General features: G+C 43.9%; 1 protein-coding gene across 2 annotated transcripts; it reads left to right on the top strand.

The window, feature by feature from the left end:
* The first annotated feature begins 817 nt into the window (after window positions 1-817).
* On the top strand, window positions 818-57,139 carry GAD2 (glutamate decarboxylase 2). 2 transcript variants are annotated; one of them, XM_039523758.1, is made up of 16 exons: window positions 818-2,104; window positions 2,816-2,875; window positions 3,082-3,231; window positions 4,506-4,739; window positions 11,077-11,167; window positions 12,038-12,150; window positions 17,604-17,719; window positions 29,197-29,276; window positions 33,720-33,774; window positions 35,352-35,468; window positions 37,784-37,848; window positions 43,957-44,035; window positions 46,424-46,573; window positions 48,441-48,548; window positions 49,478-49,567; window positions 54,286-57,139. In XM_039523758.1, exons 1-16 carry the CDS (start codon window positions 2,029-2,031, stop codon window positions 54,457-54,459), a joined length of 1,758 nt encoding a protein of 585 aa, XP_039379692.1. In that variant the 5' UTR covers window positions 818-2,028; the 3' UTR covers window positions 54,460-57,139. The 2 variants fall into 2 exon arrangements, with proteins under 2 accessions (XP_039379692.1, XP_039379693.1); XM_039523759.1 differs by lacking the exon at window positions 54,286-57,139 and having other exon boundaries at window positions 46,424-46,581; window positions 49,478-49,569.
* Window positions 57,140-121,896: the final 64,757 nt, after the last annotated feature.

Raw genomic sequence — 121,896 nt, 5'->3', positions numbered from 1 at the left:
CATAGATTATTAGGGTTGTAAGGGACCTCAGGAGATCATCTAGTCCAACCCCCTGCTCAAAGCAGGACCAATTCCCAACTAAATTGCTAAGTGGCCCCCTCAAGGATTGAGCTCACACCCCCGGGTTTAGCAGACCAAAGCTCAAACCACTGAGCTACCCCTCCCCCTGGGCACTGGCTTCCCCCCCAGCCCCTTCCACATGCAGGTTTTAAAGGAGGGGGACGAGGGAGTAGCTGCGCGGCCACCGCCGGGCTGGTTGGAGCGATTTCAGCAGCACCCGCGATTGCTCCTTGCGGGGCCGCTCCAGCACTTCCCCGGCGGGGCTGAGGGACGGTGATCCCCAGCACGGCCTGAGGGTTGCTCTGCTCCCCCAGGTGCGGGACGAGCCGCGGGACGCCGGGGCGGGCTGGTTCGCGTGTGGCTTTTAGACAGGCGGAGCCTGAGCCAAAGGCCCTTGCAGCCAAGCCCCACAGTGAACGTCTGGCTTCACTCCCGCCGTGCCCAGCCGCAGGGCCGGGACGTGTGGGGCCCCCTCCTCCCGCTGCCAGGCCCCACTCCTGGGACTCGGGCAGCTCCAGTCTCGGCGCCCCCTGCAGGCCTGCGAGGGCCGGAGGGCGTGGGGGATGCAGGCCTGGCGCTCGGCTCCCGCTACGTGCTGCTGCCCTTTGCTCTGGCCGGCTCCGCGGGCGGGCCCAGAGAATGGGGTGTGCGCCGAGTCTGAACCGATTTACCCCGGCGGCCTCTGCGTGGAGCCGAGCAGACAGACGGGGTGTGATGAACTGGAGCGAGACCGATCCACCTTCCAGATCATTGGCTTGGCTGGCGGCTACCCAGCTGATCTGGGGGTTGTCACCAAAGGGAGATGAATAGACACATCGGTCTGCAACCCGATGGCGTTTCTGGGCTAACAGAGCCGCTGATTAACAATCCCGCAGCCCGTGTCTCCGGCTATCGCCTCGCTGTGTGGCAGGCGCAGAAAAGGCTCACGTTGTAGCCGCTCTCCGGAGCCACACACAAAGGGCCGTGCATGTCCAGCTGCGTTTCCGTGACACTGGGGGCATGGGGCTGGGCCCGGCGTAAATGGATGAACTGAATCAGGGAGGCCTAGAAATAGCCCGAGGTTGGGTCTCTGTGTCTTTGGGCACATCCCCTCGGTGGCGGTGGAGGCCAGGCTGCGAGATCAGACCCGTGCCACGGACGCCAAAACATCAGCTCGCTCAGTCCCCTGCCCTCCGGCCTTGAATGAAATGTGATCCCCGTCAGGCCAGGGCCCCCGAGAGCCGGACATGCGTGGGATCGCCAGCCCGGGGACTCCCCCTAATCGGTTCCTCTGTGCTCCTCAGCTTGCCCCTGTGCCAGCCTCTAGCCTTCAAGTGCCTCCCTCGAGCTGCCGGGTCTTTCTCCCCAGTCCCCCCTGAAGCTACCTGGACACAGCTCGCGTGGGGCGCGCCCGGCTCCCGGAGCAAGCGTGGCTGTGCTAAGGACCTGGCAGGCGTCCCAGCAAGCCCAGCCTCCCCCGTCCCCGGGCCGGCCCCGCAGCTGAGCTCTGCACAGAGCCAGCGCGTGGCCAAGAGCAGCTCCCAGGCAGCAGCAGCAGCAGCAGCTCCAGGGGAGTCGTGACTCCGCGCACCGCCCTTCCCCCGCCCCAGGGCACCCGGGCGGGCCGAGGGCTCCAGCCGGATAAAAGCGGAGCCACAGTGACCCCCGTTTGGCCGAGAGACGCGCGGGGCTGGAGAGGGAGCGGATCGGCACCATGGAGAGCGCCTAGCGTCCCCGCCCCACTCCCTGCCCCACTTCCCGCGGCCAGCCCCGTCTCCCCGGCCCGCAGCCCGGCTGCTTCCAGCCTCCCTCTCTGCGGAGCCCCCAGGGAGCGGCAGGGCGCCGCTGCCTCTCTTGGCGCCGGCGCACGCTGCCTGGCGCTTGCACACGGGGACACTCGCACACGGGGACGCTCCCGCGCTGGGACTCTCCCTCCTACACAGCTCCTCGCAGCTCGCCGGCTCCTAGGCACTGCTGGCAGCTCCGCAGATGGCAACGCCAGGCTCCGGCTTTTGGTCCTTCGGCTCCGAGGAGGGCTCGGGGGACGCGGAGAACCCCGGCACAGGTAGGAGCGCGGAGCAGCGCTGGCTCCTCCACCAGCCGCAGGAAAGTTCCCAGCCCCGGCCCGGGATGGGCTCCCAGCGCTACCTGCGCCCCGCATCCCATTCCCTGCCTGCAGCCAAGCGGGCTGGAGACCGGCTGGCCAGTTCATCGCGGTCCGTCCTGACCAGCAACCGAGCGCACACTTGGATGCGGATGAGGCAACGAATAATCGCCTAGAGATACTCCAGACACCGCCCAGGGCAGCGCTGGCAAAGAGAAACGCAGCTGTCCCAGCTCGCCTCGGACTTCGCAAGGGACTCGGGACCCAGAGCTGGGTTGCAGGGCAGCTTCATTGTAAAGCCTTGGATCCAGCTAGAGCTGGACCAAGGTGCCGCAGGATTCTCCAGGGCAGGAAGGAGCGACGCCAACATAAACCTGAGTCTACTCCAGAGGGGCATTTACCTGGCTGGGGGGGTCTCTTTGGGGCGGGAGAGGAAGGCGAGAGGGAGGGGAAGGGTTGTGCTGTCTTGGGAGATATTAAGGAAGTTGTGTTCTGTGTTACCCGGGATGTGTTTGCTCTTCGAGTTCTGAAAGTTAGACAGGAGGGACAGTTCCCCCCCAGGCATCCAGCCTGGAGCAAGACCAGGACACCTGAGCCACGCCGTTTCTGAGATGACCCTACAGAAGGTATGGTACAGCCCGGATCATTTACACAGCCCTTTTTCTCTTCCAGCGAAAGCGTGGTGCCAGGCTGCCCAAAAGTTTACGGGAGGAATTGGAACCAAACTCTGCGGTAAGCGAGGGAAACCAGTGGTAGCAAATTGCATGAAAATGGGCAATAAGCAAAAAAGAATTCGCAGCCACCTGAGGGACCTTGGAGGGATTCTAAGTCCTTTTGTGCTGGCAGAGAGGGGTAGCGGATCGCGGCGGGGACTGCAGTCCAGTCCCTGTGTTTTAAGAGCTGATGTATTTAGGCTGCGTCTTTTGTGCCATTGTTAGCTTTGCTGTATGGGGATGGAGAAAAGCCCATGGAAACCGGGGCGAAGGAGGACCTCGGCTCAGCGGAGAAGACAGCGGCCTGTACCTGCAACAACAAGCCCTGTAGCTGCCAGAAAGCGGATATTAATTATGCATTTTTACACTCAACAGGTAACGGTACCGCGTGTGAGCTTAAAAGTAGGCATGGAAAGCCATTCCTCCGACTTCTCAGCTGCTGGGCTTTCTCAGCCCACCCTAACCCTAGGGGCAGATCTCTCATACACACAAGGGGTGGAGACCCACAGACGAGCTAAATGATAGAAATTGTCAGGACTATTCTAGCACAGCATGACTGCACGAAGGAAGGTTTGGGATGGGGCTATATGGACAGCACAGAAATTGGGATTATCTATATAGATATGTGTCCGTGTAAACGCAATATTGCTCAATATTGCTCCGCAATCGGGTCTGTCTGGGCTTGCTGTGCAATGGCTCTGCCGTTAAAGCCGAGGGGGTGTACACTCAGAAGAAGGGTTTCCCTGTGGGATAGGCTAGATGACAAACTTTTCTAAAACACCAGTAAGATATTCGGACTGGCTTGGCCTCTAAGCTGCGCTGCCCGAGGAAGACTGACGGCAGCTTTTGTTGAGAAATACGAAGCCAGCCGGGCTCACGATTTTTAATTCCAGACATTCTTGCCATATTAATGAATGAACAGCTCAGTCTTTCTGCTCCAGTAGATACCCCAGACCCCAAGGGGGATGTGCTGGTGAGAAATGGTCCCATTCGAACCACCAGCTCCGCAGGGTTCCCTTCTCCTGGCCCGTGGGGTCAATGGACAGCAAGCAGCCTTGATAATCTCCTACATATTTAACCGCTACAGGGCTACAAAGATACAGTCACAAGAAATAGGGGTTTCCTGCACAATTCGGTTTAAATAAAGATACAAATATAAATAAATAAACATGAATAAATCAGAGCATAACGTATTGTTTCACGGAAAGGCATTCAAGCATCACTAAGGTATTGCAACCCTCCCATTTAACCAAACACAAAGAAGCTATTTTATTGTGATGCTCTTCTGGGTCTTCCACTTGTGTCATTTACAGTACAGGTATTTACCTATTTTTCCCTGAAACTCTTTTCGTTCTTTCTTTTTCTTTTTTCTTTCTTTTTTCCAATGTTTTTAAAATCGGCCATAAAATGCATTTTTCCACACACATTTCTAGTTAACAATGAATTTAGAGCTTGACCTATCTCCTAGAAAAACATATTTTTGAAATGAGGTCTCCTCGGGTTGCTTAACAAATTAAAAACCCCGATCCTCCGCTCATTGAAGCCAATAGAAAAGCCCCAAAGTCAGTGAGGGCGAGATTGTGTCAAAAATCTGTACATTAAATTAAACAATAAACTGGAGCTGACATTTCATGTAATTCCCCCCTCAGATCTTCTGCCGGCGTGCAATGGGGAAATAACAACTCTGTCTTTCCTACAAGATGTTATGGATATTTTGCTTCAGTATGTGGTGAAAAGTTTTGATAGATCAACAAAGGTTATTGATTTCCATTACCCAAATGAGCTTCTTCAGGAATATAATTGGGAACTGGCAGATCAACCACAGACCTTGGAAGAAATTTTGTTGAACTGCAGAACAACTCTAAAATATGCAATCAAAACAGGTAACAGGCATGCTGAGATTCTAGTATGTGTGATTTTTTTTACTGTGTTTTAACATGTCACTTGCTGATCCTTGGAAAGTCCGGTGAAGCGGGGATAGAATATTACCCTGTGTGGCTTCAAGCAGTTATTGTAATTTGTAAATACATAACAGTAGATGAAAGACAGAAAACTATTTCTTGGCGCTCTTAATATTTTCCTACGTGAAATGTACAGTGTTACAGTATAAATACAACAATATACATTCTTCCTGATTGAAATGAATTGTCCCTGTCAATGGTGGAACCTGTATATATCAATCGCTACGAAAATAGCATTCTCCCACCCCTGTGGCTCTTTTCGCACTTAATTTTTACATCGAGCACATTTTGGGCCCCCGTCTTCCATTCTTTACGCTCTTCCATCCTAACCCGCTAATGGGGACCAAATTCCGCGCTCTGTTATAGCGGTATGAATTCGGAGATAAACAAATGTAAACCCAAATTTACACCGACGTAACAGAATCCACTCCCTGCAGTCCCCCCAATGAGTGCTCAGTTCACAAGGAATGCAGGATAGGGCCCCTGAAGCAGAGCTCTTCTAAGAAGAAAGTGTTACCGTTGACTGGTGGGGTGGGGAGAAAAGAAGCAATTAATTTGTCAACTAAAATTGCCATAAGAACCACACTAATAGAAGTTCTGAGCAGACAGCTGTGTGTTGAAGCGATGTTATTTATACAAGAGGCCACCAACTCTCCTGTGTGCCAAGCGGATCGAGAGCTGGTGCTTCGGCTTTGCATCACATAGCCCTGGCTTTGACTTCCACATCTCCACACAGTCTAAAAAGGCTGGGTGCAGAGAATGAACAATCCCTTTTTCCCGGAGAACGCGATCTGGCTGCCCACTCCTGGGCTCCGTGTAAAAATAGGAGAATCTGGCGCAATGGAACGCAGAAAACATGGTTTTTCCCACTGGATTCTAAGCATGAAAAATAGGAGCTTGTTTAATGGCTATTTTTGTTATTGTCATGACCAAAAAATATTCCAGTTAGTTCTGATCTGTCCAGAGACAGCACCATTTGTCCCTGCTCATGTCGTTATCTCCACTTAGGCAACCTGCCACATGAAAATGATATTCTCAGTGATACTAAACAGAATTCAGCAAATTCTAGTGTGGACCCAGCTAATTAACTTCCCACGGAATAAACAGAAAACTGAGGCTGCCTTTAGCCTCTCTTATACTGTTATTTAAAAGAACCATTTGTAGAGAAAACAAGGGTTCGAGAAGCTCCCACTGGCATTTGAATTGCTGGGGAAATATTTTTTTAATAGTATAAATCCTTTCAAAATGTGGGTCCAAAAATCTGAAGGAGACGATAATGTGATGTGCCTATCGGCTGTGCAGACTGCGGGAAACACGGCTGGTAGCCTTTTAACAAATCGGATGGAGTGGAATAGACCCGATCCTGATCCACTGGAGTCTTTGGCAAAACCCCCAGTGACTTCAAAGGGACAGGGTCGGTCCGGTGTTTTTACTGTTTGATTCTGATGTTACCAAAGCTTCCCAAAAAATATCCGGGCAACATACATAGGAAATCATTGAAGTAGTTGTGGAACTCCTGGTCTGGTGTCGCAATATGGCATAGGAAACCACTGTTTAACTGGTTTCGATCAAACACTTGAACACGATTCAGCTAGGATTTGTTAGGCTCGCTCTACTAGTATACAGGTGCAATTTGCATTACGCTTCAGTGCATATCGACGCAATAAAATTACTGTGAAGTGTACATATACAATTCCTTCAAAATAATGTTACTCTTTCCGTTGTGCCATAGAAATGTGGGGAAATTTCCCCATTTGTAGTTAAAATATACAGAAGAATTATACTTAAAATTACATTTTAAAAGTTCAAATGACTGCAATGACCATTTAAAAAATTAAAACATTTATTTGTTTATTTATTTTAAATAAAGCTGTTTGCTAGGGCTTCTTTTAGTTTCACCCAGCAAGTGGTCAGGCTAGTACCCTGGTTGTAGAAGAAAACGGGACCAAGAGAATGCAACTCCAGACACCCTCTGAGTGTGATTGTATCCCCCTGATATGATTCATTGGCTCCGGGCTATCCATGTCCGCTCAGTATCGCTAATCGGGAGTGTAGTACCCTCTGGGTTCTTCCAAAATGTCAGGCATGGCAAAGCAGCCGCAAGAAACTGGCAGTCGGATTTCGTTTGCACGTTTCACGTATACATGCCTGTATTATTACCTGTCTCGTTTGAATAGTAATGCTATTTAGCCTCGTAAAACAATTGTCATTTCGCTGCTATTAGGAGGCTTCTTGCTACGAATCTCAGGCTGGCTCTACGTTTACACCAAAGCCCTTTCCCCCGTGTGATGTACTTTGAGTTGTGCGACGAAATCGTTGCAGTTGCGGGTGAAAGGGTCGCTGTGCCATGAATACAGGATGTAAGTAGCGAGTCTGACCGCAATATGCGGTGTGAGGCAAATACACAAGGCACGGCAGGGTTGGAAACACTGTAACTTTCTGGAGCTTTTTGTCACGACTGTTGTGGCAACGGTCCAGCACCACAGCTAAACATCGCCCGTATGCAGCTCTACACGCAATAGACAAAGGCACCGGGCATCCGCCCAGAATTACGAAAAAGCGCCTGTGTCAAACAGACGGGGGGAGTCCGACCAAAGAACGTGCTTTGCTCCGTTCAGGTTTTCGGGGGAGTGTCTAGATGAGGGCAAGTCAGTTAGACTGAGGCTCGGTTCACCCTCCGAACGGGATCCCGAGACGTCTGCCCAGCAGCCCCTTGCTGAGCCTCGGAGCTCATCTGCTCAGCTAGAGAGACCATTTTCTGCAGCAGGAACGCCTGCCTGCCTCCCTCCAGCCCCGCACTTCCCGTGTGCTAGCTCAATAGAGGGGTTAAGGCTGGATCTCTAACCAGAGGAGCCGGGTATTTTAGCAGCAGCCGCCGCCGCTTAGTAGAGAGGGTTCTGAGCTGCTGGGTGAATTTAGAATCTGATCCTCGAGAAATCACCCTGAAGCAGCCTTCGGATCTTTAGCTAAGCAGAGTAGATGTGCTTGTGCATGTGCTTGCTAAGGGCTCAGAGGAAACAATTGGTAATAACAGCAAAGTCCTGTGGCACCTTATAGACTAACAGACCTATTGGAGCATGAGCTTTCCTGGGGGAAAGCTTGGTAATAAACAATTTAATTGATTAATTAAGCCTCCTATTCTGCAGCCGGATCCGGTTTCCCAGGCTTTATTCCTGAGGCCTATCTTCTCCAGTTGTTTACTCTATCGGTTGATTATCAATATTAAAAATTCACTGTGTATTGCTTAATTGCGATTGGTTAGATATGTCACGTGGTATTTTCCCCTGCTTCTTGACTGGATAAGTGCGTCGGTACAGGTGCGTCTGATCCAAATTCTTATGTTTGTTCAATTAAAATTCAGCTTCTGGGAATACTGGTGTATGTAGCGTTGCAATTCAATTTCCAGAGTTTGCTGGAGTTTTAAAAGTAATGGAGATTCCAGACAGTGAGCAGACTAAGAACTAGTGTTTGTCCAGCATTGCTTTTGGTCGGTGCTATTTGCTAGTTAGCAGGTAGTAAATACAAAAGGTTCATGAAGGTAGCCAGAGCAGGTTGATTTACAAAGCAGAATGACTACCAATGGCTCTGTGTGTGTGTCTGTATTAGGCAACAGAAGACTGTAAATAAATAACAGAGAATGCAAAGGGTGAAAGTGCTGTCCGCTGGGGCTATCAGTGCTCTGTTGTTATATTGCTTGCTCTGACTCTGGCTCATGTGTTACCATGGGCACATCACTTACATCAGTTTGTCCATCTGTAAGATGAGGATAGTACTGGGGCTTCCCGATTTCACAGGTGTGCTTTGCAGCTTGATTAGTGTCTTTATCATGCATTGAGCTCCTTGGGTGACAGAGAAATATGTCCAAATTATCTATTTTTAAGTTAATAAATCCAGCAGACAGTGGTATTCCCTTGTTTCCCCTTGAACCCACCCCAGATTCGGATTACTTACAGTCCCCTCTTTCAGTTAGTTTCAAAACAATGTTGATAGCCATGCATTGAGGTAGGAGAGCACTATTCTACTGCTTTTTACTAATGCCTCAAGCAAGATCTGCTTATATGGTCAAGGTTTAAATGACACTAGAATTTATTTCGGCCATCCAATAGGGTGAAAGAACTGTACAGTCTCTCTAGGACCTTAAGCAGTCCCAATAATGGAGAAATACAAGCATCTATGATTAGAGTCAGATTATCTCCTCTCCTGTCACATAAGTGGAGAGCAGGGCCCAAATTTTGCTGAAGCGATGGCAAGTGAAAGCATCATTCTCCCTGCTTCCTTTGCTCTGAGGACATCCCTGTGAGAAGGCTGTATATATGCAGGACTCTGTGGTTTCGAAGGGAGTGTGGGTGAGCCAGCACCAGGTAGAGCTGGGGAAGAACCTGTCTCTGCAGCATCACCCCCATGAAAACATGTGGGAATTTCCCCAGGTCCCCCAGTAAGGCTAGCCCTGTCAGTACAGCTTACAGAACATCCTGTTCCACACTGTCCAACATCGACAAAGGCAGGGGTTGTTTGGCCCAGCTGTGGATGAGGAAAGTGTTGAGCACATTGTTCCTCAGGGAGCTGTGCTGTTATGGGAGACTGGAGGTAGGGATTGGCAGGAGACACTGGGCTCTAAAGAAATGCACCAGAACTCTGTTTTCCCCCAGGATTTTGCCATAGACTCCCAGCTGGACCTCCAGGAGTTTTCCCAGACTTTCTGTCAGTTTTCCTGAGGGAGGAGATGATTTGACCCTTAATTGTTGAAAGCTACCAGAGAATATCACATCTTCGGGGAGGCTGGAATTCACTTGCTGGCGGAGAGCCTGAGCAAGGTCCTCCCACATGGCTGAATATCTGTGGAATCCTTGTGTGGCTGGAGCAGTATAGCCATGCAAGCCATAGTGGGAAGTTCCGAAGCCCCCTGAGCATTAGTGGAATAGGCTCTGTGCCAGCTTCAAAGATAGAGGGAAGCATTGGTGATTGACCAGAGAAAGGGGTCAAGAATCTGTGCTTATTCTGTACCAGTGGTCAGCAATCCTTGCATAGAAGGTGTGGGCTGCTATGTCCCTGGATTATGGGATGGGGGGAATTGGATTTTGTTTCCAACTCTCAACCCAGGCTTACTTCCAGCCACAAAGCCCAATTACTCAGCCTTTGTGTGCTGCGAGCTGGGGGCAGGTGAGTAATTCTCGGCACAATTCTTTTAGCCATGTGTATGTGCCTGATAACAGATCACGAGAGACTAGGAGACACGTTTTCTCTTGGTTTTTGTTTGCATTTCCTCAATCGCCGTGCTGTATTTTATCTTTCCCATGCGGTCAGTACCAGTCTGCAGTCCTTGGGTTAGGACAGGTATTTTCTAAGAAGGAACACTTTCCTTTGAATGAGATGATATTTACGTAATTGTTAATCTTTCAAAATTCTTGCTGGTAACAAAGCCATGTAACTCTAAACAGGGGGGCAGGACATGACTAGTCAAGTGAACTCTAATGAGTTATTTGTATTCCCAGTTTTAATAGCTCTGGGCATATTTTTGAAATATAATATCTGACAGGAAGTTAGAAAAATCCAGAAGTCAGCAAGAGAAACCTTGTAAATGGACTACCCAGCCCACGGAATATATTTTCACACATCATTCTGACATAGCTGCAATGTTCCCTTTCGTCAGGTTTATTTAAAATCACAATTATTTATAATTGTATTCTGACAGTGGAGAAATGACAAATATTACCACAGTCCATGCCATATTTGCACAATCATCAGCCTCTGAGTCATGTTCAAAGCAGTCAGCAAAGTGTTCCATTTTCTCATTTTGCCCTGTCTTTTATAATCATTAGCCATTCATCACTGATGTTGTTATGAGCAGTGGCAAGCACCTCAGATGGTGTGTTGTGCCTTTCAAATGGAGCCCAAGCAAAAGCACAGTCAGTGACAACATGCGACACACATGCAGCGGCGAATAGCTATTTTAGTGCAGCAACGTCATGCTAATTTTCAATACAAATGGCAAGAGCTTGTAATTCCAGTACAATATAATTTCAGTACAAATGATAGATCTTATAATTCCTACCTCTACTTCATTGTTCCTGTTTTACTTATTTTGAAATAAGGAAGGGGAAAATAATCTCCCCATTACAAAAGATCTGTTGTTGTTTGTTTCACACATTGATGATGCTTTTCCATTGTGTAAAAATCCTGAGATAAATACACCAATCAGTACTAAGCAATTTCATTCTGCTTCATCAGACTTCTGATACATTTTTTCCATTTTATGCAGGGCATCCTAGATATTTCAATCAACTTTCAACTGGACTGGACATGGTTGGATTAGCTGCAGACTGGCTGACTTCAACAGCAAATACTAATATGTAAGTAGCCAAATTTGCCACTATCGTTACCTAGGTTAATTTTAAAATTAGATTCTGCAGTATTTGCTGTAGCTGTAGGTAAAAGAAAGCCTTTTATGTGAAACTAGCAGGAAAAACATTTGTCTGCCTTTTAAATTTTAATACAGACATCATGTTATTTTAAAACTGCTTTGTATGTTGTCTCCCATAAAAAAAATGCATCGCATAAATAAAATGACAGCTCTGATAAAATTCCTGCAAGTGAAGGGGAAAATATTTTTGTGTTTTGCATACATAGATACGTAAAATGTGAAATGGAGACACAAACAGATGCTGTTAGATAAATAGACTTGCTGACAAAAGAACGTGACCTTGCAATCCTTACTCATGTGGGTTAGTGCCATTGGTTTCAGTGGGACTATCCAGGTGGCGAAGGCTGCAGGATCAGACCCAAAGTTTATTTGTAAGGCTCCTGGCCTACGAAGTGTTGTATGCACATCTTGCTTTATGCACCGTGTCTCATTGACTTCCATGAGACTACATTTGCATGTGAAGTGAAGGGCCTTGTTCTGGTCAATCGCTCTTGAATACATTGTAATAATGTGAGCCCCTGTCCTGCAGGAAGCTGAGCAAGCTCCACTCCTGCTAAAGTCAGTGGGAACGGAGTCCTCGGCACCTCACAGGAGTGGGGTTGAAAACATTTAAACTTCAAGGCAGAAAGAAAGTAATCAAATATACTGCAAAATATAGTTCTCTGCACTGTACACTATACCGTATCTATACATAATAGAGATTCAGGGTTTGACAATGGAAACAATTGTGTAGATATTTTAAGTTGTAAATTAATGTTTTAAATAAAAAGAATAAAATATGGCCATTACTACATTTCAGGTTCACCTATGAAATTGCTCCCGTGTTTGTACTTTTGGAATATGTCACGCTAAGGAAAATGAGAGAAATGATTGGCTGGCCAGGGGGCTGTGGCGATGGGATATTTTCACCTGGTATATGATATTTCAAGCTTTCTTTGTGTTTCAGACTATACTATGACAGACCTCATAACTAATCTAGCTAAAGAGTCAATACAATGAAATCCACAGTTTCAAGAGGTCACTCACTAATAACAACCGCTGTCCTCTGTTGGATAAAAGTACTGCATATTTATGAAATTCAGGGATGTGATTATTAGGGATTTTAATGTCTGTCACTGTTGAATACTCCCTTCAAGCGAATTGTGCTGCATTATGAACAGCAGTAGTAGTGCATGGAAAACATAATCAGAAGAGACATTTGCCCTGCAGTTCTGCTATGGTCCTACTTTCTTATGGATTACATAAAATAAAAGACTATAGTGTTAATAATGAGACAGAGAAACACTCCAATGCCCTCCATCATTACAGTAGAAATTTAAGTGAGCAGGAAAATGTATCATCCCTATCAGTAAATACAAAGCCTGGCCAAGATCCTGCAAAGCCTTATGTATGTGAATAATTTTACACGGGTGAGTTGTCCTATTGAGTTCCATGGGACTTCTCATGTGAGTAGTTATTCAAGTGTGCAAGTGCTTGCAGGATCAGAGCCCTAGCTTCTTCAAGGCAAATCAATAAGTCAAGAAATGAGTATGATTACCTATAGAGGAATCATTGTCAGTGCCAAGCACTGTTTCCATGAGACATCTGATTTTTTAGCATGCCATTTAATCTTTTGCATTACACTCTTCTTCACTTCCCATTTTACTCTGAAACTTTATTAGTTAAAATTACTTATGTATTTATCTCCCAAAGCCACAGAAACTATCCAGAAAAGGGACAAAGATTAGCACTGTATGGATTACCTTTGTCAATTTCACAGCAACAGAATGACCTCTGTGGGAGGAATCTGTTCTGGAAGGAAAGGTTCAGTGGTCTCACAGGGGGAAAAAAGGATGTTTTGACTATCACCTGATGAGTAGACTGCACAGCTAATCATCACAGGTACTTCTGAGCCCTCCACGTACACTGAGTGTGAAGTTCATTCCTGTGCAGAGGACCAGTGCGAAGTCCACATCACATGCCACTCAAGGGGGCTTAAGCAGGCTCATGGGCCTTGTTCTGGCCCTTTGCACAGGGGTGAATTTTAAACATAGTGAGAGCAGGAAATGTATATTACTTATTATTAATGAGCATTTAAATAGCACTATATGAACCTGACCTCATTCCTACTGAAGCAGGGGGAGTTTTGTTCCATAATGCACAGGAACCTGCTGCTGTTCATGGGCATTACTGTGCCTGCTCACAGCCAAAGCACTTCACATTCAGAATGTGAAAACCAGAAAGGGGTTAAGTAGGCAAACTGCAGTGCGATCAGCAATCGTGTACAGATCCTTCATTACACTAGCAACACTTTCCTTCTCCTGACATAAGGAGGGAGGACTGGATTGTGCCTTGCTGAAAATCAATATTATACACGGCTCGATAGCTGTTTGTAGACCATGGGTCAAATTCAGCCTGGACTATGTTGGTTCAATTCCCATGGAAATCTCTGGACCAAATCAACTGTAGTGTAAATTACATGTTGGATGTTAAGGTGGTCAGAGAATGAGCATAAGTGTTAAAGTTGTGTAGCTTGCACTGATTTGACATTCAGTGGGTTAGCAAAGCAAGTGTAACATTCAGCAATGGCAACTGAGGTGGATTAGCAATCAACAAGAGGGCATTGTTGTTCTTATTCATTGTTTGTATCATGGTAGTAGTGCCTGGAGGCTCCAATCAAGCTCGTGGCCTTGTTGTATGAGGCACTGTGCAACACACAGTGAGAGAAAAGTCCCTGCCCCAAATATCTAACAATCTAAATAGCAAAGACAGACAAAGAATGAGAGGGGAAACAGAGGCACGGAGCAGTGAAGTGACTTACCCAAAATCATATAGCAGGTCTTTAGCAAAGTTGAGAACAGAAGGCCATTAGACAATGCTGCTTCCTCTAAGACAAGCAAAGATAAGATGAAGGAAAGGGAATCTACAGCCAGGTACCACTTAAACCCCTCACATCTATTTTCTGACCAACTTTATACTCAATGTGCAACTTACACCATTGTTTATATCACATCTGAATGTGTCTCACTGGCTCTAAAAGCTTCCTCTAGATTAGAGGATTTCACCATATCATGGTGCCATACTAGTTAACAGTATGTCCTACTAACTAGTTGTATTCTGCTACTCTAGGTTTTGTTTGTGGGGTGCTCATTGTTTCTGTTTTGCATACAATCCCTTCTTATACACCTGAGACATACTGTATAGTTGTGTTTGTCTTTTAGCGAATTGCTCTCCACACAGCACTACTAATCAGGAGGTGGCACTCAGAAAAATGCTGCCTCTTAGGCAGTTATTGAGGCTGCGTGTACAGTGTTTGCATTCACAATTAGAGCTGGCCAGGAATTTTTTGATGAAATATTTCTGCATTAGTCAACATTGAGTAGTCAAAACCAAAACTGTGGGAAAGGATCAGTATTGATGAATTTCCTGTTTTGAGAAATAATTGGAATAAAGTTTTGTAATTGTCAAAACAGGACATTTCAACATTTTCAGAACAAAAAGTTTCATTTTTCAATGTGAAACAATGTTTTGTTTTAAAACTTTAGTTAATTTACATTAAAAAAATTAAAATGTAAAAGGTCAAAACTGAAAAGAAAAATTTCAGTTGATCCGATCTAATTTTTTTTCAGATGATCTGATCTCAAAATGTTTTAAGATTTCACCTTTTTTTTTTCTTTTTTTCCTGATTCTGGATGGAAAATTTTTTGAAATCTCAGAAATTCTTGTGGGGTGGGAAAACCGTTTCCCACCAAGCTTTTAATCACAACTAATAAAACAACTTTATAGAGTCTAAAGACTTTAATTGTTCAAACTACATGATGGAGCAGCCCTGTTGGAGTGCAAAGAAACCTAGTACAGAAAAGAGGATTAATAGCAACACTGCTTGGACAGTACAAGCCAGTGGACAGGGCAGTACTGATGTGGATGGTAATTAGGCATATCCTTATTGCTAGATTAAAAGAGTGGCACATTTAGGTAGAGGGCCTGTTTCAGTTATGAAGTCTGGTAGGTGGTTATATGAGGTGGAGTGACCCACAAAACATACACCCAATGGGAGAAAACCTGGCCCTGTTGAAGTCAGTGGAAGTGTTGTCATTGATTTCAGTGGGGCCAGGATTTCACCAGATGGGTCAAATTTGGTAAATATGCCATTGAGCCACAGAAATGAGGCAGCATCCCTATGTATAGCTCTCCTATGTTCAGAATAGGAATCTTCCTTCCCTGTGCAGAAGAGAAGCTAGCTTCAGGGGAAACGGAGGAGTTGTGTGTAGGGGCTCCACAATCACTGGTTTTATGGAGTGCACATATACACACTGGTCATCTGGAATGTAGTCCTGTATCATTCATATATGATTTCTGATCAGAGCAGATTACTTGTTTATACTGTAATTCACACTTCTTAAGAAGCAGTAGCTACTGTGCCAGATCTGCTTGTTTTGGCAATAGTCAAAACCATCTTTGTCTTTTTCTCTATGTCAGGGTACTGTACCATTCCCTTTTAGTTCTAATCCCTGCATCTCCAAATGAAAGAATAGTCTTTATATAAAGCTCTCAGTGCTGTGAAGAAAAATCTCTAACTCTATCCATTCTCTGCAATTGACCGTATACAGACCTGATTTTGACCTGTACTTTTGCAGGTGTCTTTGGCACCCACAATTAATTATGGGCATAAAAATGTGTCTGTAAAAATGAGAGCCTAGGTTGAGGCCCATTAATAAATGTAATTCTAAATGGCTAAACAATTAATGGAGTGATAGAAACAGTCCATTGATGTAGGAACTCCTACATTCTAAACTTGGTGTTGACACTAATTCCATTTGTTGCCTTACACAAGTCATTTAGACAAAATTTCAAAAACTCAGATGCCTTAATTTAGGCATCTAATTCTACAGTTAGGCAACTGAATACTTTAGGGATGTAAATTTGGCCTTAACCTCACTGCTTCAATTTCTTCATTTGTAGCAATAAGCATTAAAATACCTACACACCTCACAAGGAGTTGTGAAGAATAAATCACTTGCAAGCCTGCTTCTGCTCTCACACCAGTTTTACACTGGTGCAACTCCATTGACTTCAGTGGAGCTAATCTTAATTTACATCAGTGCAAGAGAGATCAGAATGAAATTCACTGCTTATAAAGACTGAAGATTAGTCTTAATTTAAAGAAAAACCCTGAACCAGAGTACCAGTTAGAAAGGGAGATACAAGCACCATTCTTGGCATACAGTGGAATAGTATACATTACTCCATGTTCACTGTAACAAAAAGAAAAAGCCAAAACAATGCAAAATTTACCAGACCAGAGCCTCAGCTGGTGTAATGTGATGTAACTCCACTGACGTCAATGGAATAACACTGATTTATACTTGCTTACAATCTGGTCCACCATTTTTAAACCTAACACATAACAATTAAGCAGATACAGAATTATTGTAAAACCTGCACCCGGGGTGCTTTATATCCCATAGAAACAATGGGTTGCTAGGCTATATCCAGATCTTACTGATCTTATTGATTGCTGAACCTCAGGTCCATTTTACCGAGCTTTTAAAAAGGAAAGAAACTTCAGAGCACCCTTTTACTGTGTTTTTTGTGTCTAAATTGTTTAATTTAAGTATTAGCAGCTGAATTATATAGATCAAAACATAGTACAGGTCTAGACTAGGTGAATCAATCTGACACTTGAAACTGATATTTTTAATCAATGTATGAAAGTGATTTTGATACACTATTGTTAGAGAAATTTAATCCTTCCCCATCTCCCAACCCCACTGCAGGGCAGGGTTGATAATAGATTTTAAAATAAAAGGAACAATTGTTGGACTGATGTCCTTTTTTTTTTTTTTTCTGGTTGCCCTAATGCTTTGACCTGGTGGTATATCCAGGACACCAGATTTGGGACAGATGCTGGAGTCTTTGAGGGCAGAGAGTATGTCACTCATGTGCCACATGGCAATTTTCCCTGTGGTGGTTTACATGTTGAAAGAGGCCCTTTGCCTTCTCACACATGGGGTCAGAGCATCACATAAGAATACAAATTAGGAGCATGTGCGATTGTTCTTAGGACAGAGAAGGATATGTTTGGGGAATGTGGGGAAGTGGCATCCAGGAATGGGGAGAGGGCAGAAACCCCATGAACCCCATTCTGGCCACCTTAACTTTTCACATGCGTCCTTGCCTTGGGGCATGGGAGGGGTGTTAATAGATCCATTTGGTCTATCCTCTCCTGCCCCCCAACCCCTGATTAGAGGAACAATGAGCAAGAACCATTCACGTACCCTTGCCTATGAACTTGAGTTGGAAAAACTGTAACAAGAGTGTAGTTTGTACTAAAATGATGTTAATAATGCATAGAAAAAATAACAGTGTATTACTGTGGACTCCAGGTGGTGCCATATCTAACATGTATGCTATGTTGATTGCACGTTTCAAGATGTTCCCAGAAGTCAAAGAGAAAGGAATGGCAGCTATTCCCAGGCTGGTTGCCTTCACCTCAGAGCATGTATGTGTTTCTATTTTATCCAGTTTATTAAACTTGCTTTTGTTAATTAAACCAGGACAGAAAGAATACCTGAGCAAGGGATTTGTAGCTACCTGGCTTCATTTCTGTTATACTCTCACTGGGAATAAAAAGGGGGTGGTTTCTTGTTACATGAAGGGATATACTGGATGCTTGATGCTGAAATGCATGATATTCTAAAGCAAGGTCTATAAATCACTGTGTCTTTCTGGCTTTCACTTAGATCTGTGTAAATCTTAGTGTGAAATCCAGTGTGAGAGAGCTCCAAATCAGGCTCTGTAACCCTCTGGCAGTGATTTCTCTGTTTATATCGCTCTAATGGAAATAGCAAATCTCTGTAAATCCAAACATCAGTAGCTGACACTGTTCCTACTGTAATTTAATAACAATCTGATAACATACATGAAGACAGTAATATTTAAATGCTATACAAGCAGTAGAATAAATATCAGATCTATGCTTGCTGCTGAATATGGGGGGTAGGTTGACTTTATCATTGATTTATCACCATGAACCAAACCCTGAGTCCAGCTTCTTTGGCAATAAGGGTTTCATATGCCCTAGACACTTGAATAAACTGGCTGTGCACTTAGCTGACCAGTGCTAGGATGAGGGGAGGTGGCTTCACGCATAGGATAGTGTGTGGGGGTGGGGGGAACACAACTGCCCAATGAGTGGGAGATGTAGTGAGTCTCCCACTCCAGTCTCTTCCCATGGTGGAATTTGCTTGGCTTTAGGGCTGTATTACCCTCCCCATGTAGGGGAAGAGGGTGGAAAGAGAAAACAGGGCCAGGCTTCATGCTCCCCCTCTAAATTTCCCTCCAGCTGACTGCTTTCAGCCAAGGAGGAACCTTTGCCTGCTAGAGCATCAGCAGAGGCACTGCACATGCTCAGTGCCTCCCCAGGCAGCATCCTCAAAGACCTCACTGCCATATGTGGCAATGTGAACGGTCAAAGTTGGGGTGTCCATGGCTGGGAAGGATGAAGGTTAAGTGGCCTCAAAGCTACTATATGGGTGTCTGCAGGGAAGGTCCCTTTCAGGATCTGTGTTCGCTCCCGTGTCTGCAGAGACTAGACAGTCCTGCAGGTTCCACACTTCAGAGCAGCTGGGCTAAGAATTTGGCCCCACAGCAATCAGAGAGAAAAATAATCCATAAAATAATAATGACTATCCAAAAAGGTCATGCGGTACCGGATACATAATCAATAGAAGACCAGAAACCCTGCAAATGCTTACAAACAAGGTTGTTTAAAATAATATTTCCCTCTGGTCACTATGTAATCTAACAATAGTTCATAGAACTGGAACAGTGCACAACGAATCAAATCTTACTATCATTCTGAAAATAATGAAATGAGTCTTAACATCATTGAGATTTCATGCTAAGGGGCAGGAATATTGCTACTTAAAGTGACTAAAATGTATTTCAAAGTCAAGTGTGTTGTCAAGGCCACAGTATGTAATACAATCCCTGAGACCTGATACTTATATTCATTAAATGGTATTAAATTACAGTTATTGCCCCTTCCACAAAACAGCTGCAAAAACACTGATAACAATGCAGAATCCCAGTTTCCAGGGATCAAACTACCCTGTGAACTATAGTTTCCCACAGAATATCCAATAGTATGTAGGCCCTTTAGGATATTGCTTGACGAAACTGAGTTATTTGTGTCCTCTAACCCTTACACAAAGCTTGCAGGTTTGGGTGCTTTATTTATTTATTTTAAAGTATAATAGAAACTGTTCCAGAAATGTCATAGTCCCAGCAGCATAATCCTATTTAGAATAGAAGTGTTGTTCAGAATCAGAACTGACAGGGGGATTTTTGGATGTCAGTTAGCACACCCAACTGGCCTTCTTGTCCATGTAATACGATTCAACCTGATGTTAGCTTCTCTCTGATTCAGCAACATGCCATTACCAAGCAGTGTTACTACAAGGCGAGCATTCCATACACTTTGCATTATCAGCCTCTCTTTGTGTTTATGATGGAACAGTGAACCCAGGTGTAAAATTGCTGCATATCTTTAGGTGAATAAAGATGGTGTGTCAGGGGAAAAGTAAAAATCCAACAGGAGCAAATCCAAGACAATAATATCAGCACAATATCAGAATCCGTTCTCATTTTCAGCTATGTAAATTTGGAATCCCTCCATTGCTACATTCTTGGAGTTACTCCACATTTACACTGAAATCACAGTCTGGCCCCTTGAGCCAATGAATGTTCAGCCATCTAGTGTATGCTTCAGTTAGAAGAGCCTTTGTATTCTGTACAATATTATGATGTGCCTCTGACTCTGCATCACTTCTATTCCAGCCCACCATTTAGGACACTGCTATAGCTAACCTACAACTCTATGGGTCAAATTCAGCCCTGGTATAGCTCCATTAAGATGCACTTGCTTACACTAGGGCTAAATGTAATGTTATATGTGTACTGGCCCAGCTTTCTAGAGCCAAATGCTGATCTCATTTGCGCTAGATGCGGAGTAACTCCCTTCAAGTCAATGATGCTGGTTTGAGTCTGGTGTCAGAGAGAGCAGACTTTGTAAACGGATCCTTCATAGGTAAAACTCATGGCTGTCACCCATTATATTCCATTTTATATAACTTTGAAAACCCAATGAAAGTCCAAGACTTGGAGCCACTTCCTTGGTCCCATTACGTCTGCTTTGGGCTGTTCTGGCAATGAAGAGCAGACTGAACACTGCTTTAAGTGTTAGCTAAGGTGTTTCCTTACATAGTATAGGGAGCATTGCATAGGCTAAGGGAAGGGGGGATGCCCAGAACACCTTTGTGCTGCATCAATTCCCATGTGCCAGAACAATCCCCTGGGTCCTTGCCATTTGGCACAACATAGAGTAGCCCTGTGGTTTCTAGAAATTGCTCCTTGGGACTGGACTGTCACCTCAGGATCAGGTTCTTCCCATCCCCCAACCCGCTCTAAGCTGAACTGGACATCAAATGCCTGGTCCTGTAGATCTGGTCCCAGGTGTATATTTGGTGCACACTCCAAAGCAAATTGTTACTGTTCTCATTTTGCACATGGGTCCGTATTGCCTCGCAGTTGCACCTTATACTGTAACTTTGGGCCAAATTCACTTTTCAGTTACACACGTTTAAATGCAAAACTTTTGATCTGAAATCACTGGGCTCTGAATACAAAAAAATAAAAAGTTACAGCGAAAAAAACCCAAGTTAATGGTATTTCCCATTATTCAACCAAATAGTAGAAGGATAAAGAAATCAGATGCTAAAGATAAACACCTATTGCATGGGGGCAGAGCTCACCTCGTGCTCCAAATAGTCAAATTTGTAGGTTTGTAGGAGTCATGGAATTTTCTGTCACATACTTGGGAGCAACCCATGTGGTTATAGCCCTAATTACATCCATTAATTGTAATGAGGACCAAAGTTCGCACTGTAATGAAAACCCTAGGGATGGAGCTGTTCAAAACATTTTCTACTAAATGCTTTTTTTTTTGTGCTGAAAAATGATGCCTTATCAAAGCTGAAACACTTGGCAGCATTCTAGCAATTTTGACAAAGCTTTTGCCAGAGGTGCAAAATGGTCACTTCCACCTTTTTGATCCAAAAATGGACATTTTGATACAATTTTGTTTCACAAAAACATTCTAAAAGCTTTGGTTTCATTCCAGTGTAATGAAAACAAATGTCCAAATCTCAAATATTGTCATGAAATGGAATTGTTGTTCTTCACCCAGCTCTGCCTAGGAGATAGTTTTCCAGGCCCTGCCCCCCAAGATGAGGCTCCCAGAGGTAACATGTACATGATGGTGTTTTTAGGGAGAGATTTGAGGATACTGGAGACTAGGGTTTTCATTTGGTGCCCTACAGTATGAAGTTATTCCTAACAGGGATAGTTTCTCCACTAAATCCGTGGCAGAGTAGTGACTCCTCTAATCATGCAGAGGAAACGGGCAGAGGTTCTATTTTCCACCAGCTAAAGAAAAGTAGCTTTGTTCCCAACATAGAAATTGAGATCATTTTAACTCTCTGACTGGCATTTCTTTTTTGATTACCTCATACACAAGGATTCGAAAAGTTGGTGGGCTTGACTGAGGAATAACTCCATTTAAATCAATGGATTTACATCGTATACCAGCACAGAGTCCAACTGAAGTAAACAGGGCTCCATATGGACATAGGAATCCGCTCATACTCAGATCACATTGCAGGATTGGGGCCTTCCTGCCAACAGCTTCAGCTTTGATTGCTTGGTTTCATTTTAAGACCTGTACAATTTTTCTCTTGGGGCATTCCACAAGTAAACCAAAGCCTTGGACTTTGTTGCATGAGGAAGGCTGTGTGCAAATAAATTGTTTGAAATGTAAACGGTAGAAACATTTGCATGTCAGGCAGAGACACAGAATTATGACAACTTATTCTCCCCTAACGTTAACAAAATACCTGCTAACCTTCTAGCAGCAGCAAATATAACACCACACAAAGACACATATCTGACTTCAGCGTGTTTAGAACATTTACGTGACTATACCCAGCATGCACATACACTGGGAGGATTCCATTTCGATAGATAATTGCAATAAATGCTACGGGTTACTATTAGACATTTACAGTGAGTCACCCTGGTGCAGAGAGCCCACGTAGGGCCCTCCACACCATTTAAACCCTGGGTGGAACTGCAGAGGGCAGCGTCTTCATACCCTTTGTGCCATGTAGGGTGTCTCCAGCAAATAGGCTAAGGTGGAGAAATTGTAGGGGATGAGGCCCCACACTTACACAGGAGCCACATCCCAGAGTCTCTACGTAGAGATCACAGAGGGACAATGACACTCTTCTATCTGATAGGCTGTTCAGCCTGCCCAGAGTCTGGCAGTTAATTCCCCACCCAGTTAATTCCCTTCACAAAGCTTATTTATGAATTTCCCCCTAACTAGAATAGACATGAGCACTGGGGATCACAACATTATAAGTTTTTTTTTCTTCTGTTTCGGACATCCCTAATTAGGAGGTAATGATTTATTAAGCCATAAAATATGCCAGAAGATTTAATGTCATAATCATCTATATATTAAAGCAGAGATCATGTAAGATAAGAATAGGTCACCATATAGTTAAGTGTCACCAAAATTGTTAATGTACCTTTAAATCTAATTAGCAGAATGATTTCAATTCTTCATTTTTTGGAAAGGCCTGATTCTCTCATTAACGGCCCTGTAATAAATTTGTATCGTGCTTCCCACACTACAAAGTTCAATATAAAAAAAAAGGGCACAAAAGATGATGGAGACAAACAAAGTTATTCCAAACAGCCTAAGAAATGTTAGAAAGAGGAAAGAATCTCCTAGCTGAACAAGCCCATTTTACGTTGGGTAATAATCTACCCTAATAACTTAGCATTAATAGTACTTTACCCTTCCTGCTTTTCACCATTACATTTAAAATGCTTCCCTTTCAAGAAACAAATCTAGGTTTCTCTTGAACCCTTCTTCGCTCAGCTTTAATCCCTTGCTGGCATAAAACATAAGTATCTCATACATCTGGAATCCCGGGTGAAGCTATCTCAAAGTCGGTCACCTGGGAGAAATAACTTCAGCTTCTTCAGTTTTTCCTTGTAACCTCAGTTCTTCAGGCCTGGGGTTATCTTTGTTTCCCTCCATAACACTTTCTGGAAGGCAGGGCTTTTCTTCCTGTTAATGGGGTGTCACGCCAAAGTGAGCAGTGTGCTCTGTCAGCCCATTCCCGGATACAGCACACTTCCTCACCTCATGTCCAGCCAGCTCCACTGCCCAGGGGTATAGGGAGGGTGAAAGCACTCTCTCTTCACCACCTTCCTAACTCATATTTTCTCAGAGGGGCGTATCAGGCCTTCAGCCCCTGCTCTCCCCAGCCCATGACAGAACCCAAGATCTGGATAGCTTCTCCATTACCACATGGATAGGGGTGGGGCTCACTCCCTTTTCCCTTCATGGCCACACAGAACCCAACAACACTCTAACTCAATGCTAACATAATGAGACTTAATTTCTCACCGACCGGGTTCTGCCCCTGCCAACTAAATATGTTTAACCTTTTGGTTATCTTGTTCACCCCTCTGTCAAAGCAGGACTGTTCCCCCAAACCGATCTGTCCACTATATTCTTGAGTGCTTTGAGCAGTTTAGTTTTAATTTACCCAAGTGACCAAGCTTCCACCCCTTCCCTGGGGAGATTAGTCTGTAGATCAGTAGTCTTCATTGTTAGGAAAGTTTTCCTAATACTCTGACTAGCTTTCTCTTTGCTCATTTTCATCCCATCACTTCTAATTAGAGCATCCAAAACAGTTCCTTCAAACACTAGTAGACCAACAAGAATGAAACAGCAATTGTGCACTTATATTTGTATATACAAATTGAGCAACTGCATATACAAATGAGGATTTGGAAGTTTAATTGCAGTTGCATTTTTGTGTATAAGCCTCTAGCCTGATTTCCCCCCCACACACACACTGTTTATCCCTAAAGCACTTTTGTTCCTTATCTCTGAAGTCCCTTCAATTTGTAAGCAACTTTCAGACAAGTGAGATGCCCAGAGCTGCATACACTTTTCTAGGTTCAGTTTCACTTGCGCTGTCAGCCTTGAAAAAGGGACAGCTAGGCTTGGCTATATTCCAGAGGTTGCTTTTGAGCATATGGGCTTAATTTTCTTCCTAGTGGTAATCCACACAAGTCAATGTTCCCTCTTTTATGGCATTCCGAAAGATTTTATTTTCTACTAGATAGAAGAGTTACGGGAGCAATTCCATTTTACCCAGTGTAGAACAAGGAGCCAAATTCATCCTTTCTGTAATGCCATTGACTTTAAAGCCAATGAATTACATTTAATGCCACTTCTTCAGTTCTTTAGCCTTTTCCTATATAACCGATATATTATATTATATAACATATAGGTGTCTTTTCACATAACACACATGTAACGTATATGTAGGTATATAACTGGATGGATGAAATCAAAGATTTTCTTAAATTGGTAATGTAATTGCTGGCTTTAGGAACTGTTAAGGAACTACCAGTATTTTGACACCCTTACAGTTCCCTTCTAATCTGTGTAAAGATCAACAGAATCTTCCTGTGCTCAGGATTTTGTGCTAAGGTTCATTGTGTCAATAGCCTCTTAGTGGATTCCCAGCTGCATTATCACAGGGCTCTATGGCTGGAGTGCACATGACCGCATTGCCTTAAGAGAGGTGCTGGGGAGACTGCTTCAGTGAAAACAACCCTTCCCGGTGCTGCTCCTGCCACATGGGCAGAAGGAGGAAACTGCTTCCTCTGGTCAGCCAGGGCACAACCTCCTCCCTGCTTCCAAGGGGCTGCTGCGAACCTGCAATGGGTGCACTTGTGCAATTGCACAAGGGATGGAAAGCAGCTTGTTGTTCCACTCTTGTGAGGCTGTGCCTGAAGCACCCACAATCCAGCCCTAAATCAAAAGTGGATCCATGAATCTTCAGGAATAAAGCTCACCCTTTACTGACCTAACGAAGAACATTCGGGTGTGTTTCTTAACATGCACATTAAGGATTGCATGAAAAAGAGTACAGAATTGTGACAGAGAGGGGTCCAATGCGGAGCAGAACTCTGGTATGTTTACTGGATCGAACACCATTTACCCTTTCACGAAAGAGACGACAGAACTGTGGGAAAGAACATGCATGACTTGCGTAACTCAGTTCAGCTGTGGTTGTGACAAGCCAGACCATGGCAGTGTATAGCGTTGCATTACATGCAAACATCTATTCTTAGAACACTTAAGGCCTGAGCCTGGAAGATGCTGAGTGCCTTTGGGAGGTACTGAGCACCTTCAACTCCCACTGAAGTCAGCATTTACACACTTGGTTCCTGGGTCCCAATTCAGCCAAACTATTCATCAGACCACTTAAGCATGTGCTAAACTTCAAGCATGTACTTCAGTCTCATTAAAGTCAATAGGAGTTATACAGATGCTTAACTTTAAGAACATACTTAAGTGGTTTGCTGAATAGGGATGGTTTGCTGAACTGGGGACCTAGAGCACAGATTACAGGACTGGAAAATGTAATACATGATTTTGGCATAGCTGACCAGTGTGCAGTGATGGTATATTGCAGTCACATACCACAGGGGAAGTTTCATCAATTAGTTTAACCAAGAAATATTATTACATCATTAGGAATATAGGCCTGCCATGAGCTGTATAGACCCCAGGTGGACTGGCAACCCAGGAATTAATGCAGGAACTGCCAGCTAGTTATGTTTGGCAGCCTCACTGCAGCTCGGAGAATAAAAGAGCTGAGAAGCAGAGGAGTGGGGCAGCTGCCAGAGGAGCCAGGCAGCTGCCAGAGGAGCCAGCAGTCCAGAGAAAGGAGGTTCTGCCAGCAAGCTGGTGAGACGCTGCCCCAGAGTGACAACAACCCAAAGAAGGGATGACCCGAGCCACAGGCTGCAGAAGCCTACAGAACCGAGGGAGGTAGGAAGGAGCTCAGGGTACAGCAGGAGAATTGATAAGAACTGATCCTACCTACCTACCTCTGAACAGAGATGTAAGAGCCAAAGGGGGTTCCAGTTCCTGGAGGACCAGCTAATCCCTGCCAAACATAGGGGGAGTCTGTACATCCCAGTGGGACAGAAATTAACATCCCTGCCCCCGGAATAGGACTATAGAGATTGAGGCAAGAAGGGCAGGATGACTGTCCTGCCCTTCTGAGCAGAATCTGTGCAATGCTAAGTCTGACCAAAGAGTGGCGCTGATGTGTTTAGGCGCCTGGCCACAAGGCATCCTAGAGAACTGCTTTCATACTCCATCTATAACTTCAGTACTTGTTGGTTCAAAAGTGATTTTGTTATGCCTAACTATGACAGTTTGCAGAATTGCATTTTGAGTGCAATTCATAGTATTATCAACATCTTTTTCATTAAATCCTTCACAAATATTTGCAATAAACACATCTCTGTTCTGCTTAGAATTGTCTTCAGAAAATGCAAGCCCACTTTCTACCCAGTTGTATAATCCAATGAGTCAATTCCTTACATTTGACAGAGGAGAGAGAACAAATGAATTAATAAAAGACTGTTGATTCCAGGAGTCTTATAGGTGAAGGAAAACAAATTATTTATCCTATAAGAGAAAATCCATGTTGTAATCCTGCCAGTTGTACGACTCTGATAAGACACTACTGATATAATTATTCATGTAACTCTGAGAAAAAAATTAAGGATTTCAAAAAATCAATTATTTCATAAAATCAGCACTTTTTCATTAGTTTACTAGGTCACCCAATGTAACATACACATACATTATTCCAGAAATAGCTATGTTAAAAGAATGTTTAGGATGCACAGGTCAGCCCTAAGATTAAGAAAACAATTTATTTTTCAAAATGGAAAATGTTATGCCCTGAGCACACATTTTCTTTATTTTTTTCTTTACCCACCTGTTAGTCCCACATACATGCGGAGGGTGAATCCCCAATTTCCACCTCACAAGCTTAGCAAGATAAAAGCCCTGCCACATATATTGCACATGCCCAACATGTAATCTTCAAAGACTCATAACTTGGACAAATCAAAACTTCTTTTCTCCAGAAAAGGCATTTCTCCTAAATGAGAGCAGATTTCAAGTCTCTATCCCCAGCTGTTTGTTACTGAAGATGTTAAAAGTCTCAAGATTTTTTTTAACTTGCTCTCAGAAAGGGCACAACACTTGTGCTCAAACCTTCTTGTTGCTCAAAATCTTTTTTTTACAAAAAATTACCTTTGGTCAGAAACTAAGCACGAAAAACTTCAGCTGAAATGGTAAAGTTCTAAGTGACTGAAAAACAAGACTTTAAAATGGAAACCCTTGTGCAACCTTATGTATAGTCACTTCTGCTCCTGCTGTAATTAGAGAAATGACATTAGATAATTTTACATAGTGGCAGAGTTATTTCTTCCCTCAATTATGTTCTAACACCCCACGTCTTGCTGCAGCCAGGCACTGCAGTCCTGCTTTCATGGCACTGCTCACTATTACCTCTGGGTTCCTTTCTGCCTCTGTCTCCTCTAAATTAAGTCAATTTAGACCTCAGTTTGTCAAAACACTTAAGCGTGTATGTGTGCTTAAGTGCTTTGAATGGGGCATCATAGTAAACAATTTTCTCATCACCTCCCTGTTTTCCCAATGTATTCAAATCCTCCTGTATGGCACGCTACTGTATACATTACAACTGAGGTCAAACAATTGCTTTGTGCAGTGCTAGTGATTAATTCTCTTCTGTAGTCTGTCCCTGGACTCACGCAATCCTGTGAGGGCAGGAGGAATGGACTACATGCCCTAGTGTCTTTTCCTTCTCTAGCATCTATGACTTCATGATAAAGTCTAGTGTATCTTATTTACCTTGTTTCTATGCTTTGCTCTACACTAATGCTGCTGTACACTATACAAATATGTTCCCTCTGCTTGATTAGGCAGGGTTAGGGACTTATGAGTACATGATGTTATATATGCACATCACTTCCATCAATATTCAAGTGTTAATGTAGACCAAGTGGCAAACAGATTCATAACTAATTCTTCTAATCGTGAATTCAATGGAGGATTTCCACTAGGAAAGTTGTATTTACTCCTTTTTGAAATGTTTAGTGATCTGTAGTTAAAACTGTAAGGCTTCAGACTGACTCATTAATCAGTTTTAGGTTAATCAAAACCAGTTTCTCGGATGTACCGTTTGATATAATATCACACTATGATTATACTAAATGTGATTGAATTCCTTAAATTGTAATCCCAAATTACAAACAAACATTTATTCAGGAGTCAAGTCCTGACTCCTGAGGAAAATTAGATTGAACTACTTTCCTAACTTATAACTCCCACTTTTATCCTATGCAGTGAGAATAACATTCCTGATTTTGATTGTATACTACTGTAACTCAATTTACTCCAGTGCAGTTACAACTAATTTACACTGGCATGAAATCAGAATCAGGCCCCATATCTTTGCCTATCCTCAGTTATAGGTCTTTCTTTGGGCTTATGATATTATCTGGCCAGTGGTCATGTAACAGAAGCACTTTATTTGGGATGCCACATATTAAATGAACTGACCTTCCATTTAGCCAAGGGACTAAATACAGTAAGTCAAATTCAGTGAGGAATGCACAGAGGCAACTCTCATTGATTTCAGTGCAAGTTGTGAGCTTGCACCCAGGGCAGAATTTGTCTCTGAAATTAGCTACAATATTGTTCTTAATATTTTGAGTAAAATCAGTTTAGAATTATTAATTTTGCTCCAAATAGTGAGGGAGTACTGATGTGAAATTTCAAGTTACAGAGATGCGTTTCTAAAAAACCAAATGAATAAAATGATTGCTCCTATGGGGTTAGTTTTTCAAGGACACTTCAAGACTGCAGGGTTTTTTTGTATTGAATTGGATAAAAAAAATTAGAAATAATACAAAACAACAAATATGCTTTTTCAGAGTCACTTTTCTGTGAAGAAGGGAGCTGCAGCCTTGGGGATTGGCACAGATAGTGTGATTCTGATTAGATGTGATGAAAGGTAAGTACAGATTCCATATACACCTCCTTACAATGCCACACTAAGAGAGGGGACAAGCAATGGCTGAACGCAGAGAAAGCATGTAGGGCCAGATCATCTGCTGGTGTAAATCAGCATAGCCCTAACTTCAGTAGATTTAAACCAATTATACCAACTAAGGAACTGGCAGTAGTATAAGGGGCCTACCATCAATCATCAATCATGACTGGAGCTGGTCATGTGTCCATCTTGCTCTCGGAAGTAATACCCCAGGGGGGTGGTTCTTAGGGTGACAAGTGGGCAGCACCTGGCAGGTCAGGGGGTGGGGCCAATGTTTGATTATAGTAGGCCCCTTATACTTCTACTGGCCCTTTGATCACAGCTTCTACAACAACTGATAGCTAGAACTGGTTGAAAACTAGAATTTTCATTCCATGGGAAATATTTTAACATTTGTTTTTCATGGACTGGAAAGTCTCTTAAAATTCTGGTTCAGAAATAGTGAAATACCTTGGTTTGTTCAAAATTAAATATTTCTATATCCTCAAATAGAAATATTTCATTTTGGTTTGTCCAACTGAGCTGAAATGTCTTATTTCAACTCAATTCAACATGGAACTATATCCATCAGTAACTCATAGGAGTTGTAATTCGGTGGCTCTCATGCCCCCATTTTCATTTATGAGGTAGGTTCCCTGGCTGGACCACATTTCTCATAAAGCACCATGGCAGAAAAGCCATAGGACACAACTGTGGTGTATCATGGGAGCTGTTGTCCTGCCAGGGCACCCAGACCAAGGAGGAGAATGAGGACATGAGGCTCTCAAACTGCAGATCCTATGGGACAATACACCACCTCAGGTGGACACAGATTAATATCAAGTGGGCCCAAACACAACATTTTGATTCAGTTCAACAAGCCAAATTCCTGACAGACAACTGAAATTCTGACAAAAATCAAAATTTTATCACAGAAATTTCTATTCTTGTGGAACTTGCATTTTCTAGTTGGAAAGAAAAAACTTCAATGGAAAATTTCTCACCAGTTCTACAGAGAGTCTTTCAATAAAAATTGCCTTTCATTAGGAGATATTGAATATCATTGTTATAATCTTCTGATTAGTTTACAGATCCAGATTAAATGGAAGGCCAGAGTAAATCAAAATGTTCTGCTCCTCTCATCAAAAGAAAACCATTTAAGCAATTTAGAGTAGTAATCACTGGCTATTGATTCATAATCTCATCTCTCTAACCTTAAAATTGAGAACTCTTTGCAGAAGAATTAAAGACTGTGTGAACAATGAGCAAAAAACACCTGATGCACCAGCGCTTCATAATGACACCTTTGCTTTTTCTAGACACTAAGGAGCAGATTCATGTAACTGGGTTCAGAATCTGGCCCTTCTTGTATGAATTCTGTGCAGATTCAAAGTAATTGAATGTAATTGAAAGTCAGTGAGAACAATGCTTTAAACTGTTCTTCCTAAAGAAAATGGCAGAGTTACTGCATGTTTCTCATCCATTCCCAGAAGATGCCAAAGGAACATAGCAGGCCACCAGGCCTTCTCCCAAAATACACCAGGCAGGAATTATGGGATGATCCTGTGGCTCTTATGAAGGAAGGGTTTGTACTGTATGGGCTGTGGGTCCATCTTAGCTTTTGGATGCTTATCTAGCCTGAGCCCACCAGACCCCATCCTGAGCAACACCCAGTAGAATTTGCCTGTATTCTTGTTGTATTGGAGCTGGTTTACACTGTTTTTTAATCTATAAGATCATGCAGGCAATCAGCCCACCCAAACAAAGCAAAAATGCATTTTTGCTAATGCTGGGCCCTGGTCTTCCACATGCTCCTACTGCCCATTTATGTGGATTGGTAGTGATAGCATCTGGTTTCCTCCATGCTCTTATATGTAGGTTGGCAATGCTATAGGTTGTCTTGCTGGGCGCCTGCTGTATTTTGCCTCGCTGGGGACTTTTTTGCATGCTCCACCCTATATTTTGGCTATATTGGGGGCTGATTTACTGCCTGTTCCTATGTGAATTTTGACAATGTTTGCAGATGATTTTATTGGACAGTCCTATGTGTGTTTGGGTCTCCTGGGGGCTAGCTAATCAGTAGCTTATATGAATTTTGACAGTACTGAAGTCTCCTTAACTATGCACCTCAACGTGTATTTGGCAGTGCTGAAGGCTGGTAAACAGCATGCTATTATACTGTATTTAGAGCCGGAATTCCAAGTCTGGGTTTTAGTTTCTTCTTATTTTATTCCCCTTATAGTCCTAATAGCAGTTTTAAGAGGAAGAGGAAAATATTATTTTTGTCTGACACCATAACAAATAAGCAGGGGAATTTTGGCACGGATAGAACAGCGGCCCTCAAACTGTGGGTCAGGACCCCAAAGTGGATCGTGACCCCATTTTAATGAGGTCACCAGGGATGGCTTAGACTTGCTGGGGTCAGGGGCCGAAGCCAAAGCCTGAGGGCTTCATCCTTGGGCAGTGGGGCTGAGATTACAGGCTTCAGCTTTGTCCTCCTCCCTTGAGGCAGTGGGGCTTTGGCTTTGCACCCCGTTTCCTCCCAGGGTGGCAGGGATCAGGCAGGCTCAGGCTTCGGTCCTGCCTCCTGGGGTCATGTCATAATTTTTGTTGTCAGAACGGGGGGGGTGGTGCAATGAAGTTTGAGAACCCCTGGGGTAGAATATTCCGTACTGGTATCGCAAAACAAAACCAGGGTTGAGTCCAGCATTTTTCATTTGCAAAGCAAAATATCATGATCTTTTGCCAAAGCAAAGCCCATCTTTACCAAAAGCCTCTTTCTGGGTCAAACTCTTGACTTTGTTCTGCATAATTAAGCACTAGAAGTGATCAAAAATACCAAACTTATTTTTTTCTGCTGAAAATTAAGACATTTTCATTTTTTTATTCCCCTGAATTTTTCTGGTGTAAATGAAACCAAACCCCAGCAAATTTTTGGTTTTCTAAAATTATTTTTGGTAAAACATTCTGGTTTTTGGTTAGAAACCAAAAGTTAATTTTTATTTTTAGACAAAAAAATAGAACAATTTCATTACATTTTTTCCATGAAAATATTTATTTTTGACAAACCATTTCTTTCAGTGAATTTTTTTTACCACCTCTGTTAAAGACTGAAAAGGTTCTTGAAGTGGGCCTGTTTTTGTAAGTTCCCAGTGATTAATCAAAGTTAATGAAGAACTTACCAAATTTTTAAAAAGGACTAGCATAATGCTGATGATTTTATGGATTCTTTCTCTCCATGGATAGTCCGAATCTCAGCTAAAACAACCAAACCCCCAGATTTTAATATGTAAACATGAATAGTGTTTTCATCATGAGCCTAATGAATTTACAAGACTTTCCAGATTGGCCTGAGGGGCTTATGCCACTGAGCCTGAATCTCAGGTGAATGGCTTCTACTAAATCTACTGCAAATACCATGTACACTAAATTTGAAGGATTTGAAGATGTATTTTCTTTTAGCCCAGACCAGCTGCTTCTTTTCATGCCCCTCTCAAAGCTGGTAGGAAGGTAACCAGATCAAGCTATGGAGCAGTCACTTGGAGGCAAATTCATCCGTAGTGTCACTCCACTAGAGTTACATTGAGGATGAATTTGGCCTGCTTTGTTTTGTTCTCCATTGCAAATAAAAGTCCATGTTCTCCTGTGGGTGTGGAGAAGTAATGGGAAGGGACCCAGCTGCTCTTAGCAGGCAGAAGACTTTCTTCTCCCTTCCCAACAGTTTAATTTTGGAGCAGTCGGCTGATATCATGGTTTGGGGTCATGCAGTTGATTCAAGGATTCTCTATGCAAGTGCAGAGCCCCCTGGAAATAGGGTGACCAGATGTCCTGATTTTATAGGGACAGTCCTGATTTTTGGGTCTTTTTCTTATATAGGCTCCTCTTACCCCCCAGCCCCTGTCCCGATTTTTCACATTTGCTATCTGGTCACCCTACCTGGAAATGATCCTCAAAGCCCTTGGGAGATGGAGTCACAGACTCCATTGCTTGAACAGAGGGCCTGGTTGGGTTGCCACACAGCAACCAATAGCAGCCACAGAGTTGGGAATCCCCGCAGGACATCCAGGATCTTCTCAGTGGGGCTACAGACGCACATTGGAACCTGAAGAGCTATGGGGCAGGATTTGCCTTTTAATATAGCACTAAGTGGGGCTTCAGCATGGTCCTGAACCACCACCGGCATGGAGGTGACTTTTCCCCACTATTATTACCACACTTGTGCCAGCTGACTAGCTAACAGTGAAATTCAGTGTTGTGCTGAAGGCCAGGTCAAGGACGAGGCACCATTTAAGTGCCTACTTTGAGAGTGTAAATGGTGCAGAGGGGTCGATTTCATCCCTATCTGAGATTATTTAAGTGGAAAAGTGAATAGAAAGGGGCTGATTTCAAAACTGGAACCTTAATATGACATTATCCTTTCTGCAGAGGGAAAATTATCCCATCCGACCTTGAAAGAAGAATTATGGAAGCCAAACAAAAAGTAAGTCTATTACCAGGAGCCTTCGGAAATGGTGGAGGATTTTCCACTTCCATGCATACGAGACAAGTGGCATTTTGGTCAATTTGATTGGTGTTTTATAAGAGGAGATTTGAGCTATTCTGTGTTATGTTCCCTTGCAGGACAATGTGGAATGATACCATGATTTACTTATCTGAAACACAACAGTATAATGAGGAAGGTTAGAAGTGCTGAATAAAAGATGTGTTTAAAGATGTTTCATGGCCTTTCCAAGGCATTTGTCTTCCTTCTATGCTATATAGTATAATCTTCTCCTGATTTAGACCTCCTCAGTCTGTGATACAATCACTAGCTGAATGTTAGCTCTAAATGAAAAGACTTTGGGGATTGATTTTTTTTAATAAAGTGAAAATAATCGTATCACAGTCACAAAAGCAAGAAGAGTTAATTCAAAAAACTAAATATATTCTCCAAGGTACAGTTTATATGTAAGGCCCTTTTTAAAGCTTAAATATGATATTATAATATATATAATATATATATAATATAATATATATTATAATATATAACTTATTTTAATACGGTGGCTATAGCAACAGTTGCTGTACAATAATAATTTAAAAACACAGAGTTCATAATTCACAAGAAAAACTGGTCTTTGTAAAACCTTCTTTGCCTAAGATAAACCAAGGGGGAAGGGGAAACTAAACCAAAAAACAAAACATTCAACCAAAAACCTACTAAGCATATATCCTATTTTGAAGGGGGGAAGTTCAGGCCTTTTAAGAAATATCAGTTGCTCATTACATGTTAAGAAACCTGTATTTTTTATATAATTTTTATATATAAATTTTAGACCCCAATCTTGCAAAGTCTTAGGCACTTGCTTAACTTTACACATTTTGAGTAGTTCCAATGGTTTCAGGGGAACTGCTCATGTGCTAAAAGTGGAGAGTAAGCATAAACCTTTGCAGGATCAGGACCTTACAACATAGACTCTTGGGGTAGGGAATGTGCTTTCCTACATGATGCACAGAATCTAGCATGTGCTGAATGCAACAGTAATATAAAGTAATATAGGCTACTTCAAATTTGCCAAAAAGATGTATTGTTCAATGATGCATAAAGATAGTTTGATTTGTCCTACATGTCATAACAGTGTATCCATGTTTTACTTCAAACAAACAGGTAAGTGTGGAAATGTTCATTCTGAAGCTTTTACATCTAATGTATCTTTATTTACATAAATGGCACAGGGTTGGCCTTGGAAGTTTGCTGCCACCTAAAGGCAGAAACTGTAATATTATGAACATCTAAAATGAGAAAAGCAACACTCCCCCCACCCTCAAAAAAAGCAAAAGTATCATGAAGAAGCTCTTGATTTCCAAATGGCAGCTTCCTTTGCCTGGCAACATAAAGCAGGTTTGTCACCTGGAGACACTTGTGTATTCATTCCGGATTAGCACAGTGGCTATTGCAATTAAAGTTTTACTTACACTATGGCCTGACTATTTGGAAGAAAATAGAGCTACTGCAGATTCAGGTGGGTTCTCTGTTTGACAAATAATCACTGAGGAATATTTCTCTTCTTTGTGTAGGGATTTGTTCCTTTCCTAGTTAGTGCCACTGCAGGAACTACAGTGTATGGTGCATTTGATCCACTCCTAGCTATTGCGGACATCTGCAAGAAATACAAAATCTGGATGCACGTGGATGTAAGTACTGTATTGCTCTAGGGACTGGATTATAAAGTGTGCCAACTTGAATTCATCCATCCATGTACAGTGTCATTTTCCACAGATGATAACTTACTAGGTCCTCTAATGAAAGCTAATGAGCTAGGGCCTAATTCTCCCCTCCTTTGATCTGAAAAAAAGGCTGGGCACCTGGAAAGCCTGGTGAGGTTGCTGAGAGCTGTTGATGCTCTGCGCCTTTGGAAATCAGGCCATTTTTAGCTGCCTAAACATGCATTTCAATGACTCACTGTAGGAATCCTAGTTTTAAAATCTTGGCGTCAGCCTCTGTATCTCTAGACATCATCATTGTGAGAAAATAACATACCCCATTTACTTCTGTGGCAGATGTAAAATAAATCAAACTGGTTGAAAAATCTTTGACATTTTTCTTCTGTCCAAAAATGTCATAGGGTTGTAGCTGAAATGTTTCACAGAAACGTACTGGTTTCAATGAAAATATTGTCCGGAGGAATTTGAGGGAGGGGTCTGGAAAGAGACTGAGAAACCTCCCCCCAGGATAGCCCGCTGGTTAGTGTACTCACCCAGGATGGGAGAGACATGGCTCCAAGTCCCTACTCCATCTATTTCAGCTATTCCGGGGTAGGGGGCCTCCTGTGGGTTCTTTGCAAAAAATGTCTGAAAATCTCATTTTTGTTTTGCTTTGGAATGAATAAAAATCTTGAAATTTTTCATGAAACAGAATTCTGTTTTCCAGCCAGCCCTAAAAATAAACAAGTGAGAAAAAGGCTGTTAGTTGTTTCTAAACTTGCAGTCAGTTAATGCTGTAACCCCCAGACTACTAAAACTCGGAGGTCCCTAAGGCATCTGCTAGACCAGGACTAGGCAAACTTTTTGGCCAGAGGGCCACATCTGGGTGGGGAAATTGCATGCAAGGCCATGAATGTAGGGCTGGGGCAGGGGATTGGGGTGTGGGAGGGAGTGCGGTATGTGGGAGGGGGTGAGGTGTGTAGGAATGGGCTCAGGGCAAGGGGTTGGAGCAGAGGAGGGGTGCAGGGTGTACGAGAGGGCTCAGGGAAGGGGGCTGGGGTGCAGGAGGAGTGTGGCAGGGGGCTCAGGGAAGGGGTTTGGGATGCAGGAGGGGGGTGCGGAGTGCAGGAGGGGGCTCAGGGCAGGGGTTCAGGGAGGAGTGTGGCAGGGGGCTCAGGACAGGGGGTTGGGGTGCAGGAGGGGTGTGGCAGGGGGCTTAGGGCAGGGGGCTAGGGTACAGGAGGGGTGCGGCAGGGGGCTCAAGGCAGGGAGTTGGGGTGTGGGGTGCAGGAAGGGTTCAGGGTGCGGGTTCCAGCCTGGCACCACTTACCTTGAGCGGTGCCGGGGTGGCACCGGCGCGCAGCGGAGCTAAGACAGGTTGCCTGCCTGCCCTGGCTCCACGCTGCTCCACTCCCAGAATCCACCGGCACCACATCCCTGCAGCCCCTGGGGGAAGAGGGGCAGAGGGCTCTGCACACTGCCCTGGCCTGTGGATACCTCCCCCAAAACTCCCATTGGCCGCAGTTCCCCCTTCCAGACCAATGGGAGCTGCGGGGGGTGGTGCCTGCAGGGACGTGATGCCGGCCGCTTGAGGAGCAGTGCGGGGCCCACAGCGCCACGGGTCATGGAAATCCCATGGGCTGGCTCCAAAGCTCTGAGGGGCCGGATCCGGCCTAGGGGCTGTAGTATGCACATCCCTGTGCTAGACTATCTTGCCAAACTGATTCACTAACATTAGCTTACTTTATTGAGGTCCTCACTGTGCCTCATTCTTCTGCACATGCTGGCAGATGATCTCTCCAATCCCAGAGCTCAGCAGGAAAAAAGAGGGTGAGAAGGAGGTTTGAGGAAACATTAGTGGTTTGAACTCAGATGCAAAACTCATCTCTCCAGCTTGGCTGCCATCCCACTCTATCAACACCACTGTCACAAAAAGGGAAAAGGCCAACTTATCCTTCTGTGTGTCTCTAGTCACCTATTGTCTCCCCAGCACAGATTGAGGCTGGCCTAGCATACTGCTGTCGTATATGGCCATGGTGAAGGAGGAATTGGGTGGGCTGGACAGTGATGCAGGTTGACACAACTCCAGTCACAGCCTCCTGAAAGAAACCACAGGAGAGAGAGATGAAAACCATTAGTACAGTTTATTATCCAGGCCCTAAACTGTAGCTCCATCTGAGGTGTTTAGAGATATATGGGTTCAGCAAGCAAAGGATCAGACATAACCTTGCTTGAACACATGGATGCAAGCACCAGAAAAATAACAAAACTATCTGCTTTGTAAGATTATGTATCTTGTCTTTCAGGCAGCATGGGGTGGCGGGCTGCTGATGTCTAGGAAACATAAATGGAAATTAAATGGTGTTGAAAGGTATGATTTATTAACAAATTAAGTGCTCTAGTACACTTGTGATTACCACAGAAATGTCTATAAATAAAAATCAACCAGTCCTATTCATTATTATAATTTAATGTCCAATGTATAGCATGAAGCAATCTTTCAAGCTATCCTCTCTCAACTGAAATAACATTGCTAAGTTCCTTTATTCAATAAGCTTCGTGACTAAAAACTTGTGATGTGACTTCGTTTTCTTGTTCATATAATGCATAGCTCCTATTTGTGATTCACCCCTTTCAAACTGTATTCTGAGCTCCAGAATGGTCATTGTGTGATTCTCTGTATGAACCTGTCCAAAAAGAACTGGCAACTGCATTTCCAAAAGAACTGAACCTTGGAGACCTTGCAACGGGGTTCCCAGACTGTCTGAAATCGTTCCAATTTTATTGGGGAGATCATTTATAAATCCTCAAATCACTATGAAATATCAGCATGTCACAATGCCATGACAACATAACTCTAAGTTTTTATGCAATGTCCTAGTACACTGGATTGTATTGCAATGGGTTCTAGCTAGAATTTTATCATCAGAAGAGTTGTTATGCATACTCTTGCTAGGAATATTTAATTTACACATCCAAATTCATAGCTTCTTCTGTTCTCCACATTTCTGTAGTTGCAAAACTCAGCTCATATGTGCAGCAGCTCAGATTTCCGCACTGTTTGAATATGCCTCATGGAAGTAAATCCTTGTGCTGGATCTTGAAAATGCTGAGGTTTAGGTGTACAAGGTTTTGAATTCCACCCACAGTGAATGAATCTATAATACACACAGAAATGATGAACCAGTTCAGTAGCAATAAAGAATAATCTGAATGAACTCCTGAGCAAGTACTTTGTCCAGAAACCCTTTTAAAGCTTCTATTGGTTAAGATTAGGATATTATTCCCATCCTACTTCTTTCTAACTTCTGGCAAAACCACAACTCCCTGCTAGTTAAATTGCACTAGTCCCAACTTCCTTCTTCCCTGTCTTCGTGCCTTTGGTTTCACTTAATTCCCGGGATCCTCTTACTGGTTCCACAATATTTTCCTTCCATTCTTCTCCTGCGGACTCTGTATTCATGTCTCTCTATGAGGGCCCAATCCCCTTTTCTCAGATGCATGAGCATATAACACTTCTAAAAAAATATTTTTATCTTGAATTCAGAAAGCAGCCAGTGATGTCCTCTCCAGTCTTTAGAACTCAAAAAGGACTTTAAAAAGCTAGACACATTTTTGTTAAAGAAAACTGACTTATCACTTAATACATGCACACTGTGCTTAAGCAGGATATACTTCAAAACATTCAGGATGTTGAAATCCCCTGCTCCTGCTGCTTATCAGGATATAGCATTAACGAGGAACCTGAATCACAAAATGTGGATCCAAGATAGGAGCCAAATCTGAACTTCTTCCAAATTCAGAGGTGTTTGCTTTAGAAGTTCTGGTTTAATTTATGATAAAGAGATGCCTAAATCATGAATTCAGACCTACAACTCAATTGGAACTTCCCCGACATTCAAGGGGTTTAGAGCTAGTGTTCTGATAAGGGTCATCTCCCAGTACGGGGCAGTGAATTACATGGGAATCTTGCCATTTCCGCTTCTTTCTTCACATGGTGAATGATGGTGGCGGGGGGCAGGGGTAACTACTCAGATTTCTACAGGGTATGTACACTTTGTGCACACGTGGATGCTAATATTGGTGCTTAGGTACAGTCTGAGCACCCACGTGTGGGATTTAGATATCCTACTAAGGTGTTCCCATTTGGATGTTGCAAAGTGAGAGTTAGCACCTGCATCCATTTCAACCTCCAATTTCTAATAACCACAACACACCAAATAAAGCCAATTCTTGATCCAGCAAAACTCCAGAATGACCCGTTAGGAAATTTCCAAAAGAAAATAATGTGTCTCATGTTTTGTCTATGTAACTTTCTTCTTTAAATGTGACTGTCAGCCATCATTTTCTTTAAGCATATATCAATAAGCTGACGTCACTGCCCTTTGTGACAGAGCCAATTTAATTAGATTAAAATACTTTGTGCACAACCGTGAATTTTCTGATGAATTTTAGAAAAATGGATGACCTGAAGGTCAATGCAATGATTTAGGCAGAAAATTGATATTTGGGCATTGTTGCTGGTAAGCAACCCTTTTACTATAAAAAACCCAAGCCACCTCCATGCATCTTAAAAAATGTATTTAGGGTTCTCTGTAAAGACAGAGAAAAGTTATTAGCTGTAATAGGAAAAGAGATTAATAGGCTTGAATGCAAGTTTAGAATCATTAACTCCAGGACACTAAACAAGTGAGTGGTGCTGAGTTGATTAAAAGCTGCCAAATGCTCAAAGAGCTGGGCCAAGTAGCCAGATGCTGCCTGTGAAAGAGTATTCCCTACAGGCTTTGCTTCAGGGGCTGCATAACCCCGTTTAAATAGCAGGAAAGGCAACACAGAAGTATTCCACCAGCTACAGGATTTTGCAACTGCACATAGTTGCATTGATCATAATAGTCTCTTCTGGCCTTGGAATCTATGTAGGGAACAATTTGAGAGAAAATGACAATGCTCATGTACTAATATGCATGGGGGATCCCAAAACACTTCTTCACACACCTTAATACCGACTGGTTTCCAAACAGAAAAAGAAAACTACCTCCCAGGCCAGATTCTCAAAACACTCACCTCCATTCTTGCAGGTACAGTTTTGGTCCCCTAGATATTTGCACCCCCGAATTTACTGACTTGTTCAGATCTACTCAGTTAAACAGGCCCCTCCCACAGCAAGAACGAGCACAATCCTGTGCCATAGGCATCTTCAACAGCCCTCCAAAGTATAAATCCTGCAATTAGGAAATAACAAGTCAAGCATAACACAAAAATAAAACAATGAACAATTGAACAGTTCACCACTCCACCCTTCCCACATGTTCTTTAATGTTCACCCACCTGCTTTGTGCTTCCTCTACACCAGTGGTTCCCAAACTTGTTCCACCGCTTGTGCAGGGAAAGCCCCGGCTGGCCGGGCTGGTTTGTTTACCTGCCATGTCCACAGGTTCGGCCAATCATGGCTCCCAGTGGCTGTGGTTCACTGCTCCAGGCCAACGGGAGCTGCTGGAAGCGGCTCCCAGTACGTCCCTTGGCCCGCGCTGCTTCCAGCAGCTCCTATTGGCCTAGAGCAGCGAACCGCAGCCACTGGGAGCCACACTCGGCCGAACCTGCAGATGCGGCAGGTAAACAAACCGGCCTGGGTTTTCCCTGCACAAGCGGCAGAACAAGTTTGGGAACGACTGCTCTACACCCATGCAAACAGATGGGTTTTGCAGCCTGCCCTTGAGTCAGCAGAGTCAGTCTCTTTTCTACCTGGCAGAGCAGGAGGACTTCCAGTCAAGGGCCACTCACAGAGAGTGCCCTGCCAGCAACTTCCTTTCCTTTAAACCCTGGGGGCTCCAGATTCAGCTTTGCAGATGCAAGCCAGGATGTAAAGCTCAAAGTGACCTGAATAGTGGTCACAACTAACTGGGGATGCAAAAATGTACTTGCAGTTATCTGTGTCTTCAAAAACTGACACCTGTTTAAGGCTGAGCTGAATAAGAGCCAAATTCTGGTCCAGACTGTAGCTCATATAATGCTCCTGCAGAGTGGAATAAGAGGAGCACAAGGCATCCTCTTCCTGTCCTAGGCGCCTCTCTCTCGCTCTCTCACACACATGCTCTCTTTCTCTCTCTCTGTGGGGAAACCAGGAAGCAGATTATAGCACAATACAAAGAACTACACAGCAAGGAATGAACGTAGCTCTAAGCTCATTTGGCAGACTGTTATGTGTACCCTTAATAAATGTATGTACATTATAGCTCAGGCAATCATATCCAGAGAGCAATCTTGGAACCCAGGCTAATTGTCAGGGCCGGCTCCAGGCACCAGCCGAGCAAGCTCATGCTTGGGGCGGCACATTCTAAGGGGCGGCATTCTGTCCAATCCTAGGGTGGCACGGCCACCTTTTTTTTTTTTTTTTGGTTCGCCGCTCCGGCCGCCCTGCACCCTGGATTTTTTTGTTTGTTTGTTTTTCTTTTGTTTTGCTGACGACTTTCAGTGCGCCGCTGTAGGGGGTGGTGGGGCAGAGGAGGGGAGCACCCTGCTGGGAGCGGGCTGCGCGCTCCGTCTACCCCAGCTGGTGCCAGATCTGCAGCAAGCCCGGCAGCCCGCGTCCTTCCCTCCCCGCCAACAGACAACTTTCAATTCACCTGCAGGCGGAGTGGCATGGAGCCCTCCCGGCAGGCGGCGCAGCGGGAGGAGCCGAGTGGCGAGCGCCCCGGCTGGAGGAAGCCCTGGCTGCCCCACTTCTCTCCCTCCCCCTCACTTCCTCTCCTCCTCACCCCCACCCCTCCCCGGCTAGCCAGGGTGCGCACTCCACTGCCCGGGGCATGTCTGCAGCACAGGGAGTCCTGCTAGCCAGAGTGCAGCCGCTGGCCGCCCAGAGGCTCGCCAGCGTGGCAGGGGGAGGCAGTCGCGAGCTTCCAAGTGGCACCGGAAGTTTGCACCCTCGTTTTTTTTTTTTTTTTTTGGTTCGCCGCTCCAGCCTCCCTGCACCCTGGTTGCTTTTTGATTTTTTTTTGCTTGGGGTGGCAAAAAAGCCAGAGCCGGCCCTGCTCGTCGTTCATTCTAGTTTTTACTAGGCTTGTATCCACTTTTGGCGCTGTGTTTCTAGTCTCCTGTTGACCCAATTCTCAAACTTGCCCAGTTCTGAAGATAGGAGGCACAAATCAACCCTTATGTATGTTAAACAGGTATTTGGTTTTATTTAGCCATTTTTGAAACTTGGGATTTCTATACATTCTTCTTCATCTTCGCTGTGGTCTAAAAAAATACTTTTCCAAATGTTCTCACATGTATAACAAGACATGATCTTTTGGATACAATCTCAACCTTCTGCAAGCCATGCCAGACCACTATTTGCTTCTTTTTTAAAAAAATCTCTGACGACTTGTTAGCCTTTCAAAAAAAAGAAAATCTTACTTTTAAGTGATTTATTAAAAAAACCTGCAAAACCCTAAATAAAGGGAACTAAATTCCCCAAAACATTTTTGAATCCCCACTACCAGCTCCTATTACCCTGTCCAAGCCATTTGCAGTGATGTGATTAGTTAGCAGCATAGCTTTTGCTGTGCCAATGAATCTCTCTTCCTATGTCACAACATTTTAAGGAGCAGATTACATCAATCCAACAGGCATAGGACCTGGTGTTGTTTTCCTGCTTGAGTCAATGCATGCCCATAAGTATTTCCGCATGCGCTCTGACTAACTTTCTAAGGCAGCTTCTGGCATCTTGGTAACCAAGCTAAATGGCCAAGAGCATGAAAGAGCATTTTGAGATAATGCCATATTCACTACCGTGATCATTTTGCATCAGCAAGTTGATGGGATCAATGGGAGTTAATAGGAATAAGTGGGAATTAGACACCAAACCTGTTTAGGCGCTTTTGAAAATCCCACTAGGCACCTATCTGCATCTCAGCTGCCTAAACACCTTTGCAGACTGGTCCTAAATCACATGTGTGTTTTTGACACATTCACTCTTTGCCTTTAAAGTGTAGCTGGATCACAAGAAATTCTGGTGCTCACAAAATCTAATGTATAGCACCATGGCTCTGTGTTAACCCTCCAGAGCCGTAGTCCAGAACTCTACAAAAGTCCTGACGTTGATGAGTGATCTGCCTGTGTCAATGGATATCAGTGCCACCCCATTGTGTGATTAAAGGTTCTACAGTTGGGTCCTGCAGAGCCAGTGCTAGGCATACGCAGATCAAACACCTGGCTAAGGCACCGAGCAGTTCAAGAAGGCCCCTATTCACTTTTTATTATGTGCTGTATGTGGGGAGAGCACCAAACTATTCCTGCTCAGGGCCCCCCAATGGGCTAGCACTGCCTCTGGGGTCCTGTATGAATGTTAATAATCACTCTTCTGAAAACTGCTGCGTGTATTTTCAGCCTTGCATCTTCGAGGCCCATAGGAGCCTTATTATTTTTGTTTATTACTGAATTTTTACTGATTTCAGACCTGTGGTATAACATCTCACTTTAATGTTGTTTGTTGTTGTAGGGCCAATTCTGTGACTTGGAACCCACACAAGATGATGGGGGTCCCATTGCAGTGCTCTGCCCTTCTCGTTAGGGAAGAGGTATGTCTTCATCCATTTGCACCGCTAGTCATTTCTGGCATTTTCCCCCAGAATGTTCTGGATGCCTTCTTTATAACTGTGTCATAGCTAATGTATGTTAATGGGATGAAGATTACAAATGAAACTGAGAAACAAACCTTTAGGCACTTGTTCAGTCTACAAACACAGAAAGGATTTAAAGCAGCTGTCCAGGAGAAATGAATGACTATATCTTTACAGAGTTTTGGCAACTTTGTATTTGAAATACACTGAACTAAGTTGTGCACTTAGCTGAAGCCATGCAACACCACAGCTTTCAATGCCATGTATAGGTGTGACTGAAGGCAGAATATGGCCCACTTACAAATATCAGTTGGACTAGCAATACAGTGCACAGTGTCCCTTTCAGGTCTTTGTGGTCAACCCAGGGATGAAAGTAAGTTAAAGGACTTACCGGTATGCCAGAGTCCTGAGCAGGGACGTGGCCTTAACTGGAAGAGGCATGACCTCAACTGGAAGAGGCGGGGCCTTTAAATCACCCTTGGAGCTACCAGCTGCAGAGGTGGCTGGGAGCCCCGGGGCTCAGGAGCGATTTAAAGGGCCCATTGCCCTGGCCACTGCTACTGCAGTGCAGGTCCAGGTCCTTTAAATCGCCGACGGAGCCCGGCCACTGCTACCCCAGGGCTCTGGGAGCTGGGCTCAGCCGGCGATTTAAAGGGCCTGGGGCTCTGGCAGCAGGGAGCCCCGGGCCCTTTAAATTGATGCCCAAGCCCTGCTGCCTGAGCCCTAGGGTAGCGGCAGCAGGGCTTGGGCGGTGCTTTGAAGGGCTGGAGCTCCCCGCAGCAGCCAGAGCCCCTGGCCCTTTAAATTTACGCCTGAGCCCCACTGCCTGAGCCCTGGGGTAGCAGTGGCAGGAGTCCCAGGCCCTTTAAATCACCATCCGAGCCTGGCTGCTGGAGCCCTGGGGTAGCAGCAGCAGGGCTCTGGCTGTAATTTAAAGGGCCGGGGCTCTGACCATGCTGGGAGCCCCGCCCCTTTAAAGCACTGCCCAAGTCCTGCCACCACTACCCCAGGGGCTCAGGCAGCAGGGCTCGGGAGGTGATTTAAAGGGCCCTGGGCTCCGGACCCTGCAGGGAGCCCTGGGCGCTTTAAATCACCTGCCTGGGGAAGCCAGTCTGGTCCAGCACGGCGTACTGGCTCTTGCCGGTATGCTGTACTGGACCGTACTGGCTTACTTTCACCTCTGGGTCAACCAAATGGCTAGACATTACAACCCAACACTGATATACCGTATAAGCCCAATTTGTGCAGCGTGGAATGAGAAAAGAAAGCCCAAGTTCACGTGATAAAATCTACACATTTTATTTAGTACTTGGACAGCTACAACTGGAAGAATTATCCTTCAAGCTTGAAATGTTCATCTAGCAGCCCGTTATTGGGACAGCTGCTATACAACCACCGCCACTTAGACCAACTATTGAAAAGCTGGTTACAGCTCTGCTAACAGCTGCACAGCAGATTGTACACAAAGTGCACTTAAACAGAAAGAGAGGAGCTGGGTTTTATTTGCCCTGTGGGTCAATTCTGTGAAACAAGTCCTGGCCTCATTGCAGCCAGTGCCATCCCTCATCTAGAGTGAGAACAGGGGTCTCACCAAAAACGCACAGCCAACTGTTTTCTCTCATTTTTCCATCTCATTTTTATGAGTTTCATAGATAAGTAAATCTTGAAGACAAAGACCCCTCGTGGACTGCAAAATACCGTTTTGGGAAAGAGGCCTATGACATGCACAAAACTGCACAAAGACTTCAACAGAGTGAGGATTTGGCTCTCTCTCTCTATAATGCACACAAATAAAAAGGAAAACTGAGAAAAATTATTAACTCCATGCTTTGAAATGGCCACCCTCACCTTAGCTCAGAGATAGCCAGCTGGGGGCCCGCAGCCAAATTTTGTGCACATTGCAAGACTGCCTCCCTAAACTACATTTTGCAGGCTAGAAGGGGGGTCAAAATGTGACCACTTACCTTCAAAAACAACACTTGCAGTGTGCTTAAAGGCATATTCACCCCCATCTGCCCAAAGCCTTTCTTACTATTTAAGACCCCCAGAAGCACCTGGTTTGTAGTGTAGGTGACATGGAGGGACTTCCGTGTGCCTTCAGCATTGGAATGAACTGCACCCTGAAAGAATAAAAATGGGGAATAGTAGTGTAGAAACAAAACCAATTCAGCAATAAGTGTCATGACATTATTTAGAAGAGCCACAGGGCTGCTGGGTCAGCTTGCTTTATCCAGAGTAATGCTTTGAAACGTCATTTGGAAAGGTTACATAATAGAAACAAAGGAAGCAAAGCAGTAAAACCATGCAAATGCCAGTTTTCCTTAACTGTGTCTCTGTTTCTTTAAGGGCTTGATGCAGAGCTGCAATCAAATGCATGCTTCCTACCTCTTTCAACAAGATAAACACTATGACTTGTCATATGACACTGGAGACAAGGCATTGCAATGCGGGCGTCATGTTGATGTCTTCAAGCTCTGGCTGATGTGGAGAGCAAAGGTAAGCAAGTACGTGATGTATTTGTTTGCATAAAACACTGAACAGCTCTGCTTTATATAATCAGAATTTTAGAAAATGTCTAACCTGACCTTTTCACAGGAGATGGAAGAAAGAACAATGATGGAAATTAAATAATACATTTCCGCTTTCTTTACCTTTTAACTGATTTAGCTACAAAGCATCACATGACTTTGAAATTCAGACTCCATATCATTGTACACCAATTGCGGCATCTAACTCTAACAATCTGACAGCATAAATATGTTTAAGTATAAGTGTAATCAGTCCAGAAAGTTTTTGGAATCACAATTTTTTTTTATTTTAATGAAATTCTACAACTAAATGTGACAAATTAGTGACTAACACTCCTGGTTCCATTTTATACTGTGATTACACCACAGTCACATTATTATTATGGGCAAACTAATTAAAATCTGAAAGTACTGCCTCTTTTTGACTCATGCATCCTGTTGTATAATATTGCTAAACAAATACTTTTATGTATAAATTCAAATGATTATGCCCAACTATTTCAGGCTTGTTCACTGCAGTTGACCGCATCATTTCTATAAAAAAAAAAGGCCTTAAAGACCCTTAGATGCTTTATTCAAATTCTGAAAACACATTCTGGGACAGTTCTTTGGGACTGTCACCAGGAGTCTTCAAAATGGGATGCAAGCCCTCTTTGTGTCTCCCTAATCTTCAGGCCACTAGGCACTGGCCCAGTTGCAAGGAGCAACTTCAAGAAGCCTCAAGGCTGTTTTCAAGTTGTCCTAGTTGAAATAGCCTCCCAGGAGCTTCTGTAATAGTGGGAACCTTCCAAGTGCAAGGGAGCTTTGGCCACATCCCTTTTTCTTTGGCCACACCCTCCATGCTTGGCACCATGCTGGCTCTGCACCACCGTAGGATTCCCCTACCCGAAGGTCCAGTTAAACTAGCTTTAGGTCTACTTTGCAGTGCCAGAGCAGCACAAATCAGATTTAGCTGGGCTGAGTGGACTTTTGTTTATAAAGATTTTTTCTTAAAGGCCAGATCATTTCCATATTTCTTTGACTATTTTTTCTCCCTATTTCCCACCTCTGTTTAACTTGGAATATTTACATTAACATAGGATCAGTGTTTCTTAAACAGCTTGTCTGTTCCTGCAGCTTGTTCTCCTGACTTGAAGCCATAATAATGCTTTATTAGTGGCATCACGGCTGGTGGTCACAGAAATGATTATGATATCACAAACGGACTTGAGCTGGAAAGGAAGCAGCAGGAGAAACTGAAGCTCTTAAAAACAAAGATTCCAATTTCATACTAATGTCCTTTATCAAGTAGCAATGAGGAGAGAGAAATTGCTGTTTCTAATTAGAATGCTTGTTTTTCACCAGACATCAAACTGCTCTTTAAAAGCTCCTTTTATCATTTAATTTTCTACAGGCTTTGGGCTAGGAATAGGTGCCAGATTGCCTCCCTTGCAGGCTAAAATCCTCTCTCCATAGATCAGTGCAAACTTCCCCGACTTGCTCACAATGTGACTCAATCCTGACCAGGAAGGAACAACTGTAGAGTTCATGCTCCACAGCTTTCCAATCCATGGCCTCACTGCAGAGGCTGCCAACAAGTGTTCCCATCAGTGATTCATATCTTCAATGGCCCATTAGGAACTGGACTGATATCGCCAACCTATTTCATACAAGTCAGATGGATACAGCCAGAGCTGGGTAAACTATTCATAGCAAACAAGAAGGTGTACAGCATCTCCAAGATAGACTTTAAAGAAGTAACCTGCATATTTGCTTTAGCAAGTGCTACGTATCCTGACACAATAGCAATTCAGAATACAGAGAGATACAAAATATTGTGTTCTTTTTTTATGAAGGGAACTACAGGATTTGAAGCACAAATTGACAAGTGCTTGGAACTTGCAGAATATCTCTATAATAAAATAAAGAACAGAGAAGGCTATGAAATGGTGTTTGATGGAAAGGTATGTATTCTCACTTACTGTAGCTTTAAAATTTGGTGCATTTCGTCAGGAGTTGTGTTGCTACCGATAGGACAATCTGGTTTTGGAGGACCCAAAAACATGCTCCTTACAAAGGAAACTGCTATTGATTCCCATCATTGTGGGACAAGTGAAATGAGGCAACAGTGTGGAGTATTGTAGCTTGCATCACCCAGATGAGAGTCAATAGCCGACTTTTACTGGTAACTCAGATGAAAACAGGCTCTGCATGGCATGCTAGTGCACTGTAGATTCACACCCCAACTTGGCATGCACTAAGTCTCTGTGTGGACAAGCTATGAAAACAGGCCACACCCTACTTTTCATCTGTCTTCTTCTGGCTCCTAAATGTGCAAATTAAACTAGTTTAGACTCCATTATTCTCTCACATTAGTAAGGGAGCTTAATGGAATGTAGGGAAGTGTAACTGAGCACCAGGGAGCTTCAAGGAGTAGAAGAGAATCTAATTTATACCATCTCACACTCACCTCTGACTCTAGCCTATATGTCCAGAGTTATACATCCTACAGTCACACAACAAAATCAAAGTACCCAGGATGCTCTATTAAGTAGGTCATCTACTATAGACGCCTGCTTCTGAAGAGACATTAACTCTATATTCCATGCAGCCTCTTGAAAGGATGGCACATATAGAATCCAGATGTCTCTCTGTAGGGGACAAATGCATAGGCACAGTCGGGGATGTATATCTGGGTCTATTTTCTTTGGGATAAATTGCCTAAAATTATCCCTAATAATGATCCTAATGACTCTCTGTGGTGTGCAGTAATGAAAGCCAATGATTGCTGTCATAACATGATGTATGAGAGGAGAGAAAGGCATGGAATTAATTGCAATTGAGCTATTATGAACATTTTTTGCCTTGTAAGCTATTATTATTATGTGTTTAGCCTCAGCACACAAATGTCTGCTTCTGGTACGTACCTCCCAGTTTGCGCAGCATGGAGGACAACGAAGAAAGAATGAACCGTCTTTTAAAGGTAAATAAGATATGTTGGTTCATTGTATGCAAGGCATGCCCATGTCATCAACATAAAGGCCACAGGTATCTTTAGCTGAAAATGTTTCAAAATATTAGAGATGGGCTTGCACAAGAATCTTGAATAACAACCCTTCAGTCCCCAACTTTGGGGAAGTTCAAACCAAATTTGGATCCTATTGTTGCCAGCACAGAATGCCCGAGGACAGCAACAGTGGTTCGTTGCCCGGTGTGCTTCGCTCCAATAAACACATCAAGGTGGAGAAGCAGACAAAGTTTATTTGAGATCTCAAAGCGGGATGCCAGGAGACAGACATGTCTCAAATCAAGCACACAGATACAAGCCGTTTTTCTCTCTTTATACATAACTTCAGCTAAGCATTCCTATTACCCCCACACTACTCCCCCCATTGCTCCCCCTTACGTTCCCATGTAGCAGGCACACTATGCAGCTAGCAATTACATTAAGCAGGTTAAATCATTCTTGGCAGCAAACAATTCATCTCGTTAGTGACTTTTTCTTCAACTGTTATCTTGTTTTACTTTCCTTGGTCTGTTATTCTGCCCCCCTTAGCCAGGTGCAAGCAGGCCTCATCATTATCTCCTGGCAGTACCAGGGTTGAGCGAGCTGTTGCACATTCCATTCTCGGTTACTGGCCTGCTAGGTTGATTAGAGTTTAAACATGGAGGCACTCTGGGCAAGAATAAAATAACTTTGGTCCATTCAGGCCTAGTACAGATGCCTGATGACACCAACACTATCTTTGTGTATCAGGCTCATCTCTAACATAATGGTTTTCTCAAATTGTAGCCTGCAGAGCAGTTGGTGGTGGTCTACAGAGGCCTGGAAGGTCACATGATGCTAGCTGCTCCTCCTTACTTCTAGCTTCCAAAGAGACTGGAGGCCTGTAAAAAGATCTGGAAGTAAGGAAGAGAAGCCAGCCCAGCTGCCTCCTTTAGGGACCACTGCTATATAAGTGGAGGAGGCAAGGAAACAGGAGCTGTATTTAGGGACTAGAAATGCCAGAAGGTGTTGCAGAGAGGGTGAGAGGTGAGAGAGGAGAACCAGACAGCCTGTCCAAAGGAGTAGGAGGAGAATCGGGCAGCCTGTGCCAGGGCCGCCTAGAGGATTCAGGGGGCCTGAGGTCTTCGTTGGTGGGGGGCTCCCACTGCCGAATTGCTGCCAAAGACCCGGCACTTCGGCAGCGGGTCCCAGGGCAGAAGGACCCCCTGCCATGGGTCTTCAGAGCACTTCGGCGGTGGGTCCCGGAGCAGAAGGACCCCCCGCCGCCGAAGACCCGGAGCGGAAGAAGCTCCGGGGGCCCGGGCCCTGCGAGAGTTTTCCGGGGCCCCCGGAGAGAGTGAAGGACCCCGCTACAGAGGCCCCAGAAAACTCTTGTGGGGGCCCCTGTGGGGCCCGGGGCATGGGGCAAATTGCCCCATTTGCCCCCCGCCACCTCTGAGCGGCCCTGGCCTGTGCAGGGGGATGAGAGGAACAGAACGGATGGAAGGGGAGTTGAAGTGAAGAGCAAGAGCAGACAATGTGATTAATAAAAAACCAAAATATTTGGTGTTTAAAAGAGGGCTGAAAATACACAAAGACTTTCCTAGTGTTATTTCTCCACATGAGCTGCCACGGGGATGTTGTGTGATCAAGAATGGGGCTGTGATGAGGAGGTGGTCCACTAGGGAGTCGCTTTGTCAGGACACCCAGAGCACTGGAGCGGGGGGGGGCGAAGGTATCTAGTTATGTTTTTATAAATTGGAAAAACTAGTGACATAAAGGTGATCGTTTGAACACTTCCAGTGTTATTTTAATTGTTTCTTTCTGCAAGGTAAGTGGGTTTACAAAATGCACCTGTAATTCAGTTCACCCAAATGCTGGTCTGTGTGTTTTGTATTCCATGTGTTTGCCCTTTCTCACCATTTTTCTCTATGGTGCTTATTTGAACCTTGGTCTTCCTTGATGTTAGCAATTTAAATTGCAATTGGTGATCCTAACAAATGTAACAATTTATAATTTGGTTGTGTGGTAGAGGTCTAGCATATGAAAACAAAGGGAAAGTGATTATAACAATATGCTTGAGGATTATGCAGAAAATGACGTGTTAATTGCATTTGTCAGCAATACTGAGTGTTAGTTAGCACACTGGTTAGAATAGCTCTGAGCCATTTATTGCCAATAGAAAGAACGGCTTTGTGCCTTTGCAAGGTGTCATGACTGCCTTTGCGATGTTATGGAACGTCTGCTGATACATGTAAAGTTAAATCCTTGTAAATACTGCTGCTTTTACCTAAAATAGGAAGGTGACAAATCAGATGACGAAATAATCTTGGGAACCTACCTGCACTTCCCTCTGGCATGCCTACCTAAAGGCAGTGGGACTACTCACATGCTTGAAAGTAGGCACATGCATACCTATTAGAGATGGTCAGAAAATGAGTCTTTTTCCCCATCAATTTTTTTTTTAACAACAATGAAAAATTGAAGCTTTCCATAGAAAAATTTAGACTTTTCAATTGAAATATTTTGATTTAGAAGTGCTGCCACGGTGCCTTGTGGGAGTTGTAGTTCAGGTTCACCAAGCTCCTCTATAGGCTGGTCTTCCTGATTCAACTACATCTCCCATGATTAAAGCTATGAGTCTGTTTCCATGACTTCTGCAGTGGCTGGTGCTGGCTCAGGGGCTACCCAAGACAGGCAGCCCCTGGGCCAGCAGCAGCAGTTTGGCTGTGTGGGAGGGGACCCAAGCCTGGGGCATGGGGTTGGGGTGCAGGGCAGCGCTTACCTGGGGCGGGGGCTTCCCCAGCTCCTACCAGCACGTCCCTACAGCTTCTAGGTGGGTCAGGGGGCTCCGCGCACTGCCCGTGCCCGCAGGCACTGCCCCCACAGGTGCCACCCCTGCAGCTCCCATTGGTTGTGGTTCCTGGCCAATGGGAGCTGCAGAGCTGGCACTTGTGGCAGGAGCAGCGCATGGAGCCCCCCGGCTGCCCCTCCCCCTAGGAACTGCAAGTACACTCGGAGCCAGGTAGGTAGCCTGCCAGCAATACCACCACCCTTCCAGCACCAGCAGGGATCCCAAACCACACACTGCCACCACCCCTCCAGCACCAGCAGTGGTCCCAGGGCGAGCACTGCCACCCGCCCCCCACAGCACCAGCGGTGGTCCTAAGCTGAGCGCTGCCAATCCCTCCCCCAGCACCAGCGGGGGTTCGAGGTTGAGCACCGTTGCCCGACCCCTCTCCCCCAGCACCAGAGGGGGTCCCGGGACACCTTGACCCCCACCTGCAGCGCCCCCAGACTGCCCCTCCCAGAGCACCCCTGCCCCCTTCTGCCCAAGGTTTAGTCATGGCAGGTATTGTCTCTTCATTTGCTGATGGGAGGCAGCACATCATGGGATTTCCATGGTCACTGTGCATCATGGGAGATAACATCCATCGGGGGAGCATGGTTCACAGAGAAGAATGGAGACATGAGGTAACCAAACTGCAGCTCCCATGAGGCACTGCAGTGACATATCTAAATAAGAATATTCTGCGGCTTGGACAAAATATTTCAGTTTTCAGCTGAAAACCACAAACATTTCAGGTTTCAGACATTTGTTTTTTCAATGAAAAAAATCAATTTTTTCCTTGAAAAGCAGACATTTTCACGTTTGTTTAGTTGAAAATCCAGTTTTCTGAAGAAAAAAATACAAATAGCTATAGTGTTAATGGAAAATTTTCAATCAGCCCTAATGAATACCTTGGTGAATTGGAGCCAAAGTCAGTAGAAATCTCCCACTGACTGTAATAAGAGCATGACAATGCCACCAATGCCTTTCTGATGCAGTACTTTCATAGAGTCATAGGGCTAGTCTACACTATCACACTACGTTGGCACAGCTTCACCAATGCAACTGTGCCTCTGTAGCACGTCTGGTAAAGGCATGCTATGCTGATAGGAGAGCACTCTCTCTTCGGCATAATACCTCCACGTCAACGAGAGGTGGAAGCTCTGTCAGCGGGAGAGTGTCTCCCGCCGACATAGCACAGTATGGACACTGCTTTAAGCTGATATAACTTGCATCGCTTAAGTTACATTGACTTAAGTGGTAGTGTAGACTAGCCATAGATTCCAAGACCAGAAAGGACCATCCATTCTGACCTCCTGCATAACACAGGCCATAAAAATTCCCCAAAATAATTCCTAGAGCTTATAGTTTAGAAAAACATCCAAACTTGATTGAAAATTATCAGTGACAGAGAATCCACCATTAACCCTTGTAAATAGTTCCCATAGTTAGTTACTTTCATCATTAAAAATTTACCCCTTCTTTCCAGTCTGAATTTGTCTAGCTTCAGCATCCAGCCATTGGGTCATAGTAAACCTTTCTCTGCTAGACTGAAGAGCCCATTACTGAATATTTATAGCCCATGTAGATATGTATAGACTGTAATCAAATCACTCTCTTAACCTTCTCTTTGTTAAGCTAAATAGATTGAGCTCTTTGAGCCTATCATTATCAGGCATGTTTTCTAATCCTTTAGTCATTCACATGGATCTTCTCTGTACCCTCTCCAATTTATAAATTGATCAGTTTACTCTGTGCTGTATTTGGTTTTGGCCAAAAATTAACTTTTTTCTTATTTTGTTTTAGCTTCCTGCTCTTATTTAAAAAAGCAAACAAATTCTAGAATTAGAAATAATTATTTGATATTTGTATCATGCCTTTGCAGGTGGCCCCAGTGATAAAAGCCAGAATGATGGAATATGGAACTACTATGGTCAGCTATCAACCACTGGGAGACAAAGTGAACTTCTTCCGTATGGTCATCTCAAACCCAGCAGCTTCTCATCAAGACATTGATTTCCTGATTGAGGAAATAGAACGTCTGGGACAAGATTTATAATAATCTGGTCTGCGAGTATGGTCCAGAACCTCTAGGTAGACAATTAAGTTGTCACAAATTGTGCGAATGTATTTGTAGTTTGTTCCAAAGTAAATCTATTTCTATATTGTGGCGTCAAAGTAGAGTACAGTTTAAAATCAAGAAACATGCTCCTTTTAAAATCCTCTCTTGAGTTTTAGAATACCTCTTTAATAATTAGATACACAAAAGGCTGCATTCAAACAGATAAGAAATAACAGAAGATATTTGCAATTTCCCCCCAAATTTTAATACAGTTAGTAAATACATGTTTTAGGTTAAAAGTAGTCAGATTGAGTGGTGCCAAATTTGCCCCAAATGGTGACAAAATCAAATGGGGGGGGGGAAGTAAGATACATAAAGTAAAGAAATTGTATGTTTAAAAGTGAAAATATTTTGCCTTTTTCTTAGATTTAGAACAGAATTTCTAATTTATCTATTGCAACATTTCAAATGTATTTAAATACATATAATTTTTAAAAAGGAATATATATATATTAAAATATCCTATTTTGTAAACTATAGATTTTTATTTTATATGGGTTATAAAAAATGCAGGGGCAGAAACTGAAAACTAAACAAGATTTTTTTTTCTTTTAATAGAGGTGCATCAAATATCTGCAAAGATTATTTTGAACCATAAGCCCACATAAATTCTTTAAAAGGTTCAATGCCTCATTTCTATATGTCACATGGATTGTACATCTCTAGAGTTAAATATTGCAAAACCTCACAAGTACTGCAGCTCTTAAAAACTCTTAATAAGAACTACTACAATGCAACAATAGGATGCTATTATTCCTAAATATATTTCTTATGTGGCCTAACCTAAGCAAATGGACAATCAATATACAGTCCTAACCAAGACTGAACTAAGGTTATATTTGTATCGTTTCTTTGTTCTACTTTTAAACAGCCTATCAAAATGGGCCACACTTTACACTAAATACTTGTGTCATAAGCATCTTTGCAAACAGTAATTTATTCATTAGAGATAAAAATAAATTGAAAACTACGATTGACTAGAATTCGCTAAGACCCAGATCCTACTAAATCTCACAGAAGCAATGCTACTTGGATGAATAAGGACTTTTGTATATGTAAAGGTCTCAGGATAGGGTCCTAAGTCAGACGCTCATGTCATGATGGAACCTGAGTTTTCCACATGACAACAGTTTTTCTAAACATCCCCATTCCCAGCACTGGGATAGAGCTGGTGGAAACTCAGAATTTCAGTTTCATGGGAACGTTCAAAAATGTTTGTTCTAATTCAGAATAACAACAACGTTTGCAATTTCCCACAAAATGGAAATTCTGAAAATTTTCATTTTGAACTTTTTTTTCATTTGCCTGAAATTTTGTAGAACTCAATACAACTTTGTGAAAAATTTCAGTTTAGTCAAAACACCTTTTTCAGACGAAAAAAAGTGTTTTGATTAAATCTACTAACCAGCTCTGCATTGAGTTTATCTGATTGAAATTGCTATTAGAATGCTTTGAGATATGCCTAGATACTCATAGCACAGTCATTGTAGAGTCATCCAGACCCATTTAGAAATCATGGGTGCAAAATCCTGCATAACTGATATATTAAGTCATTCATCAACACCAGGGGAGGCACGGAAGTGGAAACTGAGCTTCAACCTCCTCTTCCTCAAAATCTGGAAGAGCTTGGATCAGGACTTCATGGCTCAGACCTGTTTCTATTTATAACCCTAGTTAAGTTTTGGTTGTCGCTTTGACTGGAATCTACATGGCCACTTTCATTTGTAAATCAAGATTGTTTTACTCGCTCTAAAATACTTGAAGAAAACTAGTGCCGAGTGGTTTAATTTGACCTAAAATACATAAATGGGGTATTGATTCGGTGTAATGTCATGAGGATGTGACGTGAGAAGAGGAAATAAATTGTGTCTGTAACTGTGTTGCCTTTATTATATTGATAGTACTGTTTGTCACCTCAGATTGAGGCCGTGCATTTTAGATTTAAACTGTACAGTGTTGCAAATCAACATGTGTTACTGAATAAGCTTGTACAATATATTATTGATATGTCTTTCTTTGTGTGGTAGTACTACTGACTCTTGGTATTGTAAGAGCTGCATTCACACACAAGTCCCTATACTATATCTTTGCTCAGTACTATCCTCTCCTGATCAGCTTGAGAGAAGAACATTCCCCTTACCCCAGCAGTGACAAACTGCGACTTACAAGGCATAATGTTTCAATTAAAGCTTTAGAGCAGATACCAATTCTGCCAATGAGGACTAAAGCAACCTTATCCAAACAGGTCACAAAATTACCAACTGTGTCACTGAAACACTGAGCAGCCGAGCAAATTCTCTTCTTGTTTGTAGCAGAGAAAATGGGGACAAAGAACTAAGTGTAAAAAATAGTACATGGGACAATGGTGAAGGTGAGCAGTAGCCTGGTTACATCTTGCATGTGCAATTCTGTTTTCAAATGCTAAGTACAAACACTGTATTTATTAGTTCTATGTGCCAATCCAAGATATACATTCAGTGTTTCATGAGGACACCAGCATTTTTCCATGTTACTGTGTTTATTGCAGCCAGAAAGATCTACATGGCAACCTCTTCTTCTTGTGTTTGACCAAAGTATTTTCTCGGTGTTGTTGATCTAAACCCAAATAAAAGTGTAAAATGTGGCTATGCTGTATCTGTGTGGGTTTTTTTATTATTATTGGCCTCAAAGTTCCGTGTGAACAGAAAGAAGCACATCTGTCATGTCATCTCTGAGCCAGGCTCATGATGAGGATGGTGATATTTCCTGCTAGCTCTCTTCTGGTTGCTCTTTCTGAATTTTCATTGATAAGACACCTTCTATTAAATGTAGAAGATGTATACTACATAGCAAAATAATTGAAATCTAGTGTCAGACCCATTTGACATAAGCAGAGTCGTATATTAGCCAACGTTAGTATCTACACGGAAACATGCTTGCCGCCATTCCTTTATCTGATCGTTACCAAGGTGGATCCAGCTGTCACTAATCCTACACATGCATTTTTTTCTCTCCCCTATAAAAACATCAGAATTTGTTGCCCTTTGTTTTTTTTATATGTGCCCTTATCCCCCAAATAATGGAGATATTTAATTGTGGCATAATAAGTGCATGCAGTTGGACATAAATCTTTGCTTTTCAGTGGCTCATGCCTCTCCAAAAAACCCCACTATTACACTGAGTGACTTCTTGGATACTAAGCAGACATTCCGGGCATCCTGAATACTTTTCATTGTGGATAGGGAAAGGGAAGGGTGGAAGGAGGCTACTAAAGACAAACAATGCTTCTGAAGTAGTGCTGCCAAAGTGAGATTGTGACGTCTCCTCTATATGCGCCAGTAGCTATTTTCTATTTGCCAGATCATGGGCCAAATCCTGACCTCTTCCATGTATTTTTACTGTTTTTACTCAGACAACCTTATTATGTCAGTGAGCTAAATCAGGACGTCTTTGGGCCTGTGTAGAATGAATGCAAAATGGATGTAAAATGCAATCAAATAGGACTAGCAGCCTTTTACACCCAATTTTCCAATACTTTCATCATGTGTAAATGACTATACAATGAGCATTGCAATGCAGAATCGGGATCATTAGCCTGTTCTTACTCAAGTAAATCTCATTTGAAATACTGGCAATTTTTGCTGGAGTAAGAGTTTCAGGATTTGGCCACAGATCAGAACTGAGCCAAAAACCTGAAGAGTGTAGCATGATATCTAAACACTCATTACACTCACCAGGAGTTAGATTTTTTTTCCACGCTCTGCTCAGGTTTATTGCACCAACTCTGAAGAATTTGACATTTCTCAGCATTTAGCTACCAAAGTGATAGGCAATTTAGACACACCAGAGCAAGATTAGATACAGGCATTTCATTCAACTTGCTTTCATTGAAATCTTCCATATTTTGTTACCTGACTGGGAGATGAGTTGAAGGAATCATATAGGACGCTTCATAATGCATTTCAGTACGCTCAGGAGTTGAGACCTATGCAGAGAAGACAGTGGTTTTATAGTGCTCCACGCTACAAAACTGAGCACTGTGAACCTGATTCGCTTTCATGCAACAGCCCCTTTACAACTCACTGGCAATGTGAAGGTGTCTTAAGGCGAGTGAAGGTGTAGTTGATTGTCAGCGCAGTGTACAAGCAGAGCATAAGAATCAGACCATATCAGAGCAGTGAAGGAAAGGGTGTGATCATCTTTCAGGACAAATGTGGAAGGAATTGTGACACCACTTTAAAAAAGCCACAAAAAGAAAAATAATGAGATCATAAAATAAATATGTGAGATTACATATTGGTACTGGTGGTTTAATTTTGTAGCAGAAAAGCTGGTTATTAGGGAGGGTCTAGTCAAAACTCTGTAGTGAAGTAGAGCGAGACAAAGTAGTTTTAGGGCTAATAATGTATCCTGAAGCTATTAAAACTCTTCATTCAGGGTTGGATCTGAGCAACTTGTTTTGTGACTTTTTAGCATTGTCACATGCAGGGGCAGCTCCAGGCCCCAGCACGCCAAGTGCGTGCTTGGGATGGCATGCCACGGGGGGGGGGGGGGGGAATGGCGCTCTGCCGGTCGCCGGGAGGGCATCAGGCAGGCAGCCTTCGGCAGCGTGCCTGCCGCTGGTCCCGCGGCTTCGGGAGGTCCACCGAAGCTGTGGGACCAGCGGACCCTTTGCAGGCATGCCTGTGGGAGGTCCACCGGAGCTGCGGGACCGGCGACTGGCAGAGCACCCCCCCGTGGCATGCCGCCGTGCTTGGGGCGGTGAAATGTCTAGAGCCGCCCTGGTCACATGCCAGATGAAGGGTGATCTTCCTTCTCTGACATTTTATTATGTTTTCTGAAAAACTGTCCTAATTTCAGTTGCACTTAAAGCTGCTTGGACCAATTTCCTTCTCAGGAAATTGAGTGGTTGGAATACACTCACCTGGCAATAAGGATGGGTCCCACTCAGTGTTCCAGAGGAAGGCAAAACAAAATGGCTGACATATCGTCAGTTTTTTTCTGACCCCAGATTTACCAAACAGTTCATCCATGGGTTGGTGAGCAGGAACTGCCATGTGGGATCACCAGCTGACAGCTTGTAATTTCTTCATCACCAAGATGAGGTCATTTTCATTTCTGTTACAAAAGTGAATTTCTGTATGCTCAAGTATTTTCTGCCCTTACTCTTTTCTTTATCACAAAACCGACAAGGGGAGTATATACACACTGAGCCTCAAATACTGACAAAAGTCAACTGTTTGCAGCATGAGATCATACCTCCCCCAGTAAGAGCAGCTATTTAACATGACTATCGGCACTTATTTTTATGGAATTCTGTAAGGCTCTCAGAAAAAAAAAATCAGTTTATTTAGAAGCTCTGGCCTGAATTGAATCCTGCCCTACACTCCCTTGTTTAGAGAGATTACAGAACAACTTTATTAGCTTCTGGTACTTCCTCAGGTTTCAGATTATTCTGCCTTTTCGTACTTTTTCCCCTCTTATCTATATTGTTCTTGCCCCTTATGTTCCTTCGTCACTTTAATTAGGAATTTAGCTACTAAGTGCCTTAGAAATACAATGCTGTAGGTTAGATTAGCACTTCAGCACAATAAACTGGCGCCTGTATCAGAGAGGCATGGTGGTCACTTCTCCAGGTTCTTCAGGGGAGAGGTTTTGTGTAAGCAAAGAATTATCACAAAGACCCTCCCCAAAAATCCCAAAGCCAAACTGTGGAAAGTGATCCCCTTAAACATGTCATAAAAGAGGAAGAGTTCCATAAAGCTGAAAGTTGAGGCATTTGTTTTAAAGCTGAGCTGACCTGAACTATCTTGATTTGCCTTTCCTCGGCCAATAAGTGCCTCATTGGATTAATCTAACACCTTTGATAAAGTGTTTAATAGTGCATTTCTTCAGCAACCCTTTACATTTCAGACTGATGATAAAATATGCCATAGTCATATATAATCTCACTATATTATAGCTATGTATGGGCTCTACATATGGTGAGCTGATTCATCTGACTGGAATGTTCAAAATCAGTGGTTATAACCTATTTAGGAAGGGTCAAGCGGGTAAAAGGGGTGGGGGGAGTGGCACTCTACATCAAAAATGGCATTACCTGTTTCCCAGTCACTGATAACTCAGAAGAAAATTATTTCGTATGCTTATGGCTCAATGGCCTAACAGATAAAGCACAATCTGGTGTCTGCTACCAAATCATACCAGGGAACCTCCGTACGCACCTATCTATAATATGCAGGAATAAAATAACTGTGTGAGTATGGATATCTTCAGTTTGACTGATATATGCTGCCAGAACTAAAACAGCCTTGTAATTTCTAACCACTATCGCTGACACTATCCCAGTTCAAAAAGTATTGCAGCCAACATGGGAGAATTCTATATTAGATCTTGCCCTTATAGCTAAAGAGGAACTGATACAGAACTAAAAGTTAATGATAGCTTAAGTGCAAGTGATCATGACTTGGTCACATTTATAATGTGCAATCAGAATAAAGTCCAGACCTGTAATATATACACTTGGTGCTTTTATAGGGCCAATTTCACAAAGCTGAAAACAATTATGAGCCAAATCAGCTGGGAGGAAGAATTTAATCAGATAACTGTGAATGCTAATTGTAAATCTTTTAAGAACGCCTGGATGCCAAAAAAAAGGCATAATCCCAGATGTGCACAATTAAGGATGAAGGCTGTGATAGTTAAAAAACAACAACAACTTGGTTTAGCGGGAAAGTGAAGGCAGCTGTAAAAAAAATGTATATACAAACACACACACACACACACACACACACACACACACAGCGAGAGACAAAATGAAAGAAAGAGGAATTTGATAGTAATCAATATAAATCAGAAGTTAGAAATTGTAGAAAATTGATAACGGAAGCCAAGAGACACAAGGAGAACTCTATGGCCAGCAGAGATTAGGAAAATAAGGCTGTGATGCTGTGGTCTATATGGTTTTTATTAAAATATGCTAATGAGTGAATATAATATAACTGGAATATGCTGCATGTAAAAGGTCTCTTGTAAGGTATCATTACAAAGCTTATAATCTACTGAGCATGATCATCCTATTTGTATAAATGTACCACTCTTGTATCTGAAACTAGAAATATGAAATATAACTCTGAGGGCCTATTGTAATTATGCAAAATGTGGGCCATTAATGGTGATTTGGAATCTTGATGACTCCCATTAACCAGGACAATTGTCTGTAGATGGGTGTGTTTTACCTGTAAATCTTCCTGTTTATGTGTGTGCTGGCAAGTGGGCAATGAAGTCTTGCAGTGACATGTGATCATGTCACCTGAACTGGAATCCATCTTTAACCTGGTGTCTTTCCATTGAGAAGGAGGGGGTGAAAACCCAGAGAGGGACAAAGGATTCCCGCCTTATGCAAAAGATATATAAAGGGGTGGAAGAGAACAAAGGAAGGAGAGGAGCCATCATGAAGAATCCCCTAGCTACCACCTGAGTTGGAACAAGAGCTGTACCAGGGGAAAGGATTGTGCCCAGGGCTGGAAGGTGTCCAGTCTGAGGAAAAAACTTACTGAAGCATCTCTAAGGGTGAGATTATCTGTATTCAGTTTGGTTAGACATAGATTTGCGCATTTTATTTTATTTTGCTTGGTGACTTACCTTGTTCTGTCTGTTACTACTTGGAACCACTTAAATCCGACTTTCTGTATTTAATAAAATCACTTTTTACTTATTAACTCAGAGTATGTATTAATACCTGGGGGAGCAAACAACTGTGCATCTCTCTCTATCAGTGTTACAGAGGGCGAACAATTTATGAGTTTACCCTGCATAAGTTTTATACACGGTAAAACAGATTTATTTGTGTTTAGACCCCATTGGGAGTTGGGCATCTGGGTGCTAAAGAAAAGCACACTTCTGTTAGCTGCTTTCAGATAAACTTGCAGCTTTGGGGCAAGTAATTCAAACCCTGGGTCTGTGTTGGAGCAGACAGGCGTGTCTGGCTCAACGAGACAGGGTACTGGGGTCCTGAGCTGGCAGGGAAAGCAGAGGCAGAAGTAGTCTTGGCACATCAGGTGGCAGCTCCTGTTGAGTCTGAACTCTTTATGAACTGAAACTTAACTCAGACTACATGTCTCTGTCTGAAACTTTTAATCAAAAGTTTTGACCTGCGAACTACTCATGACCCTTCCCCTCCCAATAAGTAGCCATCTCCCCTTTTTGTCTTCTCCAATTTGCATTTTAACCTGTTTTATCCTGTAGAATCTTGATTGATTATGCATGACCATTATGATCTGTTAATCACTTTGTTTACTTCTGTGTATAAACATTGATGCTCACCCCTAATAAACTTGCCACACTTACTCCAAAGCTTGGCTCTTAAGCTAAGGATGGTGTGAGCCCGTTGATCAACGAATTGTTGTCTGGTCTCTGACAGATCTCTGAGCCTTATACCAACTCCGCACAAACTCGGGTGCTGGAGAGGTGAGTAGGACTTGCTTTTTACCTAACAATTTGGGGGCTCGTCCGGGATTCCTTCTGGTGCGGTGCCTCTGTCCAGTGGTCAGACCACTCATATACGAATTGGCAGGTGCCACGGGAGATTTCTCCCAGCCAATTCAATATTGAGGGGTCGTGTACTGGACAGCAGGATAAACGCCAGTTGGAGGGCTCCTGTCAGACACCATGGGTCAAGGGACTAGCGTGCCTCTTGAGAGTCCGCTGGGGATTGTAAATAAGTTATGGAATGAAGGGAAACTCCCAGTACAGACAGGAATGTCTAGGAGGAAGTTGTACACACTGTGTGTAAGGAATTGGACTGGGTATACTGCGGTATTGGCCGACCCGGAGATGAGGTGGTGGCTCTTTCGAACAGGCTGCCTTAAGAGGAGTAAGGAGCCAGATCGAAAAAGACCATCCGGGACAGTTATGTTACTGGTTTTGTTGGGACACAGCAGCAGAGCTGTGGAAATCTTTAAAGATTATGGCAGTCAGGTATTCTTCCGAGAGTGAACCCCCTCCATGTTATTTCGATGAAGGGTGTAAACCACGGCGTGTTTTAACTCGTCAGTTGGTCCCCACTGCACCTGCCCCTATTCCTCAGCGAGGGGACTCTCTCCAGGGCGCAGAGGGGAATCTGCAGGACTCCAAATTGGAATCTCTGCAGGGTGATAAGGAGGAAATGGAGGAGCACACCCCGGGAGGAGTAGTTACTAGGCAAAAGATCAAGCAGATGCAGCAGGGTGCACACCTCTCCTGAGGATAGTCAAGAGGCTGCCCCTGCCAAAACTTTTGTGAGTAGAGAAATGCCTTTACAGGTGCACGACCAACCTTTTGTGAACAATAATGGTGAGATACAACATACCAATATTGTGGAATATAAAGGATGGCTAGAATGGGACTTGAAAGAATGGGGACGGTTGTCAGGGACCTTTAAGATCATTGAACTTTTAGAAAGATTGTTTTTAAGTCATAATCCTACTTATACGGATGTAGATCAGTTGTTAAGCAGAGTTTTGACCGGAGAGGAACGTAGTAGATTGTGGATGGCAGAAAGGACAGGGGGGGATAGCAATGTGGTTAATACCACTTGGATGGATAGGCGGATCAAGCCACTGGCTGGAATCCCTAGACTGGAATCAGCCAAGGCTGAATCAGCTGCGGATAGATCGAGAGCGATTGTTAGAGAGACTCAAAGAAATGGCTCGCCGCCTAATCAGGCTAAGTTCATGCAGATTCGCAGGAATCTGATGAGCCACCCAGAAAGTTCTGGTCGAGGCTATTGGAGGGGGCCCGAATGTTCACTCAGATGGATCCTGAGAGAGAAGCAGACCACCCTACTCTTATTTCGTTTTTTGTGAATCAGTCAGTAACCCCTGTAAGGGATTATTTCTTACAGTTTCGCCCTGGTTGGGGAGGTGAGTCAGTCACTTCAGTGTTGGATGTAGCTGATTTTGCATGGGAGAAAGGAAGGGAAAGCAGCAGAAAGAAAGAGAAAAAGGAAGAATATAAGTTGATGGCTTTAGCGTGGTATTCGAGGCAGAAGGGATCTCAGGGTGCTCGGGAGAGGGTCCTGGCAACCCCAGCCACCAGGAAATTGCTTTCAGTGCGGCCAACCCGGTCACTTTAAACGTGAAGCCCCCGGGGGACGCCCAGAGGGTCCGGTCGCATCCGCAGATACTTACACCCGCGACGAATACACTCCTGCACCACCAACCCAGCCCGGTCCTCAGGCCTGGATCAACTACGGGCAACAGCAGCAGCTGCAGCGAACTCAGCCTTCTCAATGACGCGAAGGCAAAAAAAGTGAAGGTCTTATTAACTAAATGTCTATAGCCGGCTCTTTCCTCACTTTCTCCTCCCAGCAAAGAGCCTCATCTAACCCTTTCAGTCCAGGGACTGCCTGTCTGTTTCCTCATTGATACTGGAGCTACTTTCTCTCTTTTAAATCATGCCCCTCTCCCTGGCTATCCTCTGAGGTTAAAACTGCAACTGGGGTGGAAGGCAATCCACAGTCTCTGGGACTCACTTTGCCTCTAAATGTTATTTATGCTGATAAATGTTTTTCTCACCGTTTTCTTTTTTCCCCAGCTTGTCTGATCCCTTTGATGGGCCGGGATTTACTCTGTAAGCTTGAGGCTACTTTAACCTGCACTCCTGAAGGGGTAGGATTATTGATGACAGTGTTAGGAGATTCGGCCCTAACTCAGGGTAATTGGGAAACCCCCCCCTCTCTCTCCCCTGACCTCACTGACTTGCCTTCAACCCTCTGGGGAATTTCTGACACTGATGTTGGCCTGCTCCTTTCAGCAGAGCCAGTAAGGATTCAAGTGAAGCCCTCCTTAGCCCCCCCGTCAGTTCCCCAATACCCCCTGTCGCTGGAAGCTCGGGAAGGCATCCGCCCCATTGTCGAGGGATTCATTGCACAAAAGCTAGTCCGCCTCAGCGCACTCCCTGTAATACCCCTATACTGCCTGTAAAAAAGCCTCCTAAAAAGGACGGAGACCCTATTCGTTGGCGCTTTGTACAGGATCTACGGGTTATTAATCAGTATGTGGTTCCTCTTCATGCAGTAGTTCCTGATCCAGCTACTATCATCAGCCAAATCCCCTGGGATGCTGAATGGTTCACTGTTATTGACTTAAAATCAGCCTTGTTCAGCATTCCTGTACACCCAGACTCTCAATATCTCTTTGGTTTCACCTGGGAGGGACAAAGTTATGTCTGGCAACGACTTCCTCAAGGCTACAGAGACAGCCCCACGACTTTCAGCCAATGCCTCCGCCACGACTTGGAAGGCTTCACCAGTCCGCAGGGATCCACGTTAGTCCTATGATGACATCCTACTAGGTAACCGAAGAAGCCGCCCTCCGCATCGATGGTAAGGCACTTTATTATACCTACACACCAGAGGCCACAAGGTAGACCCTAACAAGATTCAGTGGGTCTCACAGAAGGTCCGATATCTGGGCTTCCTGTTAACCCCAGAGGGGAGACAAATGGACCCAGTCCGCATAAAGACTATCCAAAACTGCCCTCTGCCAAACACCAAGAAACAACGGTTTCTTAGGATTAATTGGCTTCTGTCGACCTTGGTTGCCGTGCGGGAGTTGAGCAAACCGCTCCACCGACTGACTGCTAACCTTGCTCCTGACCCTTTGCAGTGGTCCCCAGACACGATTCAAGCCTTTCAGTTACTCAAGGACAGTGTGGCCTCCTCCATGTCTCTCCGCCCCAATTACAGCAAACCCTTTCACCTTTTTGTCCACGAGAGGCGGAATTGCTAGTGGCGTCCTTACACAGCTGAGCGGGCCCCACCATTTCCGCTTGCTTTTACTCCCAGCAGATCGACCCTGTCGCTCAGGGAACCCCATCCTGCACCCGGACTCTGGCAGCAGCTGCCCTGCTGATCACAAAGGCAAAGAGCCTGACCCTTGGTCATTTTACCACGGTCTGGACCTCTCATGCTTTGTCAGCCCTTCTGCGTAGGGGCACAACCCAAGTCTTTTCGGCCCATCGTCAGCAGTAGCTAGAGGCCGAACTCCTAGAAGACACTAACCTGATTTTTGAAAGGTGTGGGCCCCTTAATCCAGCTACCTTGCTTCCTGATCTGCCAGTCCTCCAGGATCAGCACGACTGTGTGGAAGTAGTTCATAGCATCTTACAGATAAGGAACAACCTGTTTGACGTGCCACTGGACAACCCTGATTGCATCCTCTTCTCGGACGGAAGCTCCTTCTATGTTGATGGCAAGCGATTCACCCGTTATGCAGTCACCTCTGAATGGGACATTCAAGAGGCCGCCTCACTGACAGGCAACTGGGAGCCAACTCTATGCCCTGGCCCGAGCCTGCCAGTTGGCCGCTGGTAAAACCGTTACCATTTTTACTGATAGCAAGTATGCTTTTGGAGTTGTGCATTGTCACATCCACCTCTGGAAGTTTCGAGGTTTCCAGACAGCTGCCGGTAAACCCATTCAGCACCTCCCCTCATCCACAAGCTTTGGATGCCCTCCAAGAACCCTCGGTCCTGGCTGTAGTTCATTGCCGGGCCCATACTAAAGATGATAGCCCGTCACCCGTGGAATGCCCTGGCTGACGCCTCCGCCAAGGCGGCTGCCGTCTTACCCTTAGCCATGCCCACGTTGGCTATTGTGACCTCCTCCTTTACTCCACCGCAGTACCCACTGCTGAACTACAGTCGTGGGAGAGCCTCGGAGCCACTCTGGTCAAAGGGACCTGGCTTATGCCGGATGGCCGAGCCTGCCTCCCTCGCTCCACATACCCCGTGGCAGTTCACTGGCACCATGATAAGGGGGGTCACTACGGCACGCACGCTCTTGTGGACACCATCGCTCGCTTTTGGTATGCTCCAGGCATTCAACCCTACTGCCTGTCAATAGTGAAAGCATGCAGCACATGTCAGCGAAATGGACCTGCTCCGCCTCTTAACAAAATTAAGGGTGGAAGACCTCCGCCTGCTGCCCCATTTCAACATCTTCAAATTGACTTTGCAGATATGCCAAAGGCTTTTGGGAAAAAGCACCTCCTTGTTTTGGTTTGCCCTCTGACTTCATGGGTCGAAGCTTTTCCTACTGCTAATTGTACTGCTGCCACAGTGGCGAAGATCCTCCTTAGAGACATTGTACCCCGTTTTGGCATCCCTCTCGTGCTTGATTCAGATCGCGGACCCCACTTTACTGGTAATGTCCTTGGCCATTTAGAACAAGGACTGGGCATTTCACACTCCTTTCATACACCCTACCACCCCCAGTCTAGCGGGAAAGTTGAGCGTATGAATAGGGAGCTTAAGCTTACATTGGCTAAATACTGTCAGGAAACAGGGTTAAAGTGGCCTCAGGTACTTCCCTTGGTCCTGTTTCACCTTCGCACTCGCCCAACCCGTGTATTGGGATTATCCCCTTTGAACTGCTCTATGGACATCCCCTTTCAAAGGCGGGGTGCTACCACGTGCTGATGTTTCACTATTGGGAGGGGATCATATGACCACGTGCCAGTTTCTCTCCCTACAGGCTCGCCTCCCTTTGGAAAGCCTCACAGTTTTCCCAGACCGTGCCGCTGGAAGAACAGATCCACCGTTCCAACCAGGGACTTCGTCTGGGCCAAAAGTTCGTTCGTGGCGACGCCCTCCAGCCAAGGTTTACTGGACCCCACCAGGTTCTTTTAACAACCCAGACTGCAGTGTTCCTGGAAGGACACAAATCCTGGATCCACCACTCCCACGTCAAGCCAGCCGTAGTGGACCACAGTGACGGACCAGCAGCTCTTGCCACCACTGAGGACACTGCCTCTGACCAGTGGACCAGCTTACCTCTTTCAGACATCAGACTTAAATTGACTCGGAAAAAAAGAGAGGACCTTTTATTCTGAAACCTGTATGATTTTGATTATTCCTATTTAGTTTATTTTATGCTTATTAAGATAATGCTTTTATTAGATATTCCACGAGGTTAAAACTCATATTTTAGGAAATAGAAGTAATTGCTGGGTATGTACTCAATTTCCAGTAAATGCAGAACAGGGACTCCCCTTCACACCCAGTCCCCTGACCACTGCTAATATGACTTGGATGCCACCGGCTAGAATAAAAGATCCAGTCCAACACAATCTTACTTGGGACAAAACAGGAGTGCCAATTAACAGATATCTCAGGGTAACAAATCAGACAGGATCACTGTGTTTTGTTAAAGAAAAAGGGTCAACTTTTGTGGGAACCAGTAAATGCAACATGTATTTTAATGGCACCGCCTTTAGTAAAAACCTTGGCTTCAAGCCATCCCACTTATCCCATATGTGAATCCCTCACAAGCCTTCTGAGTCAGCTTTTAAGAAACCCTGCTCAGATCACGAGGGTGTCCAACTAATTGCTAAGGGATATACGATTGCCTTCTACAACTGCTCAAGCAGTACTACACTGCTCTTTGAAAACACCACTACCAAATTGTGCCTCTGCGGTTCACACAACGACCCTCTGCATTACCAGGGAACAGTGGTCCAACGGGTGGTGGGTTACCTCCTACTTTGAGAAATTGAATAACCGAAACGCAATGTTTGGAACATACTGGGTGTGCGGGCCCAAAGCTTATTACTTTCTCTCCCCTGATTGGGCAGGGTCATGTTATTTAGCATGGCTCACACCACCTTCTCGCATCTCCCTCACCCCCATTTTCCCCACGACATCCGTGAAACCTTCAACAATATTAATATCCATGATGGTTTGTCGTGGCAGCGGTGGGCTGGTCTTATTAGCTTGAGGGGTGGTGTCATCCGTCTACAGGGACTACTAGAATCTTTAACCAATGAGACTGCGACCCTATTTGAGAATCAGGCCGGGAAATGTCCCAGCTGCGCCAGTTAGCTTTGCAAAACCGAATGGCTTTAGACATAATGTTAGCAGCCCAAGGAGGGACTTGTGCCTCATAAATGAAGAATGCTGTGTTTTTGTAAACGACACCTACCCTGACACTTTTCAACGTACCAAACATCTAAGGGAAATGGCTAAGAACTACTCCTCTGGCCAGCCACCTTATGATTGGTGGGGAGCCTTATGGAATTGGTTGCCTGGATTTGGGTGGGTTAAAAACCTCTTGGTGGGTATTGTTGGGGCCATAGTAATCCTTATAATACTGTGTTGCTGTATTCAGGGTGTTCCCTCCTCATAAACTCATGTGGGTCAGTTTATTCTTTTCTACTTCAGCCAAAGGCCTTACTCTCTTCGAGTTGGCCCAGGCTGAAATTCCTTGGCTCCTTAAAATGGGGTGTAGCTGTTGGTAAATAGTTATCCCAATAGCTACAAATGGAGGAATGTTGAGTCTGAACTCTTTATGAACTGAAACTTAACTCAGACTACATGTCTCTGTCTGAAACTTTTAATCAAAAGTTTTGACCTGCGAACTACTCATGACCCTTCCCCTCCCAATAAGTAGCCATCTCCCCTTTTTGTCTTCTCCAATTTGCATTTTAACCTGTTTTATCCTGTAGAATCTTGATTGATTATGCATGACCATTATGATCTGTTAATCACTTTGTTTACTTCTGTGTATAAACATTGATGCTCACCCCTAATAAACTTGCCACACTTACTCCAAAGCTTGGCTCTTAAGCTAAGGATGGTGTGAGCCCGTTGATCAACGAATTGTTGTCTGGTCTCTGACAGATCTCTGAGCCTTATACCAACTCCGCACAAACTCGGGTGCTGGAGAGGTGAGTAGGACTTGCTTTTTACCTAACACTCCCAAGGGGGTTTCTGTGATTCAACTCATCACAAAGGCTATGCCTATACTGCAGTGCAAGCACAGGGTTAGTGGGACTTCAGTCAGCTGACTCATGTTAAAGAACCCGGGGCTTGAGCATAAACACTGAGTCTTAACTTTATGTTAAGAATTTTCTAACCCAGGCTTGAACATGGGGCTCTGGTGGCCACACTGTAGCACTAAGACCCAAGTCAAACCAACCATATCTCAGCATTTTTGCTATAAGCTGGGGCCTTATCAGTTGGATGAGAGAGAGGAGGGGAAAGATCTGGATATATTGATTGATCATAGGATGAATATGAGCTGTCAATGAGATATAGCTGTGAAAAAGGCTAATACAGTCAGTCATACGATGCACCAGGTGAGGTATTTCCAGTAGAGACAGGGAAATATCAGTACCATTATACAAGGCACTGGTGATCTGAGGACTGGAAAACCTACCTTATGAGAAGAAACTCAAAGAACTTGGCTTTTTTAGCCTAATCAAAGAAGGCTGAGGGGAGCTATGATTGCTTTCTATAATTACATCAGAGGGATAAATACTAGGGAGGGAGAGGAGTTATTTAAGTTAAGCACTAATGTGGACACAAGACCAAATAGATATAAACTGGCCATCAACAAGTTTAGGCTCGAAATTAGGCAATGGTTTCTAACCATCAGAGGAGTGAAGTTCTGGAACAGCTTTCCAAGGGAGCAGTTAGGGGCAAAAAACCTAACTGACTTCAAGACTGAGCTTGATAAGTTTATGAAGGGGATGGTATGATGAGATTGCCTACAATGGTATGTGGCCCATCAGCGACTGCCAGTAGCAAAAGTCCCCAGTGACCGGAGACAGGACACTAGATGGGGAGGGCTCTGAGTTACTACAGAGAATTCTTTCCCAGGTATCTGCCTGGTGGGTCTTGCCTACATGCTCAGGGTACGTCTACACTACGATTTTATACAGTCAATTGCACATGTCCACACTAAGTGCATTAAGGCGGCAGAGTGCATCCTCACTACCATGGCTAGCATTGATGTACGGCGCGGTGCACTGTGAGTAGCTATCCCACAGTTCCCGCAGTCTCTGCCGCCCATTGGAATTCTGGATTAAGCTCCCAATGCCTGATGTCATCAGTCACCCCTCCCTCTGTGAAAGCAATGGCAGACAATTGTTTCATGCCTTTTTTTCGTGCAGACACCATACCACGGCAAGCGTGCAGCCTGCTCAGCTCAGCTCCCCAACACTGCTGCTGTTGTGTTTTGGGTGCTGCTGTCAGCAGACGGTGCAGTAGGACTGCTAACCATCATCATACACCACTTCCGCTGCAACTCTGCTCTGCTGCTATTGTCTCAATAGCGCATTTCTACATGTTGTCTGTCATGTGCTCCAGGGTATGTGTGTTCTTCCTCGGGAAATGTGTGCGGTGCTAACCATTGTTCTCCACTGCTTCCGCTGCAACTCTGCTCTCCTGCTCTCCTGGTGCCATGAATCCACGTTGCAGGTCCTCTCGTCGTTCTGTATAAATATCTATACTCGTGGCATCTGTCATCATCCACCGATTCCACTGCAACTCTGTTTTCCTGCTCTCCTGCAGACACCATACCACAGCAAGCATGGAGCCCACTCAGCTCACCACTGCTGTTGTGAGCATTGTAAACACCTCGCACATGATCCTGCAGTATGTGCAATACCTGCAAAAGCAGGTGAGGAGGGGATGACAGCACAATCACGATAGTGATGAGGAACTTGGACACAGACTTCTCTCAAAGCACAGGCCCTGTCAATTTGGCCATCATGGTGGTAATGGGGCAGATTCATGCCATGGAACGCAGATTCTGGGCCCAGGAAACAAACACCGACTGGTGGGACTGCATAATGTTGCAGGTCTGGGATGATTCCCAGTGGCTGCGAAACTTTCGAATGCATAAGGGCACTTTCATGGAACTTTGTGACTTGCTTTCCCCTGCCCTAAAGCACCAGAATACAAAGATGAGAGCAGCCCTCACAGTTGAGAAGCGAGTGGCGATAGCCCTCTGGAAGCTTGTGACGCCAGACAGCTACCGGTCAGTCGGGAATCAATTTGGAGTGGGTAAATCTACTGTGGGGGCTACTGTGATCCAAGTACCCAATGCAATCACTGAGCTGCTGCTATCAAGGGTAGTGACTCTGGGAAATGTGCAGGTCATAGTGGATGGCTTTGCTGCAATGGGGTTCCCTAACTGTGGTGGGGCGATAGACGGATTCCCTATCTTGGGACTGGACCATCTTGGCAGCCAGTACGTAAACTGCAAGGGGTACTTTTCAATGGTGCTGCAATCACTGGTGGATCACAAGGGACGTTTCACCAACATCAACATGGGATGGCTGCAAAGGTGCATGATGCTCGCATCTTCAGGAACACTGCATGCATCCGATGAAGTGGGTTTTAGCCCATGAAAGCTTATGCTCAAATAAATTTGTTAGTCTCTAAGGTACCACAAGGACTCCTCATTCTTTTTTCTGATACAGACTAATATGGCTACCACTCGGAAACCAGTTTTCTTAAAGTGGCTCTGGAGGGAATCATTTTTTGCAGAGTAACTCTTCCCATTGCTGTTTGATCCAGGACTTCTCTGAGTGACCATTGGATGCCAATTTGATGACATTGCTTGTGCCTTGGCACATAACAGGGCAGACCACAAGGAAGTTGTCATCACCTGCCTCATTTACATGTTATAGACATTTAAACACGTTATTAGTGATGTCTAAAGTAATAGTGAGGTGATGAACATGGTGCATTAGGTCCAAACTCAATATTCACTGGGATTCATGAAACTTCAGACTAGATACTTATAGAAAACATTATTAGAGAGAAAGCCCAAGATTGATTTTTCCCCACAATCATTTTGAATGGAAATGCCATCATCTCCTGAGCCCAGCCTATAGGACAGATAATCAGCCTCAGAAATTAGTGTGTAATAGGCAGATGATAAATTATGCCACTATGAATCACGGCAAATGTCTCCATGTCTCACTTTGTCCTTGTACCTGAAGCACAAATGAATTATGAAGCTGTTCACAATGTGGGTACTTTCTGTGCACCACCAGGCAAAGGTCTTTCTATTTATACCTTACATTTCCTGAAGTTTTCTGACAGAAATAACAGAAATTCTCATGTTAAAATGAAATACAAAATACCAAGGATTAATGGTACTTCTCAATTTATGAAAAGGTTTTATTTAATACCTTGTTTATGCATAATATGGTCCAATTTATGTTGCTTCTTTTCTGCCTTTACTGCTTCTCTTAATTTATGATGGCATGCTTTTATGAGGCAGCACTGCAGGAAATCTGAAAACAAGCACTTCTTGTTGGTTTGACTACTGTAAGCCAAAAGGTATGAGCAGATTTTTCTGCCACTGCTTCTAAATGAATTGGTCTTGTATTACCATTGTGCTCAACTTTATCTTTTAAACTGGCAACTAGCAGTCATTTTTTCTCTCCCTCTTCAGACACTTTCATAATGAAGAAGAATTTAAAAAAAAAGTTCCAATGATTGTATCTGATTGTAGCTGCTAGAGTTGAAATTATTGATTATATTAACTATCGAGTTTTAAATCATTTCCTTGTAGTATCTTTAGGCGTAGTAGGATTAGGTTTTTATTGGTAAAGGTCAATTTTACCGTACACACACAAACTGAAGAAAAAAACATTTCCATATATAATAATCAAAATTTACAGATAGATAAAATAAGAAAAAAGCTGCTTGAAAACTTATTAGAGATTGATTTAAGGTTGTTTTGTATATTTTGACATGTGATGTTGACAATTTGTGTTTTAACAACTATATAGCTTTAACTTTTTGAATCTCAATGTCTACTGTTATTAAATAATTATTTTCTGACCCTCTATTGTCTGCCCGCTCATAATTTCCCATAGCTGTGAAAAATTAAATAGATAAAAATAGAAAAAACACTTAAAAATAAACCTCAATATTATCCGTAGAAATTATTATTTTTTTTAAATTGAATTCTGCTGAGCCTAAGTATCTTTAATGAAATCTTGACTCTTGAATGACCTATATTTAGTGAACAGCAGCATTAAGTTCTCAAGACAGAATCTCTAACTAACCAAAAGAATTACATCGTATTCATAAAATGATACTTTTATAATGATGTTTTTGCTGAACCCAAAATATACATTTATCCTGGCTACAAAATACCAGACAGAAACCAATTACCCTTATCTTCTGTACTGAAGCCAACTAAGAAAATTAATATCAGACAAAAAACCCTAGACAGCTATGCAGTCTTCCTGCCAGTTCCAATGAGTTGACCAGGCATTAAACTTCAGGTTACATTGCAAGGGACATGAGGAACTCTGAGAACTCCAGACTTGGGCTGCCCTAAGCCCGGTCACTATAGCACACACATAGACACTACTGCGGCAGGCACATTCATAATCTAACCCACAGGAGGGGGCCAGAGGGTCAGGAAAACTCCAGGATGTTCCCATTCAGGAACATATGGTCAAACAGTGAGCAGGGTGAGGCCTGTCACCCTCAGCAACCCTCACCCTCTACTGACTCTTCCAGTTACCCTCAGCAATGTGGGGGAGGTCTTATCTGAGTAGATGGCTCCGACCTCTGTGCTGCTCTACCTGTGACCCTCCCAACAGGCAGCACAGCTCCTAAGGGATCACTGGCTGCTCAGAAGCTGCCCTACGAGGCACTCATGGATAGTTTATACAACTCCATGTATATACTGTTGTGCCATAACTGGTTCCCCTGACATGGCCCTAAATCAAGGTGCTTAATCCCCATGGAAACTCTGCAGCTTATATGGGGGTATCTGTGAGATGAGGTGGGTTTCAGAGGATGGTGCTTTAGCGCACCACCACCAGCAGTTCCCTTCTCTTCACCCTCCCACTCCCAGCCCTACCAGGGCGCTCCCCCAGTGTTCTGCTGCATGCAACACCTCTTCCTCAAGCTCTGTCGGTAAGGAGGGAAGATCCAGCTGCACAGGGCCCCTCTGCACATGCACCCCAGCATGGGGGCTCTGGGCTGTGCCCTGGGCCTACTGTGCACAACACCACGGAATTGAAGTTGAGCAGCATCCTAGAACTTGCTGCTTTAAAATGAATCCAGCGCGTCATTTTCATTTCTGTGGCCAAACATGTGACACTCCATGTTCTTTCTGACGTCAGGCTGGATTGACACAACCTCGGGAAAAATCAGCATTAAAAAAGGGTCAGAAAGAGACATCACCATACCAAAACCTTGGGTGTGGTTTTGGCCACACTACCCATTATAACCCAGTCAGGGGACAATGCCCCATAATGGTTTCCCCTGCCCTGGCCCTAAATCAAGGTCTTTCCAGCCCACGGTAACTCCCCAAGTGGAAGTTAATCTCACAAAGAGTAGGGGGAGCTCTGGTATCTTGGCCAGGCCTTCCTCCCTCAGTAAGCTACGTTCCAATGTGCAAGGCTGTGTGAGAACTATTGCTGAGTCCAGGATGCAGCTCCTTTGCCTACACAGTCACTGCCCTGCCATTATCTAACTCGTGGCTTTGTAAGGTACTTTGGGGACCTTGAATAGGAAAGGTGCTATATAACAACAACAACAAAGTCTGTTCTATTCAAACCGCAGTTAAGCTCCAGACAAAGTAAGTAGATGGGATACAGCCACAGTGAAGAATTATTATTGATTGTTGCTAGAATGAGAGCTACATTGTCAGTAATTAAACCAGAGCTAAAGAAAGGGGCCATTTGTCAATAACTTTCCCAAGGAGGGAACATTCTTGTTGTCTGTGGACACCCATTATAAAAAAAGAGGTGGGGAAAAAAGCACTAGACGGTGAAGGTCTATAGATTGTAGCGCTCTCAGCTGTGGCCCTTCATATGCACTTCGGTTTGAATACTTGGAGAGTAGTAGGAGAGAGGAGTGAAAAGACCTTGCAAAGGTGGCCCAGTGAGTGGTTGCCCAGGGCCCTGCACTGTTAGGAGTTCTTTAGCGCAATTTACACTCCTTCCATAATCTTATGACCTCTGCCCCCCTGAAACCCCACTTTAAAAGCTGAACTTGGGAGTCCAGCACCGGCTGGGGCAAGCACTCCAGTGCAACTCCCCTGTCAAGGCCCTGTCCACAGGGTTGACAAGCACCCTGAATTCCTTCCAGGTTGACAAAACCACCCTATTGTTTCCTCTAATTGGAAGCAGCCCCAGCCTGCCTAGCTGCTCTCACCTTCACTCTGAAATGCTGCACTACACTGTACTGTTCCCTTCAGTATAAATGTAGCCTATCTTCTCTTTTTGCAAAAAGAGTTGATTCTATATAAAACAGGATAAAATGCTAGAGCTCTATATTTCCATCCCCATCTCTTTACACCTGGATCTGTGCTCCCAAGTCAGCACACCTCTGGAGGTCAGGAAGTGCTCTGAGTCCCCAGTAACTTTCCCATAGCAAACTTCTTCTTCTTTAAATTTCCAGATACTATTATCTTCTCTGTTATGGTAATTTATAGAACTTTATAAAGGTAGGGTGACCGGATGTCCCTATTTTATAGGGAGAGTCCTGATATTTGGGGCATTTTCTTCTATAGGCGCCTATTACCCCCCACACACACACACTCTCTGTCCCAATTTTTCATACTTGCTGTCTGGTCACCCTATACAAAGGTTAAGTATTAATCTTAAAAGCAATAACTGCAAACAGTGGCTCTGTTAACACCATGTGTGTTTGCTAGTCTCAGGAAAAAGCTACTGCACACAGTTGTTAGGTAAAGTGTTTGTGACTGAAAAGAAGTTTAGTGGCTCAGGTTAGTATCCTGAGAAGTGTTATTGCACAAAGCAAATACTAAAGGAATGTAAAGAGTAATATTTTATTTACAAGTGAAGTCTGGTAGCAGGTTACATTTTATGGAAGTGTATTTTTAACAGGGTAAATGCACTCATCGCAGCTGGTACAAATACAGTAGTAATTTGGATAATGCTGAAAAAATTGAAAAAAAAGAGCAGTATTAAGATTTCAAAGTCAAGCCCTCAAAAGTTAGGAATTGCCAGAAATAAGGCTGCCTGTGCAACCTAAATTCTGTCCCCTTGCATTGTGGTACAGTCCTTAATTACTGACCACAGGCTAATTTTTCCACAGGCCCCCTGCCTCACTCAGTGCACTCCCAGGAAACATTTTTATGAGACACCTTCATGTCATGACCTCGTGGTTAATAATTACTGAGCTAGAACAGGTTAATGGAGTGAACCACTCTCTGCAATGTTCCTTCACCCCGAAAATTCTTGTAAGGAGGGAGAATTCCTGGAGGACTATTTATTCTGCAGTGCATCTGGGAAATTCAGCTTTTGGACATGGTTCTGATACTCTAGGCTATCAGCTGTTCTTCAGGGCCTTGCAGTTTGTGTGGAGTCCATGGGGCTTGCGTGGAACTCCTCCTGTTCTGCTGGATATTGGGCAAAGAGAGCAGGCGGCTAATCACAGAAATGCTTCTCGCGCTGTTTGATACATATGGTGACGCTCAACAAATGGACTTGGGATCCCGATCCATCCTTCCAAACACCCAGCAAGGGAGTGGGAAGGACAGAGAGACAAGAGAGCCATCCCTTAAATGTACAAACACAGCCTGGAAACCTGGTGAAGGGAGGAGATAAAGTCAAATGGAGTTGCATAGAGCCACAAAATAATCAGAGTGACTTCCTGGCATTGTGTTGTAGTATTGGCCTTCACTTATTACATCAATGGGTGATGACATTTGGTCACAATAATGCAACCCCACATCAAGACAACAATCCTTGATTATTGTGGTTTCCAGAGACTCCATTCAAGGACACTTTTCAAGGTTAGTACTTAACTACCATATAAAAATAGTGGGTTAATTGCAAGTAAATCTGTGTTGCAAGAGATCTGTAGGGATTTTTTACAAAATTCTGAGACATAATAATGAGTAGGCTCTCTATCTGTGCATACTCCCATTGCCCCAGGTTAACCATGCAATTCCTTGGTGGCTTCTAAATCATTAGCCAGTTAAAGCAGCATAGCCCTGTTTTCCTGGGATTTTCAATTAAATCTGAGCACTCTGAGAGAATCTAACACTAAAACTCATTTATCACAGAGGCTGAAGGTTAAAAAAAGAAAAAGAGAACTGAGTGAATTAAACCTCTACTTAAACTAGTGAGCACTGAGAAAAAATGTGATTCTTCATCCTATATAGATTTTAACTATTTGATTAGTAAAATAAACTCAGTAGTTTATTATTTGTATATATATTTTGCTTACACATGTTCACTAGACCATATGCATGTGCAGTGATCTACTTACACTGATATGAAGGGACTCTTAGGGCCTGGCTACACTTGCAGTTGTAGAGTGCTGGGAGTTAAACCCGCCACAGTAGGGAAAACACTGCTGAGTGTTTACACTCTCAGCTGGAAATGCACTAGAGTGGCCACATTAGCAGCTCTTGCAATGCCACAAAGAGCAGTGCATTGTGATAGCTATCCCAGCATGCAAGTGGCTGCAACATGCTTTCAAATGCGGGGGGTGGGGTGGAGTGTGACAGGGAGTGTGTTGTGTGTATGTGGAGGGAGAGAGAGTGGGGTTTTGGGGGGACAGAGAGAGTGTCAGACAGCAGCACCCCCCGCCTCTCTCACTCACTCAAAGCAAGCAGCATTCCTCAGTAATGGTTCCTTTGTCCCGGAGCAGATACGCAGAATAAGCAGACAGATAGCTGTCAGAAACGGAGCTTTGAAAGGGCATATCCACATTCCTACAGCGAGTTCAAAACAATGACAAGAGTGGCCACTTAAGGGGATTCTGCAACATTTCCGGAGGCTGATCACAGCGCAGTAACCCAACACCTCATTCACACTGGCACCGCAGCGCTCCAGTGGGGGCGCAGCAAAAGGTATTCCTCTCGCCGAGGTGGAGTACCAGCAGCGCTGTAGCTGCGGAGTCAGAGCATTCTACATGCCTTGCCAGTGTGGATGGCAGTGAGCTAGTGCACTTGGTGCTGCTTTATTGCGTTGTAACTCGCAAGTGTAGCCAAGCCCTTATTAAACAAAATAACATATCATCCCTTCTGTGCACCTGGATAGGATGTGGCTTCTGAAGAACTGCTCAAGCAAAGGGGCCAGGTGCAGAAGTTAGTTCTGGCCCACTGGGCACTCCTGTTAAGGGACACAAATGTACTAAATATGCCCTTTCCTGATGTGCATCTCTCCCTCTGACTGATATGGGACAAGCTCTCACCCTATGCTCACTGAAAATTAAAAGATGAAAGTTAACCTAGTGCAGTGCTGAGCTGGTATTAAAACATCCCCTTAACCTTACCACATAAACTCAGGGCTAGGGTGACCAGATGAGAGACGTGAAATATCAGGACGTGGGGGGGCGGTGCTGGCGGAGCAAAAAAAAAAACCCAAGAGCCAGCAGTGGAGGAAAAAACAAAAACAAAAGCACAAAAAAACCAACAGCTGTCGGAGCATAGGAAAAATTGGTGGGAGCTGAGCACCCACTGGCAGCTCCACACCCAACCCACCCGCACCTGCTCGCCTCCTGCCACGTCCTGTTTCTCCCCCCTCCCTCCAGCACTTGTGCCGCCATACAGCTGACTAGCGCAAGCCTGGGAGGGAGGGGGGAGGAATGCGGCATGCTTGGGAAAGAGGCAGGGCCAGGGCAGAGATTCGGGGAGGGATCCAATGGGGCAGTGAGGGGGTGGGGCTAGGGATGGGGCAAGGGTGGGAATTTGGGAAGGGATCCAATGGGGGAGGGAGGGAGCAGAGTCAGGGCAGGGCTGGGGCAGAGTTGGGGGGGGGGGTTGAGCCCCCTCCACCTGTGTGCCGGAGGGCAAAATATCGGGACAATTCGGTCGGGACATGGGACAAACAAGTAAATATCAGGACAGTCCTGATAAAATCGGGACATCTGGTCACCCTATTCCGGGCTGGCAGGTAAACTTTGGATAAAGATGGCTATAAATCCTGCTCTGTCTGCAGCCATATGATCTGGGCTTGATCTAGTTCCTATCCAAGTTGATGGCAAAACTCCCATTGACTGCAATGGAGTTAAATTGACTTTATACGCCACATAATTTAGAGGATGTCTTGGCTGCCTAAACTAATGCCCATCTGTTTGGATGCCATGTTTGCTTACTTACAAATTGTTTGAACCCCTGGGCTAGGCAGGGCATATGTGACAAATGCCAACAGGAAACTTGCATGGTACTGCCATTGTCATAGCAGCTGCAAAATATCCCTCATCCACAGTAATTTCTCCATTAGCACAGCAGGCTTCTTTACAGTTGATCACGTCTGTTGTAATTTATGGGCCAATAGTAAGATTACTTGAATTGAGGAGGAAGGAGTTTAAGGTGAGCTAGGATAGTACGAGGATCATGTGTTAGGAGGCAGCTGATCATCTGCCTCCAACACACCCTTCCTATGTACTGATACGAACTTTTCCTCTGCTCATGTATATTATCAAAGGGGAGGCCTCGCTTTTGGCTGCTTTATAGCGGGAAGGCTGTTGCCAAATTAAGACAGAGCTCCAAAGAAGAGTGTAGGAAAAGTTGGGCTCCTGACCCATAGTTGGCTCTGTGTGCAAATATTAGACTATTGTCTGCACAGCACACAGAGTGACCAAATAAGAATGGACACAACAAACCCCCTACCCGATGTAGATCAGGGGTTCTCAACCTGTGGTCTGTAGACCCCTGGGGATCCGCAGACTATGTCTACAATTTCCAAAGGGGTCTGCACCTATATTCGAAAATGTTTAGGGGTCCACAAATGAAAAAAGGTTGAGAACCACTGATCTAGATAACAGTTACTATATTCTGGAAGCTGACTTTCCAGCATGGAAAGTATATTTGCACTAAAGAATGTCAAGAAAAGAATCAAGACTTCTGACTGAAGGGAAGTAATTAAAAGCTCATTACAGTTGGCAGTGTTGTGTCTTTTCAGAAAGCATTTAAAGTTTGTGGCGGCTTTGTTAAATCTACTGAAAATTCAATTATCTAGACTAGTTAAGAGTAAGGCTAAGAAAATGATTGAAGGCTGTATATGTATATTTAATTAAAATTAAACGGGTCAGCTCCTTTTTACAATATTACCATGCTTCATTATCTTCATGACTGTGAAAGGAAGAGAGGGAGAAAAACAGGTAAAAACCAAGATACTTGCCCCATTGTTTCTTTCATATTCGGTTCACAAACTTTCTGTGTTTATACAGGAGATTTGAGCGCATGGATTTAAATTTATTTTATGGACTTAATTTCTTACAATTAGCTGTGCTTTTGGGGAGGATTTGATCCAGCTGTGTATGGTGAAGGGCAAACCCTGAAATCTTTGGGGTTAAGATTAGAGAAGCACCCAAAGCTTCTCTGGCCCTCTCGGGTCTACAAGGACTGCATGGGAACAGTCTTTTATGTGAGATATTTGGCATTTCCTATTTCTGGTTGGGCCAGAAATCCTAAAAGGAACTGCCTATCCCATGACATCTGAGGCTACTGGGCAAGACTAGAAACCAGAAGAGTGGGTGTACGTGAAAGTGGCAAAGGAGGACAAGTCAGTCACAATTTTGCAAATCTCAAAAAAAAGTTTGATCCAAGGTTTGGCTAAAGTTTTAAATAAAGTTCAGGAATGGGGTGTATTCTCATTGTATCCAAGCCTGATCACCCATCAATAGTTGTGTGGTGATGAGAAATGAGCCTATCACATTGTTTTCATTGATACAGCCCTTAGCACCATCACCAGTGATTACAGGACAGGCCACAAAAACTTCAGAGATTTATTCTGTATAAATAAATATAAATATTTATCTGTATAAATAAAATGCACTAGCTTCAGTCTGAGGTAATAAATGTACTCCTCACTCCTTGCTACCAAGAAGGCTAGTTTGCAAAACATCAGGTTTTAGCAGTGAGAGGCAGCTAGAGAAGTTCTAGTATTAAATTATGAATTTCTAAACACAGTGAAAGAGAACTACTGTGTGATCATACCCACTGGAATAATTGGGTTTTGGATCGGACCAATAGTGGTTTGAAGTTGATATAAGAAAGCATGCAAACTGCACTGATTCAGGGTGAACCCCACTCATCAGATAGTGGGGGAGATCAGACAGAATCAGCAGTAATGCCTGAATGTAAAATACAGAAATGTAATTGCTGGTTCAGGACAGGATGGCTCACAGAGCAACGGGCCCCGCCCTCCTCACAGTGTCTGCTGCTAACCACAAACAAGTTTATAAAGCAACATCTTGGGGCTGTGCAGCACCCCAGACCATATTCGCTAAACCCCCTTCCCCTACCAGCAACTTGACCTCACACTGCAGATCAGCATGGACTGACTCCTGCACATGTACAGAGCCCTGCTGTAGTCAATGGGATTCTGTTTGGACATAAAGGTCTGCCTAGATGGATCATCCTGAAAGACTGGGGCCTAGGAGTGTATCTTCTCCTGCTGCTACTGCTGCAGTTGGGTGTACTGGGAAAGAGGATTTCTTTCTCCTGTGGAACCATAATACACCCGTATCATGTAGGGCAGGCTTTAGCCCATCACTGAATCTACATACTAAAGCGTGGGGGGATGGAAGGGGGCATCTTTGCAGGTGTAGCTCCAGTGAAGCCAATAGGTTTTATGCCAGTAAAGAATTTTGCCCAGTGAGTGAGGATAGAAAAAATATAGCTTGAGTGAAACAGCTGCACTATCATATTTATGCTGGGAATACTCATTCACAAAAGCTGATCAACTCGTCTAGTCATGTCCTTAGAGAGTAAAGTGTTTATTGAATTGTGCTCCAAGAAAAATAAGAGCAATTGCCAAGATTTCTGCTTGCAGTGTGTTTGCAGGCTTTTGGCTGATTCACAGTGAAGTGAAAAATGTCACGTGTTGGCTCTTCAGCTATTGCATGCCACCTAGCTTTAGAGCTGGCATATGGCGATGCTTTCCACTTCATACACTGCCTTGTGCCATTCCCTTCTCTTCGCATGGAGTTGAAACAGTGAAGGAAGGTCTCTGCCACGGATTTTAAAAACAGTGGATTTTAAAAACAGAAGAATCACATGCACTGATACAGGCTGGAGACCAACAGGCTAAGTGGCAGCTCTGCAGAAAAGGACCTGGGGATCACAGTAGATGAGAAGCTGGATATGAATCAACAGTGTGCCCTTGTTGCAAGAAGGCTAACAGTATATTGGGCCGCGTTAGCAGGAGCTTTGCCAGCAGATCAAGGGAAGTGATTATTCACCTCTATATGGCACTGGTGAGGCCACATCTGGAGTATTGCATCCAGTTTTGGGCCCCCCACTACAGAAAGGAGGTGGACAAATTGGAGCAAGTCCAGTGGAGGGCAATGAAAATTATTAGGAGGCTGAGGCACATGATTTATGAGGAGAGGCTGAGGGAACTGGGCTTATTTAGTCTGCAGAAAAGAAGAGTGAGGGGGGATTTGATAGCAGCCTTCATCTATCTGAAGGGGGGTTCCAAAGAGGATGGAGCTAGGCTGTTCTCAGTGATGGCAGATAACAGAACAAGGAGCAATGATCTCAAGTTGCAGTTGGGGAGGTCTAGATTGGATATAGGAAAAACTATTTCACTAGGAGAGTGGTGAAGCACTGGAATGGGTTACCTAGGGAGGTAGTGGAATCTCCCTCCTTAGAGGTTTTTAAGGCCCGGCTTGACAAAGCTCTGGCTGGGATGATTTAGTTGGGGTTGGTCCTGCTTTGTAGTCCTTCTCTGCACCTATTCCAGTTTGAATTCATCCCTCTTAAACATGGGAGACCAGAATTGCACACCGTATTCCAAATGAGGTGTCAGCAGTGCATTGTACGGTAGTAACACTTCCCTGTGTCTACTGGTAATACCTCATCTGATGCTTCCTAGGAGTGCATTAGCTTTTTTCACGTCCACATCACATCGATGGCTCATAGTCATCCTGTGATTAACCAATACACTTCAGTCTTTCTCTTCCTCTGTCGCGTCCAACTGATAAGTCCACAGCTTATAGCAAATATTCTTGTTGTTAGTCCCTAAATACATGACCTTGCACTTTGCACCATTAAATTTCATCCCATTTCTATTACTTCAATTTACAAGGTCATCCAGATCTTCTTGTATGATATTCCAGTCCTCTTCTGTATTGGCAATATCTCTCAACTTAGCAGTAGCACACTCCTACTTTTTTTGCCTACGTCAGTAATAAAAATGTTAAATAAGACAGGTCCCAAGACCAATCCCTGAGGAACTCCACTAACAACCTCCCTCCAGCCTGACAGTTCATCTTTCAGTATAACTCATTGTAGTCTTCCCTTTAATCAGTTCCTTATCCACCTTTCAATTCTCATATTAATCCCCATCTTCTCCAATTTAACTGATAATTTTCCATGTGGAACTGTATCAAATGCCTGACTGAAATCCAGGTAGATTAGATCTACTGCATTTCCTTTGTCTAAAAAAAAATCAGTTACCTTCTCAAAGAAGGAGATCAGATTGGACTGGCACAATCTGCCTTTTGCAAAACCATGTTTTATTTTATCCCAATTATCATTCACCTGTTTGTCCTTAACTACTTTCTTTTTCAAAATTTGTTCCAAGACCTTGCATGCAATTCAGGTCAATGTAATAGGCCTTTAGTTTCCTAGATCATTTTTTCCCCTTTCTTAAAAATAGGAACTATTAGGGCTGTCAAGCGATTAAAAAAAATTAATTGTACAATTTAAAAAATTAATCACGATTAATTGCACTGTTAATAATAGAATACCATTTATTTAAATATCTTTTTTATGTTTTCTATATTTTCAGATACATTGATTTCAATTACAACACAGAATATTTTGTATTATTATTTTTAATAATACAAAATTTATTCAAATATTTGCACTGTGAAAAACAAAAGAAATAGTATTTTTCAATTCACCTAACACAAGTATTGTAGTGCAATCTCTTTATCATGAAAGTTGAACTTAAAAATGCAGAATTATGTTTTATTTTTTAATTCAGTTATTTTTTGTACAATGTAAAATTTTAGAGTCTACGAGTCCACTCAGTCCTACTTCAGCCAATCACTCAGACAAAACAAGTTTGGTTACAATTTGCAGGAGATAATGCTGCCAGCTTCTTGTCTACGATGTCACCTGAAAATGAGAACAGGCATTCTCATGGCACTGTTGTAGCTGGTGTCGCAAGATATTTACATGCCAGATGTGCTAAAGATTCATATGTCCCTTCATGCTTCAATCACCATGCCAGAGAACATGCTTCCATGCTGACGATGGGTTCTGCTCGATAATGATCCAACGCAGAGCGGACCGACACATGTTCATTTTCATCATCTGAGTCAGACGCCACCAGCAGAAGGTTGATTTTCTATTTTGGTAGTTCGGGTTCTGTAGTTTCCACAGTGGAGTGTTGCTCTTTTCAGACTTCTGAAAGCATGCTCCACACCTCCTCTCTCTCAGATTTTGGATGGCACTTCAGATTCTTAAACCTTGGCTCGAGTGCTGTAGCTATCTTTAGAAATCTCACTTTGGTACCTTCTTTGTGTTTTGTCAAATCTGCTGTGAAAGTGTTCTTAAAACGAACAACATTTGCTGGTTCATCATCCGAACCTGTTATAACATGAAATTCATGGCATTATGTGGGTAAAACAAAGCAGGGGACATACAATTCTCTCCAAGGAGTTCAGTCACAAATTTAATGAATTCATTATTTTTTTAACAAGCATCATCTGCATGGAAGCATGTCCTCTGGAATGGTGGCCGAAGCATGAAGGGGCGTACGAATGTTTAGCATATCTTGCAAGTAAGTACCTTGCAATGCTGACTACAATAGTGCCATGCGAATGCCTGTTCTCGCTTTCTGGTGACATTATAAATAAGAAGCAGGCAGCAGTATCTTCCGTAAACATAAACAAACTTGTTTGTTTTAGCAATTGTCTGAACAAGAAGTAAGACCAAGTGGACTTGTAGTCTCTAAAGTTTTACATTGTTTCATTTCTGAGTGCAATGTAACAAAAAAATCTACATTTGTAAGTTACACTTTCACAATAAAGATATTTTACTACAGTATTTGTATGAGGTGAATTGAAAAATACTATTTCTTTTGTTTATCATTTGTTACAGCGCAAATATTTGTAATAAAAAATAATATGAAGTGAGCACTTTCCACTTTGCACTCTGTGTTGTAATAGAAATCAATATATTTGAAAATGTAGAAAAAATCCAAAAATATGTAATAAATTTCAATTGGTATTCTATTGTTGAACAGTGCAATTAATCACAATAAATGTTTTTAATCACAATTAGTTTTTTGAGTTAATCATGTGAGTTAACTGTGATTAATCGACAGCCCTAGGAATTATATTAGCAATTCTCCAGTCACAGAGTATGACCCCTGAGTTTACAGATTCATTAAATTCCTAAAGTTTCATTCATCTTGTTGCATACATAGTTGAGCAGGCTTTGGAGAATAAGGCCCAGATTCTCAAAGGTATTCAGGCACCTAAAGATGTACATAGGCACCTAGTATGATTTTCAAAAGCTCCTAGATACCTAATTCTCTGATTTCAATGGGAGTTAGGCACCTAGGTGATTTTGAAAATCCCACTAGGTGCTTATCTGCATTTTTAGGCACCTAAATGTATCTTCAAAAATCTGGCCCCAAATTCTTTCCCAAGTCAAATACTCCTTTTACAAAAACTCACCATTTTTTGCCAAAACCACATCCAAATTTGGAGATGTGACATCTCACATTTTTAATTTCTCAATAAAACACTAAAAATCTTCATCAGAAAAGGCAATTTAAGGGAGGGGAATAGAGAAGAATCAGAGCTGAATTCCTTCCCACTAACCCCACTGCACACTTGTGAGTTTCTAAAATCTTTCTACCTGAACACAATACGTAAATCTTGTCCACACAGGTGCATAGTTTCTGAATGGCAGTGGAACTAGTGCGGTTTGATGGGCTATTGGACAAGCTACAGACAGCCATGCACAAAAGTTTCAGCAGAGAATTGTGCTCTGTCAATTGTAGCCAAAAGAGTTTGTGTGTGGGGGGGGAGGGTGCCAAGCAGATCCACAACTACATGGCTTCCCTCCCCACTCACCATCCCCATGTAACGGCTCAGAGGGTATTGCAGCCCATGTGAAATCAGACACAGCTCCACTGACATTCCATGTCCTGAGGGTGATTATTTCCTTCTCCATCCCCTGTGGAAGCACCCTGGCATGCAGCCAGTTTGCCCAGATTTTCCACAGGAAGGGAGGATTTTTCCTCAATTTAATGAAGAGACTAATCTTGCAGTCCTAACTCAAGGCAGCAATGGGAATTTTGCCAGAATAGAGGCTTTGGGAGCAGACCCAGAGTCTGAAGGTGAAATCCTGGCCCCGCTGAAATCAAAGGTAGGATTTCACTCTGAATGAATTCTTCAGAGAAAAGACAGCTTCCTTCACAGTGTATTTTAGGAGCCTTCTAGACAGGCCAGGCTTCAGACTGCTCCGTCTCCCTGTTTCATAGATGCCTCTCACATTTTACAGAGGTGCCATAAGCTGCATGAAAGCAGTCAAAGACCTAAAGGTCCTTGAACAAACATAGCTCAGCTCCATGTTTTGTTTAAAGAATACTGAAGTGCTGTCTTAGGCCTGGTCTACACTATGAGTTTAGGTAAAATTTAGCAGCACTAAATTGAATTAACCCTGCACCCGTACACACAACGAAGCCATTTACTTCGACATAAAGGGCTCATAAAATCGATCTCTGTACTCCTCCCCAACGAGGGGAGTAGCGCTGAAATAGACATTGCCGGTTCAAATTAGGATTAGTGTGGACGCAATTCGATGTTATTGGCCTCTGGGAGCTATCCCACAGTGCACCATTGTGATCGCTCTGGACAGCAATCTGAACTTGGATGCACTGGCCAGGTAGACAGGAAAAGCCCAGGGAACTTTTGAATTTCATTTCCTGTTTGCCCAGCCTGGAGAGCAGATCAGCACAGGTGACCATGCAGAGCTCATCAGCACAGGTAACCATGCAGTCCGAGAATAGAAAAAGAGTTCCAGCATGGACCATACGGGATGTATTGGATCTGATTGCTGAATGGGGAGAGGATTCCGTGCTAGCAGAACTACGTTCCAAAAAACGGAGTGCCAAAACATTTGAAAAAGTCTCCAAGGGCATGATGGAGAGAGGACACAATGGGGACTCACTACAGTGCCACGTGAAAGTTAAGGAGCTCAGACAAGCTTACCAGAAAACCAAAGAAGCAAACGGACGGTCTGCTGCAGAGCCGCAGACATGCCGCTTCTACGCTGAGCTGCATGCAATTCTAGGGGGCGCTGCCACCACTACCCCACCCTTGACCGTGGATTCCGAGGAGGGGGTACTCTCAGCCATGCCTGAGGATTTTGTGGATGGGGAAGATGATGAGGAGGACGAGCTTGCAGAGAGCACACAGCACACCGTTCTCCCCAACAGCCAGGATCTTTTTCTCAGCCTGATTGAAGTAGCCTCCCAACCCTTCCAAGGCGGCATCCCAGAACATGAAACCATAGAAGGGACCTCTGGTGAATGCACCTTTGTAAATATAAAAAATGGTTTAAAAGCAAACGTTTTTTAATAATTAATTTGCCCTGAGGACTTGGGATGCATTCACGGCCAGTACAGCTACTAGAAAAGTCTGTCAACGTGTCTGGGGATGGAGCGGAAATCTTCCAGGGACATCTCCATGAAGCTCTCCTGGAGGTACTCCAAAAGCCTTTGAAGAACGTTTCTGGACAGGGCAACCTTATTCCGTCCTCCATGGTAGAACACTTTACCACGCCATGCTAGTAGCAAGTAATCTGGTATCGTTGCATGACAAAGCCTGGCAGCGTATGGTCCCCGGTATTTGCTGGCATTCAAGCAACATCCATTCTTTATCTTGCCGTGTTATCCTCAGGAGAGTGATATTGTTCATGGTAACCTGGTTGAAATATGGGAATTTAGTTAAGGGAACAGAAGTGGCCGTTCCTATGGGGCTGTTTGCCAAGTTAGCCAAGTGGTGGGGGGCGAGGATTGGCGCTGAGCTGTTCGCGTTTGGCTAGCAGGGATCTTCCCATTGTTGTGGAAAATTGACCACATGGTTGATTTTAGTTCAGACAGCCTGAGGCTCCTTTATTTCATACAGGCATATATGCAGGGAGAGACAGCATGGCCCCCACGCAAGAGGCAGGCTGCTCTGCCCTTCACAAATTTACCAAGCTTATAAAGGCTAAAACCGCAAAACATAGCACGCTCATTACACACTATTATTGCCTTATTTGGGATACATTGTTAATCACAAGCAAGCAGATCAATTTCTTTACCATTCAGGGTTTTTCCTGTTATTGTCAAGTTTGTGGTTTGACCATTCCAACACCCTTTTTTCTTGCGGTCTGGCTATGTAAGGACAGCTGTCACAATTTGGCATGACTGGGCCTCTTGTTCCATTCCCTGGTTCCCCTTTTCTGTACTTTAGTTCCTTCTTTTGGGCCCCTAGCCATATCTTTTCTGCCCCCGCATGCCCTTTGTGCAGACAAGCAAGCTTTAGCTATAGCTATAAGGTATCACAGCTTTGCCTAAGGCCAAGGCCTAGGCCTGTGGGGGGGTCTCTTTTCCCTGACACCTGATACCAGCCACACGGTGGGGGGAGTGGTAAAGTGGTCATCCCAGAGAATTGGATGGGGGTGGGGGTTAGTTTGGTTTCTGCTGCTGCATGTTAACACGGAAACCACAGCACTCAACGGGCTTTGCTTGGTATGGGAAAGGAGGGCGCTGCTTTTATGAAGGTTGCAGAAGTCGAAAGACAATGACTTACCATGGCCGCATGCAAGCTGAATTCTGTTGCCCAGCCCTGCCTCTGTGATCTCTAACACCAAAGCCGCAGGCACTCAATATTAAGATGCAAAATGCAACCTTCTACCAAAATCACATGTGCTATGTAATGTGAATAGTGTTGTTCACCATGAAAGAGTACACATATTGTTCTGTAAAATGTATCTTTTTAAATACTTCTCTCCCTTTTTTCCCTCCCGCAGCTGCAAATTTTTCAAGCATCCCTCCTCCGTCCCGAAGGCTATCTCAGATAAGGCGGTGAAAAAAATGCACGCGAGATGAAATGTTCTCTAAGATCATGCAGTCAACCTGGAGTGAAAGAGCTCATTTGAATGAGTGGAAGGACACAGTACAGGAAAGCGGCCAATGAACTTGAGGACAGGAGGGACAAACGTGAGGACAGGAGGGATGCTCGAGATGAGAGGAGGCGGCAGGAAGATCAGAGGAGGCAGGATGCAACGGTGCAGCTACTGCGGGATCAAACGGACATGCTCCGGCGTCTGGTGGAGCTTCAGGAACGGCAGCAGGATCACAGAGTGCCACTGCAGCCCCTGTATAACTGCCCTCCCCCCACCATGTTCCATAGCCTCCTCACCCAGATGCCCAAGAACACGGAGGGGGAGGCTCCGTGCACCCTGCCACTCCACCCCAGTGGACAGCCCAAGCAAAAGGCTGTCATTCAACAAGTTTTGAAGTGGCCTTTTCCTTCCTTCCCTCTCCTCCTCCGACACCCCACCCGGGCTACCTTGTCAGTTCTCTCCCTATTTTTATAATCAATTAATAAAGAATACATGGTTTTTAAATGATAGTGACTTTATTTCCTTTGAAAGCAAGCTGTGATCGAAGGGGGGAGGGTGGGTGGCTTACAGGAAATGAGTCAATCAAGGGGGCAGGTTTTCATCAAGAGAAACAAACAGAACTTTCACACCATAGCCTGGACAGTCATGAAACTGGTTTTCAAAGCATCTCTGATACGCAGCACTTCCTGGTGTGCTCTTCTAATCACCCTGGTGTCTGGCTGCGTGTAATCAGTGGCCAGGCGATTTGCCTCGACCTCCCACCCCGCCATAAATGTCTCCCCCTTACTCTCACACAGACTGTGGAGCACACAGCAAGCAGCAATAACAATGGGAATATTGGTTTGGCTGAGGTCTGAGAGAGTCAGTAAAGTGCGTCAGCGTCCCTTTAAACGTCCAAATGCACATTCTACCACCATTCTGCACTTGTTCAGCCTACAGTTGAACAGCTCCTGACTACTGTCCAGGCTGCCTGTGTATGGCTTCATGAGCCATGGCATTAAGGGGTAGGCTAGGTCCCCAAGGATAACTATAGGCATTTCAACATCCCCAATGATTATTTTCTGGTCTGGGAAGTAAATCCCTTGCTGCAGCCGTTTAAACAGAGTAGTGTTCCTGAAGATGCAAGTGTCATGAACCCTTCCCAGCCATCCCATGTTGATGCTGGTGAAACGTCCCTTGTGATCCACCAGTGCTAGCAGCACCATTGAAAAGTACCCCTTGCGGTTTGTGTACTGGCTACCCTGGTGGTCCAGTGCCAAGATAGGGATATGGGTTTCTTCTAGCACCCCACCACAGTTAGGGAATCCCATTGCATCTCCCAGAGTCACTACCTTTGGTAGCAGCAGCTCAGTGATTGCTTTGGCTACTTGCATCACAGTAGCCCCCACAGTAGATTTGCCCACTCCAAATTGATTCCCCACTGACTGGTAGCTGTCTGGCGTTGCAAGCTTCCAGAGGGCTATTGCCACTCGCTTCTCAACTGTGAGGGCTGCTCTCATCTTGGTATTCTGGTGCTTCAGGGCAGGGGAAAGCAAGTCAGAAAGTTCCATGAAAGTGGCCCTACGAATCATCCCACACATACAACACTATGCGGTCTCACCAGTCTGTGCTTGTTTCCCAGGCCCAGAATCAGCGTTCCACGGCATGAACCTGCCCCATTAACGCCATGATCTCCAAAGCACCAGGGCCCGCGGTTTGAGAGAATTCTGTGTCCAGGTCCTCATCACTCTCGTTGCCGCACTGCCGCCTCCTCCTCACCTGGTTTTGCAGGTTCTGGTTCAGCATAAACAGCATGATAATGAGCGAAGTGTTTACAATGTTCATGACTGCTGCGTTGAGCTGAGCGGGCTCCATGCTTGCCGTGGTATGGCGTCTGCACAGGTAACTCAAGAAAAAAGGCGCAAAACGGTTGTCTGCTTTCACGGAGGGAGGGAGGGAGGGAGGGAGAGGGGGGACTGATGACATGTGCCCAGAACCACCCACGACAATGTTTTTTGCCCCATCAGGCATTGGGATCTCAACCCAGAATTCCAATGGGCGGGGGAGACTGCAGGAACTATGGGATAGCTACCCACAGTGCAACGCTCTGGAAGTCGACGCTAGCCTCGGTACTATGGACACACACCGCTGAATTAATGTGCTTAATGTGGCCGCATGCACTCAACTTTATATAATCTGTTTCCAAAAATCAAATTCTGTAAAAAATCAGAGTAATCCCGTAGTATAGACATACCGTTAGTTCAGTTTATCTGAATACACACAGGCAAAAGCTTACTTGGCACAAATTTAAAAGATATTTTAGATTATCCTGCAGCCAATTCCAAAGGCAATTTAAATTTATGTTTAAAAAGAGTGAATTACAGCTCTTGTAATGTTCTGTATATTGTAAATCAAAACATCATACAATAGTTATACAGAATGAAACAAACCAGTTATTTCATTAGTTTCAACATGTTTTATCCCTTAAGTAATTTCAAATTAGAAAAAAAAGCCCAAAATTACAATGCATACAGAACCAAGTTAAAGTTTTGCTTCCTTACCGCCAAAAACTAGAATTGTATTTTTGTTTGTTTGTTTTAGTTCAAACCTGCCCCCTGCAACATGACTTGGCTCAAATCCCTTTGCTGAAGTGACAGGACTACATTATTAGTGATGACCAATTACCATGGCGATTAGGTACTTTATACACACCATGGATAATTATTGATATAGCTTTGTGGAGTAGAACAGTGGTACTCGGTGAACATAAATCCTGCCCCAAAGGATTAACAAGATGAGGTGCAAGTCATTAGAATATATAGCAAATACAGTCCAGAATGCAGTGGCTGGTGTTTAGGATAACAGAACTGTACAGGCAGGTTTTAAGGAGCTGAAGGAATGTGGCTGGTGCTCAAGGAAAGGTTGTTATGGAAGAACAAGTATTTGATGCAGTAAAGGCAGTCGAGGGTTTGTAGGAAAAGAAGAGGAAGGAAAAGAGATGCTCTAGTTCAGCCACAAGTTAGTGGGCTCAATATTGTTCATATGCACCGCAGGGGAGAATGAGTTCCTACACTGGAGGAATTTCTAGGTGAAATGTTTGTGTCTGTGTTGTGCAGAAAGTCAGACTGAATGATCATTGTGGTTCTTTCAGGCCTTGAAATCTACATGGGAGCGTATGTAAATTGTGTTGAAGAAGAAGAGAAGAAACCTGAACTTAATGCAAAAGACGAGGAAAGCTACTATAAATATCCAAAAAGTTTGAGGAATATAGGGCCTGAGCCTGTATTCCTTATGCAAAACATCCACTGACCTCAAGGAGGGGAGGAGGTCAGGACAGCACCCACACTGAAAGATAATTACAAAAATATAGTGAAAGTTCCTGCAATCATCAGCCCTTAAAGGATAGGAATTAATTTTTTTTTATGTATTTAGTTTGCAATAGTACTGTGTGTCTGTTGCATTCATAGGACTGAGTGAGCTTTTTCCGATGGTTGGTTTAGCAACCTGAAAATTCTTATTTCAGCTTTAACTAAAGACTTTATCATTCTTAAAAATACACTAGGTACTCAAGCATTTTGCAATGAAACCTTCAGACTTCTAAACAGACTAATACCAAGACTGAACTTCCTCCTCCTTAGTTGCCAAAGAAAGCTATTGATACAGCTGAATGATACTGAAAATAATGTTAAAATGATTTCTGATTTTTTCTTTAGTAATGCCACATACATTTGTATCTAATTAACACCCAGCTGTATCATTAGCTGGAATTTACTGACTTACTAGATAAGCCATGCACACATTTTTTTCTTATTTGTTTATAGTATTTTGAAATACAAGAAACTAAATCTCTCTGTAGTATCTCACTTTTTAATTTATTTTTCCTCTTTCATTTTTCTGTGTTTGTGATGGTTTTGCTTAATCTGATTTTTAGTGCCATGTGGCTAACAAGATAATATTTCATCAATGGGAAAGGAGCACAGACCACAGAAAAAAAGAAATTTGCAATCATAAGTAGCGAGTTGTGAATAAAAGATACCTTGGCTATGCTTTGTAATTAACCTTGTGCCTAGAAATATTTATTCTTCTGTAGGAGAAATATATTTTAATTAAAATAGCTTAAAAACCAGAAGGCCTAAGAATACATGTATAAACCCTGGCAGTGGGACTGCTTGTAGTGCATGAAGTTAAGCAAACATTCAGTGTCCTGTATTAGCTCAATGCCTAACACAATGGGGTCCTGACCTAAGGCTACATCCCCGAGTCACTATGGTAATACGAACAATAAAGAATTAGAAGAAGATTTGCAGGATCGGAACCTAAACTTCTTACAAAGAAGCAAAGGTTTCTTTCTATTTGCTGAGCACTAATGCATAGTAGACAGCTGATTATTATGCAGTAACGTCTTTTAATATTGCATCCCAGAGTGATCTGTGCATAAAAAATGCCAAGAGAGATTTTGTTTATAAAAAAGAACTATGGAAGCAGATGTGAAAGCACTATATTAAGAAAGAGAGACTGTGCCTGCCTGCAATTTTACCAGCTAAAGCTGTGATCTCTTCAGATTTCACCAACTAAGTTTGGCAGAGTCAAACTGGGCCATAGTACTTAGGTAAGAGACCTCTGTAGAAAACCAAGAAGCTACAGTTTTGATAATTCAGTAGGTAAATACTCTTCTCTCCAGGTCAACAGTAAACCAGTGCATCAGGAGAGGGTTAGGGAGGATATTGCACATTGTAGGTGCTAGCTTTTTAATTAATTGTAAAACGGAGGCCCTCGCTATTTGAGGTCCAATGTGGGTCATTGCATTTGGGCTGTCTAAATTGCCTCTGTAGTTCAATTGGATGTGGTAGGTGAAATCCTGGCTCTACTGAAGTCAATGGCAATACATCCATGGAGTTCAATGGGACCTGGATTTCACTTGGTTTCCTTGCTGTCTGTTCCAAACTAGTGCTTCTGTGCAGTGTTCAATAGTTACTGCACTTCAGTGGTGGGCAGAATGATTTTATATAATACATAATCTCCTGATCCTGCTGTCCTTACAAAGGACAAACTCCCGTTGCGTTCAATGGGAGTTTTGTCTGCTTAGTACTCAAACAGAAGCCCACGATTGTGCCTGTACAGGGGAGCTAAGGGGCATAGGGAGCAGAGGAGCTGAATGGGGAGAAATTAGCTGGTCCAGGCTGCTACTCCCCAGCTCATGCAGCTTGGCAGGGATTTGCAGGGAGGAGCAGGAAATCAGCAGACCTTGACTCCACCCACTGCTTCATGGGCACCGAGGCAGATGTAGGCTGCACTAGGGAAAAGGTTAGTGCAAATTACTTCCCACATAGAACAAAGGGAAAGTAGCAACTGAACTTGACTTTGTCCCTGCCCTGCTCCTGTGGCCGTGAAGCTACACGTTTCCCCTTCCTTGGGCTGGATTGCAAGGTGCCCATCCAGCCCTTTGTTAACAGTTAGTAAACCAATCTGGGATCCATTTGCATATGCGCAGTACGTACATGAAGACAGTATTATGCTTCCATAATGTCTCAGAAGTAATTTTTTTAAAATCAACATGTCCTTTATGGAAAAGTCCTATAGAAATTGCTCTAAAAATAAAGCATTTAATAGAAACTAATGACCTTTCTGTGTGTTTTTTGCCCCACCATATAGAATTCTGCGGCAGGAATTACAGTCTCTATTAAACGTTAAAGGCTAGTTCAACTAGGCTTTCCTTTTCCATCAAATTCTGAAGCAGGTACAAAATAAGTGCTTTGTGAGTGCACACTGAACAGCTATCAGCACTGTTCATGGTCTCAAGAAAATGAAAATTAAGTATTTGTTAAAAAATGAAACTGAAGTAGATCTGTAGGTCAAGTGAGACACCATCTTTCATTCACTATTCTAAACTGATGTTTTCCATTATAAGAACTCTAAATGGAATGTGCCCTGGACCTTTCAAATAAAAGAACAAGGATCAAGACAAGATTATGTAGGATGATAACAAGCAGGAAGAACACATTACTCCGTGTTGCGTAATTCATGCCCATCTATGCACCAAAAAAGTAGATTAATTGCCTATTAACCAGAGTTTTAAAAATATTAAATATTATTCTATTCGCACTAAACCCTATTAAGCTAGGTACGTTTCATGACTCAAAATAATTCTTCTACAGTACTTTTAGATTTTGACATAGAATTAGCTTTTTATATTAACGTGTAAATATACATTTGGCCAGAAGCACGCTATTGATTTTGCCCTCTTTGTAGAGAGCTAACCCTACAAAACACATTTTACCTAAGGTTGAGCAAGTATTATTTGGCTAATGAAAGAGTTCCAAATGCTGCTAACCTAACTGGTATCATGTGAATTATGGTAAAAGGAAACAGTTCTCTTTAGCTGTAATAATTCTGAGTAAGGAAAAAACAGCTGAAGACCTCCTGTTTAATGCATGACAATGAAAAGCGAAGAAAGGAAACACAGTTTTAACATGTTCCGGATTTCAAAAACATGTGGTTCAATTTTAAGTGGTGGTTTGAATCTTCGACAAGCTACAGTAAACCTAGTGAAGAGGAGGGTATTCCTCTGGTGGTCATAAATCGTTTCTCAGAATTGTTGTAAGAAAATTATAAGGATTTGGTTGCATGTGTGATCATAAATGGAAGTATTGTGTTAGTCTATATATGAAAGGGAGTTGGGATTTCTCAGACATGTGTTTTTTATTGCCTGCAACGTGGTTTGTAGACTCGGGTTTGTTTACTCTGCTCTGTAAATTAAACAATTAAGAAATGATAAGATATATTTATTTTCCAAACTGTTCCTAATTATACAATGAAAATCCAATGACTATTTTTCCTCTCCTCTTTATTTGGATGGAAATCCAGAAGCAAAAGTTTTGTGCAAAACTCACACTTGCATGACTTAAATAAATGGACACTTAGTCACAAAATTTGTTTGTGAAATTAGATTTGTTTGTGCATGGAATAGGTGTTCATAGAAATTTTGTAGGCTTAGTAGAGATAGCAGCTCTGCAAATATGGCCCAAAATATTTCATTGTATTAGAAATTAAAAATAACTCACCAGTTAAATCTTCATATGCTATCTCTTGTCTCATAGAATTTAATGTACTGCTACAAATAGAAACCAAATAATCTCTACTTTTTTAAATGCAGCAATGACTATTTAAATTAAATACATAATATTCCCTGATTGACAGCAAAAGTCCATTGAAGCCTTCCTACTGCTTTCTTTTGTCAAACCCCAAAATGGCAGCACTCCAAAGGTTAAACTAAGTGAGAGATTTTCCTATTCAACAGGAATGCATTCAACATTAATTCAACCCATTTGCTGTTGCTGAGTCTCCTGAAGGTTCTTGTGGGTGATGTTGCAATTTGGAAACAATATATGGCAGGTGAATTTACCTTTGGGGATAATAGAAGGTTTGATCATGTCCCACTTTTCTACAGATATAACTCAGAATATTTTTTCCATGGAGTGGATTATCCAGGGCAGTCTCTGCTTTGCTTATTCCAAGGACCTGGTTATAGATCATTACAAGTCTTTACCCAAGAAGATTATCTCTATCCTATATGATTAGACTCTCCCAAGCTTTATCTGAATCTTCTTACAGTGCCTTGTGGGATTCTCCCTCAAGTCTTCCATTGCAGACACTTGTGACAAAATCAGTGTAACAAAGTAACAAATTGCTGTGAGCTGTTAGTAGACATCCCATGTATAATACACCGCTACCTCAATATAATGCCATCCGATATAACAAGAATTTGGATATAACGCGGTAAAGCAGCGCTCCGGGGGGGTGGGGCTGCGCACTCCAGTGGATCAAAGCAAGTTCAATATAACACGGTTTCACCTATAACACGGTAGGATTTTTTGGCTCCCAAGGACAGCGTTATATAGAGGTAGAGGTGTATTATAGGTATTCTTGGGATCATCCATTTACCCCAAAGCTGTACTGAGCAGCTGGAAGTGTTAGTTCCCCATGCAAGCATCCATGGAAGTGCTGTCCCCCAAACACACTTGGAACCCTATAAAATACTTCTCACCAAGGACAGTAGCGTTTGCACAATAATAATAATTGAGCTGGTCAAAACTTTTTGTTCAAAAAAGGTTTTGATGAAAAATTGTTTGGTTTTTTCCATTTTATCACCTAGAAAAAGAGTAGAAATAATGGAGGCACAGGAAAATCAAAATCCTCCAAATTTTTTGTTTTTGAAAAACAAAAAATGTTCAGTGGAAGACTTTTTTGTTTTGTTTTGTTTCAATTTTTTAAAAATTTTCCACAAAAAACAATGACCATTTTCCAGTTAGCTCTAAATAACAGTAACTCTCTCACTGTAACACAACTTCTTTTGTGAGTCCCTCCTTAACTTTTCTTTCACAGCATGGGACTCCAAGACTCTTTATTTTGGCTAGGTGGTGCCATCTGTTCTGCATTTGGGATCTGCTTACCTTCAGCTTCACTGTTTGTAAGAGCCGAAATGCAGGAAACCTGCAGTGCATTTTTATCTCCCTTTTGGAGGAAAACAACAAGTCAAACAGGCATTGGATGGCCACATGCTGCCACACTTTAGAAAATAATCTTGCCATGTCTGACATTTCCTGTGTGGGGATCTGTGAGGTTACCCCATTAATCAGTCATTTGTGGCATCAACCATCTCAATTTTCTTAAATTAATCTAAAACGTTCTTGCTAGCTTTTGTCCCACAAGAAGCAAAATATTTTAATAAACAGAGCTTTACATAGAACTATGTAAATCTCAGCATTTTTACTTTTCACAGGGGCTCATGGAAACATTTGTTTCAATCTGCTTAAATTCACAAGTCAGGAGTTTCAGATTCAAACCTTTTCCAAAGCCTTGGCAAAATCTGCCTTCAAAAAGTTTCATTTCAGAACCATGGAAAACCTCTGATTTCACACAATTTCATTGCCATCCACAAACCAGGCAAAAATTATTTGAAAGGGAGTCCAGATTCACCTGGAAGATTTGCAATCATCAGCAAAACCCTCAGTTAACCTGATCTGAGTTTTTGCATTGAAACCCCGAACCAGCTGGATTTCGTGTGGCCTCAGGTTCTGTTGACAACAGTTTGCAGAGTGCTACTTTTAAACAAGAGTTGAACTTCTTTCTAACAGGCTTTCTTTATTCAAACTGTTTAGTTGTGTAGCGTTTTGTACATTCATTTCCTATTTGTTCCTAATAGATGAGAAAAGACATCCTGGGGCCTGCTTTCCCTAATAGCAGCTCCTCTCTTTTCAATGTCACATTGGAGAGGTATGGTTACAATTACACAAAAGAGTTATTCTGCAGAACTCAGCAAGTTCTGGATATTCTTCACTGCTAATTGTGCAAGTTTACCTCTGAAGCTAGGTTTACTGCCTTATGGGCCATTTTAGTGTTCAGAAAAGAGATACTTACATGTGATAATGGTTGCCACTTCCACTGAGTCAACTGTGTCAAATCTACAGCCTTCAATAAAGTCACTGTACCAATAAATTTAATGAGAATGAACTAAATAGCTTTCCAATGCTATAAAATACCTAAGTTTCCAGCCCTAGCAAGGGAGGGCACTGGACCACCCTATTGTGCTGCGCTATTGGCAAGCATCCTCTTGCACCCTCTAAGTGTTCCTTGCATGTCATTTTCCCTCTCTGTACTCTGACTTGATAATCATTATGGCTAAATTATAAGCATGAATCACATGGACAGCTATGGAAAGAAGTCATATCTCGTTATCATTATTATGATGTCATCAAACAGCCATATAGCCGGGCTTTGACATCATATGACTTTTTGGAAGTGTGGAGAAAAACTTTTAGAGAGTTAAACAAGAGACAATGATACGATTGACTGAGTTACACTGGATATCATTATTCTCTTCACAACCCAGTAATGTCCATTTGCTGGATTTGAAAGAAGGCCGAGACAGTTTTAACTCAGGCTCTTTAACCAAAAGCCCTTTCTTTGTCTGTTAGTCCCTGGAGAATGCAGTCTGCACCAGTATATGCTGTATATATCTCCAGCTGGTGGTAGCTCTCTGGAGCTGTTACAAGCTGAGTGAATCTGCCTAACTACCCACCACTGTTCTCAGTTCCTGGAGGGCTGTGGTCCCTCTCCCCCAGGGAATTACACACAATCCTTCAATAGCACATAAACATTTGCATTTTTAATACAATGGACTCCTAAACTACTTACTCTTAATTCAATAAGGTTTGTCCAGGATATTGCAACATATTGTCATATCTGTCACTCATAGGTTATCATGATTTAAAATTTAATTTTAAATAGGTTTGTTAATTTTAAATAGGTTGTTAAATAGGTTGTCCAGGAAAGGGAGTGCAGGGCTTGGGGGAATATTTAAATAGATGTTTTTAAAAACCCACAATTTTTAAAAACATCTATTTTTAGCCATGCTGGATTTAAGCATGCAACTGTCAATAGTATTCCTAATTACTGCTTCAAAATATCCCCAAGCTCATAAAAACTAATCTAATCAGAGAAGGATGTTCTTGTTCCCCCAGTCACCTCTCTGTTTTGTTCTTACCTCTAGAGCAGTGTTTCCCAAACTTGGGACACCGCTTGTTTAGGGAAAGCCCCTGGCAGGCCGGGTCAGTTTGTTTACCTGCCGCGTCCGCAGGTTCGGCCGATCGTGGCTCCCAGTGGCTGTGGTTCGCTGCTCCAGGCCAATGGGAGCTGCTGGAAGCAGCGTGGGCCGAGGGACTGTTTGGGGCTGGCACTATCACTTACTGTGTGTATGTACAGTGCCTAGAACAGTGGGGCCCTGATCTCAGTCAGGGCTTCCAGTCACCATTGTAATACAAATAATAATGTAGCCAGACTAAGGCCTTGCCCACCCTGGGGACACTGGCCATTGATAGCCAGCCACTGGTGTAGTTTCACAAGAGCAAACCTCTAGTATATACAAGCAAGGTCACTATAAGTCGTGATATTAATTGTACGGGTGCGGACTAACCTGGTTTCAAATAAGGGGAAACCGCACCATTGCAAATAGCAGTTTATGGTGACTTTGCTTTATTTCCCTGGTGCAACACTGGTGGCTGTAACCAGGCCAAGTCCTCAGTGCAGGCAAGACCATAATATTCATCCATTTCCCTCCATGTTTCTCACCAAAACATGTGGGGAGGGTTTGTTTGTTTTTTTGTTTGTTTTTGCTATAACTCATTTTCTTGTGGAGGCAAGAAGAAAACACGGGAGAGAATTTTTTGCTGTTACTTCTAAGAATTGCCTCTTATTAACAAATCTCCCAGGAACAAACTTAACAAGTTCTGTTTTCCTCTGGCTCACAGAGAGCTACTGAAATATTAGTAACAGGAAGAAGCGCCTGTTTCATTTCTATTACTCATTATTCAGATTCCATTTACATGGGCTGCCCTGTGCTCCTTTCCAAGAGTCTCAGTGAGTGTCAGCCTATGTCATCTTGAATGGCACAAAATTATTATACCCTATTTGTAAGCTTCTCATAGAAGAAATAGCATAATGAGGCCCACTGATGCATTTTGATGTATATGACCAATTCACCCTCTTTAAAATGAGAAAGCACTGGAGCGCAGCACTAGCACACCACTGTGTCAGTTTTCCTGTCAAAATTCAACTTGCCTTCCAGCAAACCAAACCCACTCACATGTTGAAAAACAACTGTGTATGGTTCATGTTTTGAGCCTGTCACAAACCACAGGAGTTCTGAACCCTAATAAACTGAATGACCTCACTTAAAGACACAACTAAACTTTTATAGCATTGTATGAAAATCTCAGAAAGAGCTAGCGATTGGAGGTGTAATGTGATATTTTGGAAACTGACCCCAATCTCTGGTTACTGACCCTTATCTCGCTTGCTACTCCTACAGAAAGCTCGAGTAGCTGTGGAAAGGCAACTATGGACTGATCTAAGCTTTGGCATAGACAGTAATGGTATGGTTCCACCAATGAAAGAACCGCTTCACTTGTTTTAGTTCAGTTTGACCTTGCAAGAGATTGCTTCCTAAGGTCTGTTAAAAGTCTGTGAAACCCAAGGAGAAGACTAGGAAGCTGGTGTTTTCTGTTATTCCCATCTAAATTATGCCATTGTAAAAAGGTGATCTTAGATTAAAAAGAACATAAAACTATCAGTGCAGAGCTACTGATTTTTTTGTCTGAGGAAGGTGTCTCTGTTTAGATTTGTAGAATTCTTCAACCAGATGGAGTCAGCAGGGAGGGGCTATGAGGAAAAGAGCAGCACTACGAGAAGAAATCTTAAAAATTGTACCATCTTGTCATAGGCTAACTGCTGCCATCCCTCCTCAGGTGAAACCTGCAGAGGCTTTCTGTCTCTATTATAGAGGCACAAAGCTTTCAGCAATGGCCACTCGAGCTGTGCTCTCCCTCTTCCCAACCACCATAGCTCAGTTTCCTAGAAGTCATAATTATATCCTTAATTTATGGAATGAAATCCCCTGGATATCTGGATATTTAGTCCACGATGTGAATGCTAAATTACAGACTTTGTGGGAGAAAAAGATGTAAAAGACCTGTTGACAAAGTCTGTGAATTTAACAGTAACAATCACACTCAGCACTTATCATCCAAATATCTAAAAACATCAGTATCATCCCTGCTTGATGGATGGGAAAATTGAAGCATAGAGCAGTTAAGTAACTTGACCAAAGCCACACAACAAGCCAGTGGCAGAGTCAGGACTATACCCCAGATCTCGACTCCCAGTCTTGTGCTCTCACTTACCAGACCAGGCTGCCTTCCATCTGAAAATTAACTGGAGGCAGAATGTCATCCCAAACGTGAATGAGGGTAATACCTTATTTTGCAAATAGACCCTTTGACTTCAGTGGGATGCCATAATGGAGTAAAGCATTACTCAATGTGAGATGGAGCATCATGGTCTGGCCCCCTAAGTGAGGATCTTACTACCACTGAAGTTTTGCTACTGACTTCAGTTGGAGCAGGATCACACCTCTGGCCAGATTGTCAGTTGGTATGAATCAGCATTGCTCCATTAATCAGTACTTCTGGATCCATTTACACTAGCTGAGAATCTAGCTAGTTATTGACAGTAGCAACATTCCTGCTTCTGTTTTTTTACTAGCAAGATTCTTATGCAAGTTGTTTCAAAATATTAGTTAGCATGTATTTATAAACCTGCCTTACATTTTCAGATATATTGTTTTACATCATGTTGGACTGATATTTACACACATTGGTAGCCTACAAATGAATTTCTTCACAAAACATTTTATCTAATGTAAATTCTTCTTTGATTTGCATAGAGCCAAACGGAAACATTGGTATTTGCTAAACAGAACATATTGTAGAAGACCAATATGTAACAATATACGGACCATTGCATGACATGCTGTAGAAAGATTACTGTATTGTAGGCATGAAAAGATTATGCGAGAAGTAAGAGACAAGGTGGGTGAGGTAATATTTTTTTTGAGTACCTTTCCCAGACCTAAGGAAGAGCTCTGCGTAGCTGGAAAGCTTGTTTCTCTCTCTAAAAGAAGTTGGTCCAGCAAAAAATATTACTTCACTCACCATGTCTCTCTAATATTCTGGGACCAAGATGGCTACATCACTGCCTACAACAGTGTAAGGGTGGCTGCTGACTTTGTGCTCCATGTACTCTCTATTCAGTACTCTTGTTGAATTCAGCAAGTGGCCCGCATGTGGAGTGCTGGCAGGAGGAGGCCATAAGGTTATTTTAAATATATATTTTTAATATGGAAAACTACTAAAATGACAACATTTAAACCACAATTTCAAGGCAACTTTATGTAGATGGAATCATAGTTAGTCACGTTTAGCTGTGGGTAAATACACAAAGTATTTTCTGTAAACATTCATAGGACAAAAAGGATTGGATTTGCCTCACCGGAGTTCTTCTCTTTTCCTTGTGTTCACTTTCTGCAAATGTCCTAGCAACCCTTCCTGCTCCCATTAAACCCAATTGCTTAATACACTTGATCAGGGGCACACTGTTAAAGCTCGTTTCTGACCCACTGAAGTCAATGGAAGCTTTGCCATTCTTTTAACTGACAGCAGGATCAGACCTTAGGCCTTGTGTCCCTTCTGTCTGTGGATTACCAGTCGAATTAGACAGCAATATCATTCTTCTATGTTACTGCCTGGTTCAAAGTCCACTGAAGCCAATGGGAATCTTTTTCAGGAAATATAAAAAGAATACCCACATCCGACGAAGTGGGTATTCACCCACGAAAGCTCATGCTCCAAAACGTCTGTTAGTCTATAAGGTGCCACATGATTCTTTGCTGCTTTTACAGGAAATAAACTGATCACCACAAATTGTTTGAACAGCTGTCATAGTTCTCCCTATCCCTAATTTTACAGGGAGAGAGACTAAGAAGCGCAGACAGATTATTTGTCCAACTTACACAGTAAGTGGCAAACCCACCTTAATTGCCAGTTTGCTGCTAACCAGTAGGTGATGTTGCCTCAATCTGAAGACAAAGAAAATTAGATATCAGGGTTTAGAATCTCACCTATAAAAATAAGAAATTGTGTGAGCAATGGTAATCCTCTATGAAAAAGACATGGGTTGAAATCCTATGCTGTTCTGTATAGGCTCTTATACCACCCTCATCACCATAGGATCTGAGCCACTTCCAGCAGTGCATTAAGCAACATGACTGACATCTGTCACCTGGAATTCATTTTCTCTCGCGCTCTCTCCAGGGGGAGAATTGTACATGCAATGGAGATTTTTGTTTTGGTAGGGCTTTGTGTTTGTTTTTTGTTTACACTCTGCTGTGTGTCCACGTTAGAGATGGGAGGGTGGAGAAGTGTACCTTACACTAGGAGAGGAGAGTGGTGAGGTTTGTGATGGTTCTAATTTCCTGGGAGGTTCATTCCACAGTCTCAGACTGGCTCCCCAGAAAGCTCTGTCTCTGGAAGAACAAGCATTACCCTTATGGTAAGGTTGGGAAGTTTGCTATTGACTTCAACAGAGCCAAGATTTCACCCAGGATCTTTATAGGATCCTCCTGCAGTTTATAGAATCCATCTGCAGCGAAGTCTCTGTTATAAACATAGAGCTACAGGTAGCATAAAATCCCTCTTTACCCTGTAAAGGGTTAATTTTTCTTTTACCTGCAAAAGGTTAAGAAGCTTAAATAACCTGGGTGGCACCTGACCAAAAGGACCAATAAGGGGAGAAGATACTTTCAAATTTATGGGAAACGGTTTTTTGTCTGTGTTTCCCGGAGTCAACAAGGAACCAGGGCAGGAAAAATACATTTTCCTAAGCCATATCTAAACTAAGCATCTAATATTGCAAAAATAGTAATAGCAAAGAAATGCATTAGGTTATCTTTTGTTTTAGCTTGTGAATTTTCCCTGTGCAAGAGGGAGGTTTATCCCTGTTTTTGTAACTTTAAAGTTTTGCCTAGAGGGAAAATCCTCTGTGTTTTTAAATCTTTTGTTATTTTGTAAAGTACTTACCATCCTGATTTTACAAAGGTGATTCTTTTACCTTTTTTTAATTAAAATTCTTCTTTTAAGAATCTGATTGATTTTTCATTGTTGTTAAGATCCAAGGATTTCAGTCTGTGTTCACCTGTACCAATTGGTGAGGATATTATTCTCAAGCCTTCCCCAGGAAAGGGAGTGCAGGGCTTGGGGGAATATTGGGGGGGAATAGTACTCCAAGTGGTCCTTTCCCTGATTCTTGGTCTAAATCACTTGGTGGGGGCAGCATACTGTTCAAGGCAAGGTGGAATTTGTGCCTTGGGAAAGTTTTTAACCTAAGCTGGTAAAAATAAGCTTAGGGGGTCTTTCATGCAGGTCCTCACATCTATACCCCAAAGTTCAGTGTGGGGAAGGAACCCTGACAGCCTCCAAACAATGGGTGATGTTACATTATATATAAAGGGTGCTTTTGCTTTTGATAAAGTGTATGATAGCATTTGTGTGTTGCCTCTGCAACCACCTCACCCCAAAGAAACCTCCTATAAGATGGGACACATTTCTCTCTTTCCTGTCTAACAGAATCCATAATTCCTCTCCCTCTGTTACCTGTTGATCACAGACCTAGAAAGAACAATGCCTGTTATTAATTTCTGTATGTCAGAAAAGCACTGCCCTGGTTTTACAGAAAGCAGATGGGAGACACCGGGATTCAAAGCAATTACCCACACATGCTGATCCAGGAATAGAACTCATGATGTAAAACTCTTTGAGCCTGCTGAAATGGATGGGCCCTCTTTGAGAATGGACTCAAAGGAACAATGTTTTTCTAACTGATGGATTATAATGCCCGACAGACACACAACAGAAAGAAATGGGCATTTAAGGCACACACAATTCCTCAAAGAATACAGCTAGGCACACCATTAACTGGATTTACAGTTCGGTTCAATGGCTCTTAGCACCCCCACTATACAAATTGTACCAGCACCCCTGCAGATACAGTGATGTTCCAAATGGACCATATCTTGCCATCATGCTACCCAGGGGATTGTCTTTGGAGTCATTAGGAATTTTACATACAGAATGCTGGCAGAAAACATTAGGTTAGGTATCATGTTACCAGCATTGGACTGACTATACTAGTGCTGGTGGTAATGCAAAGCCCCTGGGCATGCCCAGTATGAATGAGGGGAGATTTTCTGTGTCATGCCTCCAGGAGGGTGAAGGGGGCAACGGTAGCTTTAATCCATCCTTGCATTCTCATTCTGGACTGTCACATAGGCTAGGGTATGGCCCCGGTGTAAACTAGAGGAGCCAGAGACTCCTGTAATTTACAGCAGCTCCCCAAGGGCTACCTATAAGCACAGAATTACCATAGCACTCAAAACATACACTTCTGCCCCCAGTACAATGCCAGGGCTTGCAGGGAGATAGCATGGAGCCACTTATGGTGCCTATACACAGTGCCTGCACTGAGGAAATCCTCCACGTGAGAACTGTGGGGCTTGCACCGTCTGTGTACACCAGCTGAACAGCGTACAGGAGCTGCAGTGGAGGTGAGAAGCCCTGACAGCATGTTTCCAAAAGCCTGAGCAGACTTGGGCTGAGCGGAAGGCATGGCTTCTTGATTGGTTTACAAAACGTTACAGTGACTCTTCTACAACAAAGAGTAAGAACTGGGATAATCCCACTTGGCAGCAAGGCATTGTAATAAAGGGTGTGTCTACATGGACACATTTTTTCTGTAGCTGTTTTTCCACTATAACTGTACAGACGCTCCCTGAGTTACGTAAACCCGACATATGCAAATCCGAGTTTACGGAAAAAGTTCCATAAGCTAGAAATAGGAGATGGGGGGTTTTTTTTGCGTAATGGTTGAAACGCTTGCGTAAGTCAGGGAGCATCTGTACTGAAAGGGTGTGCACACACTGCTTTGTTTATGCTGCCTTAAGCTACTTCCCTTGGGAATCGTTACACTTACACAGCTCTGTGCTTTTTCAGAATAACCACACAGCAGAGGGCAATGTTCCATTGCTAGGCTCTATGCCTATTTTTCTTACAGTGCATTGTGGGATATTTTTCTTACAGTGCATTGTGGGATATGGATCAGAACTTAAAGGACTTCTTGGATTTGGGGTTAAACTCACAAGCTCCCATGATTCCTTTCTTGATATCCCACAATTCATCTGGTTTAGTGATCCAGTGCCATTTTAAAATGGCTGTCAGGCAGCATGGAGGAAACCCTGCTGAGCAGCATGAGGATAGTGCAAGAGGAGAAGGAAATGAAGCCATTAGTCCTGCATGACATTGTCTTGGAGTGGCATCACTTGGTGGAGCACCACATCAGAGCACAGTCAACTCGGACTGTTTGGTGGGGCATGATAATGCTGCAGAACTAGATAACCAGCAATAGTGGCAAAACTTTGGAAGGCTACTTTCTGCAAGATTTGTGCAGAGCTCAGCCTGGAGCAAGCGCAGTGGAACACCAACATGGGAGTGCTCCTCAGTGGGGAGAAGCATGTGGCCACTGCCATCTGGAAGCTCACTACCACTCAGGTGTTGGTAAACAGGGGCGGCTCTAGAAAATAGGCTGCCCCAGGCAGCGCGGTGTGCTGCGCCGCCCTTCCTCGGTCCCGCGGCGGGTCCCCTCTTCCCGCTCCGGTTGAGCTCCCGCGGGTCCGGCGGCTCTGCTTGAGCTGCCGCAGTCATGCCTGCGGGAGGTCCAGCCGAGCCGCGGGACGAGCGCCCCCTCCGCAGTCATGCCTGTGGCAGGTCCGGTCGTCCGCGGCTCCGGTGGACCTCCCGCAGGCATGACTGCGGCAGGTCCACTGGCCCAGCCTGCCGCCCCCTAGATTAGGCCGCCCCAGGCAACAGCTTGGTTTGCTAGTGCCTAGAGCTGCCCCTGTTGGTAAATCAACTTTTGAGCTGCTATAACAGGGGTGGAATATTGGGGAATAGAAATTGTACGGAGGGCCATGAATGCTCACAAAATTGGGGTTGGGGTGTGGGAGAGTGTGTGGGCTCTGGGGTGGGGTTGGGGATGAGGAGTTTGCGGTGCAGGAGGGTGCTCTGGGCTGGGACCAAGGGATTCAGAGGGCGGGAGGGGGATCAGGGCTGGGGCAGGGGTGCGGGAAGGGGTTCGGGTTCTGGCTGGGAGTGCGGGCTCTGGGGTGGGACTGGGGATGAGAGGTTTGGGGTGCAGCAGGGTGCTCTGGGCTGGAATCAAGGGGTTTAAGAGAGCAGGAGGGGGATCAGGGCTGGGGCAGGGGGTTGGGGCATGAGGAGAGGCTCAGAAGTGTAGCCCCCAACCCAGCGCCCCCTGGAGCGGGGCCGAGCAGCGTGGTGCAGCCCCAGCCCCAGCACCCCGTCCGGAGCGGGGCCACTCCACGCGGCTCGGCTCCCGATCCAGCCCCCTGGCCGGAGTGAGTGGGGCCAAGCCTCGTGGTGCGGCCCTGACCCTGCGCCCTGGCTGGAGTGGGGCCAAGCCGCTTGGTGCAGCTCAGAGGCCAGCTTAAAACGGCTCGTGGGTTGGATCCAGCCCACGGGCTGTAGTTTGCCCACCACTGTGCTATAAAGAGGTGGATGCTACCACAGGTCATAAAGCTGAGTGGTGCACAGGAGATTATTGATGGATTTGCATGGTTGGGGTTCCCAAAATGTACAGGGCCATCAATGAGACCCACATGCTCTATTATTTGCCCCTTCCCCACAAGACCTCAGAATTCCTCAACAGAAAGTGATATTTCTCCATTGTGCTACAAGGGTGGGCTGAGCACCATGGTAGGTTCACCAGGTCTGAAAAGATCCATTATCTTTAGAAACTCATTGTTTTATGCAACTGAAAATGGAACCTTTGTTCCCAAGACCACTATGAACATTAATGGTGCTGTGACTTCTACTTTCATTCTCAGAGACCAAGCTTACCCTCTACTTCTCTGGCTTATGAAACCTTCTACTGGACACTTGGCTAGGAGAAAGGAGGTGTTTAGCTGTACCCTTAATAGCTTCCGAATGACAGTGGAATGTGCATTTGGAAGACTGAAGAGAAGGTGGAAATGTCTCATGACAAGGCCAGAGGCTTCTGAAAAATATCTGTCTTGTACGATAGCTACTGGCTGTGTTTTGCACAACATCTGTGAAAGCAAAGGAGAGAATCTAATCCATGGGCAGGGGCAGCTCCAGGCCCCAACACGCCAAGCGTGTGCTTGGGGCGGCATGCTGCGGGGGGCGCTCTGCCGGTCGCCGGGAGGGCGGCAGGCAGGCAGCCTTCGGCGGTGTGCCTGCGGAGGGTCCGCTGGTCCCGCAGCTTCGGGAAGTCCACCGAAGCCGCGGAACCAGCAGACCCTCTGCAGGCACACCTGCGGGAGGTCCACCGGAGCCGCGGGACCGGCGACTGGCAGAGCGCCCCCCGCAGCATGCCGCCATGCTTGGGACAGCGAAATGTCTAGAGCCGCCCCTGTCCATGAGGGAGGAGGCAGTGGAGGTGAAACTTTAGGAATAGCCAGAGAGAATGACTCTGCAAAATACCGAGGGCCCTTCATTTTCAGTTTTTATTTTATTTAATTTTTCCTGGGAATTTTTCTGTGTTTATTACTACAACAAAAAAAAGCTGAAAATCACTGCAAAAAACTATTATTAATTTTACTGGGTAAATATCAGGGTTTATTTTGGTGGACGGAAGGACTGGGGGAAAAGTATTCAGTAGATTAGTGCTTTGATTAACAGAATTCAATGTGGTTTGCTGTAGAACTAAAACAGAACTCAAAACAACGTCACCTCTGAGTTTAAGAAAACAATACATCTCTAATCTCTAAATAAAACTTTTCATTTGAATAAACAGTTTACTGTTGTAGACTTAGAACTATTAGCCTATACATATTTACATTTAAAAATTGGGCCCAATATTTAAAAATATTTATAAACATTCACTGTCTTATGTGAAGACCTTCAGTGTAATTTCCAAAAGTCCTGCATAGTATAGGCTCTCAGTAATCCTTTTAAGGAGTCTTTTCCAAAGCCTGGTCTCCTATAGTCCTGCATGCAGCTAAGTTTCAAAAATACTCAACTTCATCCTTTTCTCCTGTTTTTTTTTTTTTTAACTTTCGAATGCTTCCTTGTGTTCTGAAATGTATTCTGATACAGATTTTCATTTTCTTCCAATTTTAGTGGGTCAAATCTTTAAACTGTTATACGCTAACAGCTTGAAATGTGTACGAAGTGGACATGAGATTCAGCAATACGTTCAGATGCACACACGTCAGTTTGCATGCGTGCCTGTTTATTGTGTGCATCTTCTAGACTAATACATAGCCTTACTTCAACAGGAAGGTTTACATATACATACAGACTAATGGATTATTTTAACATCTCATGCAAGGTACTGCATTTTCCTAATAAAATATGTTGGGTTTTTTATATATATATATGAACGATACAAAAGTAGGGTGAAAATTGGAAAAAAAATGAATACTTTTTCTAAAACCCGGGATTTTTTCAGTAAAAATCAGTTTAAACTGAAAACAATGGGGCTTAAAAATACCTCAACAGGTGAAGGAAGCACTGCGGAGCATGTTGTGCTCCTACTTTGAAACCAGGGTGTGTGGTAGAAAATGAATGTAATATAACCGATTAAATTAATACATTCTTTGTTATGCTAGGAATGGATATTATTAGGGCCAGCTGTTCTTCAATAACATTTTTCAGACAAGTTGTAAATAAAATCCTTTATTGATGTAACAAAATCACACAGTGCAAAATTAAAACCAATGGAAATGGGGCAGATATGCCCAAAGTGCAAGTGTGCTGAGTGCATACGTCTTTGTGTAGGTGGGGTCACAAAAATGTGTAGGGAGCTCCTACCTCTGCTCTTTGTCTGGGGCATGGAATGCCACGGAAAGGGCCTGTCACTTGTCTCGGGGGAGTGAAAGGAGGTTCCCATGTCCTGTGTTCTCAAGAGGCTGCAGGGCGTGGTTAAGTTGGGGGGCTATGCATGGGCAAACTGTACCAAAGTTGGTCTGCTACTGCATTGTGTCCAGCACCCTTCCCTGAATGTACCTTTCTCTATCCATGTGCTCCTTTGAGGGCTCCTGGTCCTTCTCTCCGTTTCCATTCTTCTTTTTGGCATTTTGCTCATCTTGTTGTCATGAGGTCAGCAAACATGTCCTTCTTCATCCATTTGCTCCTCCCTTGGAGGCTTGCCAGCTGCTTAGTAACTGATAACACCCCGCTCCATGAGGCCACGGCATGGAAGGTGCTAGGGGAACAAAAGAGTATGAGTAGTTATTGTCCCAATACTAGTCTCTGTGCCAACAATAATACAATGTTTCTGTTTCCCAATTCTGAAATCCCTTTCCCCTCTGCTCTTCCCAGTCTGGGGGGTGCTTGGATATGCTAAGACATTTTCCATCTTATTTCCCCCTTATACAGTAACTCCCTACTTAATGTCCTCTCTCTTAACGTTGTTTCGATCTTACATGCCTGCTCAATTACAGAACATGCTCCATTTAAAGTTGTGCAATGCTTCGCTATAATGTCATTTGGCTGCCTGCTTTGTCCACAGCTGGTAGCCCCCCTATCAGCTCCCCTAGCCCTGCCCACAGCACCTCCCACCTGCTGGCAGACCCCGCAGATCAGTGCCTTCCCCCACTTCCCCCCACCTCCTGCCTGTGGCAATCAGCTGGCTTGCGGCGTTCAGGAGGAAGTGGGGAGGAGCGAGGACTCGGCATGCAGGCTCCTCCTCCCTCCCCTGCAGACCACCTGATTGCCACGGGCAGAAGGCAAGGGAGGGAGGGGGGAGGCTGCATGCCGAGTCCTTAATCCTCCCCCATCCCTCCTGCCCCGAATGCTGCAAGCCAGCTGATTGCCGCGGGCAGGATGGAGTGGGGAGGAGCGAGGATGCGGTGTGCGGAGTAAAGTGGGATGGGGGAGAGAGATGGGTTAAGGGTGGGGGCTTGGAGGAAGGGGTGGTGTGGGCGGGCCGAGGGTTGAGCTCCCTGTCCCTGGTGCTTGCAGAGCAGGGGAAGCTGCCGCTGCTGCTGGGCAATGTGCTTCTCCTAACCTACAGCACCTTCAGCCTCCTTGCCTGTCTTCTTGTCTCCAGTGCCATTGGGCTGTGCCTGTGTGGGGTAAGGCGAGGGCACCTCCCAACTACAGTACAGTACTGTACAGTATGGCAAAAAAAAATTCCCTGGAACCTATTTACATTAATTCTTATGGGGAAAATGGATTTGCTTAACATCATTTCACTTAAAGTCGCATTTTTCAGGAACATAACTACAAAGTTAAGTGAGGAGTTACCAGGGGCGGCTCTAGCGATTTCACCGCCCGAAGCATGGCGGCATGCCGCAGGGGGCGGCATGCCAGTCGCCGGTCTCGCGGCTCCGGTGGACCTCCCGCAGACGTGCCTGCGGATGCTCCACCGAAGCCGCGGGACCAGCGGACCCTCCACAGGCACGCCTGCGGGAGGTCCACCGGAGCCACCTGCCGCCCTCCTGGCGACTGGCAGAGTGCCTCCCCATGGCATGCCGCCCCAAGCACGTGCTTGGCGTGCTGGGGCCTGGAGCCGGCCCTGGGAGTTACTGTACGCTATCCCCGTACCAATGATGTGTGGGGAGGGGGATCCCCAAGGAGCAGGTTAGTAATGCACAGGCACCTCTGCAGGCTGTCCTTACACTGGAGGATGTTACTCTGAGGCATGTTCCCAAGTGGCAGAGAAGGGTCCTGTTGAAAAGAGCAATAGGCAAACTGGGAAGAGCTGCAGTTCTGCTGTTTACCAGGATGGTGTCCCTCCCAGCTGGTGCAGGCGTGGAAGGGAAACACCACTAATAAGAGCAGACTTGATATGAGCCCGTTGTCTTGCAATGCGCATGACAAAATAGAACACTAGCTTTGCCTTCAATTCTTGTTTATTGTACCAGCTGATCAGCACAAAGTGCAGTCTGAAATAAATAGATCTTTGCAGTTATTGATCTGAGCCTTTTTTGTTGTGAAGGGGTTAATAATAATGCCGGGCACTGCAACAAAAAAAGGGTCTGATGGAAAATAACCACGGCCTTCTGTAACCTGTGTAGCCTTATAATTTGGCTTGGAAGGATTAGATTTTTATCGGTAAACGTAAATTTCACAAGATACACACAAACGACAAAAAAACTTTCCATTGTGAATCACTGAAATTTACAGATGTGACACTCTCTGGGGGACCCATGGTTGCAAGGGACCTCACCGCCACCTGCCCTTAACGTGAAGCAATCTTGTCTGTGCTTGCTGCGGATCAACTCCCAGAAACCAGCAGCCTCTGGCAGCACAAGCTCTGCCTTCCAGGCCTCTGCAGGCCTCACACTGTCTGTACAGGTAGCAATAGGCACACACCAAGCCCAAGTCCTCAGAGCATTCCCTGCCCCTAATCCACTGAACACTTACAGAATTACTGGGTCTGCTATTCCCAAAGGAACAGCACACACCAGTCTGTAAGACGCAACTCGGGACCAGCACTTTCCTTAACTCACAGCACTTGAAAACAAGAATAAGCTTATTAGCAAAATTCAAGTGACAGTGAAGAAAAATATTGGAAACAAATGGTTACATATAAAACAAAATCATAACGTTTTCTAGAGACTAAACTTCACAGGTTAACTTCCTGTCTAAAGAAGGTTATCTCATCCGAAGTTCTCTGCAGCATTTTCAACCAAAGCTGGCTGAAACCCTGCTTTCATTAACGCAAATGCATTGTCTGTTTAGTTCCTAGGTGCAGGATGCCAGGGTTTCTTCTTTGCCTTCTAGAAATGTCCTCAAAGTTCACTGTCTTTACTTATAGACAGGTATAATCTGTCATGACTTGTTTTTCCCATGTGCTCCTTTTCTGTTGATGTTGCATCTCTTTGTTAACTTTTGACTTTGTATGTAAATGGGCATCCATGGTGTTAGCTTACAATACTTCACGTACATCCCAACAGAGAGAGACATGTTTCTTACCTCCTGTCTGGAGGAACCGGTCAAAGGCATGTCAGCTTTTGGTGACCGGTTTTTAACTTACATGCTTAAGAACATTATTTTCTGGTACACATACATCAGTCCCTGCACAGTACATTTCACAATTATATTGATGGTCAGTGTGACACCGGTTTTCCTTTGAGCCCTCACATGACATTCTTTGGTGAACCAGAACGTGCAACAGAATCAGGAGATTTCTGTAACCCTTCTGTCCCTCCTTGTCAGCTGGTATTAAGAGGTTCTTGGGTCACATACCAGAGAGTCAAATAAGAAAAAATGCTGCTTGAGAACTCAGAGTTTAATTGAAGGGTATTTGCTTTGTATATTTTACCGAGATGTTCACAATTTGTATTTCAATGGTTATAAAGCTTTAACTTTTTGAATCTCAATGTCTGTCATTAAATAATTTGTCTGATTCCCACCATTCTCTGACATCCCCCATAACTTCCCACAACTATGAAAATGTAAATTGATTAAAAAATTAAAGTGCTTGTAGTAAACATTGACATTATCTGTCAAAATTATTTAAAAATAATCAAATTCTGCCAAGCCTACTCATAATTGCTATGCACCATGAAATACCTCTGTAGCCACCTCTGGCCAATTTACCTCATCTTCGAGTGTATGTTCGAAAATGTCAGAGTAGCTAAAAGCTTGGGGCAGTGACCAAACTCAGATGCAAAGTATGTTTTCTAATCCTATTTCTTTTTCTGTGTCTCTTGGTACAGTGAAGAAGTCTGCCATACAATGTGATTGGCTGCTCTCGCAAGCCTTCCCCCTATCAGTGGGCTCAATAAGCCCTCTCCTGATTTGTGGATTCTGCGCAGTCTCCCTGGTGCTGCTCTTAACGCCTTCTTCTCCGTGTGGGGCAGCTGCCCCACCACAGCGCCTCATAGCATGCACATGTACTGGGAGCGTTACTGCAGGTTTGGGTTTTGTCCCTTATATTCTTATAATTTGGCAGGAGCTCCCTGGCTTTGGCACGACACTGGGCCATATCCTGGAAGTTCTTCTTTTCCCACATTTGCTTTGCTAGCCACTTGTAGATCTTGGCATTCCAGTGACTCATGTGAAGCTGGGACTGGACATACACCTCTCTCCAGAAGCCAAGAAAATGCAGGATCTCTGGATAGAAACATGCTGAAGCATTGGGCATGGCAACTGCAATGGATTCCAGCTATGTATGGCTGGGTATGTTCCTGCATTTAAGGGAGGTCAGTGCCATCCGGTCAAGATGACCCCAGAGCAATGGAGGAGGTACACACAGGTACACAGACAGGCCAATCCAGGTGTCAAGCAATGCAGTGTGGGATAGCAGCAGGAGGACTGCCTGAAGTAGTATAGTTAATTTGAAGTATGGATGTTCCTACACAAACCTTATAGTGGCATATCTCATTCCAGCACAGTGTGATGCTGCTTGCAAAATGCATTCTTTAGAGTGAGACAAAATGTCAGATAAATTGAAAAAAGAACCTTTGTTTGTTGAAAAAAAATCTAAACTTATACCAAAAAGCCTTTCCCTTGTAAACAACTCCTGTGAAAAACTTGCCAAGAATTCAGAATGCTAAGCATGCTTAATTAATACTGATGGAGACATTAGAAGTGAGAAAGTATAAGAGGAAACATAGTAATGGTAGGTCATATCCAATAGTCTCATGATTCTCAACTTTACACTGTAGTGGGACCAGCCCCCCACCCTTCTCCATTTACCAATATGGGAAGGGCAGGGTAATGGGGGGCCTCTGATGCCTGCTTGTGACTGCTGAACCCTGCTATATTCCTTACTCAGTCATTGCAGGTAAGGATGGCAGGATTTCGCTCAATAAGGTTAAAGCTAGTCCAGGAGAAGCCTTGTGTCTGTCATCACTGCCTTGGTGAATGGGATACACCATAGATCGAGAATGTTCAATTTGTCCTTTGTGGGACTGAATCCAAAATGGTGACCATGAGTTTGTGGGTTCTACTGGACCCCAGTTAAAGCCATATTCAGACTTGGAGTCAGTCAGGTGCCAGCCAGGAAAGTTAGAACTTCACTGTGCTGCTGTATTGCCAAAGATATTAACAGTCTGCAGTCACTGGTCAAGCCTCCCCTCTGTGATAATACACTTCACTGTTTACACACGGCTCTTGGGAAAGGGGAGGAGTTTCAAGAGGTGCAAACGAGGAGGCTCTAAGTCAACTTGTAACTTCCCCAGTACTGGGCCAGCCAGGGTCAAAAATGTCCCCCATGGTAGTTTTGCCTGGATAGAAACTGCAGGATTCTGGAGTTTCTGTGCTGTCCTAAAGGCCATCCTCACCCCTGGCAGCACAGCTCCTAAAGAAACAATGTGGCTATTGGCAGCATGAATCTGTAAGAACAGCCATGGAGTTGCAAACTTTTAAGAATTAATCTTGTTTCCCGTAGCATTAACTCCAGGTCAGGTAATAATAATCAGCAGATCTCAAAGTGCTTGATGAAGGCGTCAGTATTATTATCCCCATTTTATCAATGGGGAAACTGAGGCACAGAGCACTGAAGAGACTTATCCAAGGTAACCCAATAGGCCAGTGGCAGGGCTGGGACTAGAACCCAGGTGGCCTGAATCCCAGTCTAGTGTTCTAGGCACTAGGTCACACTGCCTCCCTATACCTGCAGAGAGATCCACAGGACTTGGAGTAAGAGCAGTGCAGAGTGCAGCTATTCCTCAACTCCACCCCTGAATCTACGTGGAGTCATGACACCATAGACTTCCTGCAAAGGGCCTTCTCGTGGGATCCAGGAGTGGTATGAGCATGCGGTGGAGTCCAGGTTTCCCTGCCCCACACACACATATTTTGGAGCCCAACCCCTATGGGACCTTGCTTGACTCCTCTCTGGTCAAATAAACACAGGGCAAGGCAACGGACAAGTGAGATATAAACTCTGAGAAGACCAAGACTGGTCTCTTACACGGTCTATATATAAAGTGTTGATTGAGTATTACTGCCCTTTGAACAGGAAGGACAGGGGATTTTACTGTCACTTGGAGAATCCTGTGCTTGTTGCTGCTATTGTAAAAGTGGATCAGTGTAGTAAATACATTGATATAATATGCTGACATATCTAGAGCCAATTGTAAGGTGTAAGGCAGTGTGGCACACTAATGTGAACCTCTGTATCTTAGCATTTTGCACTGGTAAGATAGAATGAGATAATTGTTTCGTATCAGAAATGTGTGTGTGTCATTATCATGTTTGCTTCATGAAGTAGCTACTCAACTCCAGAGCAGAAACAGCTGCTGATGCTTGGTGCTTATTATCACTGGGGTACTTGTCACAGATGGGAGGGCTCTTTGAGGCTTTCTTGCTAACAGGACATATATTCAGAACATCTATAAAGAAGAGTTTTGTTTAAAATCTCCATATACAGTCCTGCTCATGTAGATTCCTGAGGGTATTGCTGTATATTGTACTGCCATTTCCTGCTCTTCACTAATGGAAATTTTATAAAGTCACCACACTATCTTAGTGTAAATTAGAAACAGCATTCCTGGTACCCTATCATCAAGTGCATGAAACACTAGTTTTCTTGTTGCATTCCCTACCAAGCAGATCTACTGGAATCCTTAACTTAGATATTTGAAGTTACGGAACCTAACAGAAATTCAGGTAAGTACTATAGGCATGTAGGCAGGTGTGGCCCTCCCTCACGGTCAGTCTCCAAGGGAGATCATGCCCCTTTGCTGTCACACAAACAAAAGTCTAAAACACAGGGAAGTTAGCAGTCACTAGGGCTCAAACCCTGCAGCGGGGTAGAGCAGTGAATAGTCCAGAGGCCGGGCCCTCAGGCAGGACAGGGCACCAAGCACTCTAAGGTTCCAACCCTAAAACAAGCCTCCACCGTGTCCAAGCCCAGGGCCCTTATAAGTGGCAGAATGGTCCATCACTGGGTCAGCGGGGATCCAGACACAACATGCTGACCTAGAGTAAGCAAGCAACATAGCTGGATAGCAGTTGGTTGCCTCTGGGCTTCTTCCTCCCCGCAGGGTGTACCCAAAACTCAGGGTCACCTTCTGTCTCCCAGGGATACACTGCCAGTGGCAATCCCAGTAGCTCCTCAGCATCAGGCATGTGTGGCAGTTCTGGTAGCTTGGGTGCATCCTCAGGATAGCAGAAGTCTTCTGCAGACTCAGGCTTCAGCAGCAGATTGGAAGCATCTGTCTCCCTCAGTGGTTCCAACCCAACTCAGCTACAGGGCCCCTCTCTTATACTTCCTGTTCCTGTCCTGCCCTCCCTCACTGTCAGTCTCTGAGGGAGGCCATGCCCCTTTGTTACAGGCACCAAAATACAGTATCTCCTGATTTTCAGAGCTGCTGAGCTCCTTTATCTCCACAGAAGTAAACTGGTGGCCCATCCCCTCTGTAAATCAAGACACTTACTTTATAAATAAGGATTTGGATCCCCATTCTTCAGCTGACGATGAGTGGGCAGAGTGGTATATCCTTGACATCAGTGGGACTGCACAGAGGTTAGCAGTCAGCCCATTTATCATCAGTTGCAAAATCAGGCCCTTAGGCATCCAAGTTTGAAGATGTTGCTCACCCTTTCTAGCATACTTTATAGGAGTTCAGGATTTAGCATGACTGTTAGCTAAGGTGGGTGAAGAGTTTTAAAAAATACTGGCAAACATATTGATAGTTTAGAAACTGAATTTCAATTTGCCATTTTCAGGCTGCTCTTCTCCACTACATTTAACATTTATTTTCAATAATGCCTGGAGGCATCAGACAGGTTAGGGACCTAACAAACTATGCAGCCAACAAGCACCTAATACCAACATAGTTGTTTGTCTTATTTTTCTCTATACTTGGCATTTAAAGTGTCTTTTAAAAAGAAGTTCTATCACCTATATCCCCATCTTAAGGGATCTGACTTTATCTAAACAAATATGGTGAGATGCCTCCCAAACTTTTAAAAAAATATATCCTGGCTGCTTCTTTTTTGCATGACATATTATGAGTAACCAGTAAGGTAATAAAGAAGTTGTTTTATGCTGGCTTGGTGAATCTAAGTATTGGAATATTCACCAGCTTTATGGGGACTGTCTGCTCCATTCTTTGCAGTTCACCCTAATTGAGTGACCACAGCTGGCTACCCACTAGGACCTCAGTCACCAGGGGTGGCTCTAGCTTTTTTGCTGCTTCAAGCATGGCAGGCAGGCTGCCTTTAGCGGCATGCCTGCAGGAGGTCTGCCGGTCCCGCGACTTCAGCGTACCCACCGCCGAATTGCCACTACATCTGCGGGACCGGCAGACCTCCCGCAGGCAAGCCGCCAAAGGCTGCCTGACTGCCGCCCTCACAGGGACCAGCAGGGCACCCCCCGCGGCTTGCCGCCCCAGGCATGCGCTTGGTGCGCTGGTTCCTGGAGCCGCCACTGCCAGTCACACTCCCATTGATTGGTTAGGTGTCTAAGTACCTTTTGAGAATCTGGCCCTTTGTTGCTTTCTGACAGCTTCACATGTTTTTCCTTCTTTCTCTAGAAAATAACCCCCCTGACATACACTAATCTTCATCCTCTCTTTCAAAAGGAAAAATGCAAGATAATGTTTTAGTACCCTGGCTATTTCCCCTCCTTTGTTCCCAATTCCCACCTCTCATTTTTAGGACAAATCTTTTCTTTCACCATTTCTCTATTGTATAAATATGATCAGACCACTCAATTTACTTGCACAAATCGGAGTGTGGAAGTGAACACATTAAAATAAAGGAAAATGGTGTTCTGTGCTGTATTGCCAGTGTTTTAATTTGGAACTGATTGATACTAGCATCAAAGCATTCACATTGTAAGTAGCAGCCCATTTTAAAAATGGAAAATGGTCTCCAGCCTTGGAGCATTGTGGACCTACTCCCCAGGGTTAGTGTTTGCAGTGGACAAAATATTGGTCTGAGAAATAGCACTGTATCCCAGGCAAGCATGAAGTGACTAGCAAAAGGAAACTTTTAGAGTTAAAAGTGCAAGATTCTGCACTGTAAAATGTTGCTGGTAGGACAAGACTTCCTTGAGTTTACAGAGACAAAAGCACATGTCCAGTCTACAGTGCTTGGCAAAGACTAGCAAAAATCCGTCTCTTCTGGAGCTAGATGTTCAGACACTAATCTGTAGCTAATGGAAAGCAGTATCATTGGCACCCAGGGCATAACAGCTATATATTACACTCATATAGATATTGTAATGAAAGAATGCATTTACAACTGCCTTCTCAGCTCATGTTCCACATGTTTCATCTAAGCTTAGAATAACCCTATTTCTTAAACTGAAATGGATTTTGTTGTTTGGCTTTTGCAACACTTCAACACTCCTGCTCCACATTTCTCAACAGGATATGAACGGATGCAAATGTCAAGGGATATAGGGTGTATTCACAAATGAAGAGTGAATAGAATGGGAAGTATAAAACAACCCTGCAGAATTAGATGGCACAGTGGGTTGATGTATTAGTTTTTCATCTCTAGGCACCTGAATCCAAATCCTGTATTTATTCACCAATGGAAAATGGGTTTGGTGGCCTCACAACTCCTAGCAATTATTTTTTCCTTTTACAGAAACTCAACACAGTTGACTCAGCTCAACAGATTTTAAATATAAGAATCACAGGGACCACGCAGATCAGGTGCATTGTCAGCACCATGTGAGGAAGCTTTGAAAAGCAGCTCTCAATGCATTATGGGTCACTTCATTTTCAGGAACACTAGAATCACACAAAAATAGTACACAACAATCTAGAATCTTGGAAACTGTAGTAGTCACCTGCTTCAAAGAAATATTTGCATCACTTAATATTTGGGCCAAATCCTCAGCTGACGTAAGTCACTGTATCTCCTTTGAAGTCATTAGAGATGCACAAACTGACATCAGCTGAGGCTATAGGCCCTAGGTTGCATTATTAGGGCTAATTTGTACAACCCTTTCTCACCTGAGTAGTTCAATTGCCCTCCATGAACCATAAATGCTCACCCATGTGAGTAATGGTGAGAGAATCTGGCTCATAGAGAATTGTTCAAAAGATTCCTTCACAGTGTACTTTGCTATTGCTGTTGATTTGACATGGAAGGTGCTCAGACACTATGCTGATAGGTGGCAGTATAAAATACATGATAAATAGA

The sequence above is a fragment of the Mauremys reevesii genome, linkage group 2 (genome assembly GCF_016161935.1).
Source record: "Mauremys reevesii isolate NIE-2019 linkage group 2, ASM1616193v1, whole genome shotgun sequence".
In the NCBI taxonomy this organism is placed as follows: Eukaryota; Metazoa; Chordata; order Testudines; family Geoemydidae; genus Mauremys; species Mauremys reevesii.
The sequence above is the reverse complement of the archived record's forward strand: the minus strand, read 5'-3'. Positions and strand labels throughout refer to the sequence as shown.

Excerpts from the sequence above, each read along its gene's own strand:
- GAD2 (XM_039523758.1), top strand. The coding sequence starts at position 2,029 with ATGGCAACGCCAGGCTCCGGCTTTTGGTCCTTCGGCTCCGAGGAGGGC. Across the intron at positions 12,151-17,603 it reads CGATGGGATATTTTCACCTG|GTGGTGCCATATCTAACATG; the intron begins GTATATGATATT and ends TGTGGACTCCAG. Across the intron at positions 17,720-29,196 it reads TTGCCTTCACCTCAGAGCAT|AGTCACTTTTCTGTGAAGAA; the intron begins GTATGTGTTTCT and ends ATGCTTTTTCAG.